At 43.9% G+C, this 144,179-nt stretch overlaps 1 protein-coding gene across 1 annotated transcript; it reads left to right on the plus strand.

The window, feature by feature from the left end:
- Positions 1–32,446: 32,446 nt before the first annotated feature.
- On the plus strand, positions 32,447–110,721 carry DKK2 (dickkopf WNT signaling pathway inhibitor 2). The gene is made up of 4 exons (XM_048509901.1): positions 32,447–33,260; positions 100,833–100,983; positions 104,575–104,724; positions 107,619–110,721. The coding sequence occupies exons 1-4, from the start codon at positions 33,003–33,005 to the stop codon at positions 107,867–107,869; spliced, it is 810 nt and encodes a 269-aa protein (XP_048365858.1). The 5' UTR covers positions 32,447–33,002; the 3' UTR covers positions 107,870–110,721.
- Positions 110,722–144,179: the final 33,458 nt, after the last annotated feature.

The raw sequence follows: 144,179 nt of genomic DNA on the forward strand, positions 1-144,179 counted from the left end.
TTTCCCACCAACATTTTGAAATAAATTACTTTAAAAGCAAATGAAAGTGGCAAGAACAAGTTTTTGCAGGCACTGTATTTTCTGCACATAATTGCGCCAAGGGGCTAAGCATCACCAGCACCCTCACCCCAATGCCATACAGCAGGTAAGGTAAGCAAGAAGAGTTTGTGTTTACAACCCACACCAAGATGCTTGGTGTAGTAGTAAAGAGCAGGTGGACTATAATATGGAGAATCAGGTTTCATTTCCCACTCCTCCACATCAGTGGCGGACTCCTATCTGATGAAGCAGATTTGTTTCCCCACTCCTTCATCCCAGGTGGGAAAGGAGTTTGTAAGCTGCCTTGAGTCTCCTTACAAGAGAGAATCATCATCATCATCATCATCATCATCATCATCATCATCATCATCATCATCATCATCTTCTTCTTCTTCTTCTTCTTCTTCTTCTTCTTCTTCTTCTTCTTCTTCTTCTTCTTCTTCTTCTTCTTCTTCTTCTTCTTCTTCTTCTTCTTCTTCTTCTTCTCTTTTCATCCATGAAGGAGACAGGGAACAACATATTTTTGGCAGAGGTAGGCTCTAGATCTAGCAGAGTGCAGGCACTAGATCATTATGAACCCATCGGGTGATGTCCCATTACAGTGTTTATTAGGCAAACAGGTGGTTTGCCAATGCCTTCCCCAGTCATTGACACTACTCCCAGCAGTCTGGGTACTCATTTTGCCATTCTTGAACAGACTGAACTCAATAGAGCTTTGATTGCAGTACTGCAGCTTACCCCTCTAGCCGTGGGGCTCCTACAGGGAGATTTAAGCATGGGGGGAAATCTACTGCAGTGGTTAAAAACAGAGAAACAAAAAACACTACAGGAGAAAGGGTTAAGGAGCACTTCACACTCACCCATCTTCCCTACTGGGTTGTTGTGAAAGGTTTATCAGATTCTCTGCATTTATAGCTTTCACTTGAAAACAAAATATATCTAGAGACTTTTGTTTTAAAATGAAAGCTGGGTATTCAGAAAACCCGACTATACTGATATAACCATAAGCATGCACAAAAAATAATGGTGGGGGGCAGAGGTGGGATCCAACCAGTTCTCTCCACTTCTCTAGAAGTGGTTACTATTTTTTTCTGAGTGCCAAGAAGGGGTTACTAAAGCAACCTCCCTGCCCAATAGGGACTGGAGGTGCGTGTGTGCGGCGCCGCCACTGTTTGAATCCCACCACCATCGGAACCTGTTATTAAAATTTTTGGATCCCACCACTGGTGGTGGTGGGGGGGGGGGTTCTATGACATTGCCAATGACACCACCAATGACAACAGCACTTGTCTTTGAAAATCCTGCTTATTTAAGGCACACGCAGAAAAACAATGAGGGCAGATGTGCAGAAGAACAGTGCCCAAGCACTTGTAAATTGATTGCCAAGAAAATCAGGAGTAAGTTGAAAGTGTGGAAAAGCTCTTCTACTGCTTGTTTATTTCCTTCTGCTCCAATCTCACTTCCAACCAATGTATGCCTCATATCTATTGGTATAAACCAGATCTATTTCCCAACTACTTCAAGGCTATACTGACCCTGGTCCACTTTATTCTTCATCCAGCATCTCTTAAGTGTTTTATGAAAGTCATCGTGGCCTGCGGAAGTATCCTCAGGGATATTACCAACAATGGCCATCAGTTGCTTCCTGATATTTTTGCCAAAGCCATAAGAGCACACACTTGGCTTTAACTGGAATTCTCAAATCCAGAAATATTAATTGAAACAGGATGGCGTGGAAGTGATAAATGTCATGTGTGATACTCAGATTTTTTAAAATTGTACACTGAAATCCTAGAAGGGGACAGGAGGTTGGAAGGGAGAAAACTTTTAAAAAGAGAAATATTTAATAACTAGCAGTAAAGCTTGTTGTTTGAACAAGTATGATGGGCTCTAGACAACTGTTGTTCGGTTAACGGCATCCACCAAGAGAGCCATCCCCTCTTGCCTTTCCTCCCCCCTTGACCCTACATCACCAGCTCTCTTCATACTCATCCTCTTCTGGAGCACATGCATGTGCACACCTGGTTAATGGTGGCCTTCGAGAGATGTGACCAGTGGTGGGATTCAGCAGATTTGCACCACTTCGGCAGAACCAGTTGTCAAAATGGGGGTTATAAACAACCAGTTACATTATTTGAACCCCACCACTGGATGTAACCCCTTCTAACTCCCCCCCTTGGCCCCATGTTATCAGCCAACTGCTCCATCTCCTCCTCTTCCTGGACATCTGTATAACCATGCACAGTTGCAACTGCCAGCAGTCCTGAGCCTCCCATGGAGAGCAAACAATGCCTGGGCCTGCTTCAAGAATTTCCAGCAGTACATCTGCCTCTCTTTCTCCTCTCCACATCTATACTGTGTTTTCCTTTCTCACAGACACTTATAAGCTTCAAGCGCCTTCACTTCAGTTGGGTGGGGATCACCTCCTCCAGTTAGGGATGCCACCCTCCAGGTGGGACCTGGGAATCCCATAGAATTACAGTTTATCTCCAGACTACAGAGATCAGTTCCTGTGGAGAAAATGGATGCTTGGGAGGATGGCCTCTATGGCATTGTGTCCAGCTGAGGTCTCTGTCCTCCCCAGACTCCACCCCCAAATCTTTAGAAGTTACTCAACTTGGATCTGGCCACCCTACTCTGCGTTCCCTGCTGGTGGCTGGGCAGCCATGACAAACCTTACTTCCATTCCCTGACTGGCCAGAAAAATTCTTGGCTTTTAAGGCCCATTTAGAGGATATCTACTAATGTTTACAAAAATACCCTTTTTTGTCATAGGCTGTGGTTACTCCCAAGGCCTGTCACTTTAGGTCAAACCCATAGATCGGTTGTATGCACTATAAATTCATAATCAGATGTTTCCATTTATTAAAACATTGTCAGGTGCAGATTTAGCGGTTAAGGTAGGGGGTCTACCCTCTGCCACTGATTTCTGATGAAAATTTGGAAAAGTTTTAAAATCCAAATCCACTTTCCCCATGTGCTTGCATTTAGATCATATTACAGTAAGCTGAGGCTTGATTTAAAGCTTCCCAAATCTGGAAGTCCATGAGAGGAGAAGGGAATGAGGAATTATAATGATTATCTACCTTTTTTAAAGATGGAAGAAGCATCAAGGCATCCTTGAGATCAAGCAACCCTGAGGAATTTTTATATCATGTATGACATAATATATATCAGGATGCTGGAAAGGGAGGGTTGTGGGCCAACCTAGAGTAAATGTTGTGGGCCAATCTAGAGTAAATAAATGGAAGAATCATACTGTGAAGTGTTAGAGCATAGCCGTGCAATTGCTGATCTCTTTTAGAAGTGTCTTACATTATCTAGCTAAGAGAATGATGGTGGTCAAGGCCATTGAACCTCAAGTGTGTCAGTTCATGGATATACATCACAGTCGTAAACTATGGGATCTTGGAGATCATCTAGTCCAAACTTCTCACTAAGATGAAGCACCAGTCATTAATACTACTAGATCATCCTTCACAGCCAATGATTCAATCAAAAGTAGATAATATGTAAGATTGTGGACCATACTGAGGATACGCTGGGATTTATGTGTGGGGGCCAGATGCTACAACAGGATTGTAAAACTGTCCCAAAGGCTATATTTGCTATTGCTGAGTGACATTTTGCAATACTATAAAAAGCTTTCCTTCCATTTGCTATAAAATAAATGTGATCTCAGAAGATATCCCTAGTGTCTGGAAGGAATATAAAAATCCATGCAGAAAAGAGAGCTACAACAGTGCATAAAATTGCTGCAATGGTACATACTTTTGAAACCCTAACGCCAGATGTTAATTCCTTCATAACCACCCAACAGTATAGATTTGGGGAAGTGGCAAGGGCATTATGTGCTGCCATAGTTAAAACACAAAATCCATCCTTGAGATTTTGTTTTTCCCAAAAGACTACTACTCCCCTTCTTACTTTCCAATATGCTTAACAATCGCTTTGCACCATATTTTATGACTCCTCTGTCCCATCAAGCAAAAAGTGGGATCGCAAAAGGACAAACGATGGCAGGACAAGACAACGGCACTGTAGGGAAGTAATGACTTAGCAAAACCAATATAAACTGAGATCTGACATTGTCAGAAATGTCCATGCGTGAGCCCAGTTTCTAAGCAGTTGGGTCAGAGTGGGAATCTGGGAGTTTTTGTATCTTGCTGTGTCACTCAATGAACGTCTTAAAAGCAACTTTAAATAAGGAAATTGCAAAAAGATGTTCTAAGAGCTAGAAGAAAAGAGTGCTGAAATCACATAGGCAGCAGAGCAAACGACTGGAAGAGATTTTGACACAAGGGCTACTCAAGCTTGGTTTCTCCAGTCAGGAAAAAAAGTTAGAATGGGAAATTAGTGCATATTTCTGGAGGCAGTTACTAAATTCTGTGCAAAAGTGGGACTGGGAGCCCCACACTGCTGACATATTTATGGCTCTTCATTCACACATGTGTGGATGTTGGCCCATAAAGGGAGACGTATGTGCATGTACAATTAATCTGGCTTCTAGTAAACAAACAAATAAAGATTCCTGTGGTTTTCTCCCTTGGCTGTGATCTGTAGGGGCAGTGGTCAGCAAGTCGACTTTATCTATTCTGTAATGGATTGCCGCCACTCCCTTGCCAATAAATGAATCTCTGATTGCATTCACTGTGGAGACAAGCAGCTGTAGGAGGAGGAATTAACTTTGTTAGAAATGGAGAGTGTTGAACCATTAAGTCAGCCCTTTCTATTTAAAATGGCCTACTTAGAGTATAAATGAGTTATATGGCATAAGGGAGGTTTCAGTGCATTTAGATATCAGTTCCCATAGACTTTTAGCAGAGAAGTAGAGAGAGAACTCCCTTGTTCATTCACTCTCCATTTTGTCAAGCGGAATCTCTTACAGAGCTCCCCAGACTGAGAAATAAGAGGTCACCCTAAGGACATACAAAAGAAAAGGAACTGTAGAAATATTTTTTTTAATAAAAAAAACTTTTTCCTGGAAAAAAAAGGTTGTTTGGCTTGAAATACAGCAGGAGCATTTTAAGTTGTATCAGTGGAGTTCTTCTTGTAGGGACCAGAACCTTTTATGTACTGCATTTATTTTTACACAATATACCATTAAAGGAAACCTCATTTCCTAATAAGAGTAGTTCCCAATATGTTGGCAGCACCACCACCACCATATCTGTAGAACCTGATGAGGTGATGGATAGAGGATACCCTGGTGAAATCCGGGAAAAGGTCACCAATTGGGCATCTGTCAAGGATGAGGTTAGGGACAGCAGCTAGGCAGAAGCCAAGATGGGGAAAGTGGGCGCAATGGGCAAGGGTAAAAAAATTGAGACTGTATGGAATCGTAAGCCTGGAGCTGAGATCACAGGAAAGTCTGGATGCCAGTTGCTAGAACATCAGAAGGCTGAGATTGTTTGTGCCGGGTCATAAACCAAGAACTGAGATCATGAGGAAGTCTATACGTCAGGGATCTGGAAAGAGCAGAAGAGAAAATGTGAAAAAGTCAGACAGGAGACAAGGCACAAAGGAAATAAAGCTTAGTAATGGGAAATCAGTACGAATTATGGAATACCAGTATTTAGCAGGGATTTCTAGACTTCACAGCTTTTCTCCACTTCAGGGGGTTGTATTGATGGCTGAAGCCTTGGTGGCTTTTGAAATTTTTATAGGCCTTGGCACTGACCCATTCTTAGCCTCAGTGGGGCAGTAGAGTTCCTAATCCCACTTTTGCCCATTCAGATAATTAACGCCATTCCTCTTCTTGATTATATACTTGAAAATAAAGAGTTTGTGACACAAGGAACAGGAGAATGTAGACATACATAAGATTTCCTTATACCAAAATAAACTTTTGGTTCATCCACTTTAATGCTCTGTCCGACAAAAGGTAGAATCTCAGGAAAAACCAGGTAATTCCCAACACTTGTTACCAAAGATCCTTGAGTTGGAAATAATGACAAATGAATCTAGGATCTTATGCAGACAAAACATGAACAGTACCAAAAAGCCGTAGCTCCTCCCAAAGTAACAAATGCAATTTTGATCCTAGTTTCTCATTGATTGCAAAGGACAACAAATTACTGGTATGGTGCCTTCCAAAAAGTTAGTCCTGATTATCATGGGATTCTGAAGCTTAAGAAATAACGTTTTTACTGGAAATGTAATATTTGACATTTAAAGGGAACGTACATGGAAAATAAATACTCAACACACAGCCACATGCCATGGTGATTATTATCATATTGGACGACTCATCTACAGATTGTTTATTTTAGGGGGAAGGTACACAGATTTAGTCATATGCTGTTGTTGCACACTGAAGCCAGAGCAGAATAAGTTCAATGTGTCTAAAATTGAGTGAAAACCACACTGGCCAGCAATAACAGCAGAAAATAATTACAATTGATTTGGGACAGCAGAACAGAGCAACCAAGTACTTTAGGGAGGTGTTGTATTAATGACTCCTCATAGTTATGAACAAAAGAGATCTCAACTGGAAGACATAAATCTTTATTTTCCCCAGAAGTAGACTGTATGTATATGTAACGTTTGATATGGAGTATATAATACATTGAATTTGCTTGCATTGGTTCAAGAGGTTGTTTTGTGTTACGTCCAAGACTGGTTTGTCTCTGCTTCAACTAAAAAAATCCACACACACTTAGCTGTCATTGAGAAACCAAGCTTCCAGTCCTCATGGGTTTTGAGAAAAGCTGAAACATCTGTCTGCTATGCTTCTGAAGATTCATAATTCTGAGGCACAAACTTTGACCTCCTCAGCACAGTTAGATAGGATCTATTGCTCTTGCAACATCCAATTCATATGCAACTCTGGTTTAGGCTTTTATTTGTTTGTTTGTTTATTCATTCATTTTTCTTTTCTTCTATTTTTTTCCCTCTCAACAGCCCTGAGGAAGGTTAGGCTGTGTGTGTGTGTGATTGGCTGAAGGTCACCTAGCAAGGTTCCATGGCAGACTGGGGATTCGAGTCTGAGTCTTAGATCCTTGTTCATTGTGAAGTTTCCCTACCTGTAAGTGTGTAGCATACCTTGCAAAATAGGCTAAGCTAGAAGCTTTCTGCCTCAAAGTTTTCTTTTATTTGCAGGGAACATCCTCCTTTGCAACCTGATTCAGAATGGCTCTTGTGCGATCTCAGAATTCTACCACTTCATTTAGCAGTGTGCATGGAACAGGCCTCCCTCTCCACAGCTTTTCTCAGAAAACATGTTTCTCCCCAGCTAAGCTACGAAATGGAAGTGCTTTTGGCTCAGGAACAAGTTTATAGGGAGGTAAGCCACAGAAAAGGGGAGGATTCATCATTCCTTATCTACACATTCCTCTTTCTGTTACAAATTCCTTTTAACCACATGGCTAGGGCACTTCTGTGTTTAAACACATGTGCTACTATCCGATAGGGTTGCCAACCCCAGAATTATGACTGATCTCCAGACTGCAGAGATCAGCGTCTCTGGAGAAAACTGCAGCTTTGGAGTTTGGAGCCAAACTCTGCTGAGCTCCCTGCCCTCCCCAAACTCTACTCTCCCCAGTCTCTTCCCCAAATCCCTAGAAATTTCCCCTATGCAGAGATGACAACTCTGTTACTAGATCTAGTGTGACTCACAGAATACATTCCTGTGCTATTTTGGGATACCGATTTTACTTTTTCTGGTACAAGAGCTTTCTGTGTGTGTGGCAAAACCAGTAGACTTCAAAAGCAAAGAAGATAATGTGTTTCATTCAGAGATTGATGGATGATCTCTGCCAGGTAGATTCTCCCAGTTTGTTTAAAAGTTCATATTAATTATGCATGCATGCTATATGGCTCTTTGGACCACAGTGCCTTTGTGAGGCAGCCAGTAGTGATGAAAGAGTTGCCTGAACATGATCTAAATAATATTGGATTGTTTCCTCTCCCTAACCTTAAAGTCAGGAGTGTTTGGAATTTGGTTTGGACTAGAAACTATCCCCAGCAATCCAAGCATATGTTGTTGATAGATACCTCGTAGGAAGTTGTAATATACTAACAGGTAATTTACATGGTACGGTGGAACATCTTGAGAAAATCAGGTATGGCAGAAAAAAATTACTTTTTGGAGAGTACAAATGATGATTTCATGAATGACGGCCTGACTATTGACAAAAAAAATATCTTTGCACAATAGAATTATTTTTACATGAACGCAATCTGATGGCACAATAATCCTTAGCACATGTGTAGCTCTTTCAGAGTTCAAAGTCCTTTATACACATGATATAGTCTTCCCAACAGCCCTGTAACATTGGCTGGTATTGATTTTCCTATATTGCAGATGAGGGGACGACCTAAGATTCTGGAGAATGACTTGCCTAAGGCCTCCTGCGGAACTCACAGTAGAAGTAACATTTGAACTACAGCCCTCTTGGATCACAGCTCTAACCCTTACAGCCCAATCCAGGTGGCAGGGTGGGGGTGGGGGGACAGCTTCAGGGAGTGGCTAATGTGGGCGTCTTAGTCTATTCAGGATTGTGTCTGTCAGGGTTTTCCTGAGTCTTTATCCTGGGATTGGATCGAGGCAAGCACAATAATAGTAACCATACAGCATTCCATTGATGAAGGCATCCGTAGAAAATGACCATTTTCCGTGGAGCATGTTTTGGATGAATTTGTGAATGGATTGTTTCGACTGCTGTATTCTTTGTATCTTAACTGGAGAACCAACACCCCCAAGAATATCTATGTTGGAGAACACATGCACAGAGAGCCTTGCTGTAGGTGCTGGTGTGCCCTTGGAGCTCTACCTGACTTACTGGAGGACAGCAGCATTTGAAATAGTGGAGAGTGCTTTGATCCATCTACTTTAAATTACACACTGTATGTCTTTGAATGGACTAGTATCTTTTCGAATTTATTATTGCTGCCATGTATATGTCATAGGAATCGTTTAGCAGTTGTATGTATACAGTTTTTGGCTTCTCCTTATTGCACTTTATGTAACTCCATATAGCCCTATGAAGGACTTTCCAGCAGTAGTTTTTGTTTTCATTTTCCCTGCCTCCCTGCACCAGTGCCGGAAAGCCCTCTAGAAGCGGTGGGGTGGGGCAGAAGTGGGGCCATCTCTGGCCACCTCAGGCTTTGGGTTGTGTTGCCCATCACCACAATACATCAGCTACTGCTGCTTCTGCTAATGCTACTAATAGTGCAGTTTTAAAATGATATTGCTTCCTCCCTCTTCTACTTGCCTTTTTGTTTTATCTTCCTTATGCATATGCATCATTATATTTTTATGTGGCACCTATTTGCTTTAGCCATCGCACCGCAATGGTGCAGGGGTGCGTCAGCGTAAACAATGCTGATGCACCCCCCCCCCCCCAGGACCATTCGCATGGACGGTCCCAGGAGGGTGGCAGGCAGCGGTGCAGCCTTCACACAGGCTGTGCCATCCCTGCAAGCTTACCTCGTCCCCTGGCCTCCGGCTCGTTGCAGAGGCCAGGGGACACGCCCCCACAGGCTGGTGCGATTACTCTGCGACGAGCCGGAAGCCAGGAGATGAGGTAAGCTTGCAGGGATGGTGCGGGAGACATGGCGCCTTCCAGCCGCTGCTGTTCTCATGGCAGCGTTTGGCAGCTGCTGTTTCTGGAAAACTCGCTCCGGGAGCGAGGTTGGGAAACAGCGGCTTCGCGCTGCTGGGGAGGAGCAAGGGCAGTGCTGCTGCAATGCAGCAGCGCCCCCCATGCGAACAGCTCCCTAGGGATGGCGTTTTTGCCATTCCTAGGGCGCTATTTTTGGCCCGTGCGGAAAGGGCCTATATGATGGAATATTTTACCTGGCTTTTAAAAACTTGTAATACCTCCCAGATTTTTATTCATGATTGCTAACTCCTACTTTAAAATTCCTAAAGGTGTGAGGTAGTACCTTAGAAGAGTGGAGTTCAGAGGAAAGGGGGTTATGATGTCAGAGGAAAACAGTGAGGTCACTCTAAGGTATCTGTTTCTCCTAGACTCATTGTATACTGTATACATGATATCAACTTCATATTCTCTTCTCCAAAGTTATCATTTCTTCTGGGAGAACTGATCTCTGTAGTCTGAAGATTAGTTGTAACTCTGGGACAATTGTAAGCTGTGTCTTGAAGTTGATAACATGGATGGTATGCATCATTGCATAATAACCTGCCAAGGAGACAGTATCTGACACTACTAACTTTGGGGGGAAATGTTCTACATAGAATTGTCACCAAAATTTCACCCAGAGCTAAACTCAAATTGCACGTATAGGTTATTCTTCTGGCAAGACAACTGAGAAATTTCAAGCAAAGTGAAAAGAGATAAGACCAGTAAAATACATCTGAGGGTATATATTGTTTTGCGCCTCTCAAGGGTGCCACCCAAAGCCACTTCAAATGCTATGCAGTTAGGGGTACCATGAATTTTGCAGCAAATGTATTTGACAACATTTGTAATCAAGGAGACCTGATTCCTAGATTTGTTCAATTCAGCAACAAATGGCTTGAGCAACTTGCAAAACTGGTTCACAGCTGCCTATAACCATTGCTTGCTAGCTGCTTAAACGTATAAAGGCAGTCCATCAGAGCAATCCTTAATCACAACACAATTGGCTATCTAGTGGAAGGAGGAGCTTTTCTAAAATATTCTGCCTTCCAATACAGGGATAATACTGCCTTCCAATACAGGGATAATACTGCAGATTTTTTTACGCAGCACATTTAGGGTGCATTTTAACTGTACTTTTTTAAGACATGAAAAAAACAAAACAAATGTGTGGGGAGAGACTACAGCTGCCATGATGCTTTGCCGAAGACCATGTGCACAAAACCTTCTTGATCCAAACAGATTAGCAGCCATTGGCATCACTAAGAATTACAGATAGTAAAAGCAAATGGAGGTTTCCCCCCCCCCCCTGCAGTTTACTTGCTTGATGATTGATTTAATGCTGTGTTTCAGGCTGTAGAGCGAAGCAGCATGCAGTTCCAAGGGTGGTGGAGAGCTCCATTAAGCTGTGCAATAATGTGCATGGGTGAAGGCCAATATGCTGTGAAGGAAAGAGGTCAACAACCATTTGATCAGAAATTAACAAGTGGCAAGCAGTTGAACTGATCACTGAAAAATCAGCCACCTGATCAACACTGGCGATTAGGATACAATCTAAGCCAGCTGTTGTTCAAGCAAGGCTATAGTCAATGTGAATTTGGAAGTTTGCGAGAATTTTGGGAGAGACCAAAAACTTACAGAAAGTAGCAACATTTCTCCCAGAGTATCTCACAGCACAATCTGCAAAATATTTCATTCAACAAGACTCTTAAATTATGGGAAGGGAGCTGATAATTCTATGGAAATAATTTGTCCTTTAAAAAAATCCCACATACTTCCAATTAAATGTTCCTGTTATTTCCTGCTATATTTGACTACACTGTTTTGTCCTTGGCACAGGCTAGCCCAGTCTCAGCAGATCTTGGAAGCTAAGCAGGGTTGTCCTGCATGGGAGATGATCAAGGAAGTGCAGGTTTGCTGCACAGAGGCAGGCAATGGCAAACTGTTTCTGTTTGTCTCTTGCCTTGAAAACCCTATGGGGGTCACCCGGTCACCATAAGTCAGTGGTGGGATTCAGCTGGTTTGCACCACTTCGGCACAACCGGTTGTTAAAATGGTGCTTGTAAACAACCGGTTGTTAAATTATTTGAATCCCACCTCCGGATCTGGTTGTTAAATTATTTGAATCCCACCACTGCCATAAGTGACTTAAAAACACTTTCCACCACCATTTTGTCCATGTAAATCAGTTGGCACTGCTGAAGATAAAGTGAGATTAGCATTAAATAAACAGGTCCATTTAAACAATGAAGTATGAAATGGGACCATATACTTCATCTGTATACACTATGGCCAAGAAGTTACAAGGTCAGACTCTCAGGATAATTTTGTTGGTCCCTCAAAAGCCTAGGAAGTTCTATTTAAAATCCCATTATAGGGAAGACACTTTTCTTCCTTGAGTAGTAACTTCCTCTTGGGTGGTAACACCCAGCTTCTCTTGAGTATTATGGTGCAACACTAAGGAAAATTACTCTAGCTACTTAAAACGAAATGATTCAGTGTAGGACTGCATGAAAACAGTGCAATTCTAAGGACACATTCCTGGTAATAAGCCTCACTGAGAAACATGGAATTTATTTTTGAGTAGACCTGTTTAGACTTGCTCCCTCAGACTGTTGAAGGAAATGACCTCAACATTCCTGGCCACCACAAAAGCCCTCCCCAGAGGATTCCTGAATGAACTCATCCTAAGTAATTTTACTAAATTATATCCTCCTTGAGTCTGGCAACATGGGCCAAATTGTTAATGAAGATATTCAGCATAAATTTACTATGCAGAAGGAAGTTGGAGGAAGTTCCATGAAGTAGGGCCATTTGACTATGCAAGTCTCTGATTCAGAATGTCAGGGCACAACACTTCCTTGAGATTCTCCCTACCAAAATCATTAGCCTTGACTAATCAAATACTTTGCACTGCTCCACTGTTTTCCTTTAAAGCTGCCACTATGATTAGCCATGGTCTTTGACATCCACTTGGATGCTGTACCTTAGAATCCATTTTTCCTCACTTGTCATAAAAATTTCAATGAACATATTTCAAGGAAGTGGTCTGCATCTTTCATAGAAGGCAGGCATTCCTAATTTGTTTTTCAGTTAAATGTCAGCAGTTAATTCCCCGAGGTGCATTTCCCAATTGTCTGTACCAGTGAAAGGAAATGACTGAGGCTTACACCCTTTCAAGATCTTTTTACTGCTGCAAAATGACTGTTGTCTAGTGGGTAGAAGGTTAGAAGAGTGAGGAGAACCATGTTCCAATCCCACCACAGTCAACAGGTTCTCTGTGGCCCTTCCGGACATGTAGAATAATGCACTTCCAATCCATTTTCACAATTGTTTGCAAGTGGATTTGCCTATTCTGCACAGTAAAATCCAGCTGTAAAGTGGATTGAAAGTTCATTATTCTGCATGTGCAAAGGGGGCCTGTGTGACCTTTTGCTAGATTCTTGTAGTTGTTATGAAGACAACCATGGGTGACCATGATATATACCAGTAGAGGAAGGATTGAATACAAAAACACATAGATGAATTATGACTGGGGCATGGGATTATTCAAAGTCATTGTGCCATTCACATTCATTGGGCATTCACATTTACGTTATAATTTGGCCTTGATGAAAATGAAATGGGACTGTAAATGTCAAATGCTTCTTTTAAGAGCATGAAAATTTCCACCTCGAGATATATATGTATTTGCTGATGCAAGGAGCGACAAGAGTATTTTCAAAGTTCTCATAGCTACTTTTTCCCATTTGTAAAAATAGTTACATACAATCTGCTTCCCCAAGCGGTAAAAAGTTCCAGTGGGGTGCTTTGCTTGAGCTGTAAAGGGGAGAAAACTGGTGACTCGTGGCATTTTTGCAGCATTTGCCTTATTTACCAATATATAGATAGAGCACAGGGGAAGGAAAAGCATTCGTACACAGGGGCAAATTCACAAACCCACATCAGATTCCAGAAAGAGAGAGAGACAGAAATTCTGCCCCTAAATTCATGGCAGTTACTTCTAAAGAACAGGGCCAGGTTCAGGGTTAATTACTTGAATTTGTTAATGTGAAGGGAAAGTGCAAGGGATAGGGTGAATTAAAAAGCAACGTATGATAGCTGGTATTATAGGCAATGAATTTTCAGAGAGTTGAGGTTGGTCCAATAGAGCTCTCATTACTCATGACTGAATTTTAATTTATTCTGTCCCCGTGCAATCTGTATCCAGACAGGCTCCGTGGGTATTCTGAAGCCCTACCAAAATCTATAGCAGCTATTTGGCCTGAAGGGGAGAGGGAGAAAATTTACTTATGAATTCAATGCTGTATTTTAATGAGGGTTTTAGGAGCTTAATGTGAATAGAGCCTATTATATCTGGTTGTATATTGGTTGTATATTGGTTATGTTGAATTGCTCTATCTGTTAATTTTATGTTGTACACCGCCCTGAGCCCTCTAGGGGAGGGCGGTATAAAAACTCAATTAACAACAACAACAACAACAACAACTGGAAGCAACTGGAAAAACTTACACGATACGAGGGTTTAAGGATTGAACTACAAAGACTCTGGCACAAACCAGTAAAGGTGGTCCCAGTGGTGATCGGCACATTGGGTGGAGTCCTTAAGACCTTGGACGGCACTTAAAAACCATCAGCGCTGACAAAATCACCATATGTCAGCTGCAAAAGGCCACCCTACTCGGCTCTACACACATTATTAGTCAATACATCACACAGTCCTAGATGCTTGGGAAGTGTCCGACGTGTAATGTAATACAAAATCCAGCATATTGATCTTGTTTGCTATGCATAACTGTTTTTGTATCAAAATCATCATCATCATCATCATCATCATCATCATCATCATCATCATCATCATCATCATCATCATCATCACTGATAATTCTAGAATCTATCCATACTATGGAATTCTCTTTTGTTTCCCCAAGCACCACTCTCAGCCCATTTCTGCAGGCACTCTAAAAATTAACAATAGCTGTCTGCTCACCTTCACAAGCTACCAAAATAAGCAGCCCAGATAGTATGAAATAAAATATCCATAATTTCTCACTTTTAAAACGACTCTATTTATTCAGAACATTTCTTTCTATGCTGCCTCTTCATAGTCCTGCTTGAGGCGGCTTACTATTAATGTCCACCTCTGCCTCAATTGATTAAAAATAAACACTGTTTTTTAAAAAACAAGTCAGTAGACAGGAGTGGCATAAAAACTGTTCATAAAACAGAAGGAGACCATTTAAATGCTGTTAAAGGGAAAAAAAAGCCCTAATGACCACCTCCCATCCCGTCCTGTCCCGGCTCCCTCTCCATCCTGCTGCCTCCATGAGGAGCAGCTTATGTTCCTTCTCTCTAGGCATCCAAGAGCCTTGCAAAAGTTGAAAACACATGCAAACACAAGAAAATGCACTTTTGCAGTTTGCAACTTCAAATGAACTTCACCGGGACGCATCAAATGCGCCTCATGCACCTCTCATCTGACAAGTGGACAAAACAGATACCCAACTATTCAAAACACTCTACATCTGTGGTGGCGAACCTTTTTGCACTCCAGATGTTATGGACTACAATTCCCATCAGCCCCTGACAGCATGGCCAATATGGGTACGCAATACTGACCTTGGTATAGATCAGTGGTGGCAAGCCTATGGCACTCCAGATGTCCATGCACTATAATTCCCATCAACCCCTGCCAATTGGCCATGCTGGCAGGGGCTGTTGGGAATTGTAGTCCATAACATCTGGAGTGCCAAAGGTTCACCACCACTGCTCTACACTGTGCCACAGAGAGAAACATATCTTACTGTGACATGTCTCTGAAAATGCAAACCATTAGGAGCTGAAACTATCAGACCATGACCACACATCCCGGAAACTGCCTTATACTCCATCAGACCCTTGGTCTCTATCCCTGGTGGCGAACCTATGGCACTCCAGATGTTCATGCACTACAATTCCCATCAGCCCCTGCCAGCATGGCCAATTGGCAGGGGTTGATGGGAATTATAGTGCATGGACATCTGGAGTGCCATAGGCTTGCCACCACTGATCTATACCAAGGTCAGTATTGCGTACCCATATTAGCAGCAGTTCTCCAGGGTCTCAGGCAGAGGCCTTTCACATCATACACAACATTATACTTTTAACTGGAGATGCCTGGGATTGAACCAGGGACCTTCTACTAGCTCTTCTACTGTCCACAGTCCTTCCATTAAAAAGCTGAGGAACCCAGCTGTCATATGCAGCATATCCCATGATGTTTAAAGATGCATTAGGGCAGTGGTTCCCAACCTTTTTTCACTTACGTACCACTTGGCAACCCATTTCCCTAAAACTGTACCCCCATGTTAGCAACCCATTACATATTTTTTTTTACATACTCCCAAATATTCTGGCGCATACCCCAAGTTGGGAACCGCTGCATTAAGGATTGAGGATGGAAAGAGCTCTCATTGCTCCAGGTCCAGGTAAGGCAAGAGTTAGTGACTGAGACTGCCATCCTTCACAATCATCTACCTAAGTCTAGTGCTCACCTTGCTTCAAAATAGACCTGCTCCTGTGTGGAGACATGACCCCATCTGGCACAAACTGCTGCATTGATGGAGAAATTGATCCCCAAGCTCCTCCATCACGTCATTCTGTGTTTCTTTGTGACAAGCCCAACATTCATTCTGCAGAATACTTTGGAAAGTTGTATATTCTAAGGTATGTGCTTGTTTTTTTAAAAAAGAGATTTTCCCCTCCTTTAGCAAGAACAGAAAGGCTCTGCTCCGTCTGATACTAACGTTTGAAGGAGGCTTAAGATCACATCATAAAAGTCAGGGTGGGCTCCATCAGAAAAAAGTTGCATTTCAGAGAACATTTGCTATTGATATGTTGGGAAAGTGGCAGGCTGGGGGGGGATGGGGTGGAGTGACTGCAGAGGGCTTGCATGATCCATTAATAAGAAACAGTTTGGCACCGTCGATTACTAAAGCATGGCTAATCTCGACGCCAAAACCCACACATTCTTTATTTTTGTTTCCCAGCCTTTTGGAGCTGGTACATGCACACAATAGAGAGGAGGCTGGCTAATTAAATCTTTGAAAGTAAATTTAGAGTGTAGAAACTCTGAAATGAAATTAAAAGCACAAGGCAGTGAATTCCCATCGGATGCTATTTCAAACGACAGAATGAAAATAGGGAGATGCTTGCCTTTGTGAACAGACTAGATCGGGTTGGAGCCAGACAGCTTTTCCTCTCCATCTCACTTCAGTTCCAGAACTATCCACAAAGAAGAGTTAGTTTTTATAACCTGCTTTCCCCAACCTTTATCGAGTCTAATTAAAGAGGCTTACAATCACCTTCCCTTCCCCACAACTGACACCTTATGAGGTAGGTAGGGTTGGGAGAGTTCAAAAAGAACTATGAATAGTTCCAGGTCACCCAGCAGGATTCATGTGGGGGAATGGGGAATCAAACCCAGTTCTCAAGATTAGAATCCACTGCTCCTAACCACTATGCTATGCTAACCACGACACCACACTCCTAACCACTACAGCATGCAAGCCCCATGATCCTCAGCCTAAGCATTTTGGTCGAATGGTTGAGGTAAATTGTACCATTGAGTTGCAACCAACTAATGACAACCCCATGAAATTCCACCTCATGGGATTTCCGAGGCAAGAGACGACAGATGTGGTTTGCCTTTGACTTACTCTGCATATCAACCCCGTCCAAGTACTGACTCTGCTTAGCTTTCAAACTCTGACAAGATGGGGCTAGACTGGGCTCTTACAGTTGCTACTATGGGCTAGGGTTAACCCTTTTTTCACCAAGGGAAAAGCTAGTTGAACACAATCACTTTGTGGGGACAGCAGATGTAGCCTGTGCTTGATTAGGAATTATTTATTTACAAGGGTAATTGGAAGGTCCAGGATAAAGGTTATAGAGGTGCAATCAAGAAACGACACCCTTATCTTTTTCCAGCCTGTCTGTGGGGCTAGCTGAGTCCTTGAGAGCAGAAGAGCTGCTGGCGGCAGCTCGGAAGCAGTTGTGCACCTTGCTCCTGAATCAGCTTCCATAAAACTACTTGAAGCCAGTAGTTTGGCATGATGCATACAGCGTGCTGAAGATAGATGTAGTAAGAAACAACAGAACATACACTTGGGGTGGGAGTGGATATTAAATCAGGAAGTTCTGAAAATTTTTGCAAGCATTTCCCCCTCTTTCAAGGGTATACAGCCCCACTGGTCTGGCTCGTTGCCTTGTCCTGCACTCTATCTTGCCTGTCTACCAGACATTCTAGGAGCATTCATTGTTTAAGAAAGCATTTGCTAAAATTATTCCAATGTTTGTTTGGTTCTCTGTTTTCTGGGTTGCTGCTCAAATTCTCCCTTAGGTTCTCTGCCTTAATGATTTGTAGTGGAATGAATCCATCAAAAGCAGAGTTTTCTGTGGCTGCTGGTATCAAGATTCTGAATGGAGTCACAAATGGCTGGCTGGTTTTAAATTTTGGCACTTTATTACTTCTCTTTATTCTGAAATTAGTGCAGTGAGCAGTATGTAAATAAAGAGGCTACCAGTCCTGTATGAATTCTAACACAAATAACTCATTTTGCTTTACTTCAGTGTTTTGTAGTGCAATCCTATGTAACTCGTGCTTCAACTAGAAAAGAAGTGTGCATAGGATTTTATTGTGGTAGCCTACTACAAGCTGTCTGGCAGCTTTCCTACTTCCACACTGTTTTAAAATGTTCTTATTGTTCAATTTTATGATTATAGCTGGTTAAACCAAAATTCCCTCTTGACCTACATTGTTATTAGGGTTTTTCAAATTTATTTAACTTTTCAAAGTTTATGCTCTCTTCTGTTTTCCTCATTTGGACTTTAAAAAATGCTCCCCAAAATTCCAGTAACACTTCAGTTTACTCCTAAACCATGTCTTTCCAGACTGATGTAAATTGGTCCCTTTCTCCCTATTCATATGGGTCATTTCCCTAAACAGGCAATTCCAGTCAGCTTTCCCTGATGTGTCGTTCATTTTAATATTTTGAGAGAACTGTGAAGAGCAATAAGCAAGAAAACACAGAAAGCTGAATTGGAAGAAGTGTGCAGAAATTCATAAAAGTATGGTGGAGGGGGAGTAAAAATATTGCAGTAATATTATTCTCTGAGGACTTGAATCACTGCCTGACTCTTTAAGAACCTGGGCAGGAGCACTAACATGCTTTACTTAATGACAGCATCATGTCATCTGAAAGCTACTGCCTCCATCTTCTCGCTCATTATCCAGGCCAGCTCATTTTTACACACCTCAGTCGGACAAACATGAGAGATTCGTCCACTTGCTGATGAGCCACACTGAAATAAACGCTTCTGAGTTTACATTTTAGGATTGAAGTGATCTCCTACTGGATTAATGTGTAAGCAAGCATCATTGTTAGCAAGCTAATTTAAATAGTTTGTGGATTGTGCTGGTAATTTATGATATGAATAGTAGAAGGACACTATGAAGACATGTTTTTCATTATATCTGATGTCTGAATGTCATCCCTAGATAAGCCACTATTGTGAATGCACTAGGTAAAGCAGGGAGGTATGTCCACCAATGACCACTAACCATAATGGTTGAATGAAACCCAGGGACCAATTAAGACATGCTGAGCCCTAAACTATGTCAAGTTTAAGAAGTATCATAGCAATAACAGTAATTATCAGTAATTCTCTTGTGTTTAGAGGCTCTCACATAATCTCAGGTCGTAAACTGTAGTTTAACTTGTATATAAAATCCAGCTGATTTTCAGAGGCCTTCCAAGAGCATCTGGGTGACCATTGTGGGAAACAGCATGTTAGATTAGATAGACTTTTGCTCTGATCCAACAGGGCTCTTCCTACGTGCTTATATACATTTTTGTATCCGTACTCTTTGCTTAGTCCATTATTATGATGAACAACCAGGAAATGGCTTAATGATACCAATATTTTTAGTAAGTAATTAAATAAACTGCCAAAAATACTAGAAGGAATGCTCTTGCTATCTTTGGTTTATAAGGGTTGCTGCCTATTGTGGCAAAACGTACATTGCAGCCGGATAGGTGAATTGAAAAAAAACTCTCTTAGTATTATCAAACAATAGACCTTTATATGCCACAATGTATTTCATTCCATCAGTATCTCTAGCCTCTCCACAGAATTAAAAACAGATTCTTTTATTTAAAGGAGAATAATGTCATAGGGTCTGAACATGAATTCTTACCCATGTGGATAAGGAATGTCCATATTAGAATGATCTGAGGCTTGAAGGATAAGGCAGGTGAAATTAAACTGCAGCTATGTAAAAAGCAGTAAAAGGTGATAGAATCCTAAAATGGTAGAATGGATTGTGCCAATTCATACTGCATATAATAAAATGTTTGAATGTCCCCAGCTGCTAAAAATTGAATAATCTTTATAAATAACTGAATAATCTTTACAAATAACTGGCTATGGGCTTGAACATCCAACTACGAACTCTTAGAAGAAGAAGAGTAGAAGAAGAGTTTGGATTTATATCCCCCCCTTTCTCTCCTGCAGGAGACTCAAAGGGGCTTACAATCTCCTTGCCCTTCCCCCCTCACAACAAACACCCTGTGAGGTAGGTGGGGCTGAGAGAGCTCCAAGAAGCTGTGACTAGCCCAAGGTCACCCAGCTCGTGTGTGTGGGAGTGTACAGGCGAATCTGAATTCCCCAGATAAGCCTCCACAGCTCAGGTGGCAGAGCTGGGAATCAAACCCGGTTCCTCCAGATTAGATACATGAGCCACTGCTGTTTAGCATATTATTGTGCAGGATGCACAGAGCGCATCCTGCATTCCTGTTAGCGATTGCCACCTCCAGCCCTCTCCCACCTCCAACCACGCCAGGCCACCTCAGACACCCCAGTCCTGCCCTCTGTCACTCCCAAGCTCTTTAGGCCATGGAAGGCTCAAAGAATGTGCCCCGCCCCATCCCACCCACCCACCACAACTCAAGCTGGGCCACGGAGGGCCTGGCAAGAGCCATCCCTGCCCCCACCCACTCTCAAGCTTGCCAAGCCACCTGCAGTTTATACAATGAACCTCCAGTTTTTATGGTGCCACAAGACTCATCTTTTTTAAATGTATGTCGAAAACAAGCCTTGGGGATCAGAGTTCCGTGTAGATCCCCCCTTGAAATGTTAGACTGAATAATTTGAAAGTATTCCAAACAATTGGAGGAGGAGGAGGAGGAGGAGGAGGAGGAGGAGGAGGAGGAGGAGGAGGAGGAGGAGGAGGAGGAGGAGAAGAAGAAGAAGAAGAAGAAGAAGAAGAAGAAGAAGAAGAAGAAGAAGAAGAAGAAGAAGAAGAAGAGAAGAGTTTGGATTTATATCCCCCCTTTCTCTTTTACAGGAGACTCAAAGGGGCTTACAATCGCCTTGCCCTTCCCCCCTCACAACAAACATCCTGTGAGGTGGGTGGGGCTGAGAGAGCTCCGAGAAGCTGTGACTAGCCCAAGGTCACCCAGCTGGCGTGCGTGGGAGTGTACAGGCTAATCTGAATTCCCCAGATAAGCCTCCACAGCTCAGGCGGCAGAGCTGGGAATCAAACCCGGTTCCTCCAGATTAGATACACGAGCTCTTAACCTCCTACGCCACTGCTGCTCCCTGACAACCATCTGATCCTGCCATTGCTAATCTAGAGTTCAAGTTGGAAAGGTTGCAAAAAAAATTTTTTGTCTGTGAAGTGCAGAGTAAAACAGCCACAGAATGCCAGCAAGTCGTCCATCTCCTCCTGGCAGGCTGGATCCCAAAAAGTCTCTGACCATGCAAAACAGCTTTGCTGACCTACAGTGTGCAAATGCCATGCGGTTGGAAAAATGTTGTTTCTTTGCCACCATCACTGCCATAGAACATCCTTTACAATGAGATTTTGCCCGTGTTTTATTGGATTCCTCCCAAGTCTTCTTCTTCTGTCACTCCAGCATCTCCCTTGTCTTTTCATCACCCAAAGCCTCTCAGTGAACCAAGGGCTACCTGTCCTCTAAAACTTGAGAGAGGGCACCTGGGAGCACTTGTGTCAACTGCCTGGATAATTTCCTAATTCCACGGTTCTGATAGAAATACTAACCATATCAACAGGAGAATCCCCTGGACCCATCTGAAAGCCATTTGGGCTTTATCTGGCTCTAGGGCAGATCATTTTAAAGGATCCCCCATCCTGGCAAAGTCTCGGCATCCCTTTGAGTCTAAAGCCAAGCAAATAGTGATCTGCCCATGACAAAGGAACCATGCTCAATTCCTCCACCCTCTGGTCATATTCCTCCTGCCCAGAAAAAAATACGTGATTCAAAGTGTCACCTACATAATGTGTAGAACCAATCATTACCTGCAACAAGCCTATGGTTGAAATGGACACCATGAGATCCTGAGACATTCCTGACAAGGCAGCCTTGGTCAGCCCCAGGACAACCAGCCTGGGGGTCCTCAGCACCACCCTTGAGACCACCTTTGTCATCTCAGGCAAGGAAACTCTTAGGCAACCCCTTGGATGTGTAGTTTAAATCGTGTGTTCATGTGTACATGCATTGAATGCAATGCAAGATTTACTCATGGAAAAACCAATTTAATACTTGTAATGAATGAAAAAGTGTTCAGCTCTAACTCCTGCTAATACAATTAAACCAGTAGATAAATTCTAATCCAACAAAAAATTTTCTGGATCTCTTTTAAGTTCCTTTGTTTATTTTCTCTTCTACTATCTTCAGTGTCCACAGCAAAATACTGGCATAGGGTTCCAACCCATGCAAACCGATGCCATAATACATTAATAGTGTCGAAACAGGCTTTTGTGGGCTTTGCAGGCTCCTAATGATCACTCCCATCTGTGGCTGGCATCCTCTGAAGATGCCAGCCACAAATATGGGTGAAACATAGAAGCTAAAACCATCAGACCATGGCCACACAGCCCACAAAATCCACAACAGCCAGTTGATTCCAGCTATGAAAGATTTCAATAAGGCATTGTGCTGAAACTACTATAACTTCTTGGTATGTATAACTCTGTGTAGATTTGTGGAATAGGTTTTTCTATATGAACCTAGTCTATGAAGACCAAAGTGCTCCCCCCCCCCCACCACACACACACATTTTATGCTTCTTGCGAAGAAAGTGCAAGGCAGGGGCTAACCTGTTTTATCATGAGAATGACCCTTTCAGTAGATTAAACTAACAGACAGGGAAATGACTTAAAGTCACAGTAACCTTCAAAGTTGAACAGAAATTTGAAGCTTGGTGATACAGGTCCAATTCCAACTCCCTATCACCAGCTCTCAAGATTGACTTCTGCTACTGTCATGTGGCATGCACAATGGATTCCCAGGCTGCCCTCTGAGCTCTTCTTTTTCCATCTTTGCTTTTCACTGCTGCAGTTTGCATCTGGCTAAGATTTGCTAGTAACGTTTTCAGCTGTTTCTGAGTAGAAGGCAATATTGTCAGCGTTCATTCTGATCTAATCTCTCTATAGTCCTGGAAATTCAGAATGCCATCCCTCCTTCAGAAATACTTAGAAAGCAATACTTTGAAAAGTCATTTTTTACAGATGGTCTAGTGTTATTCAGAGGAATTCACCCTCCAGGGCAGGAAATAGTTTCTAGAGGAAAAAGAATTTTAAGGCTCAAGGACTCCATTTAATCCACTGTATAATTTATGTCCGGTTGCAAAAGAATGTATGTACCTATTGGATGCACCAAGGCAGGTGATCAGAAGTGGTAAATGCATTTCACTTCTCACGCTTCTCAGAGGTCAGGGTCTTTATCATAAAAGCGTACACTGAGTGGAATATAAAGGATCCAGCGTAATTTACCCCAGTCCCACTTTTGAATGAGTTATGGAAAATCTAGTTTGTTATGGGAAAGCCCCTATGCCATTAAAGGTGGATCGTTATCTCATCAGGTCTTTCTTGCAAGAGCCCTACAATGCTGATATAACCCCTCACCCAACATTAATGAGGCCACTAGCTGAAATCATGCTTAGACATGGGGTATGACAATGACAGTTTTCTCTTTTTTTGTCCATCTCAAGTCCCCCAATCACGAGAGTGTTTGATCAATGTCCAGAAACACTTCTTATCCAGCACAGATAGCTTGAAGTTTCTCAGAAGTAATTGCATTTTCTTCTTTCAAAACTCCACAGCATCCCATATCAAAACAGAATAGAACTTTATTAGAACATAATCATGATCTGATCTGGGCCTTGCTAGGCCATAATCAATAATCAGCAGAGGCGTAGCGAGGAGGGAAAGCGCCCGGGGCACTGGTGCGTCCTCCGCCCCTGCCACGTCAACGTCTGCCCCTATTCCACCCCGGAATGCCCCTGCCCTGCCATGCCCCCACCACGCCCCTGCAGGGGCACAAGCCCGGTGTGTCACCCCCCCCCCCCCGGTCCCCTTGGAGCTATGCCTCTGATAGTCAGTAATCACAAGCACAAGTGAAACGTGAAACTAAAGCAAATCCCATACCTTAAGGGATAAGGTTAAAATAACTATACCATACAATAAGGAAATATCAACAAATTCACAGCTGCCCATGACATAACAGAAAAAGAAAAAAACAAACATATGGATCCAGACTTTGACCACTTCTGCTGACTCTTTTCCAACTGCAGCATCCCCAATATGTCCCTCAAGAATGGCATTTCATGTTGATGAGCCAACTGGAGTCGGGGAGCAGGAAAGTTCCATTATCCCAACCCTCTGTTCTAATGAGTTTGTAAAACGCAACCCAATGTAGTAACTCTCATATGAAAGTGTATCCACAAATAGTCATTGTCTGGTTTTCATCATGTATAACTATACCAGTATGTTCTAATTCTGATTTTTAAATATTTGATGGCTATCTCACCTTATTAGTATTTTAAACTTTCTTCTTCAAAGTGAGGGTTTATTTTTCTCTGTATGGGCAAACTTGCTCCATTTAATATTGTTTTGATTTGTACCTGTAATGATACAAATGAAAATTATTTGAATACAAGCAACTTTAAAAAGAAATTTTGGAGGATAAATGTTAGAAGCTAATTCAGTCTGAAAAGTGAATTCAAAAAACATTTAAAAAGTGGTAGAAATGTTTATTCACTCTTGACTTGGCCTAAATCAAGTGTTTTAAGATACTTATTGGTCAACAATATTCTTTAGAACTAGCCAACATTCCAGCACAGTATAGCGGTTAAAAATGGCGGATTCTAATCTGGAAAACTGGGTACAATTCCGCACTACTTCACATGGGTGCCTTTGGACCAGTCACAGTTCTTTCTGAACCCACACAAAGCCAGACAATGGCACAGCAGCTCTGAACATGCTTTTGCCATGACAATTCTATGGGGTCATTAGTTTATTCATTTATTTACAGTCATAGACCAGTTCAGAAAGATATCAACGAAATACAACCGGTTGAATCCGGCCGTGAAAGCCTTTGACAATACAAAAGTTCGTTTCTTTTGTATCTGAGAAGATTAGAGAAGTTCATGTTTTAAATGAAGACTGATTCAGGCATTTATCAAATCTTGAAGGACATCATTTTATCTGGATGCCTGATTGGACCCTGAATAGGTTTCTAGTCAACAATCTGATTAGATATATACAAACTACTTTTTTGGGGGGTGGGGGTATGGTTTATCTGCCAGAGAGTTCACACACCTAAGAAACTTGATTAAAATGCAATTCAGTAATGTCTGGATGAATTAGACTGCTGTAGACTGCATAAATGTGATTTGTGAGAAAGCATGTGATAACATGCAAATGTTGACTTCGGGAACTGTGTGATATGCATATTGTTTTGAGGGGGTATTGTTCAAACAATTAGTTATTTTTCAGGGACAGAGCATGACTTGCTCAAGATCACTCTCTATGTTTCATGGCAAACGGGGATATGACCCCAGTTCTTCCTGGTCCCAGGCTAATGCTGTAACCAACACACTTCTCTTCCTCCTTTCTGTGTGTGCCCTTGAGCACTGTGTCCAGTCATAGAGGCTAGATGAGCCAATGGTGTGATTCAGTATAAGGAAGCCTACTAAGATAATGGGAAGAGGCAAGAGATTTTTCTTTTTAAATGAATTCCCCGCTCCCAGATCATTCCCAGTCAGTTTTACAAGATCCTCCTGCACAGGTTAACAATAATACCCAGGAGAAGGCAGAATGATGCTTCTAACAGGTAACAGGCAGAATGTGGGTGTTTTTCTTTGCAAATATCAGTGCTTTTGAACTTCTGCTTCAGTTATTCTCCATCAGACCAAATCAGTTGGAATTTCTCTAGGTTTCTCTCTTCCTTCTTGGGGGGTTGGGTCTGGCTCCCTCTTCTAGGCTTCTGTCCCATTATCATGTGCAATTGTCTTATACTGGATCAAACTGTTGGTCCATCTAGCGGCATGAATTGGACAGCAATTCTTGTCTGGAACGAAATCCCATGCTCAGGATTACTTTGCCCCTCTTTTATCTGTTTTCTATATAGGGGGAGGCAGGTTGGATTTGGATTTATACCTCCCCCTTTCTCTCCTAGGAGCAGCAGTGGCATAGTGGTTAAGAGCAGGTGCACTCTAATCTGAAGAACCGGGTTTGATTCCCTGCTCTGCCACTTGAGCTGCGAAGGCTTATCTGGGAACTAGATTAGTTTACGCACTCCAACACATGCCATCTGGGTGACCTTGGGCTAGTCACAGAGCTCGCAAACAACTCACAGGGTGTTTGTTGTGGGGGGTGGGGAAGGGGAAGGAGATTGTAAGCCTCTTTGAGTCTCCTTACAGGAGAGAAGGGAGTGGGTGTAAATCCAAACTCTTCTTCTTGTTTTCCTGTAAGGAGACTCAAAGAGACTTACAAACTCTGTTCCCTTCGTCTCCCCACAACAGGCATCTTGTAAAGTAGGCGAAGCTCAGAGAGCTCTGAAAAACTATGACCAGCCCAAGGTCACCCAGCGGGCTTCATGTCTAGGAATGGGGAAACAAATCCATTTCACCAGATAAGAGTCTGCCTCTCATGTGAAGGAGTGGGGAATCAAGACTCCAGATTAGAGTCCACCTGCTCTTAAGGACTGCCTCACGTTGGCTCTCTTTTACTTGCTGAGTAAGAGTGAGCATTCTTCAGTCAATGAATGTCAAGGTACTTTGGACTCCATTGTCTTAGGGCTATATTTCATTTCACTTGACTGATTTAATGAACCTATTAGGCTTACATGTGTTTAGATTTTTTCCCAGTTCACAATGACTAATGCAGAACACATTTACACTTGTCCCCACTATTTCGGGGCATAGGTCTGCCATTTGCTCTTCTCATTTTCATTCCACACCACTGGGTAATCCAGGTGTAAACGACCTACGAGGAAATGAATTGTAAGCCAGCAAAGTTTCTTTCCCAACTGTGTCACTTTCTTCAGTGAAGTGCTTTCTCCCCACAGCCCCGTTGAGAGACATAATTTTTTTCCCCAGTCTCAGGGTGAACGTTTTCTGACAGTCGGAGTCCCTTCCGCTCGCTCTCAAACAAAGCAGGATGACTTGGAAGTTCGTCTTGCTGAAAAGTTTGGGAAGGAAGTTTTTCTACTTTCTCTCTCATATTGTTTTCCCTTCCTGTTGGAAGAAGCCCGTTGATTTCATGGCCCGTCTTTGGGCATTTCCTGTTTTATATCTGAATCATCTCAGCCTTCCCAAAGATGAACGTTGGGAAGTCTTAGTGCTTTGCTTTTTTGGAAACCTGCTTTGCTTGATAGTCCCTTGTGTGAAATTTAAACTATTTTAATGTAGGTGTGCGTATATCTTTCTCAGCTTTAGGCTGACTTGTGTAAATCAGGTCTAATGAAACCCATGTGGTTATGGCTAAAGTGTTCAAATCAGATGGAGATTAGCAGAGATTCCTAAACCTATTTCCTTGGAAATTCCATTGACATCAACAGAACTTACTACTAAGTAAGTTTCTGGTTGCGTTCCAGCCTTAACTTTCCAATTACTTCAGTGGAACTTACTATGCTCTGCCATCAATTTTATTTCATGTGCTTCATTTATAACCTGCCTTCACCCCAATAGGAACCCAAGGCATCTTACATAGTTCCCTTCTCCTCCATTTTATCCTAACAACAACACTGCAGGGTAGGTTAGACTTAGAGGGTGTGAGTGGCCCAAGATAATCTGACAAGCTTCCATGGCAGAGTGGGGTTTTGAACCTGGGGTCTCCCAGACTCTAGTCTGACACTCTAATAACTACACCATACTGCTCGTTCCCCTTCTGTCAATAAAGCTATCACAGAAAGTATCCAGGTTCTCTGTCATGTGCCTTGATCCAAATTAACTGAAAATCACCCCCACATTTTAAACTGAATTCTAATGGTCCTTTTTGTTATACCTCTGGCCCCCTGGGAACCAGGTGTAACCCCTGTGTCAGAATGGGATGACCCAGAAAGGGGTGGAGTCTGAAAAGAAGCAGAATGCTGCAGAACTCATGAGGTTGGAGGAAGCAAGGCTACCAGGCTGCAACCTTGATTGATTTTATTAAGCCCGCCAACACCTTGACTTCTATGGTAACTTTCTGCAATGTTGTTGGGAACTAATGGTGGGAAGGGAGTTTTATTTTCTTTTAAGCTGATATTCCGTTAAATGTTAGAATTTCATTGTTTCAGGGTTTTTGTGTATGTAAATGGTGAGAGTTTTCTGGGAACCTTCATCATCTTGAATCCCGTTCACCAAGCCTTTGAAGTCTTCAAAACCAACCACCAGCAAAGAAGAATTGGACTTGGCAATATCAGTAGACTGTAAATATAAGGACTTAAAATGCAAACCTGAACAGGACCTTGAATTGTAAATGTTAAATGTTGATGTTTAATGTTATTTGTAAAGAGAAGTAAACTGTTTTGTTTAAATTTGGTTCTTTGCAACTCCTTCCAAGTACTGCCCCACAGAACCCACAAGCTGAGGTTACACAGGCACTGGTGGAAAAGTGAGAATAAAAATGAAATGAATAAATGTAGATTGATTGATTGATTGAGCCTGGAAACAAATGGGCAGCCAAAGTAGATGGCTTCTGGCTCTTCTACATTCTACGTTCCTGCTGGGTGACCTTGGGCTAGTTGCAGTTCTTAGGAACTCTCTCAGTCCCACCTGCCTCACAAGGTGTCTGTTGTGGGGAGAGGAGGGGAAAGGAGCTTGTAAACCACCTTCAGAAAGGTGGGGTATAAATCCAAACTCCTCCTCCTCTTCGTCTACAACAACAACAACAACTAGTCTAGGGTTTTCCCAGGCAGAATTTCAACGTAGCCTCCTCCTAAAACACGAGGTTACCGGCGAGGGGACTCTGCAGGCTGTCCACTTCCCGCGCCGTCAAACTTTCCACTTTGCGAGCTGCTTGCGCAACTTTTGCAGCCCAAGCAATTGGGAAGGAGGATCCCGCCCTTCCCCTGATCGGGAGGGCTGGGCGAAAGGGCCGCGAAAAGCTCTTGCGGAGGGAAAAGACAAGACAGGAGCCCAGATAAATCGTTTCCTTCCCATGCGCTGCCTTGGAGGGAGGGAGACGGATTGCAGCGGCGCGCAGGATGCAGGACACCAGGGCGTGAAGCTCCCTTTCCCTCTTTCCGGCTCTCCCCCTCCCCAGCATCGAAGGACAACCACATCTTAAGCAGAAACACAACACACAACGGGGGGCGGGGGGGAGGGTTAATGTGCGAAGTGTCAACTGGATCCAGAAACTGGATCCGGGGTGGGGGTGGGGGTCGACGCTGATTCCCAGGGCAAAATTATTCCGGCGCAAATACACCTACTGATTTGCATGGGCTTCGACTAGAGCAGTCCTGCATAGGATTGCGCTGCGTCGGATCCTTCCGGAGCACTTGACTGTTGCAGGAGGTGGAGGGGCTTGCCGTTACTCGCGGTCCAGACTCCAGATAGCCAGGTTATCGGAGAGATGGGATTGTCCCAGGTTGCCACGCGGCATCGAAGCAAGATCCGGACAAACGTGCAAACGATCCCGGCAGTGCGGCGCGCCGCTCCCAAGTGGTGCCACAGTGGTCAAATCTTTAAAGGAGGAGACACAGGCTTTCTCAACGGAGACAGCCTGCCAGAGAAGGTGCAGCCCTGCTCCAGCGGTATCCTCGTGAGTCTATTGATAGACTCAGAATATTGATTTCACCAGGCTGAGATTGGGATATCTGTGCATAGACTGGCACGGCCAGTCTGTCCTATTAAAAGAAAAACAGGAGTCAGTGCTGGCTCCTTAAAGACGAACATGGTATTCGTCCGGTTCCAGCCACTTTTAGCCTCTGTAGGTACTTGGGAATAGTCCAGTGATGGTTAGTGAGACATTTTTGTAGGAGAAAGATTGTGGCTCGGTGGTACACCGTGGTGTAGTGGTTAAGAGCAGGTGCACTCGAATCTGGAGAACCGGGTTTGATTCCCTGCTCTGCCACTTGAGCTGTAGATTCTTATCTGGGGAACCAGGGTAGCTTGTCCACTCCAACACACGCCACCTGGGTGACCTTGGGCTAGTCACAGCTTTTCGGAGCTCTCTCAGCCCCACCCGTCTCACAGGGTGTTTGTTGGGGGGGGAGGAGATTGTAAGCCCCTTTGAGTCTCCTTACAGGAGAGAAGGAGGGATATAAATCCAAACTCCTCTTCTACATCTAACGCACAGAAGGTCCTGGATTTAATTCCCAGCACTTCCGGTTTAAAGGATCCAGTCAGTGGGTGATGTGATGGACTTCTGTCTGGCACCCTGGGAAGCAGATGCCAGTCAGAGTGGACAGTACTGACTTTAATGGACCAATGACCTGACGCGGTAATCCTGTGGTGTAGTGGTTAAGAGCAGGTGGACTCTAACCTGGGGAAGCAACTTTGATTCCCCACTCCTTTACGTGAGCAGCGGACTCTTATCAGGTGAACTCGATCTGTTTCCCCACTCCTACATTCTTCATGGGTGACCTTGGGCTAGTCACAGTCGGTTCAGAACTCACCTCCCTCACAAGGTGTCTGTTGTGGGGAGAGGAAGGGAAGGAGTTCATAAGCCCCTTTGAGTCTCCTTACAGCAGAAAAAGGGGGGATATAAATCCAAACTCTTCTTCTGAAGGCACCCACAAAGCACCCACAACCTGCAGGTGCATTTGATTGTAAGGAACAGCCATCCTCTGTTCACTTTGCCCATGAAATCAGGGGTTGCTACTGTGTTAAATGTGGGGTTTTACATGCAATGTGAGAACTGCTCAAATAAACATGTAAAACATTGGGCTGCATCTTGATGCCATGAGTGGTTGCTTTAGCCAGACATACCAGTAACAAAAGAAACACGTTGCACTTACTGGGACTACGGGGTGTGGGGTGGGTGGGTTACCTGTGTGGGACCACCACAGCTTTTGTCAACCTAAGACCATGTCACCCACACACACATGTGAACGCCCCTCTGAGTACCCACAGCCTGTTCCTCTCAGGGATCTGAAATAAGAAGGGACCTGACTTCCAGACAAGCACTGTCCAAGGCCAGGCCATGATATTCATACAGTCCAGAAGACCCACAACAGCTGGTTCCAGACCAGCCTTCCTTTCAGAGCACTGCCCGAAGGTTCCGCATCTTACAAGCAAACTGGATATTGGTTGGATCCAAGGAGTCAGCTCTGGTGAGAACCAGCAGTTTTCCGGTGCCTTCTGCACATGCAGAATAAGCCACTTTCAATGCATTTTCCAGCTGTGCAGAATAGCAAAATCCTCTTGCAAACAATTGTAAAAGTGGATTGAAAGTGCATTATTCCACATGTGCGGAAGGGTCCTCCAAGGATTCTGCACCGCATATTTATAACCCGTGGCAATCCTTATAAATGAACTTGTTTTCCTTGGGGAAACGAGTTCATTTATAACGATTGCCACGTGTTATAAATATATAAGTGCCGGTCAGGTCCAGTTCTATGAACTGGAAGCACAAAGCTGGCTCGCTCTTTGTGTGTGTGTAAGGTGCCCCCCCCCCATTGCAGCGGATTTATAGTGACCAGGCAGGGTTTTAGTGACCAGGCAGGCAAGAGACTAGCGGAGATGCTTTGCCGTTGCCTGCCTCTCCATAGCGACCCTGGTGGTCTCCCATCCCAGTACAAGCCAGCACTGACCCAGCTTAGGTCCTTTTCAGGCTGCCCAGGCTAGATCTGCATCCTCTGTTGACCCCAAAGGCCCTCTGATGGGCTTCAAAGTCCATTTTGCACTTCGCATCCCAGAGCAAACGGAGCAGTGGCGAACTTTCAGGGCGCGATGCAAAGGAAATCTACAGTCGCTTGTGGAGCAAAATGTAGGGGGGGAAGGTGGCCAGCTTTCGGAGTTGCACGGAGCTGTTTGCAGGCTGGAAAAGCTAAGTGTGTGTGTGTTTGGGATATCTGTGTGTGCACAAGGCCATTCGTCCAGATGAGCCCTTGCCCGCCCCTCTCCCTCCTTTGTCCCCCTGGGCTTTAATGTCTCTATATATGTTAACATGAAGAATTGCCTAACAGCAACCGGCATGGTAAATCCTATAGGTGTTTTGTCTCCTTGGGAGATAATAGGTTCTTGCCTCTTCCCGCGCTTATCATAACACTAGATTATAATTGTGATTAGCAGGACGTGACACCTCCAGATCTATAGGAAGGGCTGCAGCCCGGGCCGAGGCGCTCTCGGCATGCTCGGCGGGGCTCTTTTCCCGGACAGCCCCCGGTTCCGGAGCATCTGCCGGGGCTGCCTCTGAGTGGGTCCCCAGCTGGGAACTGGGAGGAGACGTGGGGAGTGGGCGAGGGGATGAGTCAGCTTCCCTCCCTGTCATTCCGCAGCTTTGGGGGGCGGAGGAAAGCGAACTCCACACCGGGGGAGGCTATAAAAGCGAAGGGGGCAGAAGGCGAGTGGAGTCGAGCGAGGCGACTGACAGGCGGAGCGGCGGCGGCGGCGGCGGGTGCGGGACTCTGGGTGGCTTGCCTGCGCGCAGGATGTCCCGGGCCGGCTAGCTGAAGGGGGCAGGGGCAGGCGAGCGCGGAAGGAAAGAAAGAAAGAAAGAAAGAAAGAAAGAAAGAAAGAAAGAAAGAAAGAAAGAAAGAAAGAAAGAAAGAAAGAAAGAGCCAGTCAGCGGCGGAGCTCGCCTTGCTGGGAGCGGAATCTGGTGGAGTTTGCCCGGCGGCTTGCCGGAGGCGGGGGCGACCCGGGACTGCCCCTGTCTGAGCCGGGCGGCTGGGGAGGCTCCCTCCTGCCGGGCTCTGGCCGCCGCTCCCCGGCTGTCGTGCCCGTGCGCCGAGCCACCCTGGAGGCTCGCCTTGGCCCCCCTCGCCGCCGCCGCCGCCGCCTCTCGTGCGCCCCCAGCCGAGGGACGCGCCGCTCCCTCCCTCCCGCCCAGGCCGGCCAGCGCAGCGCCCCGGAGCAGCCCTCGGGGTCGGGGGCCGAGCGGAGATGAGCATGCGGGGCGGCAAGCCCGGCTTCTGCGGCCGCCCGCTGCTCCTGCTGGCCGCGCTGCTGGTGGCGGAGAGCTCCCAGCTGGACGGCGCCAAGGTGAACTCCATCAAGGCCACCCTGCTGGGCGAGGCGCCCACGCAGCCCACCAACCGGACGGCCCCGATCCACCTCGGGCTGGCTCTGGGCAGCGGCAAGAAGGGCAAGATCCTGGGGCCCGGCGGCAAGTCCCTGAAGCACTTCCGCCGGCAAGGCGAGGTAGGACACGGCTCCCGCCCTCCCTCCCTCCTATGCCCACCTTTCCTTCCCCCTCGCCGCTCCAATGCTGTATTCGGGACGGCTGAGCCACTCTCTCTCTAGGTGCGCCCATCCCCGTCGGTCTGGGGTCCTTGTAGGATCCCAGCAAGATCCACCCATTCCCGGATTCTCTCCCCAGCATCAGTAAGCGAGGTGCTTCTTGGAAATAGTTAGATGGAGGTATTCCTTCCTTGCCCTGCCCCCTGCTGACCTCAGCATCTGGTTCTTGCAGGGCGGGCTTCCACAAGGGGACTTTCTCTCGTTCATGCTGAAATCTAAAGGGTCATATAATGTCAGTATCTGTTGTGACAGAAATGCATGTTGCTCAGTCCACAGAGCCCTCAGCTTAGGGATGGATGGAGAGACCGCCCTAACTTTGTTCTTCAGTTGGACCAAGAGAGGGTTTTTTTCTCTTTTGGCCTAAAGTCACAGAGGAAATGTGGGTTGTCAAGGCAAGTGACATCTGGAGGGGGATTGCCTTTGCCTGCCTCCTCATCATCATGCCCTTGGTATTCCTTAGTTGTCTCCCTTCTAGATAGTGACCAGGGCTGACCCTGCTTACCTTCTGAGGTCAGATGAGATCTGGCTGGTCTGGGCTTACCACACCATCATTCCCTTCTCCTGTAGTATCCCCACAACAATAAGTGAAGCAGCAGGCTAGGCTAAAGTGAATGGGTGAAGTTACCCAGAGAACGTTCATGGCAGAGTAGGAATTTGAATGGGGTCTTTCAGATCACAGTCCTATGCTTGAACCAGTACACAACACTGGCATTCTCTCTCTCTCTCTCCCTCTCTCTCTCTCTCTCTCTGTCCCCACACCCCGGCACACACATCCACCGGGCGTAGTAGCAATAAGACAGAAATGGTGGCTTTTATAAGAAGTCAAGCCATCGCCTTGAATCGTCATTCGAAATGCTGTGTGGCAGAAGCCCTTCCAGTTTGACCCAACAGTGCCAAAATGCAAAATTCAGAGTAAAGCCACAATGTTGGCAGTTTATTAAAAGCTAGGACTGACTTCCAAGCGCACTTACTTGGAAGTCGGCTCGCTGGAAATCAGTGGGACTTCCTTCCAAACAGATGTGCAAGGTTTGTGTTTCAGATTAGGGAGGCAGTTGCTGCTGTCCCAGCGGAGGCGAACGAGAGCAGGGATGTGAGCTCTTCACTTGGGGATCAACAGACTGACGGCTGGGAGTCCACACTCCACTCTCCTTGCTGCTCTGACTCAAATTAAGGTCAGAGAAAGGGAACCGAAGAAGTGTTGTGGTCTGTGGGTCAATGATGACCCTTTCTTGCTTGCTCTCTCTTCTAAATAAGTAGCAAACTGGAAGGGGACAGAACATCAAACAGAATTTATTCAATCTGCAGGGGAAAAAAATATCCTGCTAACCTTGTAGGTACTGCCAGACCCCTGTGTAATTTTGCTGCAATATGCTAGCATGACCCCCCCCTCCTTTTCCACAGAACATCCTGGTTAGGTTAAGGTGACCAAGCCTATCTATACAGTTTTGTGTTCTCTGCTGCAGTGGCAGAGGTGTACTGTGTTCTCTGCATTGTGCACAGGAAGGTATGGATTGCCCCCACCCCCCCAAAGGAGTATTCCCACCTCACTTATAGTCAGACTCCATCCCACTTTGGGTTGGATCCCACGTACGGGTTCCATTAATAGGTGGCGCCTTCCTCCGAGCACAAGGAGCCGGCGTCCTGTGATGCAAGAGGCTGTTCGTGGAATAGATCTGTGGGACACGACCCAACACTGTGGGCAACATCTTGGCACTTGGTGAAGCAAAATATTCCATGCCGAAAGGCCAAATAATATGGAGGCTGATTCTCAGCGGGACTCTTTCGAAAGGAATATTTGAAACCCCTGGCCTATGGCCTGATCACCTACTTTACAGCAACTTCTTAATTAAAAAAAGATACATTTGCTGTAATGGACACAAGGCCCCAAGGAAGAAGGGTAAAAACCATATGGCAGTTGCTTGGTATTAACAGCCTTCTTGACCCAGCACAGTGTGGTGGTTAAGAGCGGTGGGCTCTAATCTGGTGAACTGGATTTGTTTCCCCAGTCCTCCACATTAAGCCTGCTGGGTGATGTTAGGCTAGTCACAGTTCTCACAAAACTCTCTCGAGCCCACCTACCTCACTAGTTGTCTGTTATGGAGAGAGGATGGTAAAAGGAGTTTGTAAGTAATTTTGAGTCCCCTTACAGGAGAGAAAGGGTGAGGTATAAATCCAAACTCCCCCTCTTCTTCTTCTTCTTCTTCTTCTTCTTCTTCTTCTTCTTCTTCTTCTTCTTCTTCTTCTTCTTCTTCTTCTTCTTCTTCTTCTTCTTCTTCTTCTTCTTCTTCTTCTTCTTCTTCTTCTTCTTCTTCTTCTTCTTCTTCCATTAATCTAAAACCCATCAATTGGAGAAAGATTTAATTTGACAAGTTATAGCTGATTTATGGTGACCCTGTAGGGTTTTCAAAGCAAGAAAGCTTCAGTGGTGGGCTGCCTTGGCCTTCCTCTACATCACAGCCCCGGTATTCTCATCCAAATACTAGCCAGGGCCGATCCTGCTTAAATTCTGAGATCTGATGAGGTCAGACTGTCCTGGGCTATTCAGATCAGGGCACAGATTTAACAGCAGACAGTATTTCAAGTTTATGCTACAAAATCCGCTGTCTTTCAAAACTCAGCTCCTTTAACTTGGTAATGGAAATGACAGGGTAACGCTCTTGAGCAAGAAAAGTTTCAGAAACCTTGTATTTACAGTTGTCATTCTGTGAAGGCAGGCAACTGATCTTTAAAGGCAATGGGAATAGTTACAGAACAGGGGAAAGCAATATTATACGTCTCTGAATGAGTGAGGAAGGTAATGCTAGAATGGGTTCCAAGCAATGTACAACCAGAACACACCAATCAGTTAGTCACCATCTGTTGCAATTCTCTACAGAGTTCCTTTGATGATAAGGCAATGGAAGATATATATTTGATGACTTGCCAAATCTTGGTGTTATTTCAATGAATATGTGTCATGCTGAAGAGAAATTTCTGTGACATCTCCAAGGCTTAAACCATTGGTAAAACAAAAAGAGAGTATGGTTATGCTATCATAACGTCATTGGCTGTCCCCTCTCTTCTCCCACTTCCATCCATGCCTTACACCATGCTGCCCCGTGTGGTTGGAATGATCACCTGTATATTCATCAAATTACTTATGAACATAGGAAGCTTTATTGTACTGAACTGACCGGTCCATCTCATCCAGAGTTGCCTATTTTGACAGGCAACTGCCTGAGATCCCTCTGTCCAAGAGCGTTTCCTTTCTGTTCTTTCTTGCATTTCCTGCCGCATAATCTCTTTGCAACCATACCTTTCTTGGCATTCCATCCTAGGCCCACCTTATTTCTGCTTCCATTGGCTCAGTTAGTAAGCCTATATGAAAGACCTGTATCTGAGTCTCCAGAGATAATAAACACCTGTATCTGAGAGGCACTGCCAGTCAGATTAGAGAATACTGAACTTGGTAGTCAAATGGTCAGACTCAACTTCATGTGTTCATCTAATACTGTCTTGTTTCAAGACCACTACACATGCCTATTTCTAATCTTCTCTCATCCCTGTTTTTTGTACTTTATGTAGATCAAATATGAGGCACTGGCACATCACACATCTGCTCTAAACGTGGCCAACGTAATACTGACATCACATAAATATAAACTGGTAGAAGTTATGATAGGAGCAGCATTTCCTAGTTTTGGTTTTCTTTCCTTATCACAATTTCCATTTTCATAAATTAATAACTTGGGTGTCAATGACTACACCTGTAAAAGCATCTGGAAAAGAAATAAATTGTATGCTATGAATGATCTCATGGATTTCTGGAGCACGGCCTGAAAACTCACTTGCTACCAAGATCTTGCCTTTTACATTTTTGTAAGCCAACCTTAATATATAGAATTGCTAAATGTGATACGTTGTGTTATGATGCTTGCAATAATGTCAAAGAGCCATTCTAACTAACTGGGTCCGGTCAGAGAAATGTTACTGAGATCAGTAGCATTTTAGAACTGGGATTTTACCCAGTGAATAGGAATCTTACAAATTGGGAATGGATCACACTGCTACTGAGACAAATAAAGACAATTTGTTCATTCCACTTTAGAGTGAGGCTGTTCAGGAAAAACACCTTTAGATGGGGTAGCCATCTACTTCAGATGGGGTAACCATCTACTTGAACCTCCTCACATCAAAGTCCCTGGTCTTACAATACCATCATGACAAGGGGAAGGGGTCCTGTTCAGTCTTGCCTATGCTCAAGAATTCCTACTTTTTCAAGTGGAGGATTTCCCCCTAAAATTTGCAGAGGAAAACTCTCATTAACCTGCAGTCTGAAACTGAACAGCACCCCCCCCCCACCATTAACCACATGTATAGACTGACCCTTAGCAAAACATAGTGGCAACTGAAAACTCTTCCCAGGTAGAATGTAGAACAAGAATCAGCAAGGGGCTCTTATAAGTTGGGGACCCATGAGGAATTGGAGGAATCAATTTTAATTAAGACATTAAATTCCCCCCAACCAAAATATATATTTCAATGTACTATAATCTCTTAGTGGGATTGATTAATTCAATTCCCCCATTCTTGTGTTTCCACTCTGACTTCCAATTGATGTTTGATAGCCCTCAGTGCTTGCTAGAATATGTTCAGTCCTCATCAGCCTGTTCCTTGGAGATTTTACGGTCATATTTCACTGCTAGGGAGCAAAATTCTAAATTGCCCCCCCCACTCACAAACTCTCAGATTTGTCTTATAAGACTATAAGTTCTGAGATAGTTCTGGATAGGCCAATTTGCCCATCTTCCCCCTCCCTCAATAATTGATTTCTAGCTGCCCTCAATATTCCATGACACTTCAAGGATATTAAGTCCTCATCAATGCTTGGAGGGGGTTAATTTATAGAGCCATACCTTTTCTGTGTATCCCTTGTCTATGAACGTCAGTCTTTATTTTGTGATTGGCACAGAGACTCTCCACTTTCTTATACTGATCTTGATTACGTCGGGGTACGTTGGTTGTGTCATTGCTGGTTAAGATGACTTACATCTTTATCTAAACTGCTTACTTGAAAGTAGGTAACTCCTCTAAAGCCAGTGGAACTTATTGGCAGGAAACAACAACTCTAAGGATCAAAAGTAAAAGAAGTTGCTGGTGACAATAGGAAATCCTTGGGGTCAGATGCCTGTAGGAAAACGCATAATCTTCCGTGGCAAGCCTTTGAGTTTGCCGTCTTGTATTACGGCCAGCATACTCAGAACAAGTGAAGTGATTATCCTTCAGTTACTCCAGTTGAGCCTCCTTGAAATTAGAACAACTTTAATGTTTCGTAGCTTCAAAGCTGGAAAATGGCTGAGTAAAAGCATTACAGCTCCAGGCTCCCTGAACACTCAGTACATGACATTTTAATAATTTTGTTTTAAATGGACCTTTATTAGATTAGTAGCCTTCCTCGACTTGTTTAGACTATAAGGCATTGTTTGGGTAACACAAGAACTTGTTTGTTAGAAGAACAGGTCTTTCTGCTTCTTTTTGTATTTCTTTCGGCTTTACGTGAGTTTGTTTATCTGGTTGAATTACAATGTTAAAGTTTTCCTCCTTTACAATGAGAGAGAAGGACTTTGGATGCAAATGAGAGCTGAACAGCAGAAAACATATTGATTAAAATCTGGCTTGCTATTAGGAAGCTACAAAAGGTAGCCCTTTATAGACTGAGGAACTATTTTTCATATAATCAAAGAGATGAAAGGGTGCTTACAGCCCATCTAGTCCAACTTCATGCTTAACACAGAAAATCCAAAGATAGAGCATCCTTGATGCATGGCTGTCCTGCTTGAAGATCTCCAGGGAGGGATACGTTCCTTTTCAGCAATTGATTCTGGTTCTCATGAGGACAAATCAAAATAATATTACCCAATGTATGTTGAGTAAGGCTGATTAATCTGTATGCCTGCCAAACACTTCTTTAGTAGATGTCGCTTGTGTGTGTGAGATCGACTATTGTGTGTGTGTCAGATCTGCTATTGATGAAGAAAGGATGAGGCGCAATCCACCCAGCGTTCCATGATCTCATCATTTGTGCTCCTCTTACATATCTGTGGGTGGGCCATTCTACACATTCTGCCACAAGAAACTCAGGCTTCCTACTGAGTTTGTACTCAATGCCCTTGTCAACAACACATGCAGCCATTTTAATTGTGACTTTTTGCAGTGTTAAACAGCCTCATAAAAATGGGGATTGGAATGATTCAGCAGTAGTCCAAATTGCTGTAACAACTGCTGCCCGTTCCTTCCATTCACCCAGGTTTATAATATAATTACCCTCAGGCGGAGGAAGTAGGTCAGTAAAAGACTGAAGGATGGTTGGGAGATTCAGCAGAGGCACAATCTCCTTGCAGTGGAAAGTGCTGTGAAGTTGCAGCCAACTTAAGATGACCCTGTGGGGTTCTCAAGTCAAGAAACATTCAGTGGTGGGTTGTCTTTGCCTGCATCTGCATAGCAACTCTGGATTTCCTTTGGTGGTCTCCCTTCCAAGTGGTAACCAAGGCCATACCCTGTTTATAAGCCAAGACCTGATGAAGTTGGGCTAGCTTGGGCAATCCAGGTCAGGACCGGCTGTGTTACCCTTAAAAGTAAAGCCAGACTCTCTAGCTACCTGCTGAGACATTACTTGAAGTCAGGACACCCTCATTTTAAAGCAAACGGAGAAACACTGAGGGTGGGTAGACCAGGAGGAACAAAATGCCCTGTCCTTTCTATAGAAGCTTAATGTTTAGAACTAGGCAGTTGATGCCTTTCATGGAGGCAATCAGCATCATTTGGTATTTACTGTGCATCAAACTGATACTGAAGGGCAGCTAGAAGGACCAATTTAAAAATGGCAACCCTAGGGACAGATAATTTTTGTTATCATAAACGTTTGATTCCCCGCTCTGCCACTTGAGCTGTGGAGGATAATCTGGGGAATTCAGATTAGCCTGTACACTCCCACACACGCCAGCTGGGTGACCTTGGGCTAGTCATAGCTTTTCAGAGCTCTCTCAGCCCCACCCACCTCACAGGGTGTTTGTTATGAGGGGGGAAGGGCAATGAGTTTGTAAGCCCCTTTGAGTCTCCTACAGGAGAGAAAGGGGGGATATAAATCCAAACTCTTCTCTTCTTCTTCTTGCCTGGAAAACCTTACGAAGTTGCCATAGGTTGGCTGCAAATTGACAGTACTGTCCACAGCCATGAAACTGATGGGATTTTTGTCTCATTATTTACATACTGAGAAAAACTTCATTGTCAACATTGCTGGTTATTATTCAGCTAAGTAGAGAGTGGTATTGAATTGGGGGCACTGGGATGCTTTCAGCAACCCAAGAGCAGGAAGAGATGCTTAGCTTATCTTGACTGGATTCTTCCCTGTTGCTACTGACATACTGAGAAAAGCTTCCTTGGTTGGATTTCTGGTAGTCATTCCATGCAGCTATTACAAACTCCGGAAGCCTTTAACAGAAAAGAAAACTGGAGCCTCTAATACTGAGTGTACTATTGGATAATCTCCTCGTAGTGGAGATTATGCCAGTTCGCATTGAGCAGAGTACACTGGAGGCTGGAGCGGAGCAAAAGCCTTGTCATACATGTGCACGTGTAAGCTTGCACAAAAGAAAGTCGGAGTCAGTTGTAGTTTCTAATCTAATAAAAAGAGCATTTATTAGTGAACTCCATTCTGGATAGAAAGGTAGGTAGATAGGTTCACTAATCTATCTTACTCTAGATGCACGGAGCACCCATCCTCCCTTTAGGCATGGTGAAAGTAAGATGAGAGTGAGAAGAAGGCGGAAGGAAGGAAGTCCCTGACAGTATTAGTCTAACATCAAAGGGATAGAGCCAGCATGATAGAGTAAAGGTGTCAATCCCTAAGTCCCTATCTAGCCACTGGTTATCTAGTAAAAACCCCTCTGTGGATCAAGGCAGGAAACAGCGTAAAGTCCTTCTCTTCCAACATGTACAAGGTGAAAACTTTAACACTGAGTATCTTTGGATGAAGCTCATTGGTGCATCTAGCTCAGTATCACCTATTTTGACCGAGAAGTGGAGCTATGGCAGTGAATCCTATGCAAAGGTGATCCAGTGGTACATTTTTGCTAATGGAAGAGAGTGATTTTTGCCATCCCCCTCACCCGCTGCAGACCTCTGATTACCCCTCATGCTCTTCTTCGCAATTCCATGTCTCCTGGGATAAACATTTTTGGGTCATTTTATGCTGCATTAGGAGAAGGTTGGTACAGAAGTCATGTTTGATCATTGCCAATTCCTTCCACTGGCAGAGATTTACCACAGGATCCAAGCCACTAATTTTAATGGGCTTACTCTGCACGTGAGGAAAGGGCCTAAGACAAATGGTCACTGAAAAAGTAGCTCTCTGATCCTTAGTTAGGAGGTTTCATGTATCCACGGAACTGTAAAGCCTCTTGCCAACTAAAGACAAGGCTTTGAAGCAGCAACCCATGGGTCTAAGGACTTGGCTTAGGGAGGTCCACGTAACTGAGTATACAGCCATTCTCATTTCATACAGAAGCTCCAGGTTAGGAAGCAATACAAGCTTACCAGCTATTGCTTCTGACTTTCATGAGCAGTCTATGCAAGTGTCCATTGCAGTCAGAGGGCCAAGGATTTCACTGTGTGAGGTTCTCGACTAGAGTGAACAAATCTCAGTTTGCAAATGTTCCAACTGCCTCCTGTTTACCAGGGACTTATCCCTGTATCTGTTCTTCTTTGGGGGGTGTCTGTAGTCTTTCATGAATAAATCTGTAATTGCAACTGTTTGGATGTTAAGCTACTAATGGGTTGATCCTAAGTAGATCTACTGGGAAGTAAACTATTGAGTTAAATAGGTCTTCTTCCCTGCTTGCATAGACCTGCCACCTATGTTGTGTAAAGCCTGTCATTTTACACATGTGCAAGGCTTATTCTAGGACCTGAACTGGATGGCCCAGGCTAGATAGATCTCGCAAGCTAAGCAGAGACAGTCCTGATTAGTACTTGGAAGGGAGACCACCAAGGGAATCCAGGGTTGTTGTATAAAGGCAGGCAATGGCAAACCACCTCGGAATATCTCTTGCCTTGGAAACCCCATGGGATTACCATAAGCTGGCTGCAACCTGATGGCACACGGCATCACCAAGGCTCATTTGGGACAGCTGATAACACAGTGTGGAATGACTATGTTTTTCTAGCTTGTATTTAATCAGCAGGGATTAAGCTTTCAATGAATGTAGGAGAAGCCTGTATATGAAGGCAGTGAGCAACCAATGACTTCTAGTAACTTGTAATGGGAATAGCTCAAGCATTGGTTTTTAGTATGAATACAGGGGTAACATAAGCATGCTCGCATTTTCATTTGGGCAATATCAGGCCAAGGGGAGAATGATTTTTGTTCTTGGTTATCCCTTTGTGGGATTAAAATGTACTTATTCAAATTCAAAGAGCGTATTGTCCATCCATAATCACCAGAATAGCCAGACAAAGGTGAACTGTGATGGGGGGGGGACTATATGGACAATGGAAAGATGACATAGGAAACATTAATAATTAAGTGCCTTCAAGTCTCAGCTGTTGTATGGCAACTCCTCATAGGGTTTTCAAGGCAAGAGATGAATGTAAGTGGCCTTCCCCTGGCACAGTAATTGTTGGTCTTCTATGTAAATACTAACCATGGTCAATTCTGCTTGGCTTTCAAGTTCCTACAAGCTTAGGCTGGTTTGGACTTCTCATGCTGCTATAGAAAAAAAGGGGAGGAAAAAAACATGACACAGATCTTTAAGGAGCTGTTTAATCCATGTTCTCAGTTTATTTGTGTCAAATATTTATCACTCGTTGAACTGTAATGTTCTAAGGAAGCCACGTGGCTAGTCAATTTAAGCCCCAAACCTTTTATTTCTCAAGTTCGTACTGGCATTTCCTGAAGTGGATATTACCTTTTTGTGTGTGTGTGACATCCTCAGAAGACTTGCTAGATGATATTTCATGCCAGCAAGCAAAGGAAAGTGCACAGTGTTGACCACAGCATCTCACATCATTAGCCACCTTGAGAATACCAAAAATGTCATCATAGAATGTATGCAAAACCTAATTCTTAAAACCAGAAACGATTACCATGTTCAGTTAGCAGTGGGAGTCACTCGTCATCACGTTTCAATTAATAAAATCTACGCATTCATTCCAAGAAAGAATTATTCATGCTTCTTTCTGTGTGTGTCCCCATTGCTTCTTCATTTCCCCCCCTCTCCCTCTATCAGACAAACCAGGGACCAGTAATTGCACCTTTTCATATGGAGCCGCCTTTGATTTATTGCCTTTTTAATATGCTCGCTTGAAAAGGGGGGAATGCCACATTGTCTTTTATTATCTTTTCTATAATAAGCACCAGCCTGTAGTCATGATCAGAGCCTTTCCAACTTGGCTGAGCCATGTACCTAATAAGATGGGATTGATTTTTGATTGGACGGTCTTGTAATTCAGACCAGTTATACAAGGGAAAGAGAGAAACATCAGTAGGATAATGAGCTCCCTTTAAAAGGCGACTCTGTTTTTAGAAAGCAAGGCCCCACTGGCAAAAGAAAATGAGTTTTGTGTTTGATCCGCCCCCCCTCCCAATTCATATTTTGCTTCAGAACTATTCAAATCGGTCATGAAGGTATATGGAAGACTGGTACTGAAGGCAGTGGCCCTGAAAACTCTGTGTGATCCTCCACAGTTATTCTTGTCTAAGAGCATTGAAATCAATTTGCTTAATCTGGAGTCAGTCTGTATAGGATTGCACTGTTAAGTTGCATGCACAGGTTAAAAAAGACTCATGAAACTGCCTTATACTGAGTCAGACTGTTGGTCTATTCAGACCAGCAGCAGCTGTCCAAGGTTTTAGACAAGACGATTGGTTTTTAAACCCTGCTTTTGCTCTACCTTTAAGGAGTCTCAAAGTAGCATACAATCACCTTCCCTTCCCCTCTCTAAAACTGACACCTTGTGAGGTAGGTGAGGCTGAGAGAGTTCAAAGAGAACTGTGATTGGCCCAAGGTCACCCAGCAGGCTACATGTGTAGGAAGCAGGGAAACAAACCCAGTTCACCAGATTAGAGTCTGTCGCTCAGGTGGAGGTGTGGGGAATCCAACCAAGTTATCCAGATTAGAGTGCACTGCTCTTAATCACTACCCCACACTGACAGAGGTCTTTCATGCAACTTCCTAGATCATCCTTTTAACTGGAGATGGCAGGGCCAGAACCCCAGGCTTTCTACATGCCAAGCTGATGCTCTGCCACTGGACCACAGCCCCTCCCACATTAGTGGAGCTAACATTTGTGCTGTAGGAATAATCTGTGGTTAGATTTTCTTTTGAGGACCAGGCAATCCATTTGCAAATGATGGTTATAGTGTAATGGCCAGTGGTGTTTAGATGCAACCTTACTTTAGAAGGTGGTTTCATTGAAAATTGCCAAGCAAAGATAATTAGCACAGAGTATAATTTGCTGGCATACACAATTGCTAGCAACAAGATGGTGGTAAAAAAAAATCACCTACACATTGTTGTATATGTATGTACTGCTGTTGGTGCAAAAGTAAGCCAAGGTAGTGTAGAGCTAGAGTGTTGGACTAGAATCTGGAGACCCAGGTTTGAATCTTGATTCTTCCATGAAAACTTGCTAGGTGACCATGGGCCAGTCACATACCCTCAGCCTAGCCTACCTCACCAGGTTGTTGTCAAGAGAAAATGGAGAAGAGAAAAATGATGTAAGCCACTTTGGAAGGGTTGCCAGTTTTGGGTTGGGAAATATGTGGAGATTTTGGCAGTGCAGCCTGGGGAGGATCTAATGCAGTAGAGCCTTCTCTCCAAACCAGCCATTTTCTCCAGATGAATTGCTTCCTGTCATCTGGAGATCAGTAGTAATTTCAGGAGATTTGCAGTCCCCCACCTAGAAGCTGGCAACCCTATACTTTGGGTTTCCATTGGGGAGAATGTCACAGGCTGTCTTGCGGTTCATATCTGGCTCTGCATTAACACATCTCTGCACTGGAGTCCAGATGGCCATTTCCTTTGGAATCATGGAATTATAGAGTTGGAAAAGACCACAAGGACCATCACGTCCAACCTCCTGCCATGCAGGAACCCACAATCAAAGCACTCCCAACAGATGGCCATCCAACCTCTGTTTAGAAACCTCCAAAGAAGGACACTCCACCACACACCGAGGCAGTATATTCCACTTTCAGACAGTTCTTCCTGATGTTTAGATGGAATCTGTTTCCTTTACTTTGAATCCATTACTCCTTGTCCTAGTCTCTGGAGCAACAGAAAACAAGCTTGCTCCATGTTCGACATGACATCCCTTCAAATACTTAAACATGGCTATCATGTTACCTTTTAACCTTCTCTTCTCCAGACTAAACATATCTAGCTCCCTAAGCCACTCCTCATAGGAGATGGAATTCAGACTTTTTACCATTTTGGTCGCACTCCTCTGGACACATTCCAACTTGTCAATATCCTTCTTTAGTGAGTGGGCTGTACAATTTATAATGTGGCTGTTAGAGAAATAGCAACAAATATTTGATAAGGTCTGTAATTAGATCCCTTTAAAGTGCTCATCTCAGCCAGCAGTAGATGTATAAGATTCATCAGTCTAATGAGATTACCAGTATCAAACATAATTTCCAGGATATAAGCTATTGAGAGTCCAAGTGCTGATGAAGTGAACTTTGACTTTCAAAACCTTATAGACCTAGAAATGTTGTTGGTCCTTAAGGGGCTACTGGATTTGAAACAGGAATGTTAGTATCAATTGTGCATCATTAGTATCCATAGTGTACATGGATCCTGCCATTTTCTTTCTTTCTTTCTTTCTTTCTTTCTTTCTTTCTTTCTTTCTTTCTTTCTTTCTTTCTTTCTTTCTTTCTTTCTTTCCTCTCTTTCTCTCTCTTTCTCTCTCTCTCTCTCTTTCTCTCTCTCTCTCTCTCTCTCTTTCTTTCTCTCTTTCTCTCTTTCTCTCTCTCTCTCTCTCTCTCCATCTATAAATCTATCCATTTATTTGTTTGTTTTGATATACCGTCTATCTCTCTATATAGGGGTTTTCCACAGCCCAACTATAATTCCCCACTGTCTCTACCAATTGGCCACATGCTGACAGGAGACAGGGAATTGTAGTTCCTGAACATCTGGAGAGCCGCAGGTTCCCTACCCCTGCCCTAAGGGCTCTGGGCAGTGTACAGGTCAATAAAAACACAGTTAAATTTAAATCTCAGTTAAAGCCCAGAGCCAAACAGACACTCCAACCTTAATTCTAAAAACATTTCAGATTCAGTATCACAGTTCATTTGGGTGGCTACACAACAAGTGTAAGCTCCAAAGATGGAATATGGAAATACAGAGGACAGAACCCCCAACAGCTGCCCTCCCCAAAAGCCCAGCAGAATAACTCCGTGTTGCGGGCCCTGTGGAACTGTTCTAGGTGCTGCAGGGCCCAGATGGTTGGGGCGTAGATGCCTCCATCAGGTAGGCCAGCTGTATCACTGTGGAAAGCCCCGGGACAACTAGCAAATTGGCCCTGCAGAGGTTGAACGGGAGCAGTGGGGGACAGACAGTCCCTAAGATATGGGTTTTAAATATATATTATAATGCTTCAAAAACCTGCAAAATCTATTTGACTAGATGCCAACTGTCAACAAAAGAATTGGATGCAGACCCACAGGTAGTGAAGCCTGTATTAAAACTTCCTTCAGTTCTCTTTAAAACTGCAGTTTCCAGTCTTAAGAAAATCCATTTTTGTTAATTGTTTTTTGTAAAATTGATAGAGTGATGGCTGTTTGAAAATTCACAGTCATGTAAGGGGCTGGGTTTGGGAAGACTCACCCCTTGCTTATTTTTTTTAATTCCAATATCTCACAGTGGAAATGGTTGTTAAAAATTGTCTTTTGACACGGGGTGGGCTTGTAAAAAAGGGAAGTGTTAAACATCCTGAGAGAAGATTGTGCAGAATTGAGAAGATAATTTTGTGCCAAATATTAGGGTGACAAGGCAGGTGGATACGTAAGGTAGCCTGCAAATACTGAAATATCAATTCATGAATTCATCTACAAATAAACTGGCTGAATTCATTATATTACAGTTTGTAGGATAATATTATTAGTAAAGTGTGAAGGAACCCTTCAGGTGTATAGAAATCCCAGATGTCTTGCTATCCCCCCTTTCTCTTTTGAGACAGATGTTTATTTAGTGTGCTGGAAAATCATTTAGCCAGTCAGCAAGCAGATGTCCTATCAAGTGACTTGTGCAACCAATAGGAATCTCCCAGTTCTGAATCACAAATGATGACATGTAACTATTTACTGTCCACTTTATATATGTAAGGCGGGGCACTTTTCCATCCCAGGCTTCTGAAGCACTCATGACAATATAAATGACATCTTTTCATGAAGAATCCGGGGACTCTATTTGCAACAACATTATTCGCAGATAAATAATTTAACCAGACCAGTGCTATTCTGAGAGTCTATGCTGTACTATATTTAGGGCTTGCATTTGAGCTGGATCTGGGGGTTGTTTTTTCTGCTCTCTGCAGTGACTCCCACTGTCCCCAGAAGGAGCAACAAAGTAAAACTGGCCACCAGCCCTCTTTCTACAGTTCCCAAAGCGAAACCTAGTGATATTTTTGTCTCATATGCATCTTGTTAAGAGTAATGTGTTCATTGAAACAGAACAGCTGTCTGTCAAAAGTTAGGTTAAAAATCCACTCTATATTGAAAGTTTTATTGGAAGGACTATGCTTCTTAACTCAGTAAAAATGTTTTTTGCTATTGTTTAAATTAATGCAGTGCTTCCAAAATGCTTTTTAGGAGTGCTTGTAAAAAAATTGGGGCTTGTTCTCCTTCTCTTTTGCTATCTTCCAGAACTTCCCTTGTAAGAAAATGGCTTTTTAACCGAAAGAATCCTCTTGAAATTATATTTTTCCCCCAAAGGGGGTCCCTGCCACAGCAGCTGCAACAAATCGCAAATGAACTTTAGTCTCAATTGGATCAGAGTTTTAAAAGTACAAGTGACCAAATAAATATAACTTACAGGACAACTGGAATTGGCTGTTAGGATATGGAGTTTTACCAGCAAAACAGAACAATAAGCATTACATATTTATGATTGCTGTCCAGAAGATTGGAGAAATTGCCTTCCTTAGCTGAATTCCATTTTATTTCAGTTTCTCTTTTGAACTTCTCCGGTAAGATTTGGCCAGGGTTACATTTGTGGTAACTTCAGTATTTTTGCCTCCCCCCCCCCGCCCAAAAAAAGCTGAGTTGCCTTTTCAGATTAGGTGGGAAGGTTGACATTGACATTCCTAAAACACTTTAAAAGCATCTGCTTGTGTATATTCAGGACTAAGACCTCCTCTGCATGAGTTGCTTACAATATATCATGCCAAATGTTACATTTTTTCTTATAATTCCACACTTTTCCCCCCTCCATTTTGTTCTGGAAATAAGTTTTCCTTAGTTTTCTGCCCTCCCCCCCGCTCACTCTGGCATTTTCCTGCAATGTTTCTGTTCTTTTTAACAGTTTCTGAGCCAGCTTCCCTTGAGTGTATGAACTTGCCAAAACTGCCTTCATTTCTCTGCCCATCCCTAGTCCTTATCTATGCCCCCATGCAGTCACCCAACCTCCCCTTCAACCATTTCCTCCTTCCCCCTTGTCCTCCATTTTTGAAAAGATTTTTTTTAAAAAAAATATCGTCATATTGCATTAGCAACGTAACATTAGGGCACAGACACAAGCCAGGTTGATTGTATTAGCTTTGCCAATTTTGTCTTGAATAATGTTAATGTAAAGATACACTGTGTCCAAGGTTAGGAGTGAATGAAATTGACAAAGGGAGTTGTTGTTTTTCAGGAGGTTGTGTGTTACTGCAGCTCCAATCTGCCCCCAAAATATGGTTCTTTGAGGGGTAGGGGTGGGCTACATATCTCTGTTCCTTCAGGAAATGGCACCTGCTCCAGAAGTTGTTTTGGCTTCCATTTTCGGTTGGTAGTTCACAATAGTAGAGATAGAGGCTGAGACATTTTTGAATTGCCAGTTTAAAAGGTCACTGTGCAGCAACACTAGAGAGCCTGCATAAAAGAATAAAAGGGGGAGGGTTGTTCTTCTGCATCACAGATGAAATCCCACCACCATCAGGAATAATATGTTTTCAGCAGTAGCATGTGGAATACATGCAACTGAAGAGACAAGGGAGAAAAAGACTCCTAAATGACAGGGAGGAAGGAAGTGTCCGGAACAATTTCACAGAAGGGTTTTTGAGACACAAGGATTTGGTGGAAGGCTGGAACACACTTGGAAGTGAAGTCAATTTCTAAAAAGGGAAACTAATCTGCCATAAATTTGTGTCACTCCTAGCTGGTGGATGCTGGAACTGAGGGTTGCTGCCCCTCAGTTCCTGTATATAAGGAGGCATGCTGCAGTGGGTAAGGTCTTCTTCGTTGCGGCAGGAACCAGGGGATTCGGAGATATGAAACTTAGTCTTGCTTGACCACTGGGAAAATCTGTAGTAAGCTAAGCATGAGGAAAAAAAACCTTAGTTACAGCACTTTTTATTTTTAAAAAATACCTCTATGTAACATAGCAGTGTTAGCATACAGGTCGGTCACCCTTTTTTAAGTCAAAGGATTTGCTGTGCTTTTGGCGGGCTTACCAGGTCCACAAAGCCTTTTAAATATTTACAGTAATAGCTTCTCAGTGTGTGGGTTGGCCAAGGAGTGAAGCTTAGTTCTCACACACACAGCAGATGTGGTGAGAGATTCTGCTAGAGTATACCGCTTCAGCCTGCAGGTCAAGTGTCAAACAGAATTATTCAAGTCTACAACGGCTATTTCACTAACAATATTAAATAAAAAGGCATCTGTAAATTGTAAATTTTGGTCACCCAAATAAGGTTCTAGCTTAACCCTCTGCCCTATCTGAATGGTACCCGTGCAGGTAAAGCAATTCCAGTGTGATGTAGTGGACAGCGTGGAACCTTAAGTGGGACCTTAAGTGATCTTTTTTGAATCTCCACTTCTACCATGGAAGTTGGGTGTGTCCTTTGGTCTGTCACAAACTCTCAGCCTGTCCTACCACAAAGGGTTTGTTAGTGAGAAAATGAAGGAGGGGAGAATTATGTTCTAAGACACTTTGAATCCCAACTGTGAGGAGAGAAGCAGGATATAAATAAATTAATGAAAAATGTAAGTGCTGTTCAGTGTGCTGGGAGCATTTGAGTTACACTGGACTGTTTTTCATCTGTAGACTTTGGCTCGTTTCACAGTGGTGGGAGGTCAGCAGGGTGGAGATGCATGGGATGGCACACATTCTCCACCTCTTCCAGAAGTACCAAACACAATGAGATTCTCTCTCTCCCTTCCCATGGTCTATCACTTGCCGATTCCCCTCACATCAGGAGCAGCAGTGGCGTAGGAGGTCAAGAGCTCATGTATCTAATCTGGAGGAACCAGGTTTGATTCCCTAGCTCATGCTGCTGCTCGAGCTGTGGAGGAGGGATAATCTGAGGGAATTCAGATTTGGCCCTGTACACTCCCAGCACGCATGCCAGCTGGGTAGGACCCTGGGCTAGGTCACAGCTTCTCGAGCCTCCTCTCATCCCCTAACACCCAATTTCACCAGGGTGTTTGTTGATGAGGGGGGGAAGGGCAAGGAGATTGAAAGCCCTTTGAGTCTCCTACAGGGGAGAAAGGGGGGATATAAATCCAAACTCTTCTTCTTCTATTTTAAAGCCTTTAAATGTTAAAAGGCTGAGAGAATAGTATTACCACTTTGGAATCAGAGCTCAGCTTTGCTCCTCTCCTTGGGTTGGCTAACAGATAGCTTCCGCCATGATGCTTGCCCTCAACAATACGCCCATTTTCTTTTGGGGAGGTATCAACCAAGGGCTTTTTAAAACTTGAGCTTAAAGGGAAAAACAAAAAGAGCCTGCTGGATCAGACCAATAGCCCATTTCGCCTAGCATCCAGTATCACACAGTGGCCAGCCAGCTCCAATGGAGCAGAGAGGCTCTGTCCCCTGATAATTGGTTCCTGGCAGTAAGTTAGTCTTCCCTGAGGTTTTATTATCTCTGAAGATGCGGGCCAGAGTTCCCTTTAATTACCATGGCTAGTAGCTACTGGTGGAGGAGGACAGGGAGCTGTTCCTGTTGGTGGCAGAGGATACAACTTGCAAAAATGAGTTTAAATTACAGGCAGAAAGATACCAGCTGGATGTTAGAGCTTTTTTTGAATGGTAAGGGCTGTTTGACAGTGGAATCAGCTGCCTAGGGAAGTGGTGAGCTCCCCCCCCCACCCCCGCAATGTCAATCTTCAAGCAACGACTGGACAAACATTTGTCAGGGATACACTACCCTCCGGGGATAAGGCGGCCTATAAGTCTAATAAAATAATAATAATAATAATAACTGAGCAGGAGGTTGGACTAGATGTCCTGTATGGCCATTCCAGCTCTATGACTCTATAAACTTGTGTTCTGGTTCAGGGAGGACAAACAAATGTCCTAAATAAACCAATACTGATTTGTTTCAGCTCTTTACTTAGCTTAATTGGTATTCAAAAAGGAGCTGCTGCCCGAGGGTGGATCACCTCTTGTGCGAGGCCCTTTACAATGACACACATCACACCATTGTTGGGTACAAATTGGCCAAATACAGGCCATTTTATTCGAGCAGAAGCGTGAGGCTGAAGGCTAAGCATGGGTCTGGATCTGGTCATGCGGCTACAGCTCAGCAGTGGAAGCTGGGTGCCCGGTCCCGAAGCCTTCGATCTACTGTGGGCTCTCTGCTGGCAGCCGCTTCCTGGCTGAGAGATATTCCCCCTCAGCCTGGTTCGACAGGGCGGTCACCTCTTGTCGCTGTTGCCGTTCCTGAGGGGAAGGGGCAGCTCCCTAGCCCCCTTCTTATTCCAGAGCCATACCCATGCACCAAACCGCCACGAACTAGGCTATGACATGTAATAAGCAATGCATTTTAACATATATAAAGTAGGGTGAGGTGGGTGGGCACATCGCCTATATTAGGCGCAGCACATGGCCTCTGAAACAAAGCGGGAGGGCAAGCCCCCTTTGCAAAGCCCTCGTGCTCACTCCTCCTTTCTTCTTCAGGATGACGCCACTTCCTCAGCAAAGTGGCTCCCTTCCATTTCCACCTTTGTCTGGGTAGGAGTCAGCTGAGCCTGCTCTAACCCCACCTTATCAGCAACTCCATCTCTATGGTAATTCACATGCTACTTTTTTGGAAAGCCCAAGCTGCAAGGTTTAAAAAGGGGGGGTGTGGGTGAGAAAAGTCAACTTCCCCATCACATTTTAGCATTCACATTTCATTCCGGTAGGTCGATAAGCCAGCTCCAGGTTGAGAAATTCCTGGAGATGTGGGTATGGAGAGATGGGGCTTGAGAAAGGGAGCATGCGATAAAGTCATGGAGTCCACTCTCCAAAGTAGCCATTTTCTCCAGGGGAATGGATTTCTGTCAGCATGTCACTTCGACTAGGGCGAACATTTAGAAAACCGTCTGACTTCATGGCAACTTGCTGCAACAGTTCCATCTTCATCAGGACGGGCTATGGTATTTAGATCTTCATTGACTGTCTGTGGTATGCAATGGAATAGACTCCAGCCATCCTCCTCCTCTTTGTATAGCATCTTGCAGGATCATCAAAATGTACCCTGTAGCTTTTGAATACAAACTCCAGTGCTTTATCTATTCACCCTGGATAGTTGCCAGCGGCCAACTGCTGGTTGGAGAACCATAGTCATAGTTTGATCGCTGTGTGGATCAGGGGTGCATTGCTGGTCTGGAAGACGACTGCTGTGTAGGATGCAATTCATCTGCTGTGAAGGCATTCCTTTTCTATCAGGAACCTATAATGCTTTTATTCCTGCCCTGATCTAATGCTTTCTTTATAAAACGGGACAGGGATGCAAGGATGTTACAAGCAGAGTTGCGGCTTCCCCCCCTTTAATTAATCCCTTCCGGGCCTTGCTGATGTTAAAAAGACAAACTGGTGCCTCATGTGTTCTGCAGCTTGAACAGTGGTGCCAGTTCAGACAGGCAGTTTGGTGCATCTGTTTTGATTTTTAGCCTTCCAGAAGCTCCGGCACTGTGTTGTTCTCCAGAGAAGTATCTAAGTGGTTTCCCGTTGACCAGGAATATGGTGCTTGTGGTGGAAGCAGTGTGTGAGGTGGGACTCCTTCATTCAGGATGTCAGGTCTTTTGGCACAGAATAGAATAGAAGGCACAGCTCCTGGCCAAATATCTGGTTTTGATTTCCTTTCTTTTGTTGCATAGCATCTCCCTGGCTCACCTTGCAGCAATCAGTATGATAGGAAGGGCAGGACGCTGGCCATGAAATATAGTATTCAGGGGTATTATTTCCATGGGAAGATGTCAGAGGAATATCTTGCATAGAAAGACATTTGGGCCTCACTTGCTGACAGACTCAGTGGGTATCGACAACTTCAGAGTGCTTTCCCAAATGTCAGAGGGCTGAAATTTGGTACGCATGTTCTTCAAGGCACTGTTATTGGAAAAGTATGAACTTCAAGCATTTTTACATTCAACACCAAAGATGTGGAATGTCAAGTCTTTCCAGAAAGACAGTGAGCCAAACATCATGTGTGATAGAATGTCTCTAGAATGGAAGATAAGTTTATCGATACATGTCATCCCACTCTTCTGACAGCAAGTGTACATGTACAGTGTTCTCCGCTCTTCAACTGTTGAGTCCTCACTACAAACCTGTGAGGTAGCTAAGCCTGAGAGAGAATGATTGGTCCAAAATCACCCAGTGAGCTTCATAGCAGGTGGGAATTTGAAACAAGATCTCCCAGAGAGTAGTCCAGCATTCTAATCACCACATTGGCTCCACCCCAGTGCTATTGATTACTTTCTTCCTTTAATTAAACAATCATCAGATTGGTGGAATAAGGATTTCGAAAGGCAATTTAACATGACTGTTGTCAATTATGTAAAATAGTTTAAAATTAGAAGGTGGAAAAGGTGAAGAAGTGTACAAACAGAAAAACTGACATTGAGAACCATAGATCTCATGTCATAGTTATCTCTGGTTATCCCCCCCCCCCCCCCCCAATGAAGGTTATGATGTATCAAGTCTCTTCCCCAGTCCTCTTTCTTTCCTTTTGACTTGCTTTCGCAAGTGATCTGGTCTCTATAGGGTGCCTGCTTTTGTGGAGTGGTCCTCTAGCACTGACCCCCACATTCGCTGTACACCTTCTCATTTCCTGTCTATGTTCTCCAGTGTTTCTAGTCAGCCCAGTCCAACCCCATTCCCAAGCCTGTCTAGTTTTTTTTTAATTTTGACCCAAGTTGGGAGGGACTGTTGAGGTCATCTAGTCCAGCGGTAGGGAACTCCATGCGGCGTTTCCTCCAGATGTTCAGGAATCCACCTTATCAGTTCGTCGCACGCCGGCCACCGCCATGCTGGTAGGGGCTGATGGGAATTGTAGTTCCTGGATCATCTTGGAGAGCCGCAGGTTCCCATCAGCCTCTGTCAGCATGGCCAATTGGCAACTGCAAATTCAAGGACTACAGGTCAATATTTAAACATGGCCCTCCTGCACTGCTACTTAGTATGTTATTAGCATCTTTTTAATGCTCTTGCTCCTCCTAACTTTAGAACCTGGCTACACCACTAGGAAATCCCTTTCTTTCCTTCTGTCCTACTCTCTTTGAGGTCTGTATATATACAATGCCTGAAAATTGAGGCCCTAAAACAGAACCGGCAGCACACAGAAATAAATATCAATAGTCCACAAAAGTTGTTCTCTGAACTTCCCCTGAAGTATTCATCCAGGTTTCTTGCTGAAATGGTTGCTTGGATGACTATTCTCTTGGTAGGCTAATAGCCCAGGTTGCTTGGCCAAGGTTTCATTAATGGGATCTAATTGTTAGAGATGGTTTCCTGACTGATGAATAATATATCTCTGTCCTGAATTTTTTTTCCCCTATCCGAGTTTGGAGCAGATAACTCCCCATCAGCTGAAGGGGAGCCAGGTGTGTATGCACATGTGTTTGGAGAAACTGCAGTTCCCAGTTTTGGAGCAGAGAGAACTAGAAAGAGAAAGATGGAGCAAGTGATCTGTGATTTGGTTAAAGGCTTTGGATGAAGGCCAGGGTCTCTCTCCAGAGATCTTAGAGAGAGGATAGCAGATCTGTTGCCTTGCAGGAGTGCTTTTTTGTATATATATGTACATGAAACAAATATTGCACAAATGTCTAAGTCACACTCCTGTCTCTTGCAAAGGAAATGAAATGCAGTAGTGCTACCTCAGAACTTCTTACTGCTCAGAGGAGAGCAGTATCCATTTTGGAAACATTATGCTCTGCTTTGAGAAGGATCTCGTTAGAGCTGTCACCACAAAATTAAGGAAAGCAAAATTTGAAATACATTTGGAGGTTCCTCCTTCGGCAAAAGACCTGAACAACTTTACAGGAAACTTTGGTAAGGTTCAATATCCAGGGGAAGGAAGATACCATTTTCAAGCAATGTTATATTATAAGCACCAGGAAATATAAAGCTACTCTGTATAGGATTCCTAATCTCAGTGTGGGGCCTAGAGTGCTACTGAAATTGTGAATGATCTCCAGATAAATGTGATTATTTTCCCTGGAAGAAACAATAGTTTTGGGGATGTATTCCATGGCATCACATCCCTGCTGAGTTCCCACACCTTCCCAAAATCTACCCTCTCCAGGTACTGCCGTTAAATTTCCAGAAATTTCCCAAGCTGGATTTGCTTGACCATAACACTCCATAAGAGACAAAAACCTTTCCAGGATTGTTTTTTTTTGAGGAGAATGTATTGTCTAAGGCTTTCCATCGTTAGAATATCAGCCTTAGGTGCTGTGGCTGGAATAAGACTGTTTAGCGTGTTCTAGCAACATTCTCTCTCAGCCCGATTCTGACGCTGTTGAGCCTGTAGGGCTGGCATCTTCAGAGGATTCTCTAAGAAGATGCCAGCCACAGATGGTATGCAAAATCTGCCAAGGAGAGAATGCTGCTAGAACACGGCCATACAGCCCGGAAACCACACAGCACCCAAGTTTGAGGAGAATTAATATTTGATGGGTGGAAGAGGGAGTGGTGAACAGAGTTGCAGTTTCTGACCTATGTATGTTCATCGGAACGTGTACATAAAATCTACCTGTATACATGCATACAGTGGTCACCTGGGAGCCTTGCTTTTTCAGAAGTGCAACTTACTTATGGGCAATATGACCTCTCATAGGGGTTTGTACAGTGTGGGAAGTCATTTCCCTAGTGCGGACCACCAGCCTCTGTGAGATGTTAAGATGCACCAGGATGTGCTCAAACCTTCAATTTTATCATTGCAGAGACTTGAGAAGTCACATTACAGGAGTAGAGCCTGAGTCACACCTACATTCTGTAGCATGTATTTTGAAGCCAGAGTGTGGGTATAAGGATAATTTTAATGCTAATTGGGTATTCTAAGGAACAGTTCCAAAAAAGGAAGGTGGGGTGGCAGGGCCAGCAAGTTAGCTTATACCTTAAGGGAGTGCTAGCTGCCAGGGCTCAGCAAAAAACTTCTGTTAATGCCTACAAGGCTCCCAGACACCCACTCCACTCCACCTTGTTTTCTCTGCCGCACTCTTCTATCTAGCAGTGCCACCTGCATTCCCTGCCAAACATATTGCCCAGTTGCCACTATGGGAGACACACGAGTTGTGCATCATGGAGGCAGCTGTGGAGGTGGACCTTCAAATTGCATGTACTGCTTCGCACTGTAAGGAAAAAGTCTGCTGGTTGCAATGGTGGCTGTGAGCATAGGTGGTGGTAGGACTCTCAAGCAGATAGGGAGCACAGGTCAGGGGAATGAGGGCGGCTGGCCTGGTAGTGGGATGGACAGAGGAAAGGGGGAGAGGGGCGCTTAGTTACTCTCTGCCTGGTGGGAGTTTTTCCCCCAAATCATGGAACTGGCCTTGCAGGGTGGAAATTAAAAACACTTGTCAGGGATGCTCTAGGCTGATCTGGCATGGAGAAAATGGCTGAACTAGTTGACCAGTTATGAACCTTCCCAACTCTATGATTCTACCATTCTAAGCTAGAAAGAATTTTCCACCACATCACAATAGTTAGTGAGCCTGGTAAATTTTTTTTGCCATGTCCCATGCAGTCTGACACACTGGTTTGATCCCCCCGTATCTTGGTGGGCACTTGATGTGCCCCATCAATTCATTTCTGATTTTGCTCTTATCAGTCTGTGGTCCGGATTATGTTAGCTGATTGGTGGAGTGGGGGGGGGGGATTATGTGAACTAGGCTCCTACTATGAGCAAGGATGCTGGCCTGAACGGTTCAGACTCCCTCCCAGGAATATTATTTCACGTTTTTCGAGTTAAAGCTGCTAGAGCAAATGCACAGGAAGTTGAAGAATGCTAATAAAAGGTTACTATGGATTTTGAAGTAGACCTTTGTCCACTTTGATGTTGAATCAGAAAGGTCTGGCTTTCTATGCTGGGCAAAAGCAAGTGCTTGCATATGGTCTGCAAAAAAAAAATCATTCTCTTCATTCTCTCCCGCAGCTGCAGTTTCCTGTTACAAGTTATGATTGAATAAACGTATTTAATAATTTAAGAAATCATTTTCTCTTCCACCCTTCCCTTTCCAGCTGGAGCCATGATTAATACATATGTGTTAATTTTTTCTTGAAAAAAAAAACAATTGCCATTCCCACTAGAATCTCTCTCCACTCCCTCAGCCTCCCAGCTGCAGAGCTCCAGCCCCATCGCATTTTCCCTTCCGACATTTATTTACACAAACACTTCACTGAGAAACCAGAGTGCTACAAGCATCTCTCCCAAAGTAACTGCGGTTGCCTCTTGAGATCTTGAGATGGAAGGGCATCCAAAAGGGACCAGCCATGAGAGGCCTGATAATAACAGTTGCTCAAAGAGACCCCTTGAAAGAGAAATTTGGTCAAGTGTGAGGAACAGTCCCTTGGCATTACAAACAACAACAGTGTCACAAACTCTTTAAAAAGATGGTCAGAAACCCTTTAGGGAGCCTAAATCAAAGTTTCTTCCATAGGTATATACTTAGGATTGCCAACACAGGTGGTACAACAACAACAACAACAACAACAACAACAACCACCACCACCAACCTTTATTTGGCATTTAAAAATAGGTTCTAGAGCGTTGCCAGACATTTTTTGAAATACAAATCAAGAGTACATTCAAAACGCAGACAGGAAGACTGTATATAGCAGTATACATTACTTAGAAAGTTCTGTCTCTTGTAAAAGAAATGTTGCTACTTTTTCCAAGAGCATGGCATCTGTGTTGTTTAACAGAAGCTCCACAACAGAACAGTCAGAGTCACTTTCAGATTTGTCTAGGGCCAGCCTGGGAGAGAAATTCCTAATGCCCACATATCTCGGACAGTCAAGAATAATGTGAGACCAACACAGGTATATACTTAGGGTTGCCAACCTCCAGGTGGGTGTGGAGTGACCAGTTCCATGTGGAGAAATTTGGAAGTTGGACTATGTAGCATCACATCATTGCCTACTTCTCTCTACGCCCTGCCCTTTGCCCCCCCCCCCCCCAATCTTCAGGAATTATTTTATCCAGAGTTGGCAACTCAGGGTATAGGTATTCCAGTCTTTTGAAAACAGTGACCCAGTTGGGGGTCTCTTCACAAGAATATTAAATAGAACATGTCAGCTAGTTTAGCATACTGACTGAGTTCTCACAGTATTGCCCTGAGCATGTTCAGTATTCTCTGACTTGAAAGGTAACATAACCATTAAAATATTTTCAGTGGATAATCACTGAGAGTTACTTCATAATTACCTTTTCGAACCTAAAGACAAATATTCATGTCAGGGAAAGGAGGTCAAATGTATTTATTTATAGAAATCCATATCCCTTGAGCTTGTGATAACAATGAATTAACGCGCAAACATAAAATACCTTTTGGTACCGACCTCCTCAGCACACAGCCTGGGGTCCAGGTGGCACATGTTACCCGGGTTGCCTTTTTCCATTTTCGCCAGTCCCGGCAGCTGGCCCCCTGCCTTTCCCAGGCTGACCAGGCCACAGTGATCCATACAGCAGTCACCTTCAGACTAGACTTTGTAACTCACTCTACGCGGGCTGCTCAGCCCTGAGGCTGCTCCGTAAACTGAAACTGGTCCAGCATGCGGCGGCTCATCTTCTCGCGGGTGGCTCTAGTAGGAACCACATCTCCCCCATATTGCGCCGCCTGCACTGGCTCCCGGTGGAATTCCGGATCCTCTGCAAGGTGTTGGTGCTGACCTTTAAGGTCTCCTTCATGCCTGGGGCCCCTAGGCAATTGCAAGGTCAGTCCTTACCCCATATGACTCCACAGAGGCAAATTTACTAGTAGTTCCTGGCCCTGCAATGATGCAGACCCTGCTTATCTCCTTCCCCTTCTTTGCTGGAATCCAAGGGGCTTTCCGCACTACAAAAGGGGAGCTTAAGGTCTACTCTAGTTCCTGGGCTTCAGTGGAGGGCATTCCAGGCTGTCTGTCCAGACAGCAACTTACATCTGGCCCCTGGAACTGAACTGAGCTAAGTGGGCAGGATCATCTTGAGGCCTGTCTCATTTCCTCGATCGTGATTGGAGCTTGTGTACACACCGCGGAAATGGGAGCCGTTCTTCTTTTTTTAGTTTTACAGTTTGCAGTTTACAGTTACATGCACTTTCTGCCCGCCATGACTCTCCCGTTTACATGCATGCCACAAAAGCTGCTCCCTGATTGGTTGAACGTAATGAGGTGTCGCTTGGAGCAAGGTCCAGACTTCGAGCTTCAAAGCTTATCGACCTTGTTCTGGCAGAAAAGTGTAGTTCATAATCACCCACAAGGGGATGTCGTGAAGTTCCGGAGTGGGGAACTGAGACAAAACAATGTTGAGCTTGATTGTAGTGCGGATTCACTGAGGCGAACCTAGGTAGAAACCAGTACAACTCTGTCAGTGCGGAAAGCCCCCAAGATATGGAGGACACTTACATTTGTTTTACAACATTTTGTATTTATTCCACATATCTTAGATTGAAATGCATGGTTTGCACATCCTCAAATTTATCCTCACATTCTAGTCTTATAGGGAAAGATGCCAGAATTCTGAGGCATCCAGATATCTGAAGGGGTCAGTTCTCCTATAATATTTGGCATTCAAACAATTAGATTTTTTGAGTTAACTTTTTTTTGGCTGTCAAGTCATAGTTGAGTTATGGAGACCCTATGATAAGGTAACCAGATCGCCCCATGATGGGACAGTCCTGCTCATACTCCAATCTGTTCACAGTCTCCACAAGGGTTTTGTACCTGTCCCCATTTTGCCTTCCTTCCTGGTTCCACAGGGTAGTGTCTGCAGTGAAGGTGCAGTTCCTCCCCAGTGCTACACAGACTGCCTTCTGGGGCACTCTCATTTTCCGCCCTGTCACAGGGCGGGAAACCTGGGAGCTCCCCAAAAGGCAGTGCGCTCCTGCGGCTTCGCGCGCGTACACCCACCCCATCCCGGTTTTAAAAGGTGACAATCTGGTCACCTTATCCTATTAGGTTTTCAATGCAGGAGACTTGGGGAGAGGGTTGCCATTGCCTGACTCTGCGACATGACCCCTGATACTTCTTGGAGGTCTCCCATCCAATACCAGCCAGGGTGAGGGTTGAGAGTGTGTGACTGGCCTGAGGTCACCCAACAATCTTCCATGGAATGAGTGGGGATTTGAACCTGCATTTCTCAGGTCCTAGCCCAACCCCTTAACCACTATACCACGCTGGCTCTCTGGAGTTAACCTGAGAGTATGTATCGACAAATTTGGCAAACCCTTGACCATTCATCCATGGATTGGAACAACTATTTAGATCAATTTTATTTTGCGTAACTGAACGTATGTTATGTTCACTGCTTTCTTTCGGCCTGATCATTGTGCTCCAGTGAAAAGCACTGTACTTCTGACAGGGCAAAAGGAAAGTCTGTTTGTCTCATATTAGACCCATGTGCACTTGTGCATGTAAGTCTTCACTTGATATCGCAGTTGTCAAATGATGAATGCACATGTGTGAACCAGCTCTAAGGAATTTTGCATTTTGGTAACATGTTGTTTGTTTCTAAACATGGATCTTTCCCTACTATATTATTTCACTGATCTTAGAAGTGCTGTATGGGTACTGAATGGAACAAAATCTACATTTTTCCACCAGTGCAGGATCTTTCCGTTTTGGCAGGAAGAAGATTCATTAATGGAAATCTGTTTCCATTTGTGGATACTTCTGTCTTTTCTATTGGACAAATAACTATTTCCATCTCATTTTTACCATCTCATCTGTTTGCCCCCCCCCCCCCCACAAAATCAGGATTTTATTTGCTTTATTTTGAAACTGCAGATGCTATTTAAATTTTCAGACTGACTTTTCCATAGCTGTCCTTCTTTACCAGGGAAAGTTCCTATTATATGTCCCAAATAAAACAATATTCTGGATTTTCCCCTCACATATATATAAGTATATATATATATATATATATATATATATATATATATATATATATATATATATATATATATATATATAAGTATATATAAGTATATAAGTATATAAGTATATATACATCTAAGTATGGAGACTAGAACTATGAGCAGATGAGACAGATCATTTTACAAACCTACAAAAAAACCCAGGTTTGCAGGAACATCTGAAATGTAAAAAAATAAAAATAGGGGCTTAAAAATCCCCCAAATGATAGAAGCAGCACTTGTAACATTAAAAAAATTAATGCATGCATTACTGAAGGCTTTTATGACTGGAATAACCTGGTTGTTGTAGGTTTTCTAGGCTGTGTGGCTTTGGTGATTTTAGCTTATTATGTTCTACTTGCATCAGTGGCTGGATTCTTCCAAGGTATGACACAGTAAGGTGTGTTTTTCTCCGTTGGTACAGTGAAGTGAATAAATATGTATTGTCAAAGGTTTCACTTTTTGCAGGAATTTTTTGGGGTGTTACCTGTACTGTGAATCAGCATCACTTGGGAGGACTCTTCCCAAGTCCTGAGGTGGCAGTTGGTGGAACTGCAACCTTATGTATGACTACAGGCATCTTTTTTAAAACAAACAAACAAACAAACAAACAAGGCACTGTCTTTTGGCATATTTTGAGAACTGGTGGCAGAAACTTATTAGCCAGCATGGTGTAGTGGTTAAGAGTGGGTGCACTCTAATCTGGAGAACTGGTTTTGATTCTCTGCTCTGCCACTTGAGCTGTGGAGGCTTATCTGGTGAACCAGATTAGCTTGTGCACTCCAACACACGCCAGCTGGGTAACCTTGGGCTAGTCACAGTTCTTCAGAGATCTCTCAGCCCCACCCGCCTCACAGGGTGTTTGTTGTTGGAGAGGGGGGAACGGAAAGGAGATTGTAAGCCCTTTTGAGTCTCCTTGCAGGAGAGAAAGGGGGGATATAAATCCAAACTCTTCTTCTTCTTGCCTTTCAAAATTTAACTGATAAATTTCAATAGGTATCTGCATGGAAGAGCTGGAGTCTCCCAACTCTTCTTGTGAATTTACGAAAACACACAGTTGACACTGCTACCACCTTTAAATTACATTGGCTAGCTTGTTCCAGGTGGGTTACTAACCTCCATGTGGCACTTACACATGTCCCAGAATAACAACCCATCTCCACATTTCTTCCTGGAGAAAATGGTTGCTTTGGAGGGTGGATTTTATGGCATTATAGTTCACTGAGGACCCTCCCCTCCCCAAAATCTGCCCCCCCCCAAGTTCCAGGAATTTCCCAAGCTGGGTTTGCAACCTGAATTTCTAGGCGAACCTCAAATGATTCAGATAATTTTTTTTAACCAGCTGAGTGTTATATCACCGCTAGGGGGTGCAGGTGCCAAAACTAACAGAGAAAATCAGGGCTAGAATAACTGGAAAGGAAAGAGTGACCAAAGAGACAGACTTCTTTCCCCAGGGGTTCTGAACTAAGGAACGAATGGGCAGACACAGCTTTTCTCATTACCCGACTAATGAAAAAGGTGCCAACAGTCACCGCAATACCCTTGGGAGCTTCCTTCACACTATACAGACACAACCTCAATATCTTCTAAATAATATGGGACCCGCTAGCACTGATGGGTTGATGTTTGGTATTCACTGAAGGAATCTTTCTTCTCTCTCTGCCACCCAGGAAGACTGCAGAATTTATAGCTGCAAACTATCAGTACCTACTCAAACCCAGGACCGTGCAATGTTGTTTCCCCACACTTCCAGCGGTCTTGCAGAAGCAACATTTGGGCTGCTGTTCGTCTTATTTCTTAGCTAGATGTGAACCCCTTCTCTTTTCTGTGAGTGTCCGGCAGTGTGCCTAGGCTTCTCAGAATGTTTCCCGCCCAGGCAATGACCTGCACAGCTTCAGCGAGGCTGCTGCATCACGTGCTTTTCAGCTGCACTCGGGAACCAGCACATACCTACATAAGTTCCTGCAACCTAATTAACATCTTGATTCTTTGACAGTCCAGCTGTCATGCTGCTTCATTTAACCATTTCTCTGAGGGACTGTGAAAAAGTGGCAAGTCTCCCTGCTCCCCTAAAAAAAAAAATCACCCTTTATATATACAGCAGTCTCAGTAATAAAACGAATAAAAAAAGTATGAACTGCTGAACCAGGTGTTTACTTGTATAAAAGTTCTTTTTTTCCCAAAGCAATCTCGCTGTCCAGGGATACTGATTTCCATAACGTAATTTCAGGAGATTCCCCAGGCCCCACTTGGATTCTGGCATCTAGGGCCAGAACTGTAGGTACTCTGGGCGGCAGGCAGAGAGGGGACAATTGCAACAGGTGGGGGCAGTTCACTTGCCCCGGAGATTAGGCTTTTTCTGCAGTGTGCATGCCCATTCCCCTAGCTAAGCAGCTGCTAGGAGGTAGGGGAGGCTGAAGTGACCAGCAGAGATGGCTGCGCTCATTCTGCAGCACATGCCCCACCCCCCTGATCAGGCTGCTAGCAGGTGGGGAGAGGAAAAGGGAGACATTGGGCCTCAGAGGGGCATCACAGCCCTTGTTAAGGCAGAAGCAGCAGCTGTTAATCAGGGGAGACTTAGTGGTGGCGAACCTTTGGCACTCCAGATGTTTTGGACTTCAATTCCCATCAGCCCCTGCCAGCATGGCCAATTGGCTGATGGGAATTGTAGTCCATAACATCTGGAGTGCCAAAGGTTCACCACCATGGGACTAGGGTGAGTGAAGAGGAGGAGAGCTTTGGAAGATCTTCAGAGATGTACAGTTCTATGCAGTGGGAGATAAAGTGTAGTCAGTCCTGGTTAGTTTTGTTCGTTAGTTAGAATTATAGATGGAGCTCCCTTGTCTCGAAACCGGCTGCTCTCATCTTTGTATCTCCTTGCTAATCAATTGAAGTTTCCCTTCAACCTGTGTGCTTTTGAAAAACCATTCTTTTCCTGGACTATTTATAACAAATGTTGAACACTACCTGGAGTGGTGTGCAGTTTCTCACTTATTGCAGATCTTGTCTGTCACCAACAAAAATTTGGGAATGATGAAAACTGTCCTTACGTACAACTGACAGTTGGAACCCACAGATTTATTCCATGAACGGTGACACTTTTCTTCAGTGCAAGCTGCGTTTTCTGGAAGTGAGAGATTCTTACACTCCAAGTAGGCAAGCTGGCCCTAACCTGGATAGTCCAGGCATTGGCATAGCTAGAGGAAATGGAGCCCGGGGCAGACTCCGAGTTTTCCGCCCTCCCATGGACTCCTGCACCGACCCCGTGCTCCCCGCACCGCACTTAGCTGCCGGCAGGGTCTGGCGAGGGGGAAGGAGGAGGGGTGTGGGGGCGATTTTCCGCCCCCTACGTGAGCGGGCACTGGTCCCCACCCTGCCTCATTACGCCCCATCATAGCTACACCTATGGGTCTAGGCTAGGTTGATCTTGACCAGTTTCAGGAGCTAAGCAGGGCTGGCTCTAGTTAGTACTTGGTTGGGAGACTCCAAGGAAATGTAGGGTTGTTATGCAGAGGAAAGCAATGATAAACCACCAGGGCTAGTCTCTTGCCTTGTAAATCCTACTGGGTTGCTATAAGTCAGCTGCGAATTGATGGCACTTTACGCACACACCCACAGGCAAGTTGTTAACAGCTGTGGTACCAAGTAAAACCATGACCTGAAAAATCTGCTTCCCTGCTCTGCTCTTGTTGTTAACATCTGGACTGATGAAGAGTTCATGTGACTTCTGAAGCCTGGACACTATTACACGGCATTGGGTTGGTGCTAATAAATGGTATTACATAGATTGTGAAATCCTCTTGCATCAGGAAAAGGTGTCTTGTGCTGGAGCTCAGCATCTCTGTTAGTGGAGGAGATGTGTGGAATTGAGTTCATAAAAGTGTATTGGAGTTTGGATGGACATATCCACGGTTTGTAATGCAATAGGGGAAGAGATACAGGATCCTTTTTTTCTGTTTTTCAGTGCACATATATATGCATATATTTTGCACATAAAGTTTCCTGTGGGGGGGGGGCGTCCACTCTGCAAAAATCTGTTTGGATCTTCCTTGCTGAATCTAAAATATATAAATCTTCATATGAGAGACTTTCTATCAAATGCCTTATATCCAGAAGCATTCTAAATTGTGTAGATACATCAAAAACTGATTTGAAATCAAATCTTGCTGATTGTAATACAAAAAATAAAATGTGTTAAATCTGCCCTAATGAAGCCACAAGCACAATACAGTTTACAATCTCAAGCTACAGGCACGATGTAGTTTAAAAGACAGAATAATTCCTGTCACTTAGTGCCTCCTCTGTTTAAGGTTTCAAACTTCTTAAAGCTGCAAACTGTATTACGTAAGCGGAAAACTTCATACTTGCTGACCCGTTGTTTTCCTTGTCTTGAGAGATCAGTCAGAGTTGAAGACAGAACTCGTTCCTCAAGCCTGCAAACATTTTCCATCAACAATTTTGATCTAAAACCAACATCTAAATAAATAATAATTTCCAAGATTGAAAAGAGTCTGTACCCCCAACATTGACAAAGCCATTCCAAATTCTTTAAAAAATGTTTAATGAGATGGTCTTTCATTTGAAAATTGGATCCAGATTTTTGCTTGCCAAGTTGTCTAGTTGTGCTATGTCAAATTCTGGGCTAAGCTTCACAATGAGCAGTAGCCTCAAGGTGATATTTGGTATACCACATGGACAAAAATAAAGGGGAAGAAAATACTTCACCCCCACCCCCCAAGCCCAAGGCCCATTTGTTTGTGTGTGCGTATTGGAGTCTTGGCAAAATTATGGTGTGGGGGGATGGGGAGGAGGTCTGTCAGCTGGTTGCAAATAATATAATTCAGCACAGATTTATTTAGAAAGACATGTTTTTGAAATTGAAGATTTAATTCCTTTGAAAAAACCGATCAAACTCTGATTGCAAAATATTCAACACAGATTGCAATTTTCTTCAAATCAAGCATGCCATTTCACTATTGCTCTTATTTGTCTTTCCTCTCCTCTTTTAATGGGTCATAAATCCAATTTTTATCATGCAAAACATTTGTTTCCAGTGTGACTCTGTTTGACTTCTTGGCATTTCAGCAATAAATGAAAACAGAGGTTGTTGGGTTTTTTTGCAGTTTTAGAAGTGATTGGCAAAAATCGGTGCTCTAAAGTAAAAACCTTCAAATCTCACCAATTTAAGCACTGTCTTGTCTGTTGGTCAACTAGACTCAAGAGTTCTTAACTTTGAACTGAGCTCAGCTGTTTTTATCTAGGGTTACCAGCTAACCTGGAGAAAAATGCCTTGTCTTTTTAAATAGAGGTTTGAAGTGTGGAAATAGACAGCTGAAGCTTTATATGAGATAATGTCACCCCTTTAATAACATCCCATTAAACTTCCGAAGGAATAGAACATTTTTTCCTCCAACTATTCAGCCTTCTTCTCATGAAGAACCGTTCTAGAGTAACAGATATCTGGAACAGACTAGCATTTCTTGGAAGAGTCTTTTGGAAAGCACTTTTTGAAATAGGCAAAAAAGTTGATCACTGTGATAGTCCGTAGCAAAATCCAAAAAGCAAAATCCATGTGGCAGTTTTTGTTCAAGAGCAGCATTGAGTCACTTTTTAACTTCTAGACCTGGAGATCTTCTAGACTAGATTGGAGATCTTCTAGACCAGGGGTAGGGAACCTGCGGCTCTCCAGATGTTCAGGAACTACAATTCCCATCAGCCTCCCATCAGCCAATTGGCCATGCTGACAGAGGCTGATGGGAATTGTAGTTCCTGAACATCTGGAGAGCCGTAGGTTCCCTACCCCTGGTCTAGACCAATGGTCATGCTGTCAGGGGCTGATGGGAATTGTAGTCCATGAACATCTGGACCACCATAGGTTGGCCAACCCTATTCTAGACTGACAGTTCATCACCGGACAGCAGAGATCAATTCTCCTGGAGATAATGGCTGCCTTGGAGGGTGCACTCTATGGGCCTTTCCCCACTCACCTTAAGCCCCGCGCTACTCTCCTCAAGTAGCGTGGGGTCCCCAGGCACTCCCCATGACAGGGGCAGCAACAGCGCAGCCGCCCCGAGGCTGCCGCTGTTGCGCCCCCTCAGAGTGCGGCATCCCTGGCACTGGAGAAAACGGCGCCTTTTGATGACCCCGCGTAGAGCGCGGGGTCGTGGGGATGCCCGGGTGCACGCCAGGGATGCTGAGAGCAGCACGTGGCATAGGGGGGGATAGAGGAGAGTGGGGAAACGCCCTATGTCATCCTCTGCTGAGGTCATTTCATTCCTCAAACCTCGCCTCAAACTTGATATTTACTAGAATGTACATGAGTTTTAAAATGGTTTTTAAAACAAGACACACACTTGTCTTGTTTTATTTTTTCCAGTTTGTCGTCCCACATCTTTAATGACAACATTTTTTCCACGTTGGTGTTATAAATTGCAGTCACAATTTGAACAAACGTTTCAATCATGGTCAATAAGAACCCTGAAGTTTAATATGCCTGCAGTGATTATAGCTCTTTAGCTTGTATCAACTATGAAGTTTTGGTCCAAATAGTTTTATTAAACAGGCCACATGATCAGTGATTATTGTTTTTATAGAAATGCTGTGTTTTAAAAGTCAATTGATTGTTAGTTTTTTATGTTGTGACTCGCCCTGAGTCCTGTGGGGAAAGGGCAGGATATAAATTAAATAAAATATAAAAAACAAAATAAAACTAGCATAGATATGACTTCTCTTTTCTCACATTGCCCACAGCTCAGCAAGTATTAGCCCTAGGCAGGACTAGGAAAATTATTCCAAGTTTGGAAACGAGCAGACATATGTGCCTTATTTACAAGGACATTTGGCAAAAATCTTACATCAATAATTTTCCAGCTGTGTTCTTAGACAAACCTAACCTGCCATCAGAGGGAGTGGTGCGCCTTTGAAAATCTATATCCCTTCAAATATCTCACAGAGGAAAATAGAGGCATGTTTCTTACATCCTCTAACCCACCCTCTGCCAAAGGCTCATTTCTCCCTGTACAGGGTTTTCAATTCCAATCTGGAAAATTCATGGACATTTGAAGGGGCAGCGGGTGGGGAGCCCATGGAAGAGAGAACGTGGGAATGATTTTTATCTAGAAGTGATAATAAACCATAAACTCTGTCCTTCAAATCAGACATTTGCTCCAGGGCAACCGATCTCTGTAGTCTGGACATCAGTTGTAATTCCAGGAGAAGTCCAGGATCCACCTGGCGATTGGCAACCATATCCCCTTATTCCTGCAATCAGTGGTTGTTTCAGTGATTTAAATCCTTGTCTGGAAGGATCACTGCCCTAACAGAACAGTCCCTGGTCCAGAAGACCTCCAGGTCCCACCTTGTGGGTGCCAACAGGAATCCATGAGAATTTGGATTGAAGTATTTCTGGTTTCTCTCTGAACAAAGTGACTTTAGTGGCATCACTAAATGACCTCTGTAAGTTGGAGTGCTCTATGAAGATGGAAATCTTTATGATTGGTGGCCATTGACCACTGGGAATGTGGTGAAAATGCTGTTCTAGTACCTACCTCTATTGTACCTGCCTATAAGACCTCTGATTTTTAAAAAGATTTTTAATATGTACATGAAATGTATTTTTGCACACTGGTAGTCTGTGAGTATGAATGAAAAAGAAGACCAAAAGGAGGAGTCTGAAGAAACAACAAAGAATTAGAACTGACAGAGAGGAGAGGTGTACAGGAACTACAGTGGTGTGGAAGGCTGCTCCCATCTTGATCTGAAATAATCAGCTACCTGTTTGGATTACAGACCATAGTGATACATTTTGCTAAATCGTGCTAGATTGTGAAACCTCATGCTTCAAGTTTTGTGAGAATTGATGCTTTTGCATCCTGGAAAAAAGTATGTCATGGCCAAGGTGGTGCGTGTGCTCTACCTAACCTTTTCTAATTGCTCAGTTGAATCAGCTGAGTTAGCTCATTTTGTGTTTGCAGGTTCTTTGCAAAGCATTTTCTGTGCAGCTTTTACCAAGTCACAAAGAGGCTTCTTTTTGATCCTCACGAATGAATCTAGCTGGACATACATTGTGTGAACGTTGCTGATGTTTGAAATTTCAAACAGGAATAGCTCTGCGTGTGCCTTTGAAAAGATGCTGGGAACAGGATGCTTCTCCGGGGGGGGGGTGGGGGTGGGATGGGGCCAGCTTCAGTTAATGTGGGGTACAGAAGGAAGTCCTGACCTTTAACAAGGACACTTTAAAATCCTTTTGCCAGCCAACTAGTTTTCTCCCATCTCACCTACTTAAATTTTCAAAAAAGGGCTTTTTATGTACAAAATGTGCTCTGGATCATACTTGTTCTTGAGCACTCCTGGCAGCTTTCAGAGATCCCTGGTGAGTCCCAGAAGATATGTAATTCTAGAAACAGCAGCCTGATGCTAAACATCCCCACCTGTTCTCCATTATCTTCCTTCAAAAGAAAACAATGTTTGGCTAAAGTTACAAACTAATGGAACCCATTTTCACTAAATAGGTACATTTGGTCAAATGTAATTTGGTAGCTCGTAAAAAGGGAAAAAACGCATAGAAAATGGCTCGGAACGGAGGAGAGGAAATGAAATGAAAATTCTCCTAAGGCTGTGATCCTCATCACAGCCTACTTGGAAGTAAGTCCTCTTGCAGTCCCCAGGAGATAACTAAGGAGAATGTGGTTTGTGGACTCTGGTGAAATCAAATAATCTGTATTTAATATGTAGAACAAGGATGGACGAATGTGTTGACCGCAAGGCCACATTGGTGATTTTGGATGCAGTCCTCAACACTCTTATCTGGGGGTAAATCCCATTTGACTCAATGGTGCTTTATGCGCTTACAGTTTGCAGCATGGCTGTGTACTTTGCAGTGGGGTTCCCTGTGTTTCCTCATTTACACACAAGAAGGTGCCCTGCTCTTCTCTCTCGCCCCCCCAAGCCTAGCTGCCATTTTGATCCCCTTCTGAGGAGAATGCTCCTGGATTCGGGGGGTGTTGTTTGTTGCCTGTTTATTATTTTTGTTCTTTAAACTCTTTGATCAGTCACTCCTGGAATACATCAAAGTGTTTAATTTTTTTTTAAAAGGAGCCCTATTGATCCCCTGGAAATGCTGGTAGAACTGCTCCTGCGTGGACAAGGGTCAGGAGGGAGAAGTTGGAAAGCTGAAGGAAGCAAAACACATACTGGTCTGCTCTGCATTCCCTGCACAGGCAAGGGATACATGGTTCTTTGCCTGTTCTTGGAAACTGTGGGGCTTCTCTGATCAGTGGCACAGTGAGTTCTGAGGAGAGGGAAACACATGCCCAAATGAGAATCTGACCCAAAGGTAATATATGCCTGACCGGAAGAGGCCAAATGTGTGCAAAAGGCCAATTAGACTTTCATTTGAGTAAACATGGAGAAGACTGCAGAGTCTAAAATATACATTTACAAACTGTACTCTTCCTCACTACGCTAGTCAGCACAAACCAACTCTGGATGTAGGCAGAAAAATCCCAAGGAGGAAGCTAGTGGACAAAGGATATTTCTCCTGTTTTTCTCCTGGCTACCAATCTTGATCCTCTTTGATCTGAGATTGCAAATGCCTTAACAGTCCAGGTGCTCAGGAGCAACAGCCGCAGAAGGCCATTGCTTTCACATCCTGCATGTGAGCTCCCAATGGCACCTGGTGGGCCACTGCGAGTAGCAGAGAGCTGGACTAGATGGACTCTGGTCTGATCCAGCTGGCTTGTTCTTATGTTCTTATGAAGCTTTTATATTTTCAGGGAAGCTTTCTTATCTAGAACTGTTCTTGGGACACAGGGCCCCCAGGTATCAGCCATAAGCAAGGTAAAAAGTGGAGCCCCTCCCCCACAATTTGTCTGCAAGACATAACTTCATGGTAGAAGAAAACATGGCATGACTCTATTTAAGCTAGCATAGAACACAAGGGGAAAGGGCTGCCGCTCAGTGGCTCATAAAAAAAGTACTTTGCAATTATCCAACCCCTGGCATCATCACTTATATAGATCCTAAGTAGAGGACTCAGAAAGGCAGAGTAGATGTTAATAGCTAGGACAGACTATTGTTGTGTATCCAAACCACAATACAATTGTCATTTCTTTCACTTTGGTGCTGACATAAACCAAAGGTCTATTCAGTGCAGCATCCTGACTCCCATAATGGCCAGCCAGATGCTTCTAATAAGTGTACAAGTGGGGCATGAAGTCAACAGCTCTGTCTCCCACTGCATTTACCAGCAACTGTGTTTCTGGTTTATACTTTCAATCATTCCATCTCTGTAAGAAGACACCACTTGTGTGATTTAATGGTTTTCTTGCACAGGTGCTAAAGAATCCCCTCTCCGAGGACTATGTGTCGTGAACTTTAGGAGAGGAGCTACGGTTCACTGGTAGAAGAGTTGCTTGGCAGGCGGAAGGGCTCAGCTTCCGTCTCCGGCTTCACCATCTAAAAAGCTCACATAATCGGTGATGTACATGCCTGAGACCCTGGAGAGATGCTACCAGTCAGAGACGGCAACACTGACCTTGAAAGACAAATGCTCTGATCTAGCATAAGGCAGTTTCATGGGTTTTAACTTAAGCTGTATATTGATTTGTTACTCCCATTAGCAAATTGTTGGCTGAAAAGGAGAATACAAATATAACTAATCCATCCAGTAAAGATCATTTAAAATTATTAAAATGGATGGGTTTGAATCGAGCCCTTGATGAATCCAGCACAGCAGCTCATCGTTTTCAAACATCTCCTTGAGTCACTGTTATCTGTCACTTTCATGCAAGTCAGCCCTGCTGCATTTGGCATTCGCACTAGGCCAGAGTTTCAGGGCCCACTGAGTAATCTGTTATTCATGTGAATAGCCTTTAACATAAATCATTGCAAACCCATTAACTGTCCTGTGGAAGCCAATGGGACTGGTCTCATTAGGAATGAATCGTGACTTCTTAGCCTTTTCCAATTCAAAGTAAGTTAATATCATAATTTACATTTTGGCATGGGGAGGTCCTTTGTTGCTCATTTCCACTCATTGACATCATTTTTCCCCAGTTGGACTGATAGAAGAAATACTTGCACAGTGCATTATTTGCGAGAATTTCTGTATCTGATAACTGTGGATAGAATTATTGTTGTTCAGAAACAAGCAAAAAGAAAACCTGAGCCTAATGGGTTCTCATTAAAATCATTTTTGGTTGATTTTGTTTTGAACATTTCCAAATATATTCTTAAGATATCCTGAAGCTACACTTGATAAAAACTGAAAAAGACATCTCTGTGCATTAATGTGCGCATTCCGGTGTGTGCAAATGAATAAAACACTGTGCAGCTAAAGCGAAAATGTCAAGCAAGCAGTTATTTGTTGGACTAAACGTAGGGTTGAAGTCTTCCATGAGGGAGACGCTTTTGTAAAGGGGAATGCATAACTTTCCCTGGAATACTTAAGACTTTCCCAACCATCCTGGAGCCTACAGAGCGAGAGCTTGTATTATTCACAATCCTCACCATGCGCATGGTCGCCATGTTGTTTGAACAGGAGTGATATGCATTTGTACCATGTGTGTACAGATTTGTTATGCGCAAACTGATCCCTAGCATTTTAAGTATCTGCATTTTGGTGTTCTGAATTTGTACATGCATGGTAAATATGTCTTATCTCTATTCACATATCACAATGACTGTCTGTACTAGGAGGACATTGGATAATGTGTCCTGTTATGTGTGGTAGCTAGGCGCCTGTTTCAGGTTTTTTGGGCTTTATTCAACTTTTACTGAAAATTTCCAGGTTAAAAAACTTGAACCTAACATTTTTCAGTTCTTTCTCTCTCCCCCCCCCCCCCTTTTCCCAAGCTCTCAGGGGAGTGAACTGCCTCTGACGGTATTTCCAAGCCTTAGAAAGCTTGGGAAGCATTGGCGGGGACATGTATGAGCCCATGCTGTCATTTCAGTCACTTTACACATCGGACAACAAGCAGCTTGCAAACACCTCCAGCAAGACACAGTGTGTAACAGACTTCTCTCTGTAATAGACCTCTCTCTGTGATACACCTCTGAAGATGCCAGCCACAAATGCAGGCAAAACGTGAGGAGTAAGATCTACTAGACCACGGCCACACAGCCCAGAAAACCCACAACAATCCTCCATCAAGCTTTCTCTCATCCTCTTCTGAACCAAAGTGAAACCAAGAAAAACTCCCGGCTGCAAGATGCTTAAAAAATCCAAACAGCGTTTTAATTCAGGCAGTCAAAACAGGAAAAAACAATTTCTTTAAGATAACTGAGAGAATGAATAATACTTAACAGAACGAACCTCTCAGTATATCAAGGAAAAAGAACCAGGGCTCTCCTCCTGCCCTCTGCCTCTCATTGCCTTATCTGACTTTTTTCCTTAACTCCCAGGTGACTCCTGTTATACCCGCTGTTACCATTAATCAAGCCTCAGGTGTTTTCATTCTGAGAAGGTGATCTTTGTTGCTTACAGGCGATGTTTCAACTAGTAGTATTGTTTAAGGCTACAATGCAACTCTTGCGTACGAGAGAACCTCTGTCGGTATTTCCCAAGCCTTGGAAAGATTGGAAAACATTGGCGGGGACAGATTTCCATACTGCCCTGAGCTTTCTGAGGCCCCTTCCGTACATGCAGAATAATGCACTTTCAATCCACTTTCACAATTGTTTGCAGGTTGATTTTGCTACTCCACACAGTAAAATCCAGCCACAAAGTGCACTGAAAGTGGATTGAAAGTGCATTATTCTGCATGTGCGGAAGGGGTCTCAGTGTGCTTTCTCAGATCTCTCTCCTCCCCTTTCTGCTGACTCCCAAGTCCATGGGTGCTTTGGAAACGGTAGCCGAAGGGGGAGGGGAGATTTAAAAAGCTGCTCCCAGGTATATTCGGCTTTTCAAATACACTTCGGGGTTTTTTATTAGAAAAAGAACATGCACATCCCAAAACTCCAACATGGCTTTTTTTTGGGGGGGGGGGGGTCTGTGATTTGGGTTTACCAAATCACCGTCTAGTTGTAACTGCAAAAAGCTTAATGATGTGCACCCTATGCTGTTTTCCTCGTGAAAAATCACTATTCCAAGCTGCTTACCACTGTGACTAGAAGCCACACAGGACTGATTTGAATAGGAAATTGGGGTTAACTTCCTTCCATGTGGCATTCATCTGACCGAGCTGCTCAAGCAAGGACAGTATGTTCCCATGGCTATTGAGCAAGTCACTGCTATCTACGCTGGAGTCAGATGTCACTTGGACAAGCTGGAGCCAAGCAAGATAACCAAAATTGAGAGCGCTTTTCTCGCTCACGTGTTGAGCCAGTCTCTCCACAATCAAGGCAAATGGGAAGATCTTTGAACAACCAAAAGCCAAGCTGAAGGAAATAGTGACTACTTTCCTGTCTACATTCGAAGCATAAACCAGGTCATTTTGGTCTGTGACAGCTGATAGCCCTCTGGTTCCATTTTCTTCCCCCAGAGACTTAAAAGATGCTTGAGTTGTAATCCCATCTCACCCCCCTACGTGAATGTGACTCATCATAGCAGGAGGATGAATTCATGAATCTCTCAGTCTTGAGGTGATTTTTTCCCTTTCCCTCAGAATAAATGATTAGCATGAAGATTAGTATTTAAATGTAGCAATGGTTTAAATGGGTCTGTGTATAATTTCTTGCTCTCTCATACATTAAGAGCACTGAGTTTGGAAGTACTTCCCCAAATATCCACAATTAGACTAGTCGGCTCTCTCAGAAATTTCAAAATACAGCAAGGGTTTTCATAGGTGTGCCCTAAAGCTTTAACCTATCATAATCGGCTTCCACTTGGTTTCCAGACATAATTTACAGAGTTGGTTTTAATTTCGGAAGGCCTAAACCTTAGGAATAAGGTAATTGAAGGACCACCTGCTCTCATAAAGTACCCCCTCTTTACAGATATATTCAACAGAGGCTTTACTAAGAGGCTACTCCTGCCTGCTCAATGGAGGCAGGAGGTCACCCTTGAGAGGGTTTTCTTGGTGATGATGCTACAATGCTGTAACAACCTTCCCCAGGAGCTTGAACAACAATCCTTGCAATCATTTTAGTGCTAGATGAAAATGTTCTCATTCCAGTCAGTTTTGGTCAATGTTTTTATGCTGCCTTCAACTAGTTATAGGGCCTTTCCCCACTTACTGTAAGCCCCGCGCTACTTGAGGAGAGTAGCGCGGGGTTCCTCCTCCCTTCCCACAGCAGGGGTGGCCACAGTGCAGCCGCCCCGACGCTGCCGCTGCCGCGCCCCCTTAGCACGCGGCATCCCAGAGCAGCTCTTCGAGCGAAGCCTTTGGCGACCCCGCTTTGAACCCGGCGAGGGTGGGTAGAGTTTGTTTTCCCTGGGCATGCTGCGCCTGGGATGCCTGCGATGCTGAGAGTAGCAGCTTGAGCATAGAGAGGGGGGGGATGGAAGGGAGTGGGGAAAGGCCCACGGTTTGCTATTGCTATGATGGGAAGGTGCTAAGGGGGTTTGTTACCGTTTTGTAACTCCTGCACTTTTATTGCATTTTTACTGAGGGTTTGCTGTGCTTTTTTAACTGAGGGTTTGCTGTGTTATTAAAACAGTAGCATTTTTACTACTGTTTTAATAATAGTTTATTTACGTGGCTGCCTCTGCCTTTAGTTAAGGTTTTTCGGGGAGTTTTTTAATCGTCTTATACTTTGTTACACTTAGCTGCCTGGGATGTTTTAATGGAAAGGAAGATTAGAAAAACTTTAAATAAATGTATAGAAGTATCAACAAAGTTCACATGAATTCTGCCACTCACTTCAAAGCAATCAGTGTTTCATACAATGTGTAATATGTACAAAGTGAGACAGATGTTGTGGCATGAAGCAAATGTTTGCTAATGAATCGTAATATGTGACACTTAGTGCTGAAGACGGATTGATGGGTGTGCTTCCCAGCAGCGGCAGCTTCCTGTATTAGGAAGTTTGATTTCGGAGCAGCCATTCCTTTTCATTCCACCGTCCCAAGAGTGTAAAATTTGGAATTAGTTGAATTGGGAAGGAAGCTATTAACTGCACTTTTGCCTGGGGCCCAGCAAGTGAGAAATGTTCCTCTGGAGTTTATGTTCCTTGACAATATTCAGAACTGGCAAGAAGTTTATAATCAGTTGCACCAACTTTTATGGCCATTCATGATGAAGGGTAATTATTCATTGGAAATAGGCTTGGAAGGAGACTGGAATTTGACATGAACTCTTCTCCACCTCCAAGATGGCATCCACCAGGATTATTGGTTGTGGTGGGTTTTTGTGATTGTTCTATAGAATGTGCTGTCAATAGTGTGTGATTGTTCTATAGAATGTGCTGTCAATAGTATGAAAAAGTGCAACAAACCCATGTAGCATGTACTAAAACTGTAAGGGCATGCAAAATGTGCATATTGCCCTCTTCATATGAAAAGGTGACTGTGTATATTGGAAACGTTTGGGTCCCTTCTGGTTCTGCTTGGGCAATGGGGAGAAAGCTGAAGGAAATGGGGGGGGGGGATGTGATTGGCATTGTTCTTATGCCATGGTGTCACTTCTGGTACAACCTGAAAGTGACATCATCCTGTCAGGCAATGCTCTAGCATTTCCCTGCAACCATAGAGTTTTGAGCGTATGGTAGGACATCATCCCTGTGCAATGATGTTTGTTTTGGGTAACACCTTGGGTTGCCAGCTCTGTTTTGAGAAATACCAGGAGATTTTGGGGGTGGAACCTGTGGAGGGCAGGGTTTGGGAAGGAACTGTCGAAGGCAGCGGCTTACTCGTGAGTAGGACACCTCGCAGAGTGCAATGCAAACAAGAACCGAAAGACACACAGTCACCGTGCAGTTCTGTTTATTTGCTAACTACCGTCAAAGTGCTCCGCCAGACCACAGGTGTTTCCAGGCTCTTTTCACTCTGTAGTCTGTGCCAACTATATACAATTGAGGTGCCAATCCGGTGCCCATGTCTTATCAGTACACAGTATTTGCACACAGTACACAGTTATGCACACAGCTCTAATTATGCACACGGCACTTGCTGGAGGGAGTGTCCACCTGTCATCTAGATTTTGTCCCATCTAAACACATGTTCTGACACCCCTTCCAAAATCGGTATGACAGACATTACATGGCCCATTTTCATACAGACATCACATGCAGCTGCTTACACAAAAGCGTATGCTTTTCTTTAGCAGTAGGAAGCTTGGTGAAGGCGTCCAGCTACATTCGACTTAGAATCTACATATTGCAGCTTAATGAAGACCGCTTTGTACTGGTTCGATACTGCGTTCATATTTCACGCCTATGTACTTAGTTCTAGCCTTTAGGTTTTCTGTTTCTGCCAGATGAATGGCTGTCTGTGAATCTTCTAACACGGGGATTGGTTGGTGAACAGTTTCCCCTAGCTCTGACAACAATGCCTTTATCCATAACAGTTCATTGCATGTTTCAGAGATGGCACAGGGCTGCGGCCTCAACAGTTGAGAAACTGACTGAGGTCTGTCTATCAGGACTGCCAGGATACTGGTACATTGGCATAGGTTATTACAAAACCTGTGCATGACTTGTGGTTCTCACCGTCAGCAAACGAGCTATCTGTTGTAGCACATAGCATATTACTCTGTTTATCAGCTTTGACCAGTAACCCTAGTTCAGCAGTGCCATTGAGATACCGTATCACACGAGTCAGACCTACCCAGTCATGCTGCGTTGGCTTAGCAGCATGTCGGCTTAGAATAACTACGGCGGCTTAGGTCTGTAATTAGAAGCGTCCAGTTCGCGATGTGGAGTAAACTTCCTAACAGAGACCTGCTTAGTTCTGGAATGCTACACAGTTCTGTATCAAGATTCCTTACGGAACTCCACAGTCATTGGTATTTACATGGTTTTCTCGCGATCTAACTCAGCACTTTTTCACTATGGCTTCCTATTTTCTTCTTCTGACACATGAAGCAGCCTACATCTCCCACTTGTCTGATATCTATGCCTGGGTAGTGGGTTATTTAAGCTGGGTCTTTAACCACAAAGGTTTCACTCCAGTTCCTTAAAGATATTGTCAGCTTTCGGGTCAGTCTGTGTAGATAGACATATATCATCAACATACACCGAATACGATCTCTGCCATGTGATGCTTGACCCCTTACATACACACAGGCATCAACAGAAGTGCGATGAAACCCACACTCTTTCAGTTTTGCATCTAAGCAGCAATACCAGTTCCACCACTTTGTATGAGGCCGTGCAGGGAACGTTGCAGCTTATAAACCATTTTAGGGTCATCACCTTACGTATTAACCAGCAGGGGAAGCCATGTAGGCGTTCTGCCTTAAGCGAAGCATTTGAGATACGCGTGAAAATCAAAATGATGCAACCGCGTAGTCATGTATTTGCTTTCGCTAGAGCAAGGACAGAATCTTAAAAGATTCTGGCAGCCTGTGGCTGTGGAGGAATACCCTTTTTCTTCTTCGGGTTTTTCCTGTGCAAAAGCCCCGAGCAACAATTCTAGCTTTATAAATCAGTCTATTGGCCGGCAACGTAGCTTTCTTTTTGAATACCCATTTAGAACCTATTACTTTCTACTGTTTCGGAGGTGCGATTGCTTTCACAAACACCTTCTGTTTTACAAGGGTACTGTGTTCAGCCTCCATAGCATCCTCCCACTTCTCTCTTTCTTCTTTGGGGAGAGATAAAATCTCTGCATAGGAGGTTGGCTCGTAGACAGAAGTCTGACACACATACACATTCTGGCTATGACCATACCGGTCAGGTGGTACACCCTTGTTTACCCTCTTGGACGTGCGGGGGATAGTACGTTCCACCTCCTCCCCTTCTGACTCTTCATCTGTGGAGTCAGTTTGTTTACCTCTTGGTCGTTTCACACTTCTGTGCTCAGAGCTCTGACCTTGAACAGCAGCTGGCAAAGCCTGCTGTCCATTAACTGTTTCAGGCTCAGTAAATGGGAGTAACACCTCGGTGTTTGAGTGTATTTTCTCCCAGTTCGCATGCTTTACAAAGTTAGCACTTCGGGAAATGACAACTCGTCCAAAACGGAGAAAGAATCTAAATCCTTTCGTCAATGGCTCATAGCCAACAAAGGTCAAAGTTTGCCACTTGGGGTCACCTGCTTTTCTCTGCTGTGGTGCTTTCCAACGCAAAAGCCTTACTTCCAAAAATCCTCATGTTTGACAAGTCAGGGTTTTTCTCATACAGTAGAAAATACGGGGTTTGTTCTACAACTGAAGACCACATTCTATTCAGCACATATGTGGCTGTATTTATTGCTTCAGCCCAGAAGTACTCTGGCAAATCAGCATCTAACAGCATGCTTTGCTTCAGAGTCTTCAACACAGCTATTTTCCTTTCAGCCACCCCGTTCTCATGAGGTCGAAACGGGTTCGTTTTGCGATGCTGGATTCCCCTTCTTTCCAGCCATGACTGAAATTTATTGCTGGTCCATTCTCCCCCCCTGTCAGTTTGCAATGATGTCACCTTATGACCTAATTCCTTCTCCACCATTTCCACCCAGTTCTTGAACTTAGGAAACGCCTCAGCCTTCGACTTTAGGAAAAAGGAGTACGTGTACCTACTATAATCGTCACACAGAACCATGAGGTGCCAGCCTTTCCCTAGCTGAGCTGAAATGGCCCTGCAAGATCCATATGGGACCAGTTGGAGTGGCCGGACAGACACTCTGAGATTGCTTCCTGGCAGTTGAAGGATGAGCAGCACCACTTTCGTTCTGCCACACACAGAGCACTCCAAAAACTTTTTGCAGGAGTTTCACCTTCCAGATTGCACACCTTTACTAGGTTGGCTAGTGATCTGAAGTTCATATGGCCAAAAAAGCTCGATGATAGTAGTAGCAATAGAATTTGGGGTCGCTTGAGGAGGAACATTTGACACTGATACATTTGCTACCTTCTCGAACATACAGACGGTACTCTTATCACAGTTTTCTAAATACCACAACCCACGTTTAGGCGGCTTACCTTAGCATACACAAGACACCATTCTTAGATATGGTACATGTTTGATCAACAAATTGAACAACACTTTTATCCATATGTTGTCATTTCCCAGCAACACTGAGCAAAGCGATAGTCAAATAGGGGCACATAAGGGACGTTTTGTAATGTGTCCATTCAAAGCCGGCAAATTAGCAGTTCCTTGCTTCTCCACAGAGGCTGGAGTCCCGTTTACCAGCTTACATGAAACGATCTCTGGAATGCGTTGATCCTCTGTTAGCAAATGCTCCGCGGTTCACGATATGCATAGAACAGGCAGAGTCAATGAGCCAAGTCCCATCTCTGTCCCTGTCGTTTTACTTGCGACCAAAAAGGCAGGCGAAGGAAGCGGCAGAGTCCCTTCTCCCAGAGACCCTTCTTCTGTCCCTGTTTGGGCTTACGCCAGTCCAGCACTTTCACGCATGCTCTTGCCAGGTGGCCAGGAGCTCCACACCTGTAACAACGCATACAATTCGCACAAACAGCTGGCAGGACGGATGGACGCTTTCAGAAGGAGTTGGTTCCTTCTGTGGCACAGCAACGCTCCTCACCAAAGGAATTCCCTCTGTAAGCTCGCCAGTCCAGCAGCTTCGAGGTGGCGTAGTCCAGGGTTAAAGCGGCATCCGCTACCGTCTGGAGGCTGCTGACCAAAAGCGACTCCCACGATTACGTCAAGAGGGCAATCAGTAGATAGGCTTTATGTGAATCCTCATAAAGAGCAGACCACGGTCAGCTAGTTCAGAAAACAAAGTCCTCATTTTTTTCTGTAAATGCTCAGAAGACAGAGTCACCTTTCCGTAGCCTGAGGTGATGCAACTGTCTTGTTAATAAGACTTTCCATGTGCCAACAGACTCAAGCTGGTAGGCGTCTCTGGAGTAAGTTCCAGGATTCCGATGCGGCCGCTCGTCCTTGATATCTACAGCGGTTGGGAGCTCTCCACTGCCAAAGATGATGGGCAGCTCTTGCCCGCTCCTCAGCCCACTTATCTGTAACAAAGCCCGTGGGCTCTTGGCGGGGAGGGTGCTCCAACAAATGTCCACAAATCCTCACGCATGAAGATAAGCCTTCATCTTCAAACACCAGGAGTCACATGGTTCTGCTCTGTGAGGCGGCTCGAAGAGCAAGCCAGCAAAAGATGCAGCCATGGTGCAGCCGTGAAAGCTGTTTAGCACACAGCAATTCAAACAGTTACTCACGAGTAAAGGCAGAATCTGGGCCCATAACCTGTTGAAGGCAGCGGCTTACTCGTGAGTAGGACACCTCGCAGAGTGCAATGCAAACAAGAACCCAAAGACACACAGTCACCGTGCAGTTCTGTTTATTTGCTAACTACCGTCAAAGTGCTCCGCCAGACCACAGGTGTTTCCAGGCTCTTTTCACTCTGTAGTCTGTGCCAACTATATACAATTGAGGTGCCAATCCGGTGCCCATGTCTTATCAGACTTTGCACACAGTACACAGTTATGCACACAGCTCTAATTATGCACACGGCACTTGCTGGAGGGAGTGTCCACCTGTCATCTAGATTTTGTCCCATCTAAACACATGTTCTGACAGGAACTTCAATAAGATATAATGCCATGCAGTCTACTATCTAAAGGTGAACTGACCTCTGTGGTCTAGAAATCAGTCGTAATATTGGGAGATCTCTTGCAACCACTTGGAAGTGGGCAATCCTAACGACACAAAAAGTAACTGCCATGATTTTGAAAGTGATAAACTCTCCAGCATGGGTCATGCATGCATGTGTGCATATCGAGAGGCAGAGAGAGTGGGAATATTTACACAGCAAATTTCAGTGGCTGGAATACAATATTATGCACAAAAAATACAACTAGAATACGATTTAAATAAAGATTTGCAGCCCACCAGTGCCTAGTAAACCCTTAAAGCAGGTGATAAGTTTCCTAAGCCATCCTGGAGCGGGTAGAGTGGGATTGTTTCTGTCAGCAGATCTTACACAAGGTCTAATAGTATATGCCTAATTTGTGGCATTGCTGCTAGCTGGTTGTAATAACAGGTATAGTTTGTGTTGTATTAAAGAAGTTGATGCATGTTTTTTTTAAAAAAGAAATTAAGGGAGTTCGTGCAATATGACCACAGTTTTTGTTTCCCTGCAACTTTAGCATGTATTACATTTGAATGAAATAAATCACAGTAATGGTTAGCTGGTAAAATACAGCTGAGTTCCGACAAACAGCTTTGTTTCAGGAGTGGAAAATGTGCACAATGGGATGAATGACAATTGGGCCACCCACTTGACAATAAGGGTGACCAGTGTGAAAAAGGAGCAAATTCTTAATGGTTATTTATTCTACAAAGAAACAGACTAGTCAGATGTCGTGCCAAGCCCAGAGGAGTTAGCATGTTCTGTTTTGTTAAAAATGACTTTGTGTTGTTTGGTTTCCAAGGCATCCAAGAGGAAAGATGAGGTTCCTGAATGAAATGTTCAAACCATACTGCTTCAAAAAAGCCAGGATGTTAAAACAGATCAAAAGGCTATTGTGAAACAGAGCAGGAAAAAGACTAAGACATCAGAAGCAGACCGTAATGTGCGGGGAACCATTGGTGTGAGGGTCCTTTTGTCTTATTAAGTTGCTGCAGGTGAACATTTCTGCATGGGCACATCTTATCTTACCATATATAATTGGCTAAGGGTTTGAATGTCCAACAATGCATTTAACCAATCGCCATGCAGGACACATACCACCAAACCTTGCGCATCCTGCATGCGCATTGGCTTGAGCCCAACCCCTCTCAAACCTATTTAAAAAACAATTCAAATTATAAAATCAAAAAATAGCCATTAAAATCCATTACACTCCAGCAGGTACCAATTAGATTCATATAGTGCTTGCTACTTATGAGTAAGGAACTAATTCTCCAGTGTGATAAGGGAAATTTGAAATGCATCTGATTTGAACTTTCTTGCATGATTAGCTGGGGTTTTTTTTGCAATACCACCACACTTATCTGCTGCTGTTTCTAATGTTTAAAAGGCACAAGTTGAAAAGGAAAAAATAGTTCATGCTTTCTGACAGGTGTCTCTATGTGTCTTGCGTGTCTGCTTCCAATTCCACATAATTTTGAAACCAGTTGTTATAACCACTTTTCAAATGGGTGCTGGCAGGAAACAAGCCAATGAATTCTATCCAATGCTGGTCATTTAAAGCATGTATCCAACTGCCCAAGCACAAAGAAGGGATGAGCTGCAAGTGATTCCATCTTTCGTAGGCTGGCCAGGTTGATGACCCTACAATGACTTCAGCAGCCAATCTTCTCTAGTAGCTTATTTTATGCTCTCAAAACAGCTGGAAGCTGCAATTACCTTGGCCTGTAGCTCAACATGTACCATGCAAGAGCGAAGCTGCTCAGCATGGTGCTGTGTACAAGAGGAGTTTTGCTGTGGAACTTTGCCCTGGTGAGCCAGTTTGGAACATACCTTGTGTAACTGAGGGAGTTCTGAGCGAGATAAGTTTACCCGGACAGATATCATGTTGGCATCACTGTTTGCGGCATGCCTAGTTAAAGTTCAAAATATTGAATGAGTACATTGAATTAAAATGATCCCAAGTCAGCTTTTATTTATTATATGAATATCCCAGGGATCGGAAGGTGGCACGCCATAGCTCAGTCTTGTCAGATCTTGGATGCCAGGCAGAATTGGTACTTGGATGAGAGACCATCAAAGACTCTACAGAGACAGGCAAAGGCAAACACTCCTTGGCCCTGAAAGCTCTTTGCTGGGACCCCATAAGTCAGTTATTGTGACTTCATGGTGCATATGTTTGTAAATCCCAGCCTTCCTCCAAGAGGTTCAGGGTGTTATATGTATAGATTACCTTATTTTCTGTTCACAACAGCCCTGTGAAGTAGGTTAGTCTGTCAGCGTGTGATTTGCCCAAGGTAATTCAGCAAGCATCGTGGTTGAAGAGGCATTTGAATTTGAGTCCCTCTGGCCCAATGTTATCCAGTCTTGCACGTGAGCTGCCAGTATGGCTGTACTGACCGGATGTGTTGTAAATGAATGTGTTGTAATACTCTCGAAAATGTTTATATTCAAGCTTTATCAGAAGTGCTGCATTGTGAGAGAGCCGTCAACATGATTTTACAGTACATGGTTGGAGTGTGTATCCAACAACCAGAGTGCACATTACTCTCATTGTGATAATACCACGTAGGGATTTTGCATGGCAAGCCATCTATCTTCTGACCATAACATCAGGAATATTACACTGCTCAGCACAATCACATGATGAGTCTCTGAGGTCCTTCTGGCAGCCCATGGCAAACATAACATGTCAAATTGAGCATTCTCGCAGGTCATACTAGAATATAAACGGATATACATACTAGAATATAAAGCTCAAAAAGATTCAGGCTACTCCGGGTAATTTAAAACTTTATCTGTAAATAACAGAATCTTGGAAAAATAACCCTAAATGGTTGGGTAGGGTTATTGACTGATAGAAGATTGAGTTGGTGGCATTCACTTAAGATGAATTACTCTGGAATTAGAAAGCACAATCTCCTGAAACCATAGCTTACTTCGTGTGTCCAAAAATCCAGCACTGTGCTGTTGTACATATGATGCAATCAACTCAAATCCCTTCATTGCGCAATTCATTATTAATCTTATTATTTAAGTTATTTTTCAAGATGATGAATTGCACATTGTTTCTCAATTGCTTAATGAAGAAGTATAGCTGATAGGTGTGTTCAATCCTTGCAGGGTATGAATTGATTTTTATTTACCAATCCTAACCATAACAAATTGAACATGCCTTGGCCATTTTATACTCGTAACCAACAAACCTGTGAAGTTAGGGAGAGAGAGAGAGAGAGAGAAGAAGAAGAAGAAGACTTTATTTACAGTCAATGACCAGATATGAGAGAGAGAGAGAGAGTCTCAAGTTAATTTATGGCCCATTTTTTGGGAGAAAGAATTCTTATAAAGGCGGCATGGGCCTGCACCGGTGGATTTGCCCTTGAAGCACTTATTCTGGCAAGGGGCAAACATGCCAATTGGCAGACACTGTGACCCTCCTGGATACCCAGTTGTGGTATTGGGCACTGCATCAGTGCTCCTACGTCATAGCCAGCCCCATCAGTGCATCAGGGGAAGGCCAGAGGTGTTCCCAAGGGTAGAGCCAATTTTGGTTGGCTTCCACCCAGGCTTTGCTTCCAGGAACACAGCACCCAAGGCCTTGGCCTTATGACACTTGAAAACATAGCATAAATCCATTTAGCCCTATGGAGGGCTTGCATTCTAATTGCTTCCCCATGCTACCTGAAAGCTCTCTGGAGGCATCACCAGCTGCCTTGTGATTTGGATTGGGTTGCCCGTGATCTTGCTCTGATGGAACTTATGGAACTGTCCTACATCACTTTTTCCTGTGGTAGGTAGGTAGTACCTGGAGTTTTCTAGAAATTACAACTAAGTTTCAGACGGCAGAGATCAGTTGCCCTGGACAAAATGGCAGCTTTGGAGGGCAGACTGTATGGTATCACATCTCTTCTGAGCTCTTTCTCTTGCATTCTGTGCTCCCTAGGCTCCCCCTTAAATATCCAAGAAATTCTCAACCCAAACTGTAAGCTGGTGCCAGAACCAGAATTTCATTTTCCCTCTTTTTTTTTCACTGAGGAGAATTGGCAGTTGAAGCACAGTCCTCTCCTTTCAGTCAGGATGAGGAGAGACAAGAACCTTGAATCTGTTTCTTCTCTGGCTAGTGGTTTTCTGTATGTTGTGGTCCTCTTATTTATTTGTTTGTTTGTTTGTTTGTTTGTTTGTTTGTTTGATTTTTATGCCACTGTCCCTCACTGCAGCAGGCTCAGAGTGGCTAACAACAATATAAAAACAAAAGTATAATTTATAAAATTATAATAAAGAATAGTAAACTAAAACATATAGAGATGATACTTGGTCTTCCTGTGTGTGCAACATATTATAAACACAGGCACGCACACACACGTATAAACAAACATCGGATTGACTAAGCTGCAATTCATTTTGTGAGCTTCTAATGTGTGGCAAAGCAGGGCCACAATGTATTGTGTAATTATGATTCTATTCTTCTGCTTGCTTCCCTGGGCATCTCTTCCAAAGTAAATGGAAGTGTCAGAGAAAAACCTTCGAAGTGTTGAGAAATGAAGTGTTAGATTGTTAATGGCAGGCTGGAACAGTACAAACAGTACCAACATAATCTTGTAAAGCATCCTTGTGGTCCGCTGAATTCCTGTTAAAGAATCTTGTTGAGAGCTCAGGCTCCTCAGTAATAGAGATAATTGACTGTCGCTTAATGAATGACATGGATTCCGTTACCAGGAGTGCTAAATATACCCAGCTCCAGAGACCAATGTCAGTAAATTATTACTGTCCAAGCGAACATTTCTGCACTTATTTAGTCTTCATTAACAACTCCTGAACTTTTGTTCTCTGAAACAAGCCGAAGAATTTTTGGTAAGAGAGGTGAAGGAGATACTGTTTTGTGTTGCCTCTCGAGGGAAGGGTGGTATGTAAACTAGGGCTTAACTAGTCATCTCAACACTTTGGGGAAAGCCGCTTTTCAGTTATTTTGGCCCAAACAATCTAGGCCTTGAAAACCAACACTTTAAATGACGCTTGAAAAAGATTGATAGCCAAGGTTGGTGGATCAAGATAAGTTTCATGTAATTCAAGTGACAATCCCAAGACAAATGTAATTTGCACTGAGTTTCTGATAACTTTCCAAAGGTAGCCCATATCTCTTTGAAATGGGGTTAAGAAGACTATTACACCAGTAATCTTTAACTTTACGGGATCTGGACCTTTACTGGACCTTTAATATGAGACCCAGTGAACTTCAAGCACATGGTACTATGGTCTTGTAGACTTACCATACTCCTGCCAAGACAGGGAATTCCCCACTCTCAGGGGGCACTTCCTCACTGTTGCGGCCGGGGGAAAATAGCAGCAAATAGGAGTGGTGGTGGCGGCAGTGTCCCCATCTCTCCTCATGCACCTGGAAGTGATGTCAGTGTGTCCCTGTGTGATACTGGGGACACTGTAGTATTTGGACAAAGATGATTTAACCAAAGAGTTTTGCCCAAATGCCAGAGCATATCTTGTATTGCCCAGATACATTTTGATGTAACTGCCACATGTACAGGGAGAAATACTAGCATGTCACTGGTGATGTCATTACATTGCCAGTGAGGCCCCATCTGTAAGTTCCCTTGCCAGTTTCCAGACCCTGCGTGTTAACACTATGGAAGAGGGGGATCTGGAATTATTGATATTGAGGTCAGGATTATAAGATCATAAGAATATAAGAGCAAGCCTGCTGGATCAGACCAGAGTCCATCTAGTCCAGCACTCTGCTACTCGCAGTGGCCCACCAGGTACCTTTGGGAGCTCACAGGCAGGATGTGAAAGCAATGGAACCAACATCTTTTCTGGCACCCACCAAGTGGTTTTAAGAAGTGGGTGGGGCCAGGTAGGTCTTTTGATTGACATTTGAAGATTAGATTGATTGCCCAGATTGTTTTTCAAATATTGCTTTCACAGGAGATGCCACCACAGCACAAGGCTCTACACTACTTTACTGATGCTAAGCTGTGGCAATCATTTTTTGGCTGGTTCCACCTCCCATGGCAGCCATTTTGTTGCTGTGCTACCCATGCTGTGACAGAATTCAAAATGTGCCCATGGGCTTAAAAAGGTTGGGAACCCCTGCTCAAGAGTATTGACACCACTAATTAACACATGACTTCGTAAACTGAGGTGAAAAACACAATCTGGAACTAAATAACAAAATAATGAAGCATTCTCTGCTCTAAATATACTTTGGAAAGTAAAGTATCGATCAGGTTTAAATAGAATTTTGTTAATAGGTTTTTTTAAAAAAAAGAAGACAGGAACATCTATAACATTAGGGGGGTGAAAATGGTCAAGCAAATTCTGCTATACATTATATCTACCTCTTAAAGGATCATTTAAGAAGAAGAAGAAGAGTTTGGATTTATATCCCCCCTTTCTCTCCTGTAGGAGACTCAAAGGGGCTTTCAAACTCCTTGCCCTTCCCCCTCACAACAAACACCCTGTGAGGTAGGATTATTCCACAAGCTTGAAACAACTACCTCCCGGATGTGCAGATACTTTAAGGGTCAGAATAAAGTACACAGGGCAAAGTAAACTAAGTGGCCTACTTGGACAGGCACATCACATTTATCTGTCCTTGTATGCATTTTTCATGCAAAGGTAAGCACTAAGGGTTGACAACTGCTTGGAGGAAGAAGAAACCTTTTCTTTTAATGGAGAAGTAATCTGCTATTACTGGTACTTACCAGGTTATATTATTTATCTCTATTGCGTGAAGAACTTCGGCTACTAATTTCCATTAACCTTTCTTAAAGTATTTGCCCTCTTTTACATGACAAATGTTTGAAGTATTGGATAGATGATAGATAATGGAACACAACAGAGGCCCCAGTTTGGCTGGGACCTTACCCAGTTGGCATCTAGCATGACAGCAAAGTACTCCTCCATGTCCAAGACAGATAAGTAAGTCCTCCTTCAAGTCTGGTATGTGGTCTATAAACAGGATCTTCTTGCTGCTTACATGTTTCTCACATGTAATGAACTACATATGGCATTCAGGCTATTACCTACATGATTTCAGTGTGGGAAATTTACTCAGCTTTCCCAAAAAGAGATAAAGACCTACCAGAGGTATTTTGTGGTTTCATGATTGTTGTATTTTTTGGAAAGCCACTGTTCTCCATAGCAGTATACAGACTGCTGAAAAAGTCTGGGACAGATGATAAACGGCTAGGCAGAGATGAAACTAAAAAGCAAACTAGCAGACAGAGGGTGGGAAGAAGAGCAGACATGAAAGCCAAGCAAGATCCTTTTGAAAAAGCTGGATGGGGAACAAAGTGCATTAACAATCTGTGTCTGTCAAGGGTCTTTGGTGAGGCTCTCAGAAAGGACATCAAATCAAGTGATAAAGTCTTCTTGTCACAGGAGACATTTATCAGGTCCGTCAAAACACTGCATACTGTTGCTGTCTAGATCCCTGTGACCATGCCCCTGGTGGTAATTCTTCTGCTAACATGAATCACTTTGACAGCCACTGACAATGCTGAGAAAGATTGTGACTAACATGAGGCTGCGAATAGGTCTACCTGTCACTTTCCTTCAAAGCAGCTGGGGAGATTTGAATTGGGGCTGTGGCATTTAACCCTTTCTTTATGCCATTTTCCTAACCTCAGCTGCTATTTGACCTATGGAAGAAAACATATGGGGGCCTGTCTCTGTCTACCACATGGAAACAATCATTCCAGGAAAGGGAGGGGGGAATTTGCATCATGAAATTAATACAGAGAGGACATGACCAAGGATCTTACAGAAATCCCTTTCTTCAAACTGTGGTTGGTTTCAAGCCTAAGAATCCACCTGGGTGGGGAATCTTGTTTAACAGATCTGCATGACTAAACATTTTTATTTCATCCTTTCCAAAGAAAGAGTGCCAACATTGTTTGATCTTCCTAATTTTGTCTCCACAACAACCCTGTGAGATGGATTGGGCTATGAGCATGCCTAGCCTAAGGCCACTCAGAGAGCTTCCATGACCAACCTAACCCCTGATCCACTTGAGAGGTATGCAGAGCCATAGCATGGGGGAACTGCGCCTGAGTCACGTATGTGCCCTGCACCCTTGCCACCCCCCTGTCCACCCCTGCCACAACCCCGCACTGGCGCGCTCACGGTGCAAGATGCCCCCCTTCCACCTGGGCACTACACCACTGGAGGTATTATTTGACAGTTCTGTGCTTCCCGGGAACACCTGGGCCCAATTTGGGTTGTGGCCATGGCATGCAAGGATAGGGGACCTGCAGTGAAATGGTCCTCGGGACCCTCTGTTTCCCCTGTTGGGGAAACTTATGTGTAGTCCTATGTTAAATTTTCCCCATTGGAGCAAACAGCAAAACAAGCTGTTTTGGGTTGGGGGATGTATACATAGTTCCAATTGTATCCACATGCAGCTGGAAAATATGGAATTCCACTTCATGTCTATTTACTGGTCTCAGGGATAAACCCAAGTATAGTGTGTTGTGTAGTTCAGAAAAAATCAAATTGAGAAGAAGCAAAAACCTCACTGTAATCATATATCCCCATTCCCCCTTAAAAACAAGTGAAAAGTCCTTAGACAACCATTGGGCATAGGGGCAAAGTCAGCATCTTATATAGTGGGAGGACATTGACTTGAACCAAGTCCTTCAACTTCATTGTATCAAAAAGGCTCCACAGCCTTTTATTTTCTTCCTCTGAAGATAGAAGCAAGTTGACACCTTGGCAATGAATATTTATTTTTATAGTATGCATAATGCAAGCTTTAGTGCTTGACAGAGTTTGTTAATTTCCAGCCGCCTGCTGAATAAATCCATCTCCATTTGGCTTCTCTACTTGTCCTTTGGAATTAGGTCACAGTGATAGATATAGGCATTCAAGTAATTATCACATAATGCTAATAAAAGTTAAACTAACCACAGTGGTTTTCTTTCAGTTCCTGACCCACAACAGAAGTGTGTTATTTCCCTATATCTAAAACAGGAAATAGCTGCAGTATATCAGAAATAGCATCGTCTTATGGGGGGAATAAACGTCCGCCGGGGAGAACGCTGAGATCATCAAACTCATTCTCGCCTGTTACTTAATCAACATTTTAACTCAGGTCTCTGGAGTCCCTTAAGCACCACCTGCTCTTCTTTTTTCAAAATAAGATGCTAATTCAGTATTACTTTTCTTTTATCACTTTAGGCGAACTGTTATGTTGAAATCAACACGATAGGATTCAGATCCTGCTAAAGAGATGCAGAAAGAATAAACTGAAAAATAGACCACCTCACAGACTAAACATAAATAGTGGTACTGCCCAAAGATGTACCACATGAGCTATAAGAACACATGGAAGCCCAATTCTGCACTGCGGTGACAATCATGAGCATTTGCATGTATTGATCGTATCTAATTTTGATGCCGTTTGACATGAGGAGTCATATGGAACTATGCATTGTTCTATAGAGCTGGACACTCATCACTGGCACTTGGTGCTCCATCCCCATGGAATCTGAAAGGCCAATATATGCTTGGGATGCCAGCATTCTAGCCACTGCGTCAGGCTGGATCTCTGCACAGTCATGTTTAAAATGCTAGAAGGTCCCAAATTATGCTTTCTGAAAACAGATCAAATATTCTCTTTAACAGGAAGTGATATCAGTCGTTATGATCACTACTGCCCTAAAATCCATTTTTAGGGTTGCTGGCTTCTAGGTGGTGTCTGGAGAACTCCTGGGATTACCCTGATCTCCAGGTGACAGAAATCAGTTAACCTGTAGAAAATGGCTACTTTGGAAGGTAGACTCTATAGCAGTGGTGGCAAACCTTTGGCACTCCAGATGTTATGGACTACAATTCCCATCAGCCCCTTCCAGCATGGCCAATTGGCCATGCTGGAAGGGGCTGATGGGAATTGTAGTCCATAACATCTGGAGTGCCAAAGGTTCGCCACCATGGCTCTATAGCATTATAACCCACTGAAGATCCTCCCCTCCCCAAAGCCCCTCCCCAAGCTCCCCTCCCCAAAGTCCCTCCCTCTTCTCAAGCTCTACTTCCCAAATCTCCCAACTGAGAGTTGGCAATCCTAATCGATTTTGCTTGTCTACAATTGCTGACCTTCTATAAATGAAAACTGACAATGATGGTAAAGGGTGCTGAGGTATGACAAGACAGTGATAATGTAATCTCAGAATTACATAGATGGTCAGAGGAGCAATCTTAGGCAGGTCTACTCAGAAGAAAGTTTCATGGTATTCAATGGGGCTTATTCCCAGCAACCAGAGTGTACTTGACATTACAAAAATGCTCTTCTCAGTTGATCTTCCCTTTCCACTCAGGTCATGTGGCATATAAATTTTAGAAATATCTGTGGAAGATCAAATTCTTGGGATAGAAGGTAATTTGTGAAAAGGAAAGCCAGATCCATACCTGAGGGTTACAAGTTTGGGTAGTGGTAACACAATAAGCTTTTGAGCTGTTACGAAGATCTTCTCCAACAAATCTGAGTGATGTTATTGTTAATATTTGAAAATTAGGAAATAGGTTGGTTCATTTTACTGCGGACCAACTGTTGGTTGCATCCAGGATTTCTGGCTTTTCCTTAGGACTTTATAATTTCCCTTGAGTACAGTTATGATTCATTCAGAGCTTTTAGTACTACAACGAAGGCACTATTTTGGGAGGTTCTTTGTATGTTGAACATCCAGGCTTCTTTATGACTTGGCTGGCACGCTATTTGTTTCTTGCAGCAAAAATCAAGAACTCCACATGCCGTGGCACAGAATGAGAGAAACAGTCCCCTGAGACTCCCTGGAAACTTTTACTTTGTATCTCCCTCTATTTTAAAACAATCAGATGTTGAAGCTCTCTCACTCTTGCTGTAACACACAGAGTGCTTGTAACGTACTTCAAACCATAAATAGTTTTAGTGAAACAAGACATATCCACATAAAAGTGGATTCAGGGTGAATTCACACATCATACTACATCCTATTCCTCTAGCCAGAAAAGCAATGCAGTAAATACGTGTTAGCGGTAGGAAAGGCTTTTCAGGGATCAAATTTTGATCATCTGTACATGAGCAAACTTGAGATGTGAGGTTGCCTCTCGTCCTCCTTTGACGACATGGGGTTAGAGTGGGCAGAGGGGGACAGCAGACTCTTGGGGAACCGTAGCTGGGGTGGGGAAGACCAGGGGTTGTCACTTTTCCCCTGCCCTCCATGAATGAGGGGAAATTTGAACCCAGTTTTGTCAGGCTGAAGTCCTGAATTCTAAATACTGGGACATGCCAGCTCTCTATGCAAATGATACTACTATGATTTAATTGGTTCCTTTCTTAAATGGCATCTCAGGCTGGGGCACAAACATCACATTAGTTTATCCTTGCCTATTGAAGCCATGTGGTAAATAAGATGTAGTAGTGTTGAAAATCTTTGCTTGGACTTTACAGATCCTTCAAGGTATACCTGCTATATCTGAGTCCAGTAGCACCTTAGAGGCAGAGGTGTAGCTCCAAGGGGGGGTGCCCCTGTGGGGGTGCAGTGAGGGCTTTCTGGGAGTGGGGCAAGGGCGTTCCAGGGGCGTTCAGGGACAGGACGGGGGCGGAGGACGCACCAGTGCACTTGCCGCTTTCCCCCCTTGCTACGCCTCTGCTTAGAGGCCTACAAAGTTTCTGAGATATAAGATTTCAAGCATCAAAGCTCTCTTCATCAAATACTATGAAGGGATAACTGATGAAGGGAGCTTTGAATCTTGAAAGCTCAGACCAGTGGTGGCGAACCTTTGGCACTCCAGATGTTATGGACTACAATTCTCATCAGCCCCTGCCAGCATGGCCAATTGACCTCCATATTGTACTCCATAATAATAATTATGGAATTGTACTCCATAACATCTGGAGTGCCAAAGGTTCGCCACCACGGGCTCAGACCCTGAAAATCTTGATGGTCTCTAAGGTGCTACCGATTCAAATCTAGCTGTTGTATTGACCAGCAGTGCTCACCTACTGACAGGTCTACACAGCTGCCTTGAGAAACTACCTTCAAGGTGTAAAATGTGTGGCCAGGTACTGAGGATACCATCTTACTTGGTGAAACCAATCCACCTGTGTACAGGAATGTGCACACCTTCTGACCCTTCTCTCTGTGTAACTGGAGCCTTAAGAAACAACCAGGTCAGAGTATTGCTGGGCAGGTGCTGTCATTTCCCAGGCTCTGAGCAGCAAAGTCCAGCTGTTAATTCAAATTGTGATTTGTTTCATGAAGAGCCTCTTTCCTGTGCTTGCACAGATTAATATTGATTACGTGATCGGTAGAGGACAACAGGGCAGCTTGCTAATTTATAGCTATGTGGGAGGGGGAAATCACTTTTGTATGATTTATGTATTTGGATGACTTAACTGTGATTTATGGACTGGCTTTTTTTTCCTGCTGCATGTTAATACCAAGACACTTCATAAGACACAGGAAAACTGTATATTAGAAATGAAGTTATTCCCAGTAGTTCAAGGCAGAACCAAAGAACAGCTGGTTCCCTTAAATTTAGTCTCCAGGCAGATTGTTGGAATACTGACCAAACTCCACCCAGTATAAAGAAATGATAAGGCCACAGAACAGCCCATCCAGATAAAACGCTGGGATGGAACGTTGAACTCTTTCTTTTCCTTGCTTTCTCTCAAAAACGAGAATCTTAAAGGACCTGCAAATATAAACACGAGAAGAGCACCAGCGCCTGGACAATACATGAAAGCCCTTTATTGTGTACATTTTGAGACGATCGTTTTGAACATTGCCTACCCACCCCGGTAGTGTTTCCTGCTCTATTAAAACTAAGAAGCGCCCCACTGGGATTCTCACAAGCGAGAGGGGTTCCGTCGTGCCAAGTTTGTGAGATCAAAGGGTCTGCTATAAATTCAGAGAAATGTTTCAACTTTATAATGTTTTGCCAAACCATGGGTCTTTGGTAGGGAGAAAGATTTATGTGAGAATATTAAGAAGATTTCCTTTTTAAAGGCAAAAGACATTGCTATCTCCAGATTCTGAGGAGCAGAAATGCTGGAGCTTAACTGATTATTAACAGAGAAGTCTAGCTGTATTCAGCATTGTTTTAAACACGCATCTAGGGATGAAAACACTTTTTTTCCCAGTTGTCATAGGAAACATTTGTTTTCTCTGTCCTGAACTTACTTCCCTGGAAGGCTCCCACAAGTCATTCAAGATGTTCAGATAATCAGTGGAGTGAACACAAAGCAGTAGAGGAGATGGATCACAGCAGCAGCAGATCTAATCTCTGATCCCTTTCTCTCCCCATCACATGAACAGAATCATGAAGCTGAGAAGCCAGTTATACTATCTTAGTCCAGCCTACCTTGCAGGGTCGCTGTGAGGATAAAATGGTGAAGGGAAAAACGTGTTTATCTCTGGTGGTTTCTGCACAGCACACTAATAATTTGTGTAACATTGTATTAATGAACCCGGTTTCCGCTGTGTGCCTTTGCACTGTAGATTTCACTCTTCCAGGACGTGAATGCAAACAGTCTAGGTTGCTGTGACTCCTTTGCTTTCTCCAAAAAGACTACTAGTGTAGCAATTTTTGTAAAACCTGGATTGAGGGAAATATAACAGGCTGAACCCATTTGGGGGGAAGAGCCCTGTGCAAAGTTCTTCCCCCAAAAGGGAGAAATAGCTTCCTCAGCCAGTTCTATTTGGGCTGTGCAGAAACTACTATTGTGAGCTCCATGGGGCAGGGGAGAGTGAAATGCAGCACATAAATAAGAGGTCACCAAACTGTCTTAAAAATGAGAGCTATTTCTCAATAATGGAAACTACTCCAAGATACCCCACCACCACCTTCCCTGGCATGTGAGCAGCAGTGGCGTAGCAGTTAAGAACAGGTGTACTCTAATCTGGAGGAACTGGGTTTGATTCCCTGCTCTGCCATCTGAGCTGTGGAGGTTTACCTGGGGAATTCAGATTAGCCTGTGCACTCCAACACATGCCAGCTGGGTGACCTTGGGCTAGTCACAGTTCTTCTGAGCTCTCTCAGCCCCACCTACCTCACAGCGTGTTTGTTGTGAGAGGGAAAGGGAAAGGAGTTTGTAAGCCCCTTTGAGTCTCCTATAGGAGAGAAAGGGGGGATATAAATCCAACTCTTTTTCTTCATGTTGTCAGATTTTGTTTTGTCCAAAATATCAAAACATGGACTAGAAAGAGCACTACAAATGGAGTTATTGGCGAAGCACAGAAAACAATCCTAGGAAAGAAAAACTGTTTTGTTTCACAAAGGTCTTGAGCAGATCTTTTTGGGATCTTTTCCTGGGGAGGGATTTCATATTCTGCAAAAAATAGCTTATAGGTCACCTGTTGGATGCCCTTGAGACAGACAAATTAAAAGGTTGTCAAAAACATTCTTAATGAAAAGTAAGCCAAAGCCATGATCCCGAATGCTGTGAGTGTAGTTTTAAAAATGCCTATACATTTCTTGAGAAAGGGGGGAGAAGAGGCAGCAAGATATAGACCCATCTCATCACATCCTGGAACTTAAGCAGAATAAGTACTTGGAATGGAGGCCACCAAGCAAGACTCTGCAGATGAAGGCAATGGCAAGCCATCTTTGTATTGTCGAAGGGTTTCACGGCTGGATTAAACTGGTTGTGGTGGGTTTTCCGGGCTGTGTGGCCGTGGTCTGGTAGATCTTGTTCCTAACGTTTCACCTGCATCTGTGGCTGGAATCTCCAGAGGTGTATCACAGAGGGAAGTCTGACTTCCCTCTGTGATACACCTCTGAAGATGCCCACCACAACAAGCCATCTGCTCCTCACTTTATTTGAAAGTTCTTTCTGAGGCTGCTGAAAGTCAGTTGCGACCTGTTCTCATGAGCAGATGTGTACTGTGAGATGCATAAGGGAACAATTAGTTATGCAAATCAGGTTGTATCTAAACCAAAAGATTCTTTGGAAAAAAAATGTTTTTGCCCCACACTATGCTCTTACATAAGCCTCTTGTGACTGATAGCTACTCAGCATGTAGAAATGTACAACACATTTTTTGAAGCATGACCAGCATATTATTTTGATTTTTAAAATATATTTAGACCCTCAAGTTACTGGTGTACGAAACCCTTTCAAAAAGCAAACTTAAATGGCAGCTAAATATAGGCCTCTGGGGAAAATAGCTTCAAAATGTCAACATTTTTTCCAGAAAATAATTTTTTTCATGCAGTAGTCTTTCTGAGAGTTATACTCTTTAGTCAGACTCTTCAGTTTAAACTTATAAGGATTAACTCATAATTTTTAAATGTGTTTGGTGAAAGTCTTCAAAGCATTAATGGGAATTAATAAATTTAGTACGCTTGTTTGTCCAACTGAAAGGGTAATTTAATAAAAACTAATCAGATAATGGTAGTATTAACAACACAATCCTAAGGAGAGTTACTCCGGTCTAAGCCCATTCATTTCAGTAGGCTTAGAGTGGAATAACCTTGCATAGGATTGCATTGTTAGGGATGGTAATTGTCTACTATTAAATTCATAGAAGGGGAACCTTAAGATATTGTTCTGGCACTATTCTCCTTCTTCTTAGTCGATCTGGAAAATCTGTAAACACTGTTTGGACATCAGGGTTGCCAAACTCTATTGGGGGAGGGGTGAAAATTTACAAGAACTACGACTGATGTCCTGACTACAGTTCCCCAAAGGAAATGGCCACTTTGGTGGATGGACTGTATGGCATTACATCTCTACTGAGGTCCCTCCTCTCCTCAAACCCTACTCTTCCCAGGCTTCACCCCTAAATCTCCAGGAATTTTCCAACCCAGAGTTGGTGACTCTAGTGCAGGGGTGGCCAACCTATGGCACTCCAGATGTTCATGGACTACAATTCCCATCAGCCCCTGCCAGAATGGCCAATTGGCCATGCTGGCAGGGACTGATGGGAATTGCGGTCCATGAACATCTGGGGTGCCATAGGTTGGTCACCCCTGCTCTAGTGTATGCATACACCGCCATATGTATTAGCTGTTCTGAGCCCAAATTTGGTTGGGAAAGAGCAGGGTTGGGAAAGAGCAGGGTAAAAATAAAATAAAAAAATAAATACAACCATAGCATAGATAAGAACATACGAAAGAACCTGCTGGATCAGACCAGAGTCCATCTAGTCCAGCTCTCTGCTACTCGCAGTGGCCCACCAGGTGCCTTTGGGAGCTCACAGGCAGGATGTGAAAGCAATCACCTTCTGCTGCTGCTGCTCCCGAGCACCTTGTCTGCTAAGGCATTTGCAATCTCAGATCAAGGAGGATCAAGATTGGTAGCCATAGATCGACTTCTCCTCCATAAATCTGTCCAAGCACCTTTTAAAGCTATCCAATATAACAATAACATATGTGTGCTGTGCTAAAAGTCATGGCATGCCAGTACATAAAACCAATAGCTCATTCTACACACTAAAGGAAGGTGGATGGTGTCAATCAATTCCCATCTCACAGTACTGCATGCATTTCATCTAGATCCTAGAGATCCCCCGATTCTGAGTAGAGCATAGTTGGTAGGTTTGCCATTTCTTGCTCGGGAAGTAATTGAGAAAGATCATTTCCTACCCTGGCATTGAAGTCCCCCATGAGTACTAGCTCTGACTGGGGATGCTTGGCTTCTAAGTCGCCTACAAAATTTGACAGTTTTCTCCAGTCACTGTCAGTAGCTTCTGAAGCATTCCTTGGGGGTAAGTAAACATTCACTAAGATAAAGCTTTTATTATTATACAATATTCTAATTGCCTGCGCAATTGGTTCACACATATCAAGTTTAGCTGAAACAATTCCTTGAGATATAAATGTTGCTAAACCTCCCGATGGTCTGCCTCTCTTATTTGAGATCGATGCATGGAGTACAAATGATGTGTAACCTTGGATAGTAATTGGAGTTGTAGCCCACGTCTCCTGTAGGAGAATAATATGAAATTGGGTAAGATAATGAATAAATTGCTCAGGAAGTTTCTGAAGACTGGGAAGTGGTGTTTATGGAGGAGCTTGGTGAGGATGTGATGCTATGGTGTCCATTCTCCAAACTTGCCAAAGGGCAACATTTCAATTATCAAAGGTCAGCCATAAACATTACATAAAGAAAGCCAGTTAAGAAGCCACCTCATAACAAATGCCAAACCAATTTAGTTGCTACTCAAATGAAAATAGTAAGGTCTTCCCCTTGTATCTGAAAAAGAGCAAGGAAGGGGTCTAGCTGGACGTTTTGGGTCACAGAATTCTGGGCTTGACAACTGAGAAACGCTTATCCCATTATATGCTCCAGACATACTGAATGACTCCGATGCTTTGTAGTATTTTTAGTACACCAATGATTAAATTATATGAATATCTAATAACTAAAATAATTTACATTTGGAAATATTCATCATCGGGCTATGTATCTAGTCAAGGTTTTATTCATATAGTATGCCCATTTCCCAGGACTGTGTTACTTTCCATGTACAGTCTGCTTAAGGCCTGGCAACTATAAACAGGTACAAACACATTCTATTTGACAAACATGAGACTTCAAAGCATCAGAGTCCACAGGCAATCTCTATTTTTCACTGATTTATTTAATGAGGGGTTGGTTTGAAAGCCACTTGACAACTATTCTGCTTAGTTATCAAGTTGTCATTTATCCATCAATTGGGGGGGATGGGACTTGAAGGTCAATATTGTCACCAAGACAAAGAATGACCTGTGGTCCTGCATTCCAGCAAAATATGCTGTCATTTTGTTAGGATTGTCTGGTGGGTGTGACCTGAGGGCCTGCCAACTGCACAGATCAGAAATGACGTCCTTGATGTGTGATAATCACCTATCGTATGAATTCAGCAATGCAGGGATTGTGTTATGTGTGTCACGTGGGAAAGCCATGCATTGCATCACATGACACAGCAATTACACATCATTGCTTTCGATTGCTAGTTGCCTTGGTGGCCTGAACTGAGCAGGAAGGCAGAATACAAACAAACAAATAAAATGGCAGGTGCATTATGGGGGTCAGGCACTCCCATTACGTGCAGTTGGCAGGCTCCCAATCCATGTGAGTGTAACAGTGGAAAGAACAACAGAATGAAATGGAAACTTCTCTCATGTCAGCTGTGACCAACAATGATTACAGGCTATAAATCCAGGACTTGAAATGTCGAACATTTCCTATCTGAAAGCTATTAAAGCCTGACAGTTCTGTTTGGCTGTACCTCCTTTTACCTTCCTTGGTTTTGTTTTGTAATTGGCAAAATATTAACTAACATTTTCTTCCCTTCTCTTCCCCTAGGCTTACCCTTGTACCAATGACAAGGAATGTGAAGTTGGGAAATACTGCCACAGTCCCCATCAAGCGACTTCAGCTTGCATGATTTGCAGAAGGAAAAAGAAGCGTTGTCACAGAGACGGCATGTGCTGCCCTGGAAACCGCTGCAACAATGGTATGCTTTTGAAAAACCTAAATGGCAAACTGCATTTCAGTGGTATTTCATTTCATTAAGTACCTGATCCAAATTGCCCAGTCAAGAAACTTCAGAATCAGAATCAGCATTTGAGGAATCAAGACATCTGCCTAATCAAATGCTGATCTATGGGGTTTTTATTTTATGATGTTTTATTTTTTTTAACTGACTGGTTCATTCCGGGGTGTCTCTCATGATTCTTTTTTGAAAGTCTGAAATATTCTGATTGCTGCATAATTGAGGAGCCATTGCAGTTGTATGTCTCTCCCTCGGAACAAAATGGGAATGTTGAGTGTCTGTCTTTCAAAACAGGGAATTCAAAATGTATTCCAAAATTATTAATGTTCTTCCTTACCACCCAGAAAGTTGAAATCTGATGCACCTAGGTCCTTAGTGGTGGTGAACCTATGGTACTCCAGATGTTATGGACTACAATTCCCATCAGTCCCTGCCAGCATGGCCAATTGGCCATGCTGGCAGGGGCTGATGGGAATTGTAGTCCATAACATCTGGAGTGCCAAAGGTTCGCCACCACAGAGTCCTAGGGTTTGACCCAAGCTAAATGTTCCAGAATAGAAGGACTTCTGTCTGCAAAGGGCAACTTCCTGATGTCCCCTCAAAAGGGCTGTCAGGGTGAGGAACTACCTGGAGATTTTGGGGGTGGAGCCTGAGGACGGTGGGGTTTGGGGAGGGGAGGACTGCAGTGAGGTATAATGCCACAGAGTCCCAAATCACCCATTTTATCCAGGTAAACTGATCTCTGCCTGGAGATCAGTTGTAATAGCAGAAGAAGCGTATGTCTCATGTCAGCTTGTTCCTGAATAAGATCAACCATATGTGTGCTAAAAAGAATATGTGGAATCTTGAGTTAGAAGTGAGAAACACTGAAAGATGATCTCTAGATTAAGCCCTTGTGGCAAAAACGAGGAGATAACCGGCTCCTGTTAGGACTCCAAAGTGAGAAAACACCAAATTGAAATTTAATTAGGCCTTATTAGGTCTTCTCTGTAGTATTTAATTGTCTATCACAATTTTGTGTGCATTAGTTTCTTTTTGAACATAACTGAACATTTCTAAACACATTACCAGGAGAATTTTCTTCTGTAAATGTTGTCTTGAAGTATTTTTTGTAGTTAATAAATATTGCCAATCTGTTCAACCATGGATTTGTTATACAAGAGTAGTAAGATTTTCTATTCAAGCCATTATCCGCCCCCTGGAGGTTGGCAACTCTGCTCCTCTCCCACTGCAATCCAAAATTCTGCTACATGGAATGGGAGATCCCAGGAACAGCTGAGAGGAGTTGTCAGTTTGCTGCAGGAGGGGAGATCTGATGAAACTATTTTAGGGATCCAAGTTGGACAGCCCCATCCAGGGCTTTAGGGAGTGGTGAGGCCATGTGCCAGGCTTTTGCCCTATCCAGGGCACTTACCTCAGTGGAGAAGGCAGATGTGCTGATGACCCCCTGTCCCTTAGTCTCAAGCCTGTGATTGACCACCAGCGTGGGTGGGGCAGGCCTGGGCATTTCCTTGCTGGGGTCTAGGGCTGGGAGTGCTGTGCCCCAGTTCTTGGACTTATGCCACCCTTTTGGTGGTGCAAGTCCTGGAAGTCCTATAGGGCTTTCCATTAGCAGGAGAGTTTTGGAGCTTTTTCTTGCTCGCTGCCCCACCAACAAGCTCTCTTGGAGGCGGCAGGGCAGCACCACATTGGTACCACATGCTGCTGCCTTTGACTTTGGATGAAGCTGGGAGTCTGACAGAACAATGTTAGATCACTAACTCAAAAGCAGAGTATAAAGCAGTGATGGCGAACCTATGGCACGGGTGCCAGAGGTGGCACTCGGAGCCCTCTCTGTGGGCACACGAACACAGTGTTCGTCACCCCCCCCCCCACACACACACACACAGACCTAGCCTGGCCTGGGCCACTGAGTGTGACGTGTGCGCACCGCGGTGAGCAGGGAGGACTCGGCTGGTGGGCCTGGTGCCTGTGCTCCGGGTGGCTGCTGCCTGGGGTGGGGTGGGGGTGCAGAGGATGCAGAGATGCTAGAGAAGCACAGAGAGGTGCATGCGGGACTTGCTGGAGACTAGAGCAGGCTGGCCCCTGTTCAAGCGGGTGGGGTGGAGGAAGAGTGAGCCAACCGGTTTTTTCTAAACTAAAACCTCAGCATTCAGGTTAAATTGCCGGGTAAATAAGTGGGGTTTGGGTTGCAATTTGCGATAAATAAGTGGGGTTTGGGTTGCAATTTGAGCACTCGGTCTCAAAAAGGTTTACCATCACTGGTATAAATCATACCCCCAAATACTTGCACACAGACCAGGAAGTTAAAATGGGTATGCATGTATTCCCAGACATCCTGGTCATTTAAAAAAAAAAGTGTTAAGTCATTTTCTGTTTGTGAAAAAAGGAAGAAGGGTCCCCTTTGACACCCAAAAAGGCTATGTTAGGGATTATAGGATCTGTATGGACAAAACCCATGTGCTGCAGGGTCTGTAGTATGGACAAAAGTTCTGTAAAATTGAGTGAAAAAATTGGCTGAATCCAACCTAATCCAACCTAAGCACTCAAATGAATTCCTAGTATATTCCATTATACATCAAGAGACTAGGCTTCTTTTTAGTCATCCATGAGGGTGGGAGATTATTTTATGTGAAGGACCATTTGATCGTGTGCCAGAACCTGGTTCAAACTACCTCTCTACTATTTGTTCACTAGGGTGATTTCCTCACTGGTGATTAATCCTGGGATAGTCACCTGAAATATCCAGGTTCCCTCAAGAATTTCTCACAGCCAAACCGTGGAACACAGATCAGTCCCGTTTCTGGTGCTCTTCCCCCTCCCCCTTATCACAGGATTTTCCTGGACCTGCTTGTATAAGCACCTTTTTGAAAAAACATTCCAATGGGAGCTAATAGGAGATGGGGGCTACACATTTGAGGGTCCATAACTTTGGCCCCCACAAACCAAACTTCACCAAACCTGGGTGGTATCATCAGGAGTGTCACCTACTAATACCATCCTGGTTTTGTGAAGTTTGGTTCAGGGAGTCCAAAGCTATGGACGCCCAAAGGGGGTGCCCCATCCCCCATGACTTCACCAAACTTCACCAAACCTGGATGGTATCATCAGGAGGGTCTCCTAAAGATACTCTGAAATGTTGGTGCTGCTACCTTAACAATTGCACCCCTGACAGCAGGCACCCCCCCGCCTCCCAAGGGACAGGGCTAGATGTCTTCACTAGAAATATGCTGCAGTAAGGATGTTGGAACCTGGATGAAAAGGTGCCGATTCTTTTGAAACTTGGTTGTATCTAGATTAAATTTTCAGAGGAAATTCGGCCTAGGTGGCTGTAGACATCTGACTCAGTCTCATTTCCCCTTCCCCTTTACAACATGGGAATAGTAACATTGGCCCAGTTTCAACCTGGCATGAAGATTTATTGAAATCAAATATATAATGGTCTCCTAACTGTTTTCTTTCAGCGGGCTCTTTCTTAGTGAATAATATGGCCATGGCCACACTGTTTTCAAAGGACCTTTCTATCTTTTCTCATTTTATTTTTCACTCTAGGTACCTGCATACCAGTGACTGAAAGCATTCTCACAGCACATATCCCAGCCCTGGAAGTACCCCGCAACAAGAAAAGTAACCACTATCCCACTAAGGATTTGGGCTGGCAAAATCTAGGGAAAGGGCAGTCCAAGTTGACACACATCAAAGGTATGACTGGATTATCAGTCTTCTGTACTATGATTGTCTTCTGAAACTAGAGTGCATTTCTCTATAAAGGGTGTAAAAGTGCTTTTAAAAAGTCAGTTAATTCATTCCTTCATTCTGTTCATGTCTTGCTCTTCTACAAAGTACTCAAAGTGACACAACAAACGAGACATAAGCACTTAAAAAATGTCCACTGCAATCTAAAACATTCAAAAATGTCAATACAAATATATACATAAAAACAGTTTTCAATATTAAAGGCAGCGTTCCAAATATATCAAAGGTCCATTCTGCACAGCACAAATAACATCTTGAAGATGTTAAATGAAGCATTTTGGAGACAAAGTGCACATGCTAAAATGTGGACTTCTGGAACAATCTTGAAAGTGATGTCATTGCATCAAGGCAACATTCTAGAATTCGCTGGATACTCCCTTTCCGCACAGACACAATAATACACATTCAATCCACTTCAACAATTGTTTAAAGGTACATTTTGCTATTCTGCACAGTAAAATCCAGCTTCAAAGTGCATGGAAAGTGGATTGAAAGCGCATTATTCTGCATGTGGGGAAGGGGACTCAGTCGGTCCCAGAACTGACATTACACTGTTGCAGTAACAACCATTTTTCAGAACATTCCCGCCCCTTCCAGCTGCTCTAATTAATGGCGGCAGGCAGAGGCTAGCTGGGCCAGAGTGCACCCGGTGAGCACTCTGGCTTCCCCCCCCCCCATGGCGGCGCCTCCCACTCCCACTCCCTTTAGAAAACTGAGCAGGCTGGAGAATAGGCCTTCCTGTTTTGGCGGGAACTACATTTCCCAGGGTCTCCTGGCAAATGTAGTTCCCACCAGAACAGGAAGGCCTGTTCTCCAGCCTGCTTGGTTTTCTAAAGTAAGTGTGGGGGGGGTGCCACGGGGTGGCGGGGGAGGAGCCGGGGAGATTTTGCGCCCCCATGTGACCCAAATCTGTGAGCCCGGTGCGTCGTGCACCCCCCTGCCCCCTGGGAGCTTCATCGCTGGCGGCAGGGGTTTGGTGCTGCTGCTTGGCAGCCCCACTTTGTACTCCATTTTGGCACTGTGATTAAATCAGTGCACACAGTTTCATCAGTTTTCCTTTTGCGAGCTGGGATTTAATCAGTGCATGCACAAATCACAGTTCAAAAGGCACCCGTAACCAATGTAATCACATTAGGATGCCAAAAAGCCTGTGTTTACCTGGTAGCTCCTGTTCTACTTGGGGAGTTGATATTTTGCTTGCCTAAAGATTCTCCTTCCTGAATTTTCTACAACACATCCCATGATCCCCCACATAGCCTTTCAGGGGGGCCTAAGGGAACCCCCTCCTAACCTTTTCACCAGCAGAAAAGCTGTTTGGATCCAACCTATTATGAAAGAAGGGTTTAAATGTGTATTTCTTTGGCCTGAGAAAGACACAGGGAGGCATTGAAACCTTGCACGTACTCTTGTCTGTCTTGGAACCTTTCACATACAAAGCCTCTTCTCTTTACTGCATTTAAGATGGTGCCCCCAAAATACAGTCCATGTAACATCACAAATTTGCTGCAATGTGGGTGACCCATAGCAATGTATCACAGAAGGTTTATTGGGAGACCCAACCCACAAATCAGCAAAGACACAATCAGAAGAATAAATAGGGAGACGCTATTTAAAAAAAATGGATTTCTGTAAGTTCAATAGGTATTTGCTTTCCCATCCTGCCTCAAAGGCGCTCATGAAGACAGCATGTGGGAGGTCTATGTGTGCCACCTAGATTCTCTCTTGTCTCAAAGTATTCATGCTCTGAAGCAGAAGAGATTTGCACCAAGTGGCGAGGAGAGGGCAGATGAGGGCGCAATTTGGGAGAGAATCATTCTCTCTGCTGTATATATGTTGAGCTAGGGCAAAAAAAAGAGAGAGCTCTTTTTGAGCCAGTAGGTATCATCTAAAAGTGGGTCACTGTGCTGGATTATATCCAACATGTGCTATACAAATGCAAGTGACAGGATTTTAGGAGCATGCATATATGTACATATTTAAATTCTCTTTCCCAAAATGGGTGCAGGGGCAGGACTTAGCAGTACAGCATCTGCAGAAGGTCCTGGGTTCAGTCCCCAGCATTTCAACAGGATTAGATATTAAGTGATTTGAAAGACCTTTGCCTGAGAGACAACACAAGTAGACACCCCCCCCCCACACACACACACTGAAAGACCAATGGTTCAATGAAGTCTAAAGTAAGTTCATATGAACTTTTTGAAAATGGAGTGGCTTGGTGGTGGGATGGAAAGTGTCATCAAGTCACAGCTGACATGGTGACCTCACAGGGTTTTCAAGGCAAGAGACATTCAGAGGTAGTTTGCTAGTGCCAGCCTCCATGTGGGCTGAGAGAGTTCTGAGAGAACCGTGACTGGCCCAGGGTCACCCAGGCTTCATGTGGAGGAGTGGAGAATTGAACCTGGTTCTCTGGATTCGAGTCGACTGGTTACAGTCATTTGAAGTACTACTTTTTTTATAATGTGTAAATATAGAACTATAACGTGGATGACTGTTTCTGGTCTGGAACAAACAACACCGAAAACTGAAAATGAGAATTCCTCCCCTGCCCTTGCTTTGTAGCTGATTCCATAATTATGTTAGTCTTCTTGTGCAGCTTTCTGATTTATGGTTATTTTCAAATAGCCACTGGATTTTCCTGTTGCTAATATATACATTTCTTCTGTGTAATTATACATTTTTCCTCTGTAAATGCGTATCTGTTTTTCAAAATATATTTTAATATATTTTTCATTGGTAGTAGGTAGTTTTTACATTTGTGCTCTGGGACTTTTTTTGGTAGGTCTGTTGAATCCATTCCTTTTTTTCCCCCGTGGTGATATGGTTTCCTCTTTTATTTTTAGGTCATGAAGGAGATCCCTGCTTAAGGTCCTCTGACTGTACCGAAGGGTTCTGCTGTGCACGTCATTTCTGGACCAAAATTTGCAAGCCTGTCTTGTACCAGGGAGAAGTGTGCACCAAACAGCGCAAGAAAGGATCCCATGGGTTGGAGATTTTCCAGCGATGTGACTGTGCCAAAGGGCTGTCCTGCAAAATCTGGAAAGATGCCACCTATTCTTCAAAAGCAAGACTTCACGTGTGCCAGAAGATCTGATAACGCAGAGCCTGCAACTAACAGGACGTGGTCCCTATGTACTGAGTGCGTTGCAGCATTGTGGAACATAAGGGTTGCAAATAAGAGCAGAATGATCGAAGTAACACCTGTGGCAGGAATAAGCATCATCTTAGACTATATGACATTTCTGCCCTGGAGAGGAATGCCAAGGCAGCTGGAATGTCTTAATTATTCAGTGTCATTCTGCCTGTGGTGCCAAATCTTTGTGGGAAAGCACAGCACCAGTGGTGTTTGAAATTGATCACGCTATATGTATGACCTGTGACTTCTCATCAAGTTGTTTGCATTAGTTGTGGGTAGGTTCCCCTGTATGATTGTAAAATAAATGCTATATTATGTGTGTACAGCACAAAGCAGTGCTTTGCTGATGGACATTTCAATGAACACATCCTTGAATATTCAACAAGGACTCTATAGCAAAGAAAAGGTATCTGGAGGAAAAAGTTATCGTGAATGTTGCAACCTGTTAACTTTACAATTCAAAGCTGTCATGTGAATCAGAAACAGCTTCCTGACAAGCAGGAATGCAAAATTTTGGAGGCTGCTGAGTAGATGGTCGGGGAAATTAACAGTCAATATTTTTTCAAGGAAGATGTTAACCTTGAAGACAGGCATTGTGCAGGGGTAGGGCGGTAGTCTATCTGGTTTAGCTTCATAGATTGATGGAGCATTTTGATCAGAAGGGAGTCCTCTTCATATAACACAGCAAATGTTTTCTATTTATCTCAGTTTATTGCTAGAAAATTTGGGGTTGAGAGATAAACCAAGCTGTTCCTGAATGCTTCAAGGGTGAAATAGGATGTTGAGCTGCTAGTTGTGAATGCCAGGATGCTGAGAATCACCTGGTAAATTCTTGTGGACTTTTGCCTCAAAGGGAGACAACACAGTCAATTGACCATAAACTTAGGACTGAGCCAAGAGAGCTATTCAGCACACTTTAACTTGGAGACACCAAAAATGGAAGCATCAGTGTGCCCGTGGCAAGAAAACCTTCACAATAAAAGTTATCTTGAACATGGACACATGATCAGTTATTCATAAATGACATCACACGCTGAAATGTAACAGCTCAGACTGGCAAAATATTATGTTCTTGTTTCAAATGCATGTTAATCGTGTGGATAGGATCAACTGCCTCCATTGACGACAATGGTTTCTCAATCACTTCAGCAGTGTGAATAAATGATGACTTCCGCTTATCTGATTTATTTTCTCTCCTAGTACCCCTGCATTTTCTCTTACTATACTTGCTTATTTTTCAAATGTGTTATTTTTGTAAGCAGAAGAGGTTGGGAAAAAAATAGATGGGTAGGATTACTCTAGGCAATATGACTGACTGGCTGAAAGAAAATGTATCTATTCCTTTTTTTGTTTTACATTGTGCCACTTCTAGGGGGCATTCGGATGATCATTCTTTCCCATCACCCCATGTGATTAAATCCATGTTGAAAAGAGCCATCCTTAAAGAGTCTAAAATAAATGGGATCTGTGGTCATTGTGCCTCCCATTCTTTGAAGCTTTCTCTTTCTACTTTATGTTCATGTGTTCTCCTTGTTCATTCAAAGTATGCGCACATGATGTAAATTATGGCTCAAATCTGGAAACCAATATATCCATATTTTGAATTAACGAAAATGAGTTATACCATAAAGGGTCCACAGAGTTTAATTTTCCTTGGCACATTTCTACACTGCAAGTGAAAACTAGTTCTGAACCAGTTCAGTTGCCATGGCATCCTCCCCAGGAATCATAGAAACAAGTTTAGTCAGGATACTGACAATGTTCTACGCCTCCTCTCCCTTAGCACTTCTTGATGGAATGCAGGCCAGAAAGGTCAAATAGTTTTCAGGGCAGAGTGCATGTACAAAATTGGTGCCTCGCTGTGACCTGTGTACCAATAGCCAGTCACCTTTGTCGTTCTTAAAGTTCTGATTATTTTGTGATGAAGTAAATATACAAATGTTTGTAACAAAGCCCAGACCGATATTGTATAAACCGAAATCACTTTCAGGAGGCTGAAAAACGTAGTAGAGAAATGGTGGGAGTAATCAATCCAACCTTTCTTTGTTGGCTGTTCCTTCCACTCAGAACGTTTCCCCAAGTTGCTTTTTTCCAGCAGAGGTCCAGAAGGGAAGCTACTCTTGAAAGTATACAAATGGAATCCCAGTGGGTTGGAAAAGCCCTTGGCATAATTTGGAGCAGGAAATGGTTAGTGTGGGAAGGGACAAATCTTCCATCCAAAATGGCTGCCTCTCAGGATGATTTTTCATTGTTTGAAACTGTGAGAACTTCTTTATGAGCATTTGCATGCAATATTGTACCCCAGCTCAGAGTTTAGGCCTCTGTTTCATTATTTTTTAAAGATTATACAGGTTATTTAAATTTCAAAATGCAAGGGTTCAATATTGCCTCCCACCAGATCTTGTTGGATTTATGTAGGAGTTTTGCCTGGTTTCTGCAAGTGCAATGAAAACAGAAACAAGGTTGTCATGTGTGTAATTTCAAAGAGACATTTCACCTTTTGCTGAAAGAGATGATATCCACATATCCCTACCCTCTGTGAGATGACCAGAAGGAATTCTTTGGTGCATCTAGCAGTTGCAAAGTAAGAAGTCCCACTCATGTAAAGGTTATCGGATGGCTTCTGCATGCCCTTCCCTTATTTTCCTGCAAGATCTAGTATTTGAAATAATTTATTTACAGGAAATGTTTAATGAGATGTATTTTCTTATAGAAGATATTTCGTACAGAAAGCTTTGTATCAAACTATACTTGCAACTTGTTGACTTTGTAATTTAGAAAGAAATGTATAATAAGATTAAATATATGAAGTGACTCTTTTCACATTTGTCTTTGTATGCTTGCCTGATCCCTTACAGATCAAAGGTGATGTTGGAAAGGGCCATCAAGAGTGTGACCCCTCAGGGTTTTTGAGACTTGAGCTGAATAGAGGTGGTTTGCCATTGCCTGTCTTTACATAGCAACCCTGGACTTCTTTGGTGGTCTCCATCCAACTACTAATGAGGACTGATCCTGCTTACCTTTTGCTCTTTTATGAGATTGGGCTAATTTGAGCCATCCAGGTTGGACCATAGGACAAAGATAGCATACAGTATATGAGCTACATTAGGATAACCCTTAATTTCATCCAAACCTCTTTAGAAACATCAAGAACTTCCTCTGTGGGCACCATGGATGTCCCAAATTGTATTTCACCTAAGCATTTCGTTCCAAATTATCCAAAGGATATTCTTAGCCCTAGTTCTTCAGATACCATGACTGAGACAGAAATTTTCATGACACAAAAATGCATTGCAATTGTACTATTGGTATGCCTTGGTTCATCTATCAGTTGGGACTTGATTGCAATACACACACACACACTTTATTTTTCTAACTTTCAGCATTTTAACCTGATTAATTCCAAAAGGGTTCATGATGGAACACAATTTTTTGAAAGCGATTCCAGGATCTGTCTCACCCATCCATGTTCTTGCTCATTTACTATATAGCAAGGTCTATAGGAAGTGGATTTGATGGTGTCAGATCCATCCCAGATATGACTATTTTGCAAAATTGCAGATGATCATCCCTGAAAATTCATGCCCTAAAAAGTGTACATCCTATTTTGTTTGCTAAAACTGTGAATTTGGTGTAAACTGTAATCATGGAGTAAATATAGCTCCATCAATTCAATTTTACATCACGGAGGGTCTTTAATTCAAGAATCATTGATAACTTTATAGATATGGCCCTTTAAAAATGACTTCAACAAGAAATACAATGTGTTGATATTTAAAATATATTTTAAAACAAGATAAATCTTTATGTTTGTTTGAACCCAGTTTCCCTGTGACTTTGCCGCTCAAATAACATGCCTGTTTACTCTGAATCCATTACTGATTTTTTTACTTCACTGCATTCTTTCATATTTGTTTGGCATGTACTGAAGGATGAACATCAAAGGGAACGTGGCCCTTGGCTCTTAGAACTTGCCTTCCAGCCTGTGTCCATCAGTGAATTAGTCTAAGGGATTCTGGTCCAATCTAGGAGTTGCCCTGACATTTTTCTTTGTTTGAATAGACTGTATTTTCATGTTTCTTTTTAAGTTGTTGGAGTCTCCAGTGGAGAGAAAAGCAAGACAGAAATTCTTTAATAGATCCTTAAACAAATGTTTAAACAAATAAGTCTTTTCCTCCATCCCATACTGAGCCCATACTGTGTAATAAATTCTTCAAAAAGCTCCTGTAATGTGTCTTAGGCAAAGACCAGCAGAGTATCAGAGTTGTTTTCCCCAAGAAATGTTGATTTTGGGTCCCTCACCAGTTACTAAGAGATGGGAACAAAGAGTACATAAGGCCATTCTAGACACAACAGTGGTCTCCATCTGGATTCATTCATTTCTCTGGTCCTTCATGTACAAAGCTGGAGTGGAGGAGATAATCTTTTCTTTTTTTAGAGAAATGCTTATCTCCCAGCCTATCTTGGTACTTCCCATTGTTTTAAGCATTCTTGTTTTGTGCCAGCTAACTTCTGGTACTGATACTGTGCAAGAAGAAAACTGCAAATGTTGCAGAGTGTAGCAGGATCATAAGCTAGGGCACACTCCACTTTCTGCAAAAGAACAAAAGGTCCCTCTGACTTTACTCGTGAGTGGGCAAACACATGACTACATGTTGATACCTCCATCACAAGAAGGTTGGTTCTGTCATAAAGCAGCTGTTCAGTGAATGGTGGACTTGGGGAACAACAGGCATTGGGTTGGATCCTAGGAGTCTTTTCAGTTCCTGAGAAGGAAAAACAAGCTTTCTTCAATGGAAAATGTTTACCCCGTGATGAAGAAGAATGTTGTTGGATGGAGGATGGAGGAGACATCAGCAGTGGGAGAAGGAAAGGAGGAGATGGCAGAGGCAGGAGGGTGGGATGAGCAAGATCAGTAGGTGTAATGGTATTTCCCCTCCCCCATGTTTTCCTCACGAGTATCTCCCCCCCCCCCATTCTAGTTTGTGCCTTTTGCCACTAATACTTGCTGCAGGTTTAAGTGCCAATAACAAAATTTACCATGCTTTTCAGAGCCATTTTACTCCCAGTTCTTATAGAACATTCCAAGATATTACTCATCAATTGAATGATGATGCTTGCTGAAAAACTGGAAAAGGAAATATGGTCTTTCTCTTGTGCACTATCCCTTTAAAATATCACAGTGGTATCATCAGCAATAGAAAATGGACGGTATATTTTGCCCTTTTAGAAAAGCATTTGTTCTCTCAAGATGATTGTTCTGTGGGTAACTTAAAAGGCAGAACTCTTTGTTGGGCTTCTGAAAAAGTGTTTTCCGTATTAATTATTTTAATCCCATTGTTTTTGGAATTATATTATTTTGTGCTGATTTGATCGTTGATCCCTATTCTGGATCCCAGTTATTTGGGAGAAAGGTGGGCTTAAAAATGTTTTAAATAAATAAAGTAATATCTCTCATGCCTGCTGACTTCAGTGATGGGAAATGGAAGATTGGCTTTCTCAGCATATTCCTGTGCTGCTTTCAGTAGTATTTAGAAATCTGTTACCTGATGACTGGTTCACATGTATGAAAGGTGAGTTCTCACATGCACATCACCTGCCTTTGAGATAGGTACTATAATATGTGGAGGGGCACACTGCACCTGCAGATATATAGTAGACAGAAGGACCTGAGTCTGCTGGGCTTCAGATAGGCTTCTGCACACTGCAATAGGTTGGTGCTGCAGAGAGAGCAAAAGTAGCCTACCTGAACTTAAGTGCTATGAAGCGTTTCTTGCCCTTGATTGTGAAAAAAAACCCCGAATGTTAAAAATGCTGGTTTGACAATGGTTCTGCTGGGCTTTCACTGCCAGAGTGGGCCTAGGTTACAGTGGGCACCTGTACATTTCAAGTGTCCTCCTGCTTAATGTGTGTGTGTCTGTGTGCTGTGATTCTCTGGTCTGACATTGATTCCGTTAGGGTTTGTCATGTTGGCTTGTATTCCTGCTGGATTCCTGGGTTTTGGTTTGGTTTTGCCAGGCTTGTGTTGTGAGGTGGGAGGCGTTGAGCTGTGTTGCTTACAACCATGTCTCTCTCCTTTTCTCCTGGAGGAAGAAAGACTGTTTTTCCCCTTCCACTGGAAATAGTGGAGTATGGGATACCCTCTTGGGGGATTCAGGAAATTGGATCTCCTGACCTATTTTTTAGGAGAGTCATCAGCAGCTATGCTGGTGCGTCTACCTTAAAAACACACAAATCCTGAGCCCCATAAAGATTCCTCATAGGCTATAATACAGTTGGGGGGATGGCGGGGTAAATTTGAAAGCCCTACAGAACCCAGCATGAATGTGCCAAAGTTTTTAGAGTAAATTTTTGGAGTCTTATTGGCCATGAGAGTACTCACCAGGACACCAGTGAGAGAGCACATTAGAACTGTTCTCCATCGGCTTCACTGGTTGCCAGTGGAATTCTGGATTGTTTTCAAAGTACTAACCTTCAAGCCCTTGAGCTGTCTGAGACTGTCATATTTTCAGGACCTCATCTCGCCATATCTTTCATGGAGGACCCTTAGATCCTCCGATAGTAATTTGCTAGAGATCCCTGGCTCCAAGGACATTTGGTTGTAAACCACCAGAGCCAGGGCCTTTTTGACCCTGGCTCCAACCCAGTGGAACTTGCTCCTGGCAGACATCAGGACAGCGTGAGATATACATCATTTTCACGGGGACTAAGACTGAGTTATTCTGCTGGGCTTTTAACTGACAATGCTGATCCATATGTCATCTTGGCCCTCACGTTAGTGACCTTCCCCCTTGTCCTCACCTATAAGATCTTGTGAAGTTATGGTGAGAGTTCTGGAAATGTAATGTAGTAAGACTGTTCAAATCACCATCGTTTATATTGTAAGAATGTCTTCATGGTTAATCATTGATGTTGTTTTTATTACTGTATTTTAAACATGTGTGAGCTGCCCTGTGTCCAGCTTTGGCCAGGGAGAGCAGGGTATTAAATCTAATAAATAATAATAAAAAAGTGGGTTTTTTTCTTCTAACAGGGTCTTCTTTCCCTTTCTACTGCAGTAGCTGATAATCTCAAAATGAGCCCCCCAAACACAATTTTGTTCAGCTTGTTCAGCAGCAGTGGTGTAGGAGGTTAAGAGCTCATGTATCTAATCTGGAGGAACCGGGTTTGATTCCCAGCTCTGCCGCCTGAGCTGTGGAGGCTTATCTGGGGAATTCAGATTAGCCTGTACACTCCCACACACGCCAGCTGGGTGACCTTGGGCTAGTCACAGCTTCTCGGAGCTCTCTCAGCCCCACCTACCTCACAGGGTGTTTGTTGTGAGGGGGGAAGGGCAAGGAGATTGTAAGCCCTTTTGAGTCTCCTGCAGAAGAGAAAGGGGGGATATAAATCCAAACTCCTCCTCCTCCTCCTCCTCTTCCTCCTCCTCCTCCTCCTCCTCCTCCTCCTCCTTCTTCTTCTTCTTCTTCTTCTTTTTTGTGGATCTGGATTGCTGGCTACAATTTAAAACACCATTTTTTTCAGCCGAAAAATAGCCAGAAAATAATGGTAAGGGGTTTTCCATCTGTTTTTTTTCTGCTTGGTTTTCTTGAAGGTGCTTCAAATGCACAAGGAGTACATGTACATGCTTACTTTTTTTTCACTCATTTGTTTTCATTAGTTTTAGGTGATGTCTGTTACATTTATGTTTCTGTCTTAAAATGGATTTTGCTTTATATCAGATCAACTGCAGTGAACATGTAGAGGAGGTATCTCACTTAAATCTCCTTGTGCTTGTCCTAAAAGTTAACCTGTAAAACATCTTTAAAATGAATTTAGTTTAACGTGAACATTTGAACTTATAACCTTATTGCAGAGAAAACAGAGGCTTTGGGTTCCTTCAGTCATTACAACAGACTGTTAACCCCCTGGTGATTAATATATTTTCTATCCAAACACTAAGTATTTTGTGAATAACAGCCACCCCACACATTACAAAAGTCCTATGTGAAAAGTCATTTCCATGTCGGAAATTGCACAAATCCCCCATGTAGATCAACACATGTGACAATCATACACACATGTAAATTACTTCATGGACACACTGTGATTTACAAACATGTAAAGCATGATGATATACATGAGGGATTTGAGCAACTTCCTAGATTATTTTTGTAATGTGTGAACTGGCCCTAAGCCACTACTTTAAATGCATGCATTTAATCACTTACAAAAACCAATCTTGTTTTTGCTAAATATCTAAGTTGGATAGCTCAGTCCTAAGCACTCAAGGATGAAATGGGGAGAAAGAAAATGATGCAAGTTGCTTTAGGCCCCCATTAGGGAGATAGGAGGGGTATAAATGAAGTAAGCAGATAAATAATAAATGTGCATAGGTCCTTCTGTGACCAATGAAGCTATTGTACATAGAAAATCCTGAAACAGCTTACAGTCATATGCACTCTAACTCAGAAGAAAATTTCACTGATACAAAAGGGACACATTCAATGACAAGGATAGGATCAGGCTACATATAAATATCCCATTCCATTACTTTCATTGAAACAGATCACTTGTGTTGGATTATGTCAAATCTGAAAAGCACCCAAAGGTAATTGTGTGCCACTTTCCTGTGGGCTGTGCTTTAGAGAGGGCTGAGAAAAAGGAAGAAAACTGGCACGGGCTTTTAAAAATGGGCAAAAATATGTATCTTGAAATGTCGGGTTTAAAATAAATAACAGTGAAAACTACAAAGCATAGGCCGTTTCTGCACAGACGAATAACGACGTCATGGAAACGGAAATAGAAACGTCACAGTGAGAGCGTTCGCACGCGCAGCGGCGGAAGTGCGCAGTCGCGCCGTCGTGAAAACGCTGAATCGTCGCGAAGACGCCGTATTCAAAAAACGCTCTAAACCGCTGTTTTTTCACATGCGGAATATGGCGGCCTGGGGACAGCAAAAACGCCGTCCTCGGGCCGCCATTCGCACAGGGGGCGCAGCTGCTGCGAAGCCGGCATTTCCCAACCTCGCTCGGGGAGCGAGGTTGTTGGGAAATGCCGGCTTGGAGCCACTGCCGTGCGAACGGCAGCGGCTGCAAGGCGCCTTCCCCCCCACTCCCTCCCTTCACTTACCTGGTCTCCGGCCCTCTGGCGCATCGCTGGGGCCTGGGGACACGGCCCCCTGCCCTGCGACACTGAAGCAGGTGCGCAGGGCAGGGGAGGCATGTCCCCAGGCCCCAGCGACACGCCGGAGGGCCAGAGACCAGGTAAGTCCCCAGGCCCAGCGGCGCCGTCTTCCCGGTTCTTTCTGGGACTGTTCATGCGAACGGTCCTAGCGGCGTCGGGTCAGCGTCAACTACGCCGACCCGGCCCCTTCCGCCTCTGTGCGGAAGCGGCCTTGGATAATTATAGACTAGACCTTTTGTATAAAACAGAAAAAAATGACTTGTGATTTTGAAGAGTAGAAGAACAAGAAAATAGATATAATAGAGGAAAGAGTGATTTGTATCAGTAATATCATGAATTCGTAATATCATGAATAGGACTGAATTCTTTAACTGTAATGAAAGAGCCAGTGGTAAAATCTCTAAAGATGATTATATTGGCGCAGCGGAAATTGGGAGTCTTTCCTTTCCCTTTAATGAAGATCTTTCTGTGTTCTTGGTCGTTGCTTTTGTTTATCTTTGGAAAAGTCTTAAGGAAAAGGAATTTTAACAAATCAGGAGCAACTGGAACCTACTCATCCTCCTGCAAGAGGAGGATAATAATGCTCCAGATTTCACATGCTCTCCCTAGCTTTGACCACCAAAGATCATTACCTTGACCATCTATGAAGATGCTTCTTTAACTACTATGACCACACATATGGTGAGGACTAAGGAGGTTTTTTTTAAATCTAAGGTGTTAATATGAAATTCAGTGGGCAAAGACTTCTTAACCAAAACAACCTATAGCTCATATTCAATAGCTATGTTTCTGTATATCTCTGACCTCCTTGTAATTTGTAAATACTGCTTCTTTGCATTTTTGGAAAGAATGTAAGTCTGGTGATCAAAGGGTTTTGTCTCCATGGTCTAATTAAAGTGAACTGCTCTTCACTGCAGAAGCAATTTGATTATCAGCCCTCAGAAAGATTCTGTTCTTTCCTGATCCCCTACTCCAAACCCCCACCTCAGTTTCCATTGCTGTAAGAACATAAGAACATAAGAACTAGCCTGCTGGATCAGACCAGAGTCCATCTAGTCCAGCATTCTGCTACTCGCAGTGGCCCACCAGGTGCCTTTGGGAGCTCACATGCAGGATGTGAAAGCAATGGCCTTCTGCTGCTGCTGCTCCTGAGCACCTGGTCTGCTAAGGCATTAGCAATCTGAGATCAAGGAGGATCAAGATTGGTAGCCATAGATTGACTTCTCCTCCATATAAATCTGTCCAAGCCCTTTTTAAAGCTATCCAGGTTAGTGGCCATCACCACCTCCTGTGGCAGCATATTCCAGCACCAATCACCACGTTCGCGTGGAAGTAAGTGTTTCCCTTTTATTAGTCCTAATTCTTCCCCTGAGCATTTCTCAATGAATGGCCCCCCCCTGGTTCCTGGTATTTGTGAGAAAGAGAGAAAAATTTCTCTCTGTCAACATTTTCTACCCCATGCATAATTCTTATAGGACTTCCTGAATCTCATATCCCCCCCTCAGACGTCTCCTCTCCAAACTAAAGAGTCCCAAACGCTGCGGCCTCTCCTCATAAGGAAGGTGCTCCAATCCTTCAATCATCCTCGTTGCCCTTCTCTGCTCTTTTTCTATCTACGATGTCCTTTTTTTGAGATGTGTGACCAGAACTGAACACAGTACTCCAAGTCGGTCGCACCACTGCTTTATATAAAGGAGACTTGACAATCTTTGCAGTTTTATTCTCAATTCCTTTCCTAATTATCCCCAGCATAGAGTTTGCCTTTCACAGCTGCCATGCATTGATTTGACATTCCCATGGAACTATCAACTAAAGCGTAAATCCCTTCTCCTGGTCTGTGACTGATAGCACTGACCCCTGTAAGCGTAATAATGTGAAGTTTGGATTTTTTTGCCCCTACATGTTTCACTTTACATTTTGCTACATTGAACTGCATTGCCATTTCTTAGCCCACTCCACCTAATTTATCAAGGTCCGCTTGGAGCTCTTAATCCTTGTGGTTCTTACCACCCTACATGGTGGTATCATCTGCAAACTTGGCCTGCACTACCCCACCCTACTTCCAGGTCATTTATGAATAAGTTAAAGGCACTGGTCCCAAAGCGGATCCTTGGGGACACCACTCTACATCTCTCCATTGTGAGAACTTCCCATTTACACCCACTCTTTTGTTTCCTGTTCCTCAACCAGTTTTAATCCATGGGAGGACTTCCCTCTTATTCCTTCATTGCTGAGTTTTCTCAACAGTCTCTGGTGAGGGAACTTTGTCAAAAGCCTTTTGGAAATCAAGTGAACCAATGTCCACTGGTTCCCCTTATCCACATGTCTGTTTACACCCTCAAAGAACTCTAGTAAGTTTGTAAGACAGGACTTGCCTCTACAAAAGCCATGATGACTCTTCCTCAGCAGGTCTTGCTTTTCTACATGTTTAATAATTTTATCTTTAATGATAGATTCTACTAATTTACCAGGAACAGATGTCAAACTGACTGGCCTGTAATTTCATAGGTTCCCTCTAGACCCTTTCTTAAAGATTCATGTGATATTGGCCATCTTCCAGTCTTCAGGGATGGAGCCTGCTTTCAGGGATAAGTTGCATAATAATGTGAGAACATCAGCAATTTCATGCTTGAGCTCTTTAAGAACTCTTGGATGAATGCAATCTGGGCCAGGGATTTGGTAGCATTTGGTTTATCAATGGCTGCCAGAACTTCTTCCTTGTCTACCACTAACTTAGCTAGTTCCTCAGTTCACCTCCTAAGAAGCTTGGATTCAGGTGCAGGAATTTTCCTCCACCTCCTCTTGGGTGAAGACAGATGCAGAGAATTCATTCAGCTTCTCTGCAATCTCCTGTCACCTTTTAGCACACCTTTTTTGTTCCTTCATGTTCGTCTTAACGGACCTACCGCTTCCCTAGCTGGCTTCCTGCTTTTGATGTACTTGAAGAACTGTTTGTTGCTTGTCTTGATGTTAGCAGCCATCGTTCCTCATAATCCTTTTGCCTCCCTTACAGCTAACTTGCTTCTCTTTTTGCCACCATTTGTGATTTCTCTCTGGTATTCTTCATCAGTTAAGTTGGACTTCCATTTTCTAAAAGACATCTTTTTTCCTGTCAATTACCTCCAACCTCCTTGTTAACCATGGTGGCTTTCTTTTTGGACTGAAGCTGCCTTTCCTAACCTCGGAACACATTCCAGCTGAGCTTTTAAGACTGTGTTTTTAAAGTAACCTCCAAAGCACCTTGGACATTTTTTGACTCTCTTGATTTTCCTTTCAGCTTCCCTGCGCTATCCCCTCATCTTTGAGAAATTTCCTTTCTGAAGGCAAATGTAACTACATTAGTAGTTGTCACTTGTTAGCATGCAGAGATACTGAATCTGACAGCATTGTGGTAAGCTGTTCCCTATCGGCTCAACAACACTGACTTCCCTTTCCAGGTCCTGGGTCCCCATAGAGAATTAGATCTAGGATCACATCTCCCTGGTTGGTTCTACAACCATCTGCTCCTAAGCCACAGTCATTTAGCATATCAGGAATGTTCTCTCCTTACTATGACCTGAACATGCATTTTTCCAGTTTATGTGGGGATAGTTAAAATCGCCCATTACCACGGCATTGTTGATTTTGTTGGCCTCTCTAATTTCTTTTTTTTCCATCTCACAATCCTCTTGCACTTTGGTCAGGGGGCGATAATATATTCCTAATGTTAAACTTTGCTTCACCCTGGTATTGATATCCACAGTGCTTCATGTAGAGAATCAGCTCCCCTGCATTATCTATTTTATGTGACACTATGCTCTCTTTGATGTGAGAACCCACCCCACTATCGCCCTGTCCTATCCTTTTCCTGTAGAGCCTTTAACCTGGGATAACAGCATCCCACTGGATCTCCTCATTATACCATGTATCTGTGATTCCCACCCTATATCAATGTCCTCCTTCAAAACTCTGTACTCCAGCTCCCCATTTTAGGGTCAGATGCTTCTACTATTAGCATAGAGACACTCGTATACTCTGTCTCTGTCCTTAACCTGGATTTTATGTGTTTTGCCCTCTAGCCTTTTGTAGACTTGCTATCATATCACATTGCTATGCTCCTCGCTTGTATGTGGTTGGATTTAAAACCTCTCTGTGTCTGCATCCCCATGGACTCTGTATTCGAACCGAAGTCACCCTCAGCTCCTGTAGAAACTCCCCAAGGATCAGTTTAAAAGCTGTTCTGCACCTTTTTTAACGTTGAGCGCCAGCAGCCTGGTTCCTCTTTGGTTAAGATGAAGCCCGTCCCTTTTGTACAGGCCTGCCTTATCCCAAAAGGTTCCCCAGTTCCTGACAAAGCTGAAACCCTCTGCCTTACACCACCTTCTCATCCACGCATTGAGACCCTGTATCTCCGCTTGCCTAGCTCTCCCTGCGCGTGGAACAGGTAGCATTTCGGAGAATGCCACCTTGGGGGTCCTGGATTTTAACCTTTTTCCTAGCAGCCTAAATTTCGCTTCCAGAACCTCCCGGCTACATTTCCCAATGTCATTGGTACCAATGTGGACCACAACTGCTGACTCCACCCCAGCACTGTCTAACAGCCTATCTAGACGAAGCGTGACATAGTAATTATTCTTTCTGTCCTATTCTCCCATGTCTGTGGACAGATGGTCCTCAAGTGCACTCCTTGTCAGCTAACATACCAATCATTTTCCAGATAACCTTAATGCTCTTGCTAGCAAATGTCTGCTCTCTAGCATAAACCAGATTTACAATACAATCCTGAATAGTGATATTCCAGTCAAAGCTCATGGAGCTTCAACATACAAATCTAGTAGTATGTTCACACAGATGTAAGTGCCATTGAATCGCAACCAACTTATGGTGAAAACCCAACGAGGGACTTTCAAGGCAAGTGAGAAGCAGAAATTGTTTGCCATTGCCTTCCTCTGCAGAGTCTTCCTTGGAGGTATCTCTTCCAAACAGTGACTCTGCTTAACTTCTGAAACCTCACAAGTTCGAGCTAAGCCATGCCACCTCCCCTCCACTGTACGCTACTGAAAGACCAATATGGCATATTGTTTACAATAGCTGATTACATAGAGGCTGGTTGCAGTGTGCTGGCAACTGAGCCCTGGTGCAGCCAACTTCCTTGTACTGACATTCAAGGAAGTTGGCGCCCCCCTCCTGCTCTTGCTCTTGGCTTTCCCTGCAGAGAGCAAGAGCAAGAGCACTTCAGGCATACGCCTGATGCCACAGCAGAGCAGATAAATTGGCCAATGTCTGATTAAGATCTAGACAATCCATGTTTGAATATCCTCTCTGCCATGGAGGCTTGCTGGGTGGACTTGGCCTAGTCACACCCAATCAGCTTCTCAGGGTTGTTGCGAGGATACAATGGAGGACAGGAGAACAATAGGAACCACTTTGGACACACACACCCTACGAAGGACTGTAGGGTATAAAGAAATGTATAATGTGAGATTTCTTCCAGGTGGCTGCAAAAAGAACCTAACAAGAAATCTGTTTGAGTATAGAGAGTGTCAGAGGAAGGGAATGGGACCTAGCTGCTGTAACCAACTCAAACTTTTCGAGTGTAGTACAGGTATAGCTGTACCATTTTTTTGGTAAGGTGTGTGTGGTGCGGTGGGGGGGGGGGGAATCCCTGTCCTGTGGAAAGACAGCAGGCAGGAAAGAAGAAGTGGAAAAGCAGGCAATGTTTTTTGTCCTGGAAAAGTCAATAAATCTGGATACAGCTTGGAATATTATCACTCTGATGGAAAATAAGTATGGCATCAAGATGGAGCACACTGGAGATCTGTTTGTTCTGGCCATTTCTTGTTGGTTTTGGAACCGTCACTGCTATTGTGTGAGCATCAATTACTTACATACAAGCGCCTGTCAGAAATAAATGGTTACTTTACAAACTGCAACCCCACCATTTTGATTACACTTTATCAGCTGTTGCTTGAAGGTTTTCTTCAAAAATAAGCATCTTAAATCTGAGAATTTTCTAAGAATGGGGAAAAAAACCACTTACACTAAATGGAACAAACAGGCAGTCAGAAAAGCCCCCCCCCTCCTTTTTTTCTCCTAGAGAGCATTACTGTACACATTCCTCATCAAATGTACTATGAAACTGGTATGAAACAAAGAAAAGGAGCTGCCATGGAGCAGCTGGAAGATACCACAGGAGTATTATTTTGGCTTTATTTTATATATCTGAAACATTTCTATCTTACCTCTTTCTGCAAGTGGGGCCAGCATAACAGAGAGCATAAAATAGCAGCATTTAAATTTTTCCATCAAAAGGTCACAAAGCATATCTGCGATGGAGAAATCCTTTTGGGAGTTCCTTTTTTGCATATCAGCTCTCTGGAAATTAAAACTGATCTACGACTACAGGCTGAATTTGTCATGCTCCAGGAGACAGTGAAAGGTGCTTAGGGAGATAGGCCAAATGGCAGTTAGCTTTTGAAGTAGCTCCAGTACTTGATGCTGACCTCTTGGACCACACTGACCTCGAATGTGTCTCAAAGAGACACTGCGTAGAAAACAGGCATGCTGGGTACCCATTGTAACAACCATCTGCGGCACCATCTCTTAAGGACTGTGTGGATGCACGCTGAGTTGTGTGTACAGTGTGAATGTATGGGGAGATATCTGCATATATACATCCTCTCCATGATCAGCAACATCCAGAAAGTACAGTCCCTAATAGAGCAGTGCAAAAAAAAAAAAACTTTCAGGATTTTTTGGGTTCAACTTTAAAAAACCTGCAGATTTTTGAAAAAGTTGAAAAAAGGTGTTAACCCATACAGGCTTTGCATTGTCGAAGGCTTTCACAGCCGGAATCACTGAAGTGTTGTGGGGTTTCCAGGCTGTATGGCCGTGTTCCAGTAGCATTTTCTCCTGACATTTCACCTGCATCTGTGGCTGGCATCTTCAGAGGATCTGAGATCCTCTGAAGATGCCCACCACAGATGCAGGCAAAACGTCTGGAGAAAATGCTACTGGAACACGGCCATACAGCCCAGAAAAACCACAACACTCCATACAGGCTTCATTAAAATTCCTGAAATGTTTTGGGTTTTAAAATCCAAACCCAACAAATCCCAGCCACAGAGCTGCATGATGGGATTGGTTCACCCAGTCAGGGTTTTTTTTGTCTGTTTAGGTTTACCCGAATGCCCAGCCTTCGACCCTGATCAAGGGGAGACATGCCGCTCTGGTCTGGAAAACTGACTTCTTTGGGCAACAGAGTGCTACAATAAATTGATATTTGATATGATCTAGCAAGGCTCTTGCATTTTTATATACATGCAGTATCTATTTATTTCTTTACAAAATGTATATCTCATCTTTCTCCTCAATGGGGACCCAAAGTGGCTTACACCCAGTGGCGTACCTTGGCAAACTGGAGCCCTGGGCAAAACTTGAGTTTGATGGCCCCCCCCACCATGGACGGAGCAGCCCAGTTGCAGCACTCACCCTTCCCAGACGGCCCCAGCAGCCCAAGTTCACCAGAGGCGGAGATCCCTATCCTCCTGCTCTGCCTCTGGTGGCTGGTGGGCCACTGTCCAGAGTGCCCGGGGCTTAGCCAGAGCGGGCGGGGCTTAGAGATCAGGCGCCCCCACGTGACTAAAAATTTCTGTGCCTTGGGCAACTGCCCACTTTGCCCAATGGGCAGTACGCCTCTGCTTACACCATTCTCTTTGTTTCCATTTTTACCCCCACAACAGTCCTGTGAGGTCAGTTAGGCTGGAAGAGTGCGACTGGCACAAGCAAGCTTCCATGACATGAGTGGAGATTTGAACCCAGGTCTCCAAGGTCACAGTCCGACACTCTAACCCTCTCACCACATTAAATTATCAGTGTTCTCTGTTAAAAGATAGATCTATTAAAGACAGAGCAGGGGAATCAAGATTCTGCCGCTTCTGTGGAGTTATCATCTGGCCACTGTGTGCATCACACTGACAGTTATGATATATTCTTTGCTACATTGCTTTTCATTTCACTGTACCTTTGGACTTCCCTGTTTGAGCCAAGTTTGTAGGAGTGCCAAAACAGTGCAGGGACTGCGGTGTCTTCATTGTATTTCCAGCCGGACATGAAGGTAAAACTATTTAGCCTGACCATGAATCTTAGGACTCAGATGCACATGCTGGGAAAGGAAGATGAATTGGCCTAACTGCACAAGGTGGAGAGGCTTGGAGGCAGTGGGGAAGTGTGCATGCTAGGATTCCAATGCCTTCCCAGCTCACCTGCTCCTCCAATTTTCTCAAGGTTCCAGCTACCATCCACACTAGCAAGGGATCTTCATGTGGCCACTGAACGCAAGCAAATGGGTGTAACTTGAGATTTTATACCTCCTCTGTCCTGGAACCATTTTTGCTCGTTACTCATCTCTTCCCAATTTAAATTTCACCCTGTCTTTTGTTTTTAAAAAAATCCATTCTTCTTTACAGCATTCTGGAATCTTGGTTCACATGTTACTAATCTTGTGTTTACTGAGATCCTTGGCTGGAAAACTGTTGTCATCCTAATGTTATATGGCAGGGAAGCCATGAAAGAAAAGAGGCTTCCTAACAAGGATCCAAATTGAAGCCACATTTATAAGGTTTGAATTCAGGTTTCAGGGGCATTGTTTCGAGAGATTCTCCCAGCTATAGCAGGATTGGGACACAACCTCTCCAAGCCTGAAACTGGCAAGAGCTTGTTTAAATCCATTGAAACAAACTCAGCAGAGAGAATACTGCTCACTAGATGCTCTTGTGCATTACTGAGTACAGACAGTTTGGCCTAAACTTTTAAGGTTCTCTGGCCAAGCATACTGGCAGAGGTCCAGGGAGAAGTGATCAGTGCAGGCTTCTGTGTTCAGATCTCTCTTATAAGTCACTCACATACTCTATCTTGTTGGAATCTTTAGGCTGTTAGGTCAGCATTGTTTCCCACATGTAGCAGACAGGGGAAGCTAAGGGTGAGAAACAGTGGCCTGCAGAAGGCCACCTAAGGAGTTCATAGTCGAAGAGAGTTTCAAAATGGTGGTGATTCCCTGATACACAGATCAGTTTCCTAGCTACTCCACTATTCCATTGCTATGTCAAAAGTTCTGGTTCCACACAAAACAGGATCCACCAAGTGCTCCAGCAGTGGAACAGAGCTCTACACCTGTTGGAGAAACACGTGGATTGGGATGAGCTCCTTCTTCTTCCTGAATTCTTTGATCAGAACAGGAAGAGACACCACATGCACTGCCTGGTTGGAAGGCCATAGATCAGTGACAAAACATGAGATTTGTATACAACAGATCCTCAGTTTTATTTCTGCCATCTCCACTTAAAGGTTTTAAAGTATAAATTAGGAAACAGAGCCTGGCTAGGGAGAGCAAGTTTCAGTAGTAGGGTTGCCAAGTCCCCCCAGGCCACTGGAGGTGATGGGGGGTAGGGTTGCCAGATCCAGTTTGGGAAACTGCTGGAGATTTGACGGAGCCTAGGAAGGACAGGGAATTCAATGGAGTACAATGTCAGTCCACCCTCCAAAGCACCCATTTCCTACAGGGAAACTGATTTCTTAAGTCTGGAGCTTTTAAGTCTGGAGATTTCTTAAGTCTGGAGTAATTCCAGAGGGTCTCTAGGTCCCACCTGGATGCTGACATCCCTAGCCAGTGGGTTGAGAAATCCCGTAACAACAGCCCTGGGGCTCCAGAGCAGAGTGGACCATCCCACTGGCCAGGACAGCAAACAGTTTTGACTTTGTAGCTGTGAAGATGAACAAAGCTGTGGGTCGTGGCTCCATCACCACCAATGATGACATTTGGAGGTCGTTTGTTGTATACTGGACTCATTTTGAAATGTCTGACTCAAGTGCTTTTCGGACCAAGCTGTTGTCATTTTCTCAGTAACCTCCATCCCCACCACATGACATCAGATGCATTTAATATAGCTGGGATTCCAAAAGTGCTCCTGAAGCGCTGCTGTAATTTAAATTCCATTTGTCAGGCCGGCAAGGTGGATGTGCTGTGAATGGGACTTCCAGTCCACATATTTCAAAAGAAATGATGCATGACAGTCATATGCTAAAGATGGTTTGGAGTATCACTTTTTAAACCATTGTCTGGAAAATCCACCGCAAGCCCTGTTGAACGAGGACCAAGAGGTTGTGAATTAAGTGGCTGTCAGTTGCAAAATGGTGAAGACAGGTGCGATCTTGACCCGCCAGCTGTGCACAAAGGAAGTGCTGCACTTGCAAAAGAAGAAGCCTAGACCACATTACAATCCATTAAGGAAAGAAAAGTAATGGCGTGGTTAATAAAAAAGGTTGGGTGGCTTTCGACTCAGATCATTCTGGTTGGAAGCCAGCCTCAGCCAAAAGGACTAGAATGTATTCTAATAATGTGATGTTAAAATATTCCTCATGCACTAAGGTCAGTAGTCTGAGTTTTTTCTTCCATTAAAGATAGAGTTCCCATCATAACACTGGTCCAAATGGCAAGACCAAAGGGATACACTCCCCCCCACTCCCGCTGACAGATGACTCTCCAGAGCCAAGTCTCCATTACATTCTAGTTGAAGGATCCTTAAGTATATATCATACATGGGTGACTCCATTCTGTTGCCAGAACCACCTCTTGCATTCATAAAAAACTCCTTGGGCTGGATGAAAGCAGCACTGCCAAAGGAGCAGAACCAATCTGTATGTATCTCCACTTCCTGAGTGGTAAGAAATCCCAGAAACACCAAGTCTGGCTTTCTTTGAACACAAAATATTGAAGATTTGGGGTGTGGTGTGTACCCCCAGAATGCTTTTCTATAAACACACAAACAGAGCACAAGTGGAGGCATGGGGGCATTTATTTTAGGCAGAAGATCCGCTATACACATCAGATCCCAGAGAAAGAGACCCTGCCAAAGATGTATCACACTCATCACCCTCTCAGCGATCTCTGCCTGCCTCTTGCTATATCTTCCAAACTACAAATTGTTATTTCTTCCTACAGAAACCTGTTCCTTTCTTCAGCTGGAGGAATTACATCTTCTCCAACCTCTGATGGATATCTCATATAGAACACAGAATCTTCCAGAGGCCATTAACAATTAACTGTCATTGAGAACCATTCTGCCAGCCCTTTAAGCACAGTAAGACTTACTGGAAAAGACAATAATTCTAGGAAAAGTTGAATGAAGTTGGAAAATAGGAAGACCCAACATGAGACAGCTTGACTCAATAAAAGAAGCCACGACCCTCAATTTGCAACACTTGAGCAAGGCTGTCAGTGATAGGACCTTTTATGTACATGTGTTAAATGACGTCAATTGCTTTAGATTCATAGTGACGGTGACCCTATGAATCAGTGTTCTCCAAAATGTCCTATAATGAACAGCCTTGATTAGGTCTTGCAAACTGAGGGCCATCTCATGTCCTTTTTGAGGCCATAGGGTCACCATAAGACAGAAGCGGCTTGATGGCACATAATACTGGCTGAAGGCACACACAACAACTTGGTTGGTTATGTAGTAGTCCTTGCAGGGCTCTCATCAGGGATCAGCATTAGGTAAACAAAATTGTCTTGAGGCTAAGATCGAAGGGGGCAAACCAGACAGTGAACCACAACAACATTAGATAATAAATGTGTATTTAATGTTTAACATTTGACTACTATGGGAATATGATGTACTGGCAGGGGAAATTGGTGACGCAATGTTCACATTGTTGTGTTGGATCCCATTATAGTAGCAAAGCAACTTTCCTTCAGTAGAAAAAATCTTCCTCTGTGGCAAGGGGCTATAAGCCTCAGGGAAAGGCATCAGGGGAAATATTCTTTCACCACAGGAAAGCGCCTCTGGTAGTTGAACAGACTGGCAGGATCCAACACCCTGTTTGCAGCTGAAGCCACACATGGGAGTTCCTCACCTCCCAGGCTTATCAAAGTCTACAAACGAACTCTCAAGGAACACAGCATTTATCACTCAGTAGAACAGAATGATTTCATTTATGGCCAACACAACACAGTCCACAAGGAAATGTGATGTATAACCTGACAGATCCTGTTTTACAGACCTGTTAACTGTGCCTTGCAAGGAACACTGAGACATTCAGTGCTTATTAGAAATTCCACACCTGCTCATTTTGAGACAGTGAAATTCTACAACTTGTACGTAATACCTCCTCTTTGATTCTGCCATTTCCTGCAACTATTTTTGTTGCCTTCTCACAATACTTTATAAGCACTTGTAACAGAAGATTCCACTCAATTTTATTAATAAAAGATTGCTTTCAGTGGAAAGTTTCAAATTACCCATTTATATGTACTCAAGGCTAAGTGTTTGTAGTAGATGTGCCAACTCCAGCCTGGGAAATTCCTGAAGATTTGGGGGCAGTATCAGTGGCAGGACAAAATTAGGAGGGATGTCATCTAGAATCTATGATATACCAAACTAGCTCTTCTCTGAAGTGGCCCTTTTCTCCCAAGAAACCAATATCTGGACCTTGGAGGTTGGCAACCTTAGTTTGGAGGATCAAAACATAAAATAAACAAATAGACAATGCTAATTGCTAACAAAAGCATCAATAATGATATTTCCTATTATATTATATTATTATGTTTTATATTTAAAAAGCTTTACACTAGATTGGCACGCAGATATTTTATAGCATACAACTATACATCTGTTTGAATTAGAATCATGCTAAGAGCCTATGGCCCTCTTGGGAAATTCCTCTTGGCCTCTGCTGGGAAAAGAAAGGGGTTCTCCTTAGTTCACCCAGGATCCAGTTTTTCCCTCCCAGATGCTCCTGTCTGGGTTCTGTAGGAGATGGTCTTTCTTGCCTCAGAGATGTAATGTATGTAAGTCAACCGTCAAGAACCAGTTTCTGTTTCCCCTCTCAAGGCCTGCATGAGGGGCCTCATTTAGGCCTTTTTCTGGTGTTAGTTGCAGTCCCCCAGTGTATGTGGATTAGTGTTCTGCATGCAGGAGTCTGCTGGCAAGGAAATGAGGCTGCTGCCAGCTGATGGCATGACATCACTTCCAGGAAATACTCAGATGTAAAATCAGGCATAAGAACTAAGAGCCCAGCCAGATCAGACCAGTAGTCCATCTAGTCCAGCATGATGTCATGTCATCTGCTTTTTTGTATATATTATCCTTCTTCTGCTCGCTGCAGGAGCTAAGATAGTAAACAGGAATTGAGGGCGGGGTATTGTCCACCCCTTGCAGGAACCTGGGAACCCTATCTACAGGTGTCCTATTTCAGTTGGAAGCAATGAAGAGACCTGGTATTGAAGCTACCAAAGTCTTATGTGTGCTGGCTACAGAGACTGAAATGTCTTAGCAGTTTACCCCCCTCCCTCTGTCCCACAATGCATTATTTTAAAAAAATTCTTTACATTGACTTCTTGGCCAGATAAATACACAGATTTGTTTATATGATCCAAAAGAGCAACCTCCCCCCCCAAATTCACATCTCTTTTACTCAAGCATCCTTCTATTTCTACATATGCATAAATGATATACTTATCCTAACAAACCAGTGCATCCTGCAGACTGCGAACTCTCCTGGATCAGCTACAGTAAAAACACTAACTGAAAATAGCAGGGCCATGTCTGAAGAAGCTCATTATGAAACTGAGGACTTGTTCTGATTATCTACCATCTTCATTGCTGAACTATTCTGCCTCTTGCACGGTCTGGGCATGGCACTCCTCCATCTGTGTGAAGGTATCCTCAGACACAACTAAAATATATACTAGACCCTTCAATGAGATCATTTGGTCTTGTGTTTAGCCTCGGGTTTTTTTTAAAAATTATCTGTCCTCAATGACCTATCACCTTAAACCATTGCAATGTATTAAAATTAATACATTAATAGAGAAGTAATAGACATCTCATACTCACTGAATAACACATTCCCTTCATTAGTACCTGCAACAGTTACAAATCTGTTTTTTCCCCTTGACTTGGCTCCAACTTTCAGAGCTTCCCCTTTCTTTTGGCCCTCTTCTGCCCTTGATCAAGATCTCCCTCGTGAATTTGGAGCTAGATGCCTGTTTAACTTCTGTCTGCAGCATTTCAAACTCATTAGTCAGGTCCTGGATCGTGGCCACTTGAATATGAATTTTTCAAAACGTACAGTTCCTCCCATATTTTCCTCACCCTCTGCATCTGGAAGACAGATAATAACTCCCCCAGCGTCTTGCTTCTCCTTATCCTACATTAATTTCAGTTCTGAGGTTAAACTAATAGCTCTTTTTTTCTGGCTAGTGAGCTGAAGAAAGCTGGATGGGATTCTTTGGCTCATTGTGGGACACTTAACCATGAGGAAACTGTTAAGTGACCACAAAATGTCTTCTGGGTAGCAAGCCCTGAGTCTGGTCGGGTAGTCAAATTAGGGTTGCCAAGCTCTTTATCCACACCTTCCATTTTCTCTCCAATTAATAGCTTTGACCAGCTCCAGTCCAATAAGTTAGTTCTTTGACAGACTGAATTACCTGTAAGGTAATTGCTGGCCAACTTTTTGTCAGAGCAAACTTCCATTACTAAAGCCTACTAAATCCCCAGGTTTTTGAGCCTCCAGCTGCATTGCCATAAATAAGACTCCTGCACTCCTGAGGAGCCCAACTGTTAAACTCATCTGTAGGTGCACTGTGCCTTCAACTCATCACTGTTAATTCACCAGAGTCCATCTCTTCTTCATTTCAGATTATCTCAAGTTTCTCCTCTCAAGAGAGACATAACGCTTACCTCTCTAACTCCCCATTACTAGGGAGGATAGTAGACGACCGGAGCTTGTCAAAGGAATGAAGACAGCCAGTGAAAACGCCTAGCCAATCTGCGGCTTCTTCTCCTGTCAGTAGCAGCCTTGAGATATTGTTGTCTTGGTTGAAGTGTTTGTTTAACATTCTCTCAGCAGCAGACCCTTTGGAAAGCTTCTTTCATATTCTCAGGCCGTCCATCATGTGAGATTGCTGTATACGTTCAAGTCATAACATATGTTCTTTCCTTCTAAACATCTTCCCCTCCATGAAATTTGTCTTAGTCATGATGAGGTTTACCGTGATTCCACATCCTCAGGCCACAAATTTAGTCTTCAAATAGGTTTCAGAAATTAAAATCTTATATAAAATATATTAATTACTGCCAAAATATAATTTGAATCTCCTTACAGATATGTTTTTCCCCATCTTATTCACTGTTGGAAAATCTGAACACAAGTACAATTAGAGTCCATAAAACCTTAAAGGCGAGCAGCAGTGGCGTAGGAGGTTAAGAGCTCGTGTATCTAATCTGGAGGAACTGGGTTTGATTCCCAGCTCTGCCGCCTGAGCTGTGGAGGTTTATCTGGGGAATTCAGATTAGCCTGTACACTCCCACACACGCCAGCTGGGTGACCTTGGGCTAGTCACAGCTCCTCCGAGCTCTCTCAGCCCCACCTACCTCACTGGGTGTTTGTTGTGATGGGGGAAGGGCAAGGTGATTGTAAGCCCCTTTGAGTCTCCTGCAGGAGAGAAAGGGGGGATATAAATCCAAACTCTTCTTCTTCTTCTTCAAAGGCTGAAAAAATTATTCTTTAAGATCTTTAAGGTGCTGCTGGACTCCTGTTTAATGTAATTACCATTCACTAAAATGGCTACATCTCTGTTGGTTTACTTCACTAATAAATCCAAAGTTCTTCCAATAATGTGATGATTAGAGATTAAGGCCAGGGATAGACAGATTCAAATTCCCATTTTGCCCTGAAAGTCCCTTGGCAAGTCACAGTAACCTAATTTTCCTCACAAGGCTAAGGCTATTATGAGGATAAAGGAGGGGAAGTCTGGAGGGCAAGGAGGGGAACTCTGAACACCAACACCCTAAATGAAGGGTAGTACAAAAATATTACTGCAATAATTTTGACTCTGGTACACATATGCAACATACGAAGCAAGGATCAAAAACACGCTATGGAATACCCTGACATAAATAATAGTGTCATAGAACAAGCTTTCAAGTGCCTCAGAATTCTTCCTCAGGCTGGGGTTGTTCACTAGTTTGTGGCACTTTTGTTGGTCCCAATAAATAAACCTTGATGCTTTTGGATTTTTTAAATGGACCAACCTGACAACTTGCTATTTATGTGTGTTTTGTGGCTAATTTTTTCTTCTGTAATCCTTTGTATCGATAAAGTTACCTAAATACAAAACCATTTCATTTCAGTAACAATGAAATGCTTTAACTCGGGGTAATCTCATTAAATCCAGAATGGTCCAATTTAAATCAGAGTGTTTTTGTTTTAGGATTAGTCTAATACAGTTAGGTGTGATTAACTAGAGACTATATGTTCTGATTGCATGAACAAGTCTTTTTCCTCAGTAGCACTTTCCTTATGGATTAATTAGGATCATATATCACTTTATTCATTAATTTGGGTTAAGTATCCTGTTCTGTGGTGGCAGAAAAGAAATGTTCATCCTCTATCATGCTCATAAAAGAGCATTTGACACATTTCATGTTGACATGCCTGAATCTTATGATTCTTCCCCCTGAAAAAAGGTGGGAAAGAGTTAGGAGTGCCACAAATTTTATAGTGAATGTGTTTTAACAGTCAGATGTATTTTGTTGGACTGTGATGATCAAATATGAGTAAATCGCCGAATCTGTTTGATTCAGTGCCCAAAAATTCAAATGGCCACTGAACAGTTTTTGGTGTGTGTGTGTGTTTTAATTTTAAACATGCATGAGTGAATTAAAGTGGCCTGAGTTAGAACATTTTCAGTCAGAAAATTACAAATTGTTTTACTCAGGGAATAACAAACACAAAAGAAACAGAGTTAGTTAGTTAGTTAGTTAGTTAGTTAGTTAGTTAGTTAGTTAGTTAGTTAGTTAGTTAGTTAGTTAGTTAGTTAGTTAGTTAGTTTGTTTATTTTATTTGTTCCACTTTTATACCGCCCTCCCCCAAAGGGCTCAGGGCGGTTTACATCACAATATAAACAAGCGGATAACAGAATAAAATACTAAAAATTCATATCAGTTAAAAGCAGCGCTCCTAATTCATAATCAGTTAAAACAGATGGCGTTCAGCCATTAACTCCTCAACTCCCCTGAGAGGGGAACAGCGGATCTTAGTTGTTAATGGGCACCTATCAGCAGCCGGCCTCCCCAAAAGCCCGGCGGAATAACTCAGTCTTACAGGCCCTGCAGAACTCATGTAGGTCCCGCAGGGCCCGGACAGCTGGAGGAAGAGCATTCCACCAGGTAGGGGCCAGGGCCGTAAAAGCCCTGGCCCTGGTGGAGGCCAGCCGCATCATAGAGGGGGTGGGGATCTCCAGTAAATTGGCCTCTGCCGTATGAGAGACGGCGTGGGACATATGGGGCCAGGCGGTCCCTGAGGTACGAGGGTCCCAGACAGCGTAAGGCCTTAAAGGTTAACACCAATACCTTGAGAGGCGATTGAGGAATTCAACTGGGGAGCCAGTGCAGACGGTGCAACACGGGCGTGATGTGATCTCTAGAGGCACCGCCCGTGAGCAAACGAGCCGCCGCATGCTGGACCAGTTTCAATTTCCGGATCAGCCTCAAGGGTAGGCCCACGTAGAGCGAGTTGCAATAGTCTAATCTGGAGGTGACAGTTGCATGAATCACTGTGGCCAGATCCGCCTGGGAGAGGAAGGGGGCCAGCTGCCGGGCCTGGCAAAGATGGAAAAATGCAACCCAGGTTACATGGGCCACCTGGGTCTCCGTAGAGAGAGACGAATCCAGGTGGACCCCCAGGCTGCGAACCGAGGGGGCCGGTGCCAATGAGACCCCCTCCCACACCGGCGGCTGGAACTCTCCGCCCCCCCGGCAACCTAGCCAAAGGATTTCCGTCTTTGCTGGATTCAGTTTTAACCTGCTCTGCGTCAACCAACCAGCAACCGCCTCCAAACAATGCTGTAGAGCTGCAGGGGCGGCGTCTGCTCCCCCCTCCATCGACAGAATGAGCTGGGTATCATCAGCATACTGATGGCACTCCAGCCCAAATCTCCATACCAGCTGAGCAAGGGGTCGCATATAGATGTTAAATAACAGCGGGGACAATGGCGTGCCCTGAGGCACGCCGCAATGAAGCGGCACCTCCGGGAAGCTTGGTCCCCGCACCACACTTGCTGACTCCGGTCCCGGAGAAACAAGGCAATCCATTGAAGGACATTACCCCGCACCCCGGAAACGGCCAGGTGGTGGGTCAAAAGATCGTGGTCGACCACATCAAATGCTGGGGTGAGATCTAGCAACACCAGCAGTGCCGATCCGCCTCGGTCAAGCTGCATAGGGAGCGTATCTGTGATGGCGACGAGAACAGTCTCCGTCCCATGCCCAGCACGGAAGCTGGACTGGAAGGGATCAAAGGCCGATGCATCCTCCAGAAAACCCTGAAGCTGCTCCAACACCACTCTCTCAATTATCTTCCCCAGAAACGAAAGATTTGAAACGGGGCAGTAATTGGCCGGATCACTAGGATCTAACGACGGTCTTTTTAAGAGTGGGCGGACCACTGCCTCCTTCAACCCACCCGGACAAACTCCTTGCTCAAGGGAGCAATTGATAATAGTCAACAGGTGGGGTCGTAACTCCTCCCGACATGCTTTAATAAGCCAGGAGGGGCACAGATCCAGAGGACAGGTAGTAGGTCTAACAGCAGCTAGGGCTCTGTCAACATCGTCTTCGGAGAGCAGGGAAAACTGGGCCAAGCAAGGGCCAAAAGACGGCAAGGGAGCCTCCAGTTCACTAATTGTTTCCAAGGTGGAAGGGAGGTCCTGGCGGAGTGACACGATTTTATCTGCAAAATAGCTCATAAATGCCTCACAGCTAATAGCCAATTGATCATTTTTTGAACCCTCTGATAAAGAGGTAAGGGATCGAATAATGCGAAACAGTTGTGCTGGCCAAGAGCTAGCAGACACGAGAGAGGAGGAGAAGAAAACTCTCTTCGCCTCCTTCGTTGCCATCTCATAGGCCTTCATAAGCGTCCAATAAGATGTTCGCGCAGCCTCATCACGAGACTTCCTCCACACTCGCTCTAGCCGTCTAAGCTCCCGTTTCAAACAGCGTAGCTCCTCCGTATACCATGGAGCCAGCCGAGAAGCGAGAATTAGAAGAGGGCGTCGGGGAGCTAATAACCTCGATGGCATCTAAAGGCAGGCATTCCAGTCGCTACTAGGCCATCGAGGGTGCGGTGGGTTCAGGATCCCGCAGAGCATTCAGGAATCCATCTGGATCCATACGTCTTCGCGGGTGAGCATAAATTCGCTCGTCGCCTAGACGGGGGTGTTGCAGCATGCTCATCCGAGCCTTCAGGGCATAGTGATCAGACCATGGCACTCTGTCAGTAGAGGATATGACCACATCAACACCTGACCCAAAGATCAAATCCAGTGTGTGACCGGCCTCCTGAGTGGGGCCAGAATTTACCAGGGAGAGGCCCAGCGTCGCCATGGATGACACCAGGTCCGCGGCCACAGTGCATGAGGCGGCGTCAACATGGACGTTGAAATCCCCCAGAACAATAAGACTGGGGTACCGCAACACCCAGTCCGCCACCACCTCCAGCAGCCGCGGCAGGCCGTCTCCTGGGGCGCTAGGCGACCGGTACACCAGGAGAACAGCCAACCTCTCCGATGCCAACCACTCCAGGCTGACACACTCCATACCAATGATCTCAGGGACAGGGATAGCCCTAAAAGGGATGGTATCTCGGACTAACATTGCCACGCCACCCCCCCGGCCCTGTGTTCGCGATGGGTGGAGACACGCGAAACCTGGGGGCGTGACCTCGCCTAAAGCAACGGTCTCGCCTTCTCGCACCCAGGTTTCGGTGACACAGGCCAGGTCCATCTGCTGAACTCCAAGAAAATCCCGGAGAACAGCGGTCTTATTATTTATGGACCTGGCATTTAGCAACACCAAAGACGAAGCAGGGTGTCTCTGAACCCAACCACTTTTGTCCCTTGGGATAGGTCGGAGGTCAGAAGGTGAATGAGCATAACCATATCTCGTCCACCTTCTCTCATATGGCCGCCGCCTACCGTCATACTTGCCCCGTCCCATCAACACCGGGATCCCCAACCCCAAGGGAGGTGCCCCCATCCCCGCTGTCCCCTCCTAACCCAACCCCGGCAACAACTCTCCACCGTAGGTGGACTCAGCTCGCCACTAATTAACTAATCTATTTAAACTAACACTAAACAGTACAATAAGCAAGCTAATACAAGTATCCAAAATCACCCACTAACTAATCTAGGCTAATCAGTTAATTAATTAATTAATCAATTAATAACCGCAACAAGGAGGGAAGAAATGGTAAACTCCACAGTAGAATGCAGTTCAGCCTCTTGGTGTCTTCAGTAATATTTATGTTATTATATACCTCTATTGCTGTTGCTGTTGCAGTGGGGTCTCTTGAGGTATTAAAAAACCAGGCCCCTAAAGATGACAAATATAGCCACGCACCCCCTGGCAGCCCTAGACTGGCCACTAAGGAAAAAAGCAGAGGCAGCAAACAGCAATAGGCAAAGAGACCAGCAAGTTGGAAACCACTGCCACCCGTTATCTTCTCCAAGTTGCTCTGATATTGAGGCAAGATGCAACACAATCAGACTTCATGGAAAACCTGTGAGCATAACTATCACTCAAGTTTATGCCAAAACTGCAGATGCTGATGGGGAAGAAGTTAAAGATTTAACACAAGTCTCAAGTCCTGATAATCATAGGTGACTGAAACGCTTAAGCAGTAAACAAAGCAGTATCAAATATATTTGAAAGATTTGGGTTAGGAGCATGAAATTAAGCTGGAGAGGGATTCTTAGAATGCTGTGCATTTATTAGAAGGAGGAGGAGGAGGAGGAGGAGGAGGAGGAGGAGGAGGAGGAGAAGAAGAAGGAGAAGAAGAAGAAGAAGAAGAAGAAGAAGAAGAAGAAGAGTATTAGTAGTTTGGATTTATATCCCCCCTTTCTCTCCTGCAGGAGACTCAAAGGGGCTTACAATCTCCTTGCCCTTCCCCCCTCACAACAAACACCCTGTGAGGCAGGTGGGGCTGAGAAAGCTCTGAGAAGCTGTGACTAGCCCAAGGTCACCCAGCTGGCGTGTGTGGGAGTGTTCAGGCTAATCTGAATTCCCCAGATAAGCCTCCACAGCTCAGGCGGCAGAGCTGGGAATCAAACCCGGTTCCTCCAGATTAGAATGCACCCGCTCTTAAGAAGGAGGAGTAGTTTGGATTTATATCCCCCCTTTCTCTCCTGCAGGAGATCCAAAGGGGCTGACAAACTCCTTGCCCTTCCCCCCTCACAACAAACACCCTGTGAGGTAGGTGGGGCTGAGAGAGCTCCGAAAAGCTCTGACTAGCCCAAGGTCACCCAGCTGGCGTGTGTGGCAGTGTACAGGCTAATCTGAATTCCTCAGATAAGCCTCCACAGCTCAGGCGGCAGAGCTGGGAATCAAACCCGGTTCCTCCAGATTAGAATGCACCCGCTCTTAAGAAGGAGGAGTAGTTTGGATTTATATCCCCCCTTTCTCTCCTGCAGGAGATCCAAAGGGGCTGACAATCTCCTTGCCCTTCCCCCCTCACAACAAACACCCTGTGAGGTAGGTGGGGCTGAGAGAGCTCTGAAAAGCTCTGACTAGCCCAAGGTCACCCAGCTGGCATGTGTGGCAGTGTACAGGCTAATCTGAATTCCCCAGATAAGCCTCCACAGCTCAGGTGGCAGAGCTGGGAATCAAACCCGGTTCCTCCAGATCAGAGTTCACCTGCTCTTAACCACTGTTCTTAGCCACTTCACCACTGCTGGTAGAGAACAGTGAAGTCTTAATTAAAATGACTCCTAGTGAAAATTAAAGCTGGAAGGGCCACAGCACAATTACAGCTGAACCCAAGAAGACAAAAGTAATAACAATCATTTTCTGAGTGTTTATGGTCTAAAAAGTGATGTACTACAGGAGCATCAAGATGTTTGTGTTTTATTTTTGATCTATGCGCTGAAATCCTATATTTTAAAGGTCTTTTGTGCATCTCAATATACAATTTTGGACAAGTGCATTTAAGAAGGTACATACACCATTCTGTTTGGCAGGCTGTAAGTGACTTCAGAACCCACTTGGATTCTTTCGTAGGATGTTTAAATGTTCCAATATTCATGGACAATATACAATTTGTGCAACAACCACAGGAGAAACATCCTGTTGTGATATCCAGTTTACAGGATTCATGAGAAAAATCAGAATGGACCAATTCTTGCTTCAAGTTGCCAGCCCGTCTAAAGACAATCCTTGCAGGCAAAGCACAGCCTGGGATGTTAGACATCATGTGCCAATGTTTCAACACAATGCATTTAATAGCAATGGCATTACATGTATAATCAATGGCACAAGTGATTCTGGAATCCCATTCTCTCACTTTATTTTGTAATAAGTCACGATGATCGAATCCAACAGCTCTATTCCATGCTGTTATTAATGTATTTTTGTATAACCCCTATTGAAATATTGTTTACCCATCTTTTGTCCCTAATGAAACCCTGACCATGTGTTGAATTCCCACATGAGATACAATGACTCAATCAAGGAAGATTGGCCCTCAGCTAGAAAGACCTGAGCAAGGCTGGTAATGACAGAACGTTTTGAAGATCATTCATTCATAGGCTTGCTATAAGTCGGAATCAATTTGACAGCACATAACACACACACACACACACACACACACACACACACACACACACACAACCAGCCAAACGGCCACAAATGGCTTGACAAATGGACAAACAGGCCAACAGAAACTGGCAGCCTGGTTGCAACTGGCAAATAGGACTGAGTTGAATTAGGATGTATTTAGGAACCCCTAAAAATTATATGTGATTTGACCATTATTGCATATGGTTATTCAGATGGAATATTTGTGTTATGCACCTAACATGGAAAACACACACCTGAACATACATGAAGTTGCTTTATACTGAATCAGACATGGATCCATCAAAGTCACTATTGTCTGTTCAGATTGGCAACAGCTCTCCGGTGTCCCAGACGGAGCTCTTTGATCTCACCTACTGCCTGCTGGAGACTGAACCTGGGACTTGTGGCATTCACAGCGGAGCCTTGCCCACTGAGTCACAGCCTGCCCCCATAGCACCTACTCTTCCACTAAGGAAACAGGACCATTAGCTAAAATATCAGACCTCTGTTTTTCTGTGGTACTATGGGTATAGTTTAATAAAAAGGGTTTACCACAGGTGCTGCACCCCTCCCCCCAGCCCTGAATGCCCTGTCCTGGAGGCAGGGCACAGTTGATAGTTGGTAAGTGGGGCTTGCCTCACCCCCAATATCCATGTGGAGACTGAGAATGGGGCCAGCCAGCCCACCCCACCTTTGATCCCCAAGTGGAGGTCAGGAGCACCAAGAGCCTATTTGATCCCTGGCTTTAAACTCTTGGCTCCACCGCACAAGCTCCAAGCTAAAGGCTCGAGTGCAACTGGACTCAGCAGTGGTGTACTGGGCCTAAATGGCACCCAGAGGAATGATCGGCTCCCCATGCCCCCCCCCCGCCTGGCTCCCCATGCCCTCCCCAGCACCCCACTTACGGGAGTCAGCAGGGAGGCCAAGGGGCAGGGCTTGGGGGCGGCTTGGATGGGTACTGCAGTGGCAGGCTGGCTCCTGGGCTGACCTGTTGTTGCAGTGCCTGCCTGGGCTGCCCGCTGCAGTGCCCTGCTCCCCAGGCCTCCCTGCAGGCTGGCTTCTGCCCTCCCTGGCCTCCCTTGGGGGGCAGGAGCTGGCCTGCGGGTGTGATGACCAGACCAGCCAGCAAGTGATGCCCCAGCACAAAGGGAGCCACCATTTGTGGGGACCCAGATGGCGCCCCCCACATGATGAAACAGCATGCGCCTGGGAACATGAGATATCCCATGTGCCCATTAGCGGTACGCCACTGGGACTCAGCCTAAGTCTGCCCCTAGATGAGCCCTTGCTGCTTCTGACCTCTCCCTGGGGATCACTCCACCTGGAGATGCGGGCAGGGTGAGCCCCCCAAGCTGGCCTTGCTCCTGATCTCCATATGGAAACTGGATGTGGGGTGAGTCCTGGCGTTCAACTTGCCCCTGCCCAAAGTCCCTGGAGTTTGGGAGTGGGGGGGGGCAGTTGGGGGCAGAGGGTGCTACCCTGTTTTGTGGCCCTAGGAAGTGGCTCCCAGGGCTCCAGCCCCTCTACACACACTAGCTATGCCACTGTACTTATTGGATCATCACTTCCTGTATGCCCCTCAAAAATCATTGCCCTCAGCAAGTGAAAATCTGTTGGTGGTCCCTGGTCCGAAAGATGTCCAGCTTGCCTCAACCAGGGACAGAACTTTTTTGGCCCTGATTCCAACCTGGTGGATCACTCTATCTAGCGAGTCTTGGACCCTGTGAGGTCTGATGCAATTCTGCAGGTCCTGCAAGACAGAGTTGTTCCACTATACATATGGCCGAGGCAGCCACTGTGGTTTCTATCTTGGCCTTTTTCTTTTACATCTTCTGCCACCCTTTCCCTGCTAAGGAAACAATAATGCCTTTTAATGACCTTTGCTGTTAGTTGTGCAGATTTTAGCATGGTAGGACTGTTATGTAATTGTTATTTATATGTTGAGTTTAATGTTTTATGAAACGTTGGTAGTTACCCTGAGCCTGCAAGAGGAAGAGTGGCAGATAAAATTAATGCAATAACTAAATAAATATTGTGAACTCCATTAGTCACACAGGACACAGAGCTTTGTGGCAGACCACATGCCATTCATGCACATTGCAGGCCAGAAGTTTCAGCCCTGCTGTCTCCCACTGAAGGCTCTCAAGTAACGCGTTGAGCAGATATGCTTCTTCTTCTTGGGACATTAGAAGTCACCATCAGTCAGACTATACAGGACTTAGTTAGCTGGATCAGTGGTCAGACACAGGATAAGACGAATTCATACATGCATAGGTTCATTTATCCTGAGATGAAAGAAAAGGGGTGCCAAGAAATTGCTTGCGGCACTTTATCTACTTGCTTTAAAGGAGAAAGAATCAAAGCTACAAATAGACAATGGGCAAACAAACACAGGAAGGTTGCAAAACATTTTAAAATCACCCCAGAGCATGCCTTGACAGTTTAATGACCGATTCTGAAATTTTCCCAGTCAATTCTATCTTTAATGAATTTGAGAATTTAGAGCAAACCACTAGGGGGCACCCATTCAGTTTTATGTATGTCTTTAATCGTTTTGAAGAAACACCTTTGAAATAGAAATTTGAAAAGATTCTCCTACTCAGAAAGTGACTTTTTGTAACTTCTTATCAGTGTTTTAAGAGAACTTAAAGGCTAACCAGAAAGTCTTTCCTGAACAATGATAAGATAAATAAATGACATTACCTCACTGATGTCATTTAAGCTCTTTTGCTCCATGACAAATCCAGTATTTGTTTTTCCATCCCAAATGCATTGCTGTAATGAGTGCAGTCCCAGGTGTATTTGTACTGGCATCTGTCAGGTGCAATCCTTAAACAGGTGCATTCTCTCTTTGGGATGGTTTACATCCTGTAGTACAGCTCTGATAAAGCATCACTTGCAGGCAGGGGGCAAAGGATGGCTGCATCTACACCATGGTGGATACTTTACCATTCTTGTATCCTGTAAAAATAATTCATGATTGTTTTGTCCACACAGGTGAATATGGTTGTGAGTTATTGCTTTTAAAAATAGAGTCATATCAGACAATGCATAGATGCTGCTTATATGTGATGCTGCAGTTCCATAACTGGAACTGAGAGCTAAATTTCACCCAGTAACTTAAAGTTGAGCTTAAAGGTCAACGAGATTTCCAGGGTGTAAGATTTCAAGAGTCAAAGCTCTCTTTGTCAGATGGTTTGACTCTTGAAATTTAAACCCTGGAAATCTTGTGGGTCTTTAACGTACTACTGGACCCAAATGTAGCTCTTCCACTGTAGATCAGCAAAGCTACCCAACTGAAAATATCCAAGAGCATGCAGTTTAGTCATAAAAAGGGAACTGGGAAAGGGTCAGTGCCTTATCTGGACTGGGACTTTTACATGGGACTTTTTACATATTAATAAAAATATATTAATTTTCCACCCTGCTCTATTTCTAGCATTAAAAATTCCCTACTGGGTTGCTTTAATCCACAGTAGGCATAATACAGCTATTAGTAGGGTTGTTACCCTTTCGGGACTTATAGCAGAGTGCCATATTTTCCTAGGCGTGGTGCTTAGGAGGAGTTAAAACCCTTTCCACAGCATCATGACCTCAACCTCAAGAACATCTACACTTCTTTTGTATATGGCTTCTTTTGAAGACCAAATTACACTTCTAGAGGTTCTCCAGCCCATAGTGAATTGCTTTCCGTTACAAGGAGACGCAAAGCACCAAAGCTGACCTGGAATGGTAACATTATAATGTCGGAGATAGTTTCAAAAATATACCCCCAACTTCTAAACTAGGGCTGCAAATACACCAGTAACTTCTTGGCACTTCTTTGAATGTTTCTCCAGAGAATTATGTTCTATGTGAGACATAAAATGTAGAATGTGTTTCAGACCATACTCTCGTCCACTTGGGTTTCCATGCACATGCGTGGCCTTACATCCATCATGGAGCTTAGTCATTCACATGAATCATTGCAAAGTATCTGTTCTGCAGGTTTCCCTGCACCTGCTCCTTGTTTGCGGTCTGTATAGGTTGATCCACAAGGTAAATGGCCCTGCTGTATAGCAGAGGGATTAGACTGCATAGCTTTTCCTGCCCCTTCCAGTTTGGTAGTTTTATGATAAATCTAATTTTCATTGAAGCTAGTGGAAACCCATTCTATTTGAAAAACATTGACAATGAAACTTGTTTTTATTAAACTGGAGCTATCAAAAACAGCTGCATTCACTGGGCAGTGGTCAAGAAGCCTTGTAAACACTTCTGTGTATCTCATGCGCAGAAATAGTTCCTCCGCTCTAGCTGGCCTAAGAATTTGAGCTCTCTGGAAGCTGCTGCAGTGATTAAGAGTGGTGGACTTTAATCTGGAGAACCAGGCTTGATTCCCCACTCCTCCATATGGACTGGTCACAGTTCTCTCAGAACTCTCTCAGCCCCACCTACCTCACAAAGTGTCT

The sequence above is a fragment of the Sphaerodactylus townsendi genome, linkage group LG10, assembly GCF_021028975.2.
Source record: "Sphaerodactylus townsendi isolate TG3544 linkage group LG10, MPM_Stown_v2.3, whole genome shotgun sequence".
NCBI lineage: Eukaryota > Metazoa > Chordata > Lepidosauria > Squamata > Sphaerodactylidae > Sphaerodactylus > Sphaerodactylus townsendi.

Bases quoted from the DNA above. Each gene is read 5' to 3' on its own strand.
- DKK2 (XM_048509901.1), top strand. From the start codon at position 33,003: ATGAGCATGCGGGGCGGCAAGCCCGGCTTCTGCGGCCGCCCGCTGCTC. The intron at 33,261-100,832 runs GTAGGACACGGC...CTCTTCCCCTAG, and splicing joins ACTTCCGCCGGCAAGGCGAG to GCTTACCCTTGTACCAATGA. The intron at 104,725-107,618 runs GTATGACTGGAT...TTTTATTTTTAG, and splicing joins CAAGTTGACACACATCAAAG to GTCATGAAGGAGATCCCTGC.